This window comes from Equus asinus, chromosome 19 (genome assembly GCF_041296235.1).
Source record: "Equus asinus isolate D_3611 breed Donkey chromosome 19, EquAss-T2T_v2, whole genome shotgun sequence".
NCBI classification, from domain to species: domain Eukaryota; kingdom Metazoa; phylum Chordata; class Mammalia; order Perissodactyla; family Equidae; genus Equus; species Equus asinus.
In genome coordinates this window covers 13,457,560-13,601,738 of record NC_091808.1, presented here as the reverse complement: position 1 = coordinate 13,601,738, position 144,179 = coordinate 13,457,560, and the positions used below count along the sequence as shown (strand labels likewise).

Sequence of the window (144,179 nt, the reverse complement as noted above, 5' to 3'; positions counted from 1 at the left end):
GCAGTTTAAGGGTTTTTTTTTTTTTTTTCCTATACTGGGCTTATTGCTGTCCTCATCAAAATCAGGAGAAAAATGGCTATCAGAAATGCTGACAAGCAAGCTTCTATCTTCTTTCTTCATCTCTACTCTGTCTTCCATTGGGATAAGGTAAAGAAAATCATACTTATCCACATAGCCTGTGGATGCTTCTAAAGAAATTTTATCCCTTCTTTCTTTCTCTCTTCTTGTTTTTCTGCCCTCAAATGGAACAAACTCATGAAACTGGATGTTAACTCAAGTGTTTTCATCAAGGCACCAAAAGGAGGGATAAATCAGGCCTTCCTATAAGTAATTCAAAGTAGGTTGCTGAGAAAGTGAGAATACCAAATGTTTCTCACCCAAATAAAATACATAAGATGACCAAAGTTGTGATGATCAGAAGAGGTTTTTTTCCTTCCTAAAGAAATTCTTGGGAAGCTGGTGGAGTGATGCAAGCCCATCCTTCATCCAAACTTTTTGCCTCTCGTTGCAAGATATAAAATTCAATGGAGCTACTCAGAGAGCTTGAGATGGATTTTGGGACTTAGGAGGTAGATAGTGAACATGTGCCTGACAAATGCTTAAGGACTCTAAAGGCAAGAATCTAGCTATCAGCTGCAAACAGTAAGACAGGAAAAGAGAGTCCAGGCTGTGTTGGTGTTAGCTACAATTCTACAATAATGCTTGAGTCTTTTTCATGGTCTAGATGTGGACCATACAGACACAGAGCCACCTGACACTCCCTAAAAAGACCACCTAAAAGGATGATAGGACTAACAGTGAGAGTTGATATAAAAAGACTGTCAGAAATCAGAGGTTGATGGGAGTTCAGATGACTAGAGAAAGACAAATTGCCCATATCGTGGAAAGTACTGTTGAATATTCCAATGGACATGCTGAGAAACTCAGAAAGGCACCCATGATGGAAGGGGATGGGTTTAAACACCTATGAAGACCACAGAGCATGAAGCCATATTCACGTTGCAATTCCTCATCCCTTGTCCTTCTCCTTAACCTCTCCATCTGCGCTAATCCTGGAGAGAGTCCACAAGAACAGCCAGGGAGTGGTGGGCAGGTGAGCAATAAAAAGAGACAGTGTTAGCTTTCTGAAAAGACAGGGACTATAAGCTGCCAGTCACAATTGGGTGAAGAGAAACTCTTTCCTTTAAATAAATATTGCAATAGGGGCTGGCCTGGTGGCGCAGTGGTTAAGTGCGCACGTTCCATTTCTCAGAGGCCCAGGGTTCCCTGGTTTGGATCCCGGGTGCGGACATGGCACCGCTTGGCAAAAGCTATGCTGTGGTAGGCGTCCCACATATAAAGTAGAGGAAGATGGGCACGGATGTTAGCTCAGGGCCAGGCTTCCTCAGCAAAAAGAGGAGGACTGGCAGTAGTTAGCTCAGGGCTAATCTTCCTCAAAAAATAAATAAATAAATATTGCAATATAATTTAATACCTTATATTTAAAAATTGTAATCACTAAACTGAGATTTGTTTGCTACTTAAAGGGATCATACGACCTATTATTACCTAAGAGTGAGCCTACAGGTCATGTTCTTTTCATTTCTTTTCATCCCTGAGTTTCTGCTAGGGGAAGAGGAAGACCTCACTCCCACTGAGAAGATTTAAAGGCAGCAAGAGAAACAAAAGTGCATTTGCACTGAATTATCTCCTGTGAAACTTGCTTGTTCTCCATGCTGGTTACACTCATCTTTTGTCCTCTGTCTCCGAGAAAGACAGAGCTGGTAGAGTCCTTTTCATCCTGCCCTACACAAGATCCCTGAGGAAATCAAAGACAGAATTCACCTGGAAAAAGATCACCTGACTACCACTAGGGCCTCCAATCCAATGGAGAGCTCTGTTGAGCCAAGCTGAGTCACTCAGGACTCCTACCTGAGCTGGAGAACACAGGCTCAATGAGCTTGTTTTCACCTTACTCCCAAACCCAGGTATAAATATTTGATTTTACTACCTCATGCCAGGAAAGCCTGGTCCAGGAGAATGAGCATGATCAAGGACATGAGAACTATGGCAAAAGTGCATTAATGGGACCCTTTCTTTTGCTCCCAACTTCGGAAAAAATTGAGAAATACGAATAGCTTTTAAGCACATGAAAAGTACAATGTCAATAATCAAGCCGATTGGAGAATGTGGGTTTAGATGAGCCTGCTATTTTTTCATACCACATCAATCACCAGCATGAGCGCTGGACAGCCTAAGGCCTCCCTCGGGGTAGCCAGGCTGACCGCAAGTAGGGGCAGAGAAGGAAAATGCCCTACGGAGAGGCTAGTTCTGAAAAGGAATGAGCCTGGAGGGGCTGAGCTCAGGGCACTGAGTTCCTGCTGCCTGACTCACCGTAAGTAAGCCATTCCTCCAGCCCTGGGGCAAGGGCTAGCGGAGGCACAGATGTGTTGCAGCCACCCCCCCCAAAACTTTCATATTCCTTCCCCTCTATGGAAACACAGAGCGTGGAGACTAAGTCTTTCCTCCTGCATCAATGTTGGAAGTTTTCAGAAGAGAAAATTGGAGCTGTAGACGTTAAGAGCATGGACTCTGAGCTGTGCTACTTGGGTTTCAATCCTGACTGCCCCACCTCCTGGCAGAGCACATTCTGTCTTCTGTAACTTGGGGCTAGTCAAATCTCTCTCATAGGCTTGTTATAAAAACTAAATTATTTAAAAAATATATAGTGCCTAGAAGATATTAAGTGCTCAATATTGGTTAATTTTAACGCAACTATCTTATTCCAATGCTAAGCTCTATTTCCCTGTATATGTGCATTTCAGCTTTGAATCACGTTTAACACATTTTATAAATGCCAGCAAACCATCACATTTTTAATACTTTAGACGACCTGAAACATCATCATCTGGCTTCTTTTACTTAATTTTCACCTAAGCATAAGGAAGGAAATTGATATGAAAGAGAGAATGTGCTATAGCTTGTGTGTACAGATTTTTCAGGTTTTTTCTTTTTGCTATTGTGGGTCACAAGATGTGAATTTGCAGATCTGACTGGGTGATGAACTGTGAGTAAAACTGAAAATTAAAACCATATAAAACAATGTAAAATTTGAAGTTGGATAAGAGTATTCAAATTCTGTATTTACGCACTTTTATTTAACTGCTCATAGAGCCTTAAATAATATTCCCACTGGGACAGAACCTTCCCCCAGAGTTTGTGTTTAATCCTTAGCTGCAGATATGTCAGGTGGTTTATGCAAGTGTGTGGTGAAAGCAGAAGCTTTACTTGCTTTGAGAGGAAAAAATCATCAAGACAATGTTTAAGGGCTTGTTGGGACTGACTCTGGACTGTGAAAGATTGGATATACTCGGCGCTCTTATACTGCTGTTTGAATTCTTGGTATTTGTAAGAGGTAGCTTTCCAAGATCCCATATCCCTCCCAACCTCACTGGCATGCACCTTCATGCACGCACACGTTTACACGAGAACACGTGTGCTCATTCATACACACCGATGACTGTATCAGTGAAAAGAAGACAGACTGATGTCTTTCAAGAGGATGATTTTTCATGAACTTCGAATAGGAAAAGAACGCCAAGGGCCAAATCAAATTCATTAGAGAAGCTGAAATTCAAAGCCATGGAGATCATGCACCAACCACATCCAAGGGCCAGCAGCAAGGCCTGGGTGGGGGGAGGGGGATGCTTTAGAACTAAGTAGTTAACAGCAGGGACTCAAGAAAAAGAATGCCTGGGTTCAAACTCTACTTTTGTCACTTACCAGCCTGTGTGATGTTTGGGAAACCTATTTAACCTCTCTGTACTATATTATGCTCATCTGTAAAATGGAGATGCTAACAGTACCTACATCTGTATGATGGTAATAGTAATAGAACTTACCTCCGATGATTGCTCACCTTTAAGAGTGAAAATAATAGTACTTGCCTTTTAGAGTTGCCATGAAGAATAAAAGCCTTAATACACATAGAGCGTTTAGGATATTGGCATACAGTGAGCATTAAGTAAGCATTCACTCTAATTATTATCATCAAAGACTCAAAAATGAGATTGGCCCAGGAGCAGTTCAGACATAATCATAGCGCGGCTAGGAAAACCAGGTAATTGACATGGTCACAGGGAGAAGAGGGGACTTTGGACTCACCTTTATGGGCTGTTGCGTATGTGGCATGTGCCTGGGTCAGGCTGAAAAAAATGCCATCAGCAAGGTGGAAAGAATAATTTTGTTTTGTTTTTCTAAAAGTCCAAAGCATAGCTCCTGGGGAGAATTGGCCTATAAGTTATTCAATGCTGAACCAAATGGCTTAAGGTTAACAGTGCTGAATGCCTCTGATTGAGTCTGTCTTAATAGGAAGACCTATTTGTTTGCTCCAAGAATAAAGCCTGTCATTTAAAATGAGCCCTTTCAACTCCCACAGACCAAAGTGATCTGTGTGCTACGGTTATATTTTGCAATCAATGGTTGAGTTATGTCACTGCCCTCAATGCAAAAAGTGGTACAAACTATAAATCTTCAGTGTCCCTAAGTTTCTTTATGGGCTATATATCTTATAGGTGTTGATATCTCACACACACAATCAAGGGAAGCCTCACTTTTACCAATAGTAAAATCATAGCTATTATCTACTCTTTATTAAATTATAAAAATGTGTAGCCACATTAAATTTAGGACATTATTTTTTTCAACTGAGAGTTTTCTCTTTGATTCTCGATGACTTTTTATATGGGAGGGCAGGATCTTTCCTCTTATATCATGTCTATTATTTCTGCAATTTTAGTTGCTCCAGATATTCATCTTTTGGTTAATTTATGCCACATGACAATTAATGAAAGTTAGAAGTTTCAAGATCATGTCATTAATTTTTAAAGCAGACATTTTAATTATTTTGTACCAACTCAAAAATTCATTTGAAGTACCTGTTACACTCTAGATTTACACATAGTGACCTAAAGATGCTAGTGACTGAAATATACACAGCATTTTTCAAGGATCAAGAAAAATGCTTTCTAGGGCCAGCCTCAGTGACCTAGTGGTTAAGTTTGGCGCACTCTGCTTTGGCAGCCCAGGTTTGGTCCCTGGGCTTGGATCAACATCATTTATCTGTCAATGGCCATGCTGTGGTGGTGGCTCACATACAAAAAGAGGAGGATTGGCAGCAGATATTAGATCAGGGTGAATCTTCTTCAGCAAAAACAAAACAAAACAAAAAAAAAGCTTTCTAAAGTAGCTATCTAAATAAAAGATGTTTACTCATCAAATGTTTAAAAGTGGATTATTAATGGTATAAGTAGGGGACAAAGAACAGAGAAATGTAACCACAGGACCAGTTTAAATTGACCCCATCTTATCAACAAAATGTTAAAGTTGCCTTGCAGGGGCAGCAAGCCAAAACTGCAAATCATGCAGCCAGACCATGCACAGAGGAGAAATTTTGACCTGAAATGACACCCAGAAACAGAGTTTTTCCCATCATGGAACCAAAGGAATGGGACATGACCAGAACTTGAAAGCCAGACTCTCATCAGAAGTGAAAGGTCCATTGTCTAGGAAGATTCAGTGTCAAATCTCCTTTCCACACCTTCCAGTAAATGTTCAAAGTCCTCCAGTCAAAACCTGCCCTGGGGCCTGGCCCTGTGGTGCAGCGGTTAAGTGCAGACATTCCACTTCAGTGGCCTGGGGTTCGCCGGTTCCGATCCCAGGTGTAGACATGGCACTGCTTGGCAAGCCATGTTGTGGCAGGCATCCCACATATAAAGTAGAGGAAGATTGGCACGGATATTAGCTCAGGGCTAGTCTTCCTCAGCAAAAAGAGGAGGATTGGCAGCAGATATTAGCTCAGGGCTAACCTTTCTAAAAAGAAAGTTGGTGCTATAGAATTGTCTTTTCATGCATATTGAGCCAAGGACCCTATTGCCCTGTACTGGAAAGAATTGGTATTTTTTTACCTTGCCCATTAAGTCAACTAATTAGTAGTTGCTTTTTTGTTTGTTTGTTTTACTCAGTACATTTTAGATAAAGTTATTGTTATTTCCTTTTGATTACAAATGGAAAGACAAACTAGGAGAGGAAATAACTTCAAGCTCTATACCATATTTATTATTCTCACTGGTGAAGTATGTTAAGTGAGTGTAGAGGTGTGAAATTCTAGCTGAGAAAAATATGCTGTTTAAAGAGGAAATGCCAACATGGAGACTACAATTAGACAAAAAACATGATTTCTGAAATTTAAAAATCATTTATAAAAAAGAAAACTAGATGTATAATTATCATCTACATAGTTCAGTTTCCACTCATCCAAATAAAGTGTATATATTTCAAAATATAATTCAATTAGTAGCCACATAATCTAAGTGATCAATTATAGAAATAAAGATAAATACAACTCAACAGGATGTAAAACTTTTACACTCTCATTTTTCACTACATCATGATTATGATTTTACTGTAAACTTACAAATTCACTAATTCAGATTAGTCAGTAGTTTCAGACTTAGTTTTATGTGTGGTTTGAGAGATTCTATGGCCCTGAATGGATTTTTTCCAGATATATTTAATAAAAATCTGAAATTGCTAAAACTCTCTCAGAGAAAATACGCAGCATTGTGACATACCCTGAGGTTTTGATATTATTACAACATTTTAATGATGCTTATTAACAGAAATGTATGTCATTGACATTAGGATCTTTTTTATGAAATTGTCACTTTATAGTAATTTAAGAACAAAATAATTATTGTTGACAAGAAAATAACACAACTTAAAAGGCTTTGTGAGGGAATGAAAACAGCAAGTATGAGGGGGAGACCCTTAACAAGGCCAGTGGAAGACCAGGTTAAATTTCTGAGTATGATTATTAAAAACAAATATCTGAGGGGCATCCAGTTTCTGGTCCAGGATGTAAGGAGCTTCAAAGTTGTTGCTTCAATTCTCACAACAAGAAGAAACAATGAACAACCTGAAAATCAACAACTCTTCTTAGATCTGTCCAAGAATGAAGGTCATATGGCAAGTCTGTCTTCTCAAAATTGGAGAGACAAGCAGATACAGAGAACACAGCTCACCTGAGCAGAAACCCAAATGCAGAAGCCTTTGTGGGAACCAGTGCTGGGGTAGAAAAACCTAAACTACAATTGACAGATTGCTGGAGGCTTGGTGTGGATAAGTCTGAGAGTTAAAAATTCCATGGAGGCCCAGTCTTATAGGGGTCCCAGGAGTTTTTCCCCAGGAGCCCTACTAGGTTCTCATGGTGAAGATCAGAGAAAAATCTCCTGTTCTTACAGCAGGAGGAGGGGAAAGTAAACATTTCAAAATATCCCCAGAGCACTCTGTTCTTCTTAACGAGGCCTGCCCTCAGGAGGAACTATTTTACCAAAGCATAACTGGGGTCTTATCAGAGCCTAACTGACCAGGAGGGGAGGGAAATACCCAACTCCAGCCCCTTTCTAGCCCTCCTGTCCCACCTAGGGAAGGGTGGAGAAAGAGAATGAGAAGCACTTGTGAAGGTAACAGCCCAGGGGCACAGGCTGGCCCACTAAAAGACAGACTCTAGGACTATAGAATCATAGGACTATAGAATGCTTCCCCCCACACACCCTACACACACCTTATTACCACATCACTAAAAGCCTCTATGTTACAGTTCTCTGTAAGAAAACAAACAACTCATACAAAAATGGGCAAAAGATCTGAATAGACAGTGTTAGTGTTACGAGTGAGTGGGTATGTTAGTGCCTACAAACACGGGTTCCTTACCTGCCACACAAGAGGGGCCAAATGAAAACTGGAATGCCAGGCTTACGGCAAGGAAAGGGTTTTTATTTCGGGTGATATGAGCCAGGAGATGAGAGGGAGCCCTCAAATTTGTGTTGTTTTGTCTCATTTTCCTGAAAGAGGGGAGAGGGAGGGTTTTAAAGGTTTGCGAGGGATATGGCTGCTTGTAGAGAGATAGGGGGAGTCAGTGGCCTTGCTGGTTGGAGCTTTCCCACCAGCCTGCGTTCGGCTTTGGGATGCTGCTTGCAAAGGCGGAGGAGATGATAAGGAATCCAGGTGGCTGTCCTTGGCTGCCTATCTCCATGGCAGGTAGTGGATTCTGGAGCCAGGAAGCCAAGGGCTAAGCAGGGAAAGAGTGCTTTGCTTTTAACCCCATATATGCTGGGTTTAATGTAGGCGAACTGATATCAGGGCTGGCATCAGGTATATGAGAACTCTGTACTTTCCACTCAATTTTCTATAAACTTAAAGATGATCATAAAAAATAAAGGCTATTCATTTAATTAATTAATAAGACCAAATGCTGGTAAGGGTGTGGAGAAAGAATAAAAGCAATAGTTAGCCTAAAATTGAAAAAATACATGAACATAAATGTAGATAGATGAAAAGATGATAGAGAGATATAGATAGAAGCTTGTCTATCCTTTTTTCCTATTTTAAACATTTTTAGCATAATAATACTGGAATGCCTGTTTTTCCTTATTTAATTTGTTACAGTATTTTTCATGTACATCTGTTTTAAAATAAATACATTTATTATAGTCTTCTAATGCTTAATAATAAAAGCGCCACTGACCCATTTCTCTCTTGTTTTCAAACAGTCTGAGCTAGGTTTAACATTTGATCATTTTTATATAGTTTATCTCTGAAACAAATCCTACTACTATAATCTCTGAAGTCAAGATAATGTGCCTGGTTTATTCCTTTTTATACTTTAAATAATGAAATTCTTTATGGTTTATGCTCTTCCCATTAGTTATAGCTGACAATGAGAAATGTAGTAAAATATGATGTGATTTAAAAGGTGCTAATTAAGCTATAAATGACAACTTTGTGATTCTGAAGTGCACGAGTCATTAATAATCCCAGTTGGAGTACTTTTGGGTCAGCTCTCAGTTGTGGAGTCAACCTATAGGACACAGCATCTCATCAGTCTGGAATTACCCGGGTGTGGTTCTGGCCAGAGGCAGAGGGAGGGACTGACTGATCTCTGGGAGGTTCTTCCCACCCTAGTATCTCAGGTGGTTAAAACTTGCCAGTGAAATAAGCTTCTGTGATCCCTCTGCCCTTGATCCCTCCTCTTCCATCCATTATTAAGTGATGCCTTGACTCCTGTGCACTGTCCTAACCCTTCACAAGTTGATGCCTGTCAGGATTCTGGATCCTCACTTAGTCTCCCTTTAACAATAATTCAAGTGCTGATTCAGCAGGATGGAGAAGAGGTGAAAGAGGGTATACAATTTGAACGCACTGAAGAATTTTAAAGTCCAGACAGAGAATCCAATTCCTTAATGTAATTCAGAAGTATTAAGACAGGGGAAGTTCTCAGCGTAGAACTTACATAAAAGAAATATGTCTAATTACCATGTTCCACAGAGATTTCATATATATGATGTATATATTATACATATATATGCATATACATATATACGGGTATGTGTATATAAAAAAGGAGAGAAATATATGAATATTTATGGAGACCTGCCCTAACCTGGAACCTCAACGTCATTTACAAAATCTACTGAATAAGAATGATGACCTGGGACTCATGATTGAAGAAGACCACACCGTGAGCAAAATGGGAGTGACAGAAGAAGGCAGCCAGTGTGAAAAGGCAGAGTTTCTCCGAATAGGTAATTCCCTTCAAGGATGGTTTTGATACTTATTTTGACCCGTATTTGCTGTTATATACATGCGATGAGGAGGTGGTGGGAGAGGGAAAATGGAACACTGAGATTTTCTCTACCTCACATGTCCCCTAAGTACAGCCCTGCTACAACCCATCTTTCGGTCTATGCCACCATGCCACATTACCCTACCATGACATGTCACAGACTCCTCTGCAGGTTTTTCCTCCTGAAGGGAGACACAGTCCTTTAACAAATCTTGGCTTCTCTTTATCCATTTTCCCATCCAGAACATCAGCCCAGAACCTCAGCCTACAACAGCATGTGTGTCTACTTTGTGGCTGAGGATGCTCACCATGACCACTGCTCAATTTCACAAGGCAGCCTGTGACCTAGGATTAGCCTTTACTTCTAAAAGTCAATTTGGTAAAGTTTATACTTCCAGAATCATTTGGGAGGATGGATCCAGAAAAAGGAAGCAGCTCTGTGCTGGGTGACGTGCTCTTGGCTTTATATTTAACAGCCACAGCCTTTATGAGAATTGCTGTCACTTTCAGCTGAGCCATAACTAGCAGGCAGCACACACTGCAAATACAGAGCAGCCACTTGTGCCTTGGGACTGACTATCCAGTCAATGACTTTCTGCCACCAATTTCTTCAAAACCACATATCCATCTGCATGACATGAGAAAGAGAAAGCACTACAAAATCATAGGGTAATGAGGATTTTGTGAATGTTACCCCAGCATAATACCTGTATGGCATTCACCCCACAATGTGCTATCATTTGTTTCTAATGTCTAAGTTACTGCCTCTGTTTCTTTTATAACCAATGCCTGGAATTGTCTTTCTCCCTTCCCTCCACTCCACTGATCCATCAACTCCACAGCTTATCTCCAAACAAAGTAACTTCCATATTTCAATTTAGATTTTTTTCTCCTTTTGATTCTTTCACATGTTTGAATTATTTTTGTCTCTGGTCTCTATTGTTCTTATATTAGTATAGCTGCTGAAACATTGAAATGTTGCTCTGTAATGATTTCAAGTTAATAATGACTTTGTGGTTTGTTTCACAATATAAATTGCAATGTCCTTAAATTTAAAATAATTTACTCTGCTTTTCTGTTTGCATACTGCATAAAAAAACATCAAATACAGGGCTGGCCCAGTGGTGCAGCGGTTAAGTTAGCATGTTCTGCTTCAGCGGCCTGGGGTTCACTGGTTTGGATTCCGGGTGCAGACATGGCATTGCTTGGCAAGCCATGCTATGGTAGGCATCCCACATATAAAGTAGAGGAAGATGGATGTTAGCTCAGGGCCAGTCTTCCTCAGCAAAAAGAGGAGGATCGGCAGTAGATGTTGGTTCAGGGCTAATCTTTCTCAAAAAAAAAAAAGAAAACATCAAACACAATCCTGGGCCCTAGATAAATAGTGATAAATAACTATTGTTCATTAAGGAATGTAAGATATGTTGGGGCTGGCCCCATGGTCTAGTGGTTTAAGTCTGGTGCACTCAGCTTTGGCAGCCTGGGTTCAGTTTCCAGGTGCAAACCTACTCCACTCATCAGTGGCCATGCTGTGGCAGTGACCCACATACAAAATAGAGGAAGACTGGCATAGGTGTTAGTTCAGGAAAAATGTTCCTCAAGCAAAAAGAGGAAGATTGGCAACAGCTGTTAGCTCAGAGCAAATCTTCCTCAGCAAAAAAAAAAAGAAGAAACGTAAAATATGTGATAACAATTTTCATCTTCCATTACACCATCTCCAATCTCAATCATTATTGCAGCAAGAAAAAGGTAATAGGAATTCAATTTCACAATTGTCAGTAAGATGTTGTTTTGTTAGACATGCAAAAGGCCCATGTCTAAAACAAAGTGGCAGAAATAAAGCAAAACGAAGAAAAACAAGATGATTTCTATCCACGAGTTGCCTGCTCTTTATGAAATATTTGAGATGTGTGACCCTTAGAATTCAGTTCTAATGCAGTATAGAAAGTATGTGATCAGCATATCATCAATTTTATTAAAATACAGGTTGTGAATTGCAAAGTATAAGTTGGGAGCCCATGAAAGACCTAGGTATATCACCTTTCTCTCTCAAGTATTTTCAAACTCATTCTGCCCATCGGCTTCTGCTACTCTGCCTTTAAATGTGTACAGGCTTCCCCAATATAGAAAAATAAAAATATCTTCACTGAGTCCTTGTATTAGTTGGCTCGAAATACCATACACTGGGTGCTTAAACAAAGGAGTTTCCTTCTCACAGTTCTTGGGGCTGGAAAGTCCAAGATCAAGGTGCTGGTTGATTCAATTTCCAAGTGATGGCTCTCTGGCTCGCAGATGCCCTTCTTCTCACTGTGTCCTTACATAGAGGAGGGAGAGAGAAAGGAAGCTAGCTCTCTGGTGTCTCTTCTTATAAGGGCACTAATCCCATCATGAGGGCCCCACCCTCACGACCTCATCTAAACCTCATGACCTCCCAAAGGCCCCATCTCCAAATATCATCACACTGGGAGTTAGGGTTTCAATATATGAATTTAGGGGAGACACAGTTCAATCCATAGCAGTCTTGTTGCTCAATCGAATAACATGTCCTTCATTGTAGAAATTCCTAGTCATGGCTTACATGGGTACAGAGCCTACCGTGTGGCAGTGATCATTGCAAGTCTTTTTTTTTTTTTAAAGATTTTATTTTTTCCTTTTTCTCCCCAAAGCCCCCCGGTACATAGTTGTGTATTCTTCGTTGTGGGTTCCTCTAGTTGTGGCATGTGGGACGCCGCCTCAGCGTGGTCTGACGAGCAGTGCCATGTCCGCGCCCAGGATTCGAACCGACGAAACACTGGGCCGCCTGCAGCGGAGCGCGCGAACTTAACCACTCGGCCACGGGGCCAGCCCCGATCATTGCAAGTCTTTTGCACGTGTACCTCCTTTAATACTCCCTACAATTTTTGAGGCAGTCATTGTGATCATCTCCATTTTGCAAAGGAGGAAATTTAGGAATAGAGAGGTTTGGCAACCTTTTATGGGTTGTACAGCCAGCGAGTGACATAGCCGAGCTTAAAACTCAACCAAACTGTTTCCAAAATCTGCTAAGCTCTGAAGCCCTCACCTTAAAGGCGGAGTCTGTACATGTTGCCTCTTCTCCTCAACCTCCACCACCACTGTGTTAAGACTTCACAGTGTGAGGTGCAACTGCTTTGGAAGACGGTCTGACGGTTCCTCAATTGATTAAACATACAGTTAACATATGACCCAGCAATTCCACTCCTAGATACGTATACAAGAGAACTGAAAACATATGTCCACGCACAAAAACTTGTACGCAAATGTTTATAGCAGCATTATTCATATTAGCCAAAAGGTAGAAACAACTCAAATGTCCACAAACTGATGAATGGATACATAAAATGTGATCTGTCCATAAAATGGAATATTATTCAGCCATAAAAAAGAATGAAGTACAGATACATGACACAACATGGATGAACCTTGAAAATTTTAAGCTAAGTGAAAGAAGTCACCCACAAAACACCACATGTTACATGAGTCCGTTCATATGAAATGTCCAGAACAGGGAAATCTACAGAAACAGACAGTGGATTAATGGTTGCCTATGATGGAAGGGAAGAGGAGAGTTGGAGAATTAGAGGAGTGATAGTTAAAACATATTGAGTATCTTTTTGGGGTGATAAAATGTTCTAAAATTGACTGTAGTGATGGTTGCACATATCTGTAAATACACTAAAAACCACTGAATTGTACATTTTAAATAAGTGAATTATATGGTATGTGAATAAATAAAGCTGTCTTAAAAAAAATGACTCCACACTTTGATATTTGTTAAGTTGATGGAATCTGTTTTAGAAATTCATTCTCCTTTGTGTAATCACTCTCATGGCTTTCTTTTTTTTGCTGACAATTACACTTTCTTGTCTGGCATTGTATGACATTTCTGTTTCTCCTTTACTTTTTCTGTCCTTTACACTCCTCGCTTCCTCTTTGTCTCTCTCCTTTCTCCACTTTCATTCCCCCATCCCAAAATGAGTGAGGCTTTAAACATGAGTCCTGACCCCTGCTCTTTTCTTTCGATATTTTTTTGGCTAGAGCTTTTTTTGATTTCTTTTTTAAGTTTGGGTTATTAGATTTTTTCACCTAAACTCAAACTCCCTCACTATTACCTCAAAGTCAGTAAGGAACTATGATCGAATGGATTTATGTTTAAATGACCAAAGGAGGAGACTCAGCTCCCCAGGCCTTTTGATCTTGGACATCTCACTTTATTTTAAAAGACTTCACATCCTCATGTGTAAAATGGGGAAAACATTATCTGCCCAAACCACCTCACCAGATTGTTGGGAATATCAAATAAGATTATACATACACGAAGGGGGATTCTCTGCAAACATTAAAGTATTATATAAGTGTAAATCATTATCAGCATGTCTAAAATATAATTCTTTACCTTAAGTTGCTATAATTTGTCCCCTATCATTTTTTTCTCTTTCCAAAAATGAAATCTTGCCATCACTGATAATAGTGCTTTGATTTATTCGTGTATTCATTCATTCAATTATTCAGTCAACAAATAACTGTTTACTCAACCCCCACTATACTTACCCCTTCTGAGAACGGTACTAAGTATGGCATACTCAGAGTTTATAATATAGCCTGCCCTGGTCTTTTAAAGAACCAACAGTCTAGTGGAAGCAGCAGACAAATACCCAGAAAATTACAATAGAGTGTGATATGTATAATCACAGTGTGTATGTGAGCTGAAAGGTAGGTTACCTAATCCAGATTTGCAGCTGAGTAAATTATGAGAGAAGGGTTTCTAGAAGTGTGAACAGATGCCCTGAGTTTTAAAAGATGGCTTGCTATAAAGCAGGTCCTTGAAGTGTCTGAGTTTTTGAGATAGAGAAAAGCAGCCTGTGCAAAGACACAGAGCAGTATTAATACGCTGAGGACTGTGTAAGTCAGGATAAACCAGGTTATGTTGTGGTAACAAATAGGCTTCAAATATCAGTGAGTTATAACCACAAAGGTTTGTTCCTCATTCACACTATACTTTATCAAAGGTTGGCGAGGGGGCTCTGACCACTGTAGTTACTTTATAACCCAAACTAACAGAGGGACCACCATCTTGAATATTGTTGATCCCTGTGCTAGAGGGGTAAGAGAAGCATCTTGGGTAGGTCAGCCCTAAAACTACATGTTTAACTTCCTTTATAGCTCATTGGCTGGACCTGGTCATATAATATTCATCTGAATTCAAGATTGTAGAAAATGCTTTTTCTTTTTGAAAGATTGGCACCTGAGCTAACATCTGTTGCCAATCTTTTTATTTTTTCCTTCTTCTCCCTTAGGTCCACCAGTACATAGTTATATATTCTAGTTGCAGGTCCTTCTGGTTATGCTATGTGGGACCCCCCCTCAGCATGGCCTGATGAGTGGGGCCATGTCTGTGCCCAGGATCTGAACTGGAGAAACCCTGGGCCACCGAAGCGGAGCACATGAACTTAACCACTAGGCCACGGGACCAGCCCCAGAAAGCACATTCTTGTCTGATGACCATAAGAGGGAGAAGCCATACATATTTTCTGTGCAGAGACTGTACAAGAAAATGCAAAAAGTCTGTTCTAAAAAGAGTTTTAAAATGATGGCAAAACCATTGTAATAAGTGTGTAATATTCCAAAGTTATAGATTCGAATATATAAACACCACTTGCGAACAAATCAACCATATTACTTTATAGTAACATCTAAAAATTGAAAACATTATGCTAAATACATATAAACTAAATTCCACGTGAAATAAATTTAATTCAAAGTCACAACACTGTCATTTAAAAGGCATTTAATGATAAATATATTTCTATTTAACTCTTACTATGATTAACAACTACTGAATAAACCTATGAGTAACATGTATAAGTATTTAGCTAATGTAAAAAAGTCTTTATAAAAGAATCTTATGATTAATTGGATTGGCAGGGATGAATACAGTGCCTATTATATCTAGAAGAAACATGTACTTGCCAGGATTTGAAGACTATGAGGTCATAGTTCAAAAGGTATACTGGGATTGTAGGATTACATATGCCAAAATCTGAGAATAATGAGTTACCTACAGATATAATCAAATAACCCTTTATGGCAATAGCAGAAGAATATCACATATTTTCTTTCATACTAGGAAGACTATATCATTTAATACGAAGAACACTGGTTTTAGCATCAGACATCTGGGTTTAAACCCTCACTGTCATGGTTTTTAGTGGCATAAACCTATTTGTTAGCCACTTCTCTCAGACCCAACTTCATATCTGTAATAGAGAGATAATGATAGTCATCTCATAGGATTATGGGAATTAAATGTGACAACAGCATATAGGAGTGCCTAACTATCTCTATAGAATAGATATGGGATAAATAGCAATATCTGTTGCTTCTAGCCCCTTCTTGAGATGTGTATATTTTCCCTGTAAATATGAGATGATTTTCAAAATGTGTTGTAACTAGAGCTCCTTAACAGAGCTACTTCCATCAGATTAATGTCCTAATCAAATTCACTTCCCCTCAACTGGGTTCCAGATGACCCGTGACTTGTCTCCTTATTACTGCTCAGTCATCCCTATTCAGCAGCCTTCTAGCCAAACACTGATTTATTGACAGCTTGCTATATCCCAAGGAGGCACTGAGCTAGGCCAGATCTAAAGACTGAACATTAGAGCAAATAGTACATGCTGAAGATGCTGAAATGCTATTTACAGAACTAACTTAAGCAATAACAAATCTACAGTAGCATTAGGTTCATTCTAAAACAGAGTTCCCCAGCTCACACAACTGAAAACTTTGTCTAAAAGATCTTTGAGGCTATGATCTTTGTCAATACCCTCTCCTTCTCAATCCTGTTTCCTCAGTTTTCCTGAATTTTCAGTTTGGGGAAGAGGCAGTAACAGAAATTCCACCATTAAAATTATTCAAAGTTATGATTCTAGGGCACCTACAACTTCCAACTCCATCTCTACCTCCTCCCCAACCAATGATCTGGTTTTAAGGAAATGAAGTTAATTCCTCACCCAGAGGTTGGCAATCCCCTTGTAGAAGAGACTCTGAATTGTAATCTCAAGGAATTCATTTAATTTGGGTAACTTTCAAATTGTGGATAAAGAGCTTAGGATCAACGGTAACAAGAGTTTATGACATTGAGTCTTGTTGGTAGGATAGCAAGATAACAAACACTTGGTAAAGTGACTGAGAAAGAGTCATCAAAATTCCAGGAGGACCTTTTAATGCAACAACAAATTCAAGAATCCGTCTAACAATTTACAGATTCAATGTAATTCCTATCAAAACTCCAATGGTATTTTTCATAGAAATAGAACAAACAATCCTAAAATTTGTATGCAACCACGAAAGACTCCAAATAGCCAAAGGAATCTGGAGAAGGAAGAACAAAGCTGGAGGCATCACACTCCCTGGCTTCAAAATACATTGGAAAGCTACAATAATCAAAACAGCATGGTATCAGCATGAAAACAGACACATAGATCAATGGGACAGAATAGAGAGCCCAGAAATAAACCCATGCATATTTTGTCAATTAATTTATGACAAAGGAACCAAGAATACACAATGGGGAAAAAGGCAATCTCTTCAATAAATGATGTTGGGAAAACTGGGCAGCCAAATGCAAAAGAATGAAACTGGATGACTATCTTATACCACACACAAAAACTAACTTAAAACTGATCGAAGACTTGAACATAAGACCGGAAACCATAAAACTTCTAGAATACAGGCAATAAGCTCTTTGACATAGGCCTGGTGATGATTTTTTGGATTTTACACCAAAAACAAAGGTGAATGAGGTAAAAGTAAACAAATGGGACTATATCAAATTAAAAAGCTTCTGAACAACAAAGGAAACTATCAACAAAATAAAAAGGCAACCTACTCAATGGGAGAAAATATTTGCAAATTATATATCTGATATGGCGTTAATATCCAAAATACATAAAGAACTTGTACAACTCAGTAGTGAAAAAACAAAAAATCTGATTAAAAATTGAGAAGAGTATCTAAATAAGCAATTTTCTGAAGAAGACGTATGGATGGACAAGTACATGCTAAGGTGTTCAACACCACTAATCATCAGGGAAACGCAAATCAAAACCACAATGAGATATCACTTTACATCTGCTAGAATGTCTATTATCAAAAAGGCAAGAACTACCAAGTTTTGGCAAGGATGTGAAGAAAAGGCAACACTTGTGCGCTGTTGGTGGGAATGTAGGTTGGTGCAGCTGCTCTGGAGAACAGTATGGAGATTACTCAAAAAATTAGAAATAGAATTACCGTATGATCCAGCAGCTCCACTTCTGGGTATTTATCTGAAGAGAATAAAAACACTAACTCAAAAATATATTTGCACCCCATGTTCATTGCAGCATTATTTACAATATTCAAGTTACGGAAACAACCCCCATGTGCATTGACGGATGAATGGATAAAGAAAATGTAATACACACAACACATACACACACACACACACACACAGGAATATTATTCTGCCATAAAAAAGAAGGAAATCTTGCCATTTGCGACAACAAAGATGAAACTTGAGGGCTAAGTGAAATAAGTCAAATAGAGAAAGACAAATATCATACGATTTCACTTATATGTGGAATCCTAAAAGAAATAAACAAAATACAGAGGGCAGATTGGTGGTTGCCAGAGGTGGGAGGTGGGGGGTGGGCAAAATGAGTGAAGAGGGTGGAAAGGTAGGAACTTCCAGTTATAAAATAAATGTCATGGAAATGTATTGTACAGCATGGGGACTATAGCTAATAGTACTATATACATCTTTTAAAGTTGCTAATAGAGCAAATCTCATAAGTTCTCATCATAAGAGAAAACAATTTCATAACTATGTATGGAGATGGATGTTATATACAAGGTATATAAATATTGAATCATTAAGTTGTACATGTGAAACTAGTGTAATGTTATATGTCAACTATACCTCAATAAAACAAATATAATATAAAGGCAATTTCAACAGTACTTAAATGGCGTGTGTGTGTGTGTGTGCATGTGTGTTTATAAAAGAAAGCATCTAAAAGGAACATAATTAGGTGTATGACCATTTAAACCTACATCAAGGTAATCGCATATGTGCCGTTGCTGGCTACTTTGTCTGAAGTATTTCAGTATTACCCATTGTATTTCTAACTTCTAAATATCAATATTGTCAACTTTTCTAGAGAATCAATGTAAATTTACAGAAAAGGATTTCAGCTAAGGAGAATTTTCTTTTTTCATTGAAAAAAGTAAAGTACTATTTTGGACAGGAACAGTCTTTTGACAAAATCGAACACATTTTATGTCTGCCTCTTAAAATAGCTTAATTACTAAAATAAGAAATCACACATAAGCTTACTACTAAGCTAGGCTTCTGCCTCAGGGTATCTTTAGAAATAATGTTTTTTATAATTTGGGAAACAAATAATTGAAATTTTTCCACATAGGCCCTTTAACGATTTTACTGTATTCTTTTAATTCAGATTTCACTGTTACATGGCAGAATATGAGTAGATACTATCTTGCTTTGGATTGCAATGCCTTGTTAACTTCTGTGTTCATATCAGGTCATGTATGTAAGTCACTTGCAAAGACATGTGGTATGTCAGGTTTAGCCACAATGGGTATCAGCAGCCTCAGGCAAAGCGATAGACCCAGTTCAATGACGTGCTCCATGTGCTTGTCAGAACAGTGTTGGCCCCAGGGAGTGCTCAACACCTGGAAAAATTATCCAATTGGTTTTTAAAATAGTGGAAGTAAGCAGGTACATCTTAATGTGATTTGGCATGTACTTTTGGGGGGAAATTTAAAATTTAGCTCACTTGGAAGAGACGAAAGTGAAAATTATGCAAGCAGTAGACAGAAATTTTATGCTGAATCTCCCAGTCTACAGATTTGCATTCTTACAAATTTCTTGTACAATTTGCACATTTTTTCGTGTCCTTAGCACAAATCTATTCCTGCATCTGCTTTAAATATAGGAGAGGAGTATAGAAGAAAACAACCCAGTATAAAACTATCTAGAAAATGAGTAGGAAGAAAAGACAAGGCCCTTCCTGTTTAAGACAAACAGGCTTAAAACATTCAAAACCTCCAAGACTCATTAATAAATGCTTACTTCCCAGCTATGGGGCAATCTGTGGCAACCACTTATGTTTACACTATTAATTTGATGGAACTTTATGTTCTCCTTCTAAGATGAATAACATGCCCAGCAAAACGTTAGCCCACCAAGAAAGAACATGCCTCAGGATCCCACTGTCCTCTTAGCTCTTGGCTTCCTGGTTTTTCATCTAACCTGCATCCACTCTTTAGTCTTTTCACACTTTCTTTTCTCTGCCTATCTTTTAAATATCAATATATCTCTGAGTTCTGCTCTAAATTCTTCCCTTCTTTCTCTATACGTTTTCCATTGGTGATGTTATGTAATACCATGACTTCATATACCACGGCTAACAATTCCCAAATCTACAAATCCAACTGAGATTTGTCTTGAGCTTCCCACCTAAAAGTTTTCCTGGTTCTTGACTCATTTCATGCCCTAAACTATATTCATCTTTCCTTAAGCTTGTTCCTTTTTCTGTGATTCTGATTCTTAACAAATAGCTCCATCATTCAGTGACCCAACACGGAAATCTGTGCATTATATTTGAATGTTCGCTCTCCCACTCTCCATAGTCAATCAATCACCCAGTGATGGCTGCATTACTTTCAAAATATTTCCAGACTCAGTCTATTTGCCCCCTCTCCTTACTGATTATTTAGGTAATAGGATTCCTTTTCTGGATTACTGAAATACCCTTCTAAAAATAATCCCTTTCTTAAATCCTTATGATAAGTAGAACAATGGCCCCTCAAAGATGACCTAATCCTTGGGACCTGTGAAAAAGTTACCTTATGTGCCAAAGGGACTTTGCAGATATGATTATGTTTAAGGACCTAGTGTTGAAAAAGAATGTCCTTGATTATCTGGGTGTGCCCAATCAAATTACACAAATCTTTAAAAGCTGAGAACTTTTTCCAGAAATGTTCTGTCAATAAGAAAAGGGAATGTGTATCATCACTCAGAGTGGGGTAAGAGATTTGGGAGGGATCAGAGATCAAGCCTCCTTAGCAGGATTCAACCTACTGAATTTGACCTATAGAATTATTTTTTTTATTTTTTGACCATACCTTCCTCTCTATTTCCAGAGTCACCTAATCACTTTGGGGACATTTCAGAGTTTTTCTTTCCTGCTGATTTAGGCTTCTATTTCCCTGGCCTTTTACCACTCATCCAAATTTTTTCACCCACCCAAATGATTTATTCTTTTATCTCCTTTCCCTTCTTTTTACGCTGTAAGTTTATGCTTTTTGTTGTTAATAGATTTTTTGTATGATTTTAGGAGGTTTGGGAAGGGAGTTTAATTAAATGTATGTGTTCAACCTACAATCTTTACACAAAGCCCCTACCTTTTCAATTTACTTACCTTTCCAAGCTCTTTAAGAAAAAATCGATTTTTGCCTACTTGCTCCTTTTTGCACTGTCAGATTTGAATGATGTCCTCTTAATGTAAGGCCTTGTGGAATCAGGACAGATTTTATAGGACAAATGAAATTTTGAGATCTAATGACTTTGTCACATATTGAAGATTTATATAAAATGCAAAAGCAAAAATAATATATTTTTGGAAAGAGAATGAATCCCAAACCTGTATTCCCCCAGAGAAGCTGAAATCCCAAGAGACATTTAACAGAACACAAGTTTTTAACTTAAATAAAGGAAACCCCCCTACCTTTTTGCTCTGTAAAAAGCACAGAGGTTTTTGGTTTTAAGCAGGAAATTTAAGGTCAGATGTCAAAACCCAGTATCTGATTGCAGTCCAGTGTCACCTTTTGCTGAGCTCCATATTTCATAGTCTCTTTCTCTCTCTCTCTCTATATATAACTTTAATCTTCCCTCACTTTTTGGAGAAGAGTCAGACTTACAATGCATGTTTTCAAAGAACTTGAATAGAATCTTGTCTAAAATGCAAAACATGGTTTCTTTTTTAACATCTTGTGGTATACTTTAATATTTTTCTCTATATCCTCATGGTTTTCTTGGCTTCTTGGAAAGGGGTGGCGGAAACCATGTAAAGAAACAAAGAGAGAGAGAGAAAGAGAGAGAGATGAAAGGCACCAATAATGATCATTTTTCTTAAATATAAACCAACTCTTCTTAAATCCTTTCCAGATTGAGTCTTGGTCTCTTCTATAATTTTTTAAGATCAATTCAAATTTTATTCAAGTAAGACATTTGTCTTTCTTTTGGTCCCAATCATGAGTGTTATGAAGTTACCATTAATCTGTTAAAGAAGTCTTTTAAGAAAGTACTTGATTTGGAAATGTGGTTCGTAGAAGCCTCAATCATAAATCATAAATTTTACAGAAAACAGAATTTGCAGTGAGACCAATCCTAAGTTACTCTTAAGGTCACTCTGCCACTTGAGCCAACAGTGCTTGGAGTAAATGATGATATTGTCATTCTTACAAGAAACACGACACTTTCCAAGGAAAAATTCTGATGACAAACCTAACTCTTTGCAGGCAAGGGACAGTCAATAAGCTGACCCAAAAAAAGAGGAAGCAGATAGAAGAAATGAAGTGTACAGAGGGAGCGGTGGGAATGTTTTGATTATATTTTTTAAAGGATAAAACTAAAGTATTCTAAATTTCCTTCAACAGTGACCAAAAGTGCTGCGCAATAACTTCTGAATTTGGCATTTTACCAGGCCTCTATGGAGAATATTCTCCGAGAACAGTCTGAGAATAAAAGAAGAGAAAATAAACAAGCACCACAATCAATTGAAAAATTACTTGTGAGCATCCACAGATGGCATTTACTAGATTGTAAGAGGGCTAATAAAACCCCATCTTGTATATGTTATTGCATAAAACTTCAATCTGTCATTTATGGATAACTAAGAAAGTAAGAGTCTGACCTGATTAGTTTGAGAAGATGATAATGAGAAAATATCCTGACCCATTTGTTGCTTGTCTAAAATATATTGAACAGAGGAGGAACCCATCTGGACATACAGTGATTTAAGTTAAGGGTATAGTTATTGCATCACTGTTCATTTTAGCCTGAGTTCAATTTAGGGCTACTATCTAATGGATTTAAAATTAAACTTTGTCTCTGCCATCAAGGTGACACTTTAAGCAATAATGTGAGTCTCAAAAGTACCTTACAAGTTGCTTTGAGGGAGTCTTTCTCAGACACTGCTAAATGTGAATTATGAGTCACAGAACTTTAAAACTGGCTATGTGGTGCCGATAGAGCAAGTAAACTGTGGTGGTGAAAACCTGACATTGCTTCTTCTCAGCAATTCGTAGAGATTAGGTTAGACCTGGAATTCCCTTACAAAGAACTTGGATTATGAGATTAGAAAATATGGCCCCGTCCAAAGTCATCCCTGGCGTGGGAGGAATTCTTGGAAGTTGTGTAAATTGTGGGAGTACCATGAAGAGCTGGGCAGGCTACATGGGCAAGTAGAGTATGTCTAGCCAGAGGAGAGTGGACAGATGAAAAGGAGATCAGAAGCAATCAGAAAGCATGAGGAAATATTGAAGGAACTGCAAATAAATTAAAGAGTCTTGATAGCATCTGCAAATATCTGAAAAGCAGAACATAAGCACAGGGGAAAGAAAGCAAAAAACAGAGCTAATGTCCTCTTTTGGGCGACTTGTTCTGGTTGGACCTAAAAGGGACAGATCCAGGATCATGACAGGGTAGTTAGAGGGAGATATAATTTAGTCAAAACAAAAGAAGAACTTTCTAGCAATTTGGTTCTCCCAGAGTGTTTTACATCAGAAGAAAGCACATCAGTAGTTTCCAGCCTCAGTGAGGGTGTTGAAGCAAAGCCTAGATAGAAAACGGAGGAGATAATCAAGCATTGGAGCAGTGTTGACTTTCATGACTTCTAAGGCCTTTCCAACCTATTGAGTTAGTAAACATTTTGGCTTGGTCTGAGTATCTGGACACACCCTGAACCCAATCACAGGGCCATGCCTGTTTGATGTGTCACTATTTCGCAAACGGTTATTTTCTCCAGATACTTTGGCAATGAAGATTAAATACAGCTTTCACTTGATTAGCATATTTCCTAAAAGTATATAATGCTATCATTCACAATTTAACATCCTTTTTTTCTAGGTATGTGCCTCTATAGGAATCTCAACAGGTATTAGGTACAACCTAATTAATCGGCTATTTTTATCAAATATTTTATTTTTATTACAGGTGTCAGGTTAATAAAATGTAGAATTTGGATTTTATGCATGGCATGGGTTTCTATTTCCCTAGTGTGTTTCCTTTTAAATTCCTGAAGTATCCTCAGAATAGCTGGTTACAGAGTTTTGATTTGAGCCATGGCCAAGATACTGAGTTGCACTCCAGTACACAATTTTCCCTCCCTATAACTCTTCCTACATTCAGCATAGGAGGCTCTTTTGAGGCTGGTAAGGGAAGGGATATTTGATCCATGGATTAATCCATGGATTATCTGCCCAGAATTTAAACCATTGTAATCCATCCATTTGCCACCTGGCTTCCACCAGTAAGGGAATGGTCCTCTTTAGCCATCTTAGACTGTTCGTAGGAAAACTCGTAAATCTTCTTGCTTCATTTCAGCCTCTATTTCTATCTTTTCACATTTCACTCCTGCTTTTATATGATGGCTTGATTTTAGCTTCATCTAGTGATCCAGACCCTTCACTCACTCTTTGGTTTTAACTCTAGACATTTCTCAGGGTCAGAGTCTGCACTTGGCCTCTGCTTCTCTTGCTCTGGCTCCTCTGCGTTACTCAACTACTTGATCAGCACCTGGTTTGGGTCACAATCCCGCTTTCCCAGTCCCTGATACTGACACATTCAGGTGGATCAACTTCTAGGCTTACCTTGAATACTCATGAAAATGGACAGATGGTGGCTTCTTTCCAAATTACCCTTGGTGAAGCTCAGAGATGGTGTTTCTGAATGCCAAATAATAGGTCACATGTTAACAATCACAATCTGAGATTCTTACAATGGGCTGATGGTTCCAGGTGACTTCCATTTGAGTTCGAGTTTCTAAGTCCCATCCTGGGTCCCATCACATCAGGTTGATGGCTTACTTTATAATATTTTGGAGACTTTCACCATGTGTTGACTGAATTTCTAGAGAATATGAAGAACAATGATATGATGAAGCATAGCATCACTGCGGTCACTTATCTAAGCCAAGCCCCCCAACAGGGTTATTTTTCTGACCCAATTCAACAGGTTTATGAGAAAAAAATAATTGGGTATCATTTTTCTTGAAACTCTATCAGGCAAATGCTTAAATACAATGTTCTTCTGGCAGAAATAATTTCCTTTAAGAGAATTGAGATTTAAAAAAATCAATGAAAATTAAAGTAAATAGAAAATCTTAATTTAAACATGTAGACCAGTTATAGAGAAATTTACCAAAAAAAAAGCACTTAAAAAATGAAGATAAAGAAACTAGGAACACACTTAGTGACACGCCGTATAGACGATGAATTTGTTTTGGGGCAGGTTTAGAGAGTTCTCTAACCTTCTGTCTTCTAAATTTCCAATTAAAATATGAACATGGAGAATAGGGGAATGTGTTTGTTTACACTTGGCAAGAACTGATTTCCTGTTTCTAAGAAAAAAAGCTTTCAAAGCTTTTTTGGACTTCAAATAGCTCTTGCAAAACAATATTTTGATGAGCTAAGTGTAAATGAATCGGAAACATATGGATTGGATTTCCATTGAGATACACATGGGTTTAAACATAAGCTGAAGAGAATGCCTGCTAAGTTATACTTGGAATTGATGGAAACTAAAATGTGATACATTTTTCAAAACTTATTTTGAGATACCTTATGTCCTGTCCCCCAGCCCAAACACTGGAGGCTTAGTCTCTCTTTTTAGGAAATCTTTTTGAAAGGTGGAAGTTACTTGTTCTTTAATGGAACAGAGTTAAGTTTTAACAAGCAGGCTTCAAAGTGATGTTATCACACACATCTATCTGTCCCAAGGAGTGAAGAAACCCTCAGGGCCACTAACACAAATAAATGTTCCTTTTCAATAATTTTCTTTGCCTTTGTTCTTTTCTGCTTCATTTCCCTGACCTCAAAACAAAAGTCTCCAAGAACGAGAGGATAGTGAATGAAATCTCGTGATGAAAGTTTTGCTAAAACATGTATATGTGGCTATTTCTCTCTTTGCATCTCATAAAGCTGGCTTTATGTTTTGTTTAAAATTATTTTATTTAAAGTAAACAATCTCGGAAATATATTGTCCTCTATCCTGGGTGATATTTAAAATTGTACTGGGGACTGTCTTGATAGAAGAGGTTATGATACTAAATAATTTGGGACTATAAATTCTTATCCACTGAAGAGATGATTACGTGATTAATGCTGTTTATGTAGCCTAACCCTTTCAGGGTCTCTAGGGTTTCTGAAACGATGGTATAAGAGATATCTCTTTTAGCCACTCACCAACAGACTTGCATCAGATGTTATGGGCTGAATTGTGTCCCCTTAAAATTTATATGTTGAAGTCCTAATCTCAAGCACCTCAGAATGTGACCGTATTTGGAAACAAGGTCTTCAAAGAGGTAGTTAACTTTTAATGAGGTCATTCAGGTGGGCTCTAATCCGAGATGACTGCTGTCTTTATAAAAAGAGATTAGAACACACAGGTAGAGGGGAGACCATGTGAAGACACAGGGAGAAGGTGGCCATGTACAAGCCTAGGAAAGAAGCCTCCGAAGAGACCAACTCTGCCGATTCCTTGACCGTGGACTTCTAGTCTCCAGAATTATGGGAAAATAAATTTCTGTTGTTTAGGTCACCCTGTCTGTGCTATCTTGATATGGCAGCCCTAGCACACAAATACAATTGTGAAGATGTTTGCCTTCTACCGTTTAGAAATCATTATGACTGTAAACTACAGGCCGGAGTCTAGTGCTTTCCTCAGTTGAATCTGGAAGATGCCCTCCTAGAACCTGAGGTTTGACCTTGATGAAAGACATCAGTATTAAATGCAAGGCCTCTTCAGCACACATGGAGAAGAGTACTTAAGCCAAAGTACAGGTCCAGTTCTCCAGGTCCCAGCATAACCTGTTCTTGGCATCCCTCTGGCAGTAGCTGAATCCTGTTCCTTTCGCTACCCAGATTCTGTTCTTTGCCCACTTCCCTTGGTCTCAGTTTATATTAGACCCTATAAAGACTTGCAATCTTTATTTCTTTCTGCCAAAGTTAGGACTCCACTCCTAGCTTGGTTACTCAGTGATGGCCTAACACCTGTATTCTGATCTCATAGCAAAGCACTGAATCCATGGTAAGTTTTGTGTCCATCTGGTTATACTAATCAAGAACACGGCTGCATTCTTTCCATGTGGTGGCTTAACACCCACACTTTGTAGAACATCTATTTCCTCTTCCTATTAGTTTGGCTGTGTCTGCCCATTCAGGCCTGCTGCCTTCTCTAAACTGATCTGGATTTCCCTCCAGGTTTATTGTCCCTCTAGCTGCACATGCCAATGATAACCAAACCATTGGCTCTGGTATTAGACTGCCTGTGTCCTGATTCTGACTCCTTCTTTAATAATTGTGTGCCAAATTTCTTCCATCTGAAAATGGGTATAATAATATTATCTGTTTCACAGGGTTGTTGGGGGATTTAAATAGGATAATATATTAAAGTGATTTGAACAGGACCTGGTATATTGTAAAAGTTCAATAAATGTTAGCTAAATTGTTAAGAATGATAATGGCTACTCTAAGATCTGAAAACATATTTGATCATTGTGACAACCCTGAAAGGAGAGAATTATTTCTATCTTTTACAGAGGAGAAGATTGAACAGAACCTGACTGGATTTAAAGCCCAAGGTTTTCATCCTCTTACAGCATAGTTCCACCCTCGAAGAGATAGCCAAGGGAAATGAGCCAAATTTAATGACTCACTGTTGCCTAAATATAACATGTCTTCATCAGGAGCCATTGGGGAGAAAGACTCACTCTGGAGAGGGGATTAACATAATTATTACCAAGACAATGGAGAAGCTTTTATACTTTTCTTAAGAGGAGAGTTGGACCAAGTCCCCTGCAGTTAGAAGGAAAGTTATTATATGCTCTGGAAGTCCAAATCCTAATCTGACTAACAGATCTGAAGGAAAACATCCATATCCACATTATGAAATGAATAAATCAGGAAACTGAGGATGTGTTGAAGACTTTGAATCTTTGTGAGTTGGGTGATCTCAGCATTCTGAAGAAGTGCATTAGTACACTTTCATTTCATATACAGGAGCTTTGAAACTGAGAGCACGGCAATAAATTAAATCAAGTGTCCAAGCAAACCAGCGGACTTTGGTTCACGCTTCTTGTTCCCTCCTCGTTGTATTTGGCGGACCACGGCATCATCTCTGTTGGGAGCGGGAGAGGGGGCTATAAGCCACAAAGAGTGTAAGCAGGAGTTGATACTTCGTAGGGGTTAGTGTAATTGAAACAGTGCCTTCATGGAATTTCTTGCACTGTTATCTATCATCTGTTTTACAAAGTGCTAATGTATAAAATCATTTGGAAACTCAGTCAAAGACATGTAGTATTATATCATATGAGGCCATGGGATACGGAGAGCTGTCTTCTCGAGAGCCAGGTGAAGGGGGGCATATAAAGCTGATTTTAAACATCTTCTTCCTCTGTTTCCACCTTGTCTTCTAACTCATTTTGTTTTCTAAAATTCTAAGTAGCATGGTTGATAGTAATTTCCAGACATTTCTCTAAGGAGGACACTGCCACAAGTGCAAAAAAGAAGAAAGAGTAATGGTGTTGGGCTATCAGCATTATTACTATATAAGACTAAAATGAGAATTATTCCCAAGAAGTCTTGTGTGGGTCTCTCTGTGGGTGCTGTGTGTTAGAGTGAAAGGGAAGGAAGTTGTGAGAGGCAGTGGCTCCCTTAGAGAAAAACATAGAAATGTGATCTTGTGCATGTTTATTCAAAGCAACTGACTACACTGACTGCAGTATTTTTCATGTGAAGGTTGCAGGACCTTGCATTGACTATTCAAATTTCAGCTCAAAGAGAGAGGCTGTCCCTGAGCCCCTCAGCTGAAATAGCCTGCATTTCCAAACTGAGGACACTTTTTCTTATTATTCATTTTTTTTTCCATAATACTTACCATTATCTGCAAGTGGTTTGTATGTTTGAGTATTTATTATCTGACTCTCCAAACCAAAAAGTTGGCTGCATGATCCAGGGACCTAGGGCATTACATCCCTGACTGTGTCCTCAGTACCTAGAATACTGCCCGCCACAAAGGAGACATCCAAGCATAATGGTTGCAAAGTTATAAATAAATGATCAATTTAATGGCCACATTGCTAAGAAAAATGTTTCCAAAGAAAAACACAAACCAGTTTTTTAATTCTATTAATGAGCTTCACCACTGGAATTAATGCGAGCTCTGTAACTTGTAGCACAGATTATCAGATAAAATGTGTGGCTTCTTACCTCTATCAGTTCATTTCTTTCTTTTGTGTATTCATTCACGAAACATTTACACCACTCTTACTGTGTGCCAAATGCAGTACTTTTGAAATAAGGATAATAATATGTAAGACACAGTTCCAGTTCAGAAGCAGGAGCTGTATTCACTGCATCACTAACAAGGAAAACAATTAAGTAGAAAACATATGCACCATGTAAAGGCTTTTTTCAAGTGTACTGCCATCCTAACTACCACCAACACATGTAAGAGGGCAATTTTTAACAAATACAATAAAGTTACTGCACAAAACATGATAAACTTGAGTATATAATGAAGTTCTAGGCTAGAAATAGTTTTCATTGACTGACAGTTGAGTATCAGATAAGATACAATCCAATAAGATACAGTTTCAAATGTGACTGCCTCCCAAGAAGACATTATTTGATACAGCAAGAAGTTTGGGTAGGAAAGTCAGATAAATTTTATGGTACTTTATTCAAAAAGTTTCACAAACCCAAAGATATCTCTTGTTAACTGAAAAATCACTCATACTAGTGGTTTATATTTTAAAATAATAATTAGTTTAAAAGTAATTATGACTATTAAATTCAAAATAAATAAACACATATTACACATGAATATAAAATATAAATTATATATAATAATTCTGAAAAATATAAATTAAAGTGAAAATACCAAAGGAATAAACTTAATAAGAAATATAGATGGTTTATACAGAGAATATGTATGTGAAAAACATAAATATGCTTTCCATTTATTTAATTCCAATAAAGATAGCAATAGGACACTCAAAAATGGCAAAGTCATATAAATTTTATATGAAAAACTAAGGTGTAAGTAGCCGAGAAAGTTGTGTAAAAGGATAATGAGAAGGGACTTTTGCTCCCAGACATTAAAAGGCACACACACATTATATTTATTTAAAAAAAAAAAAAAGGATGATGCCTTCCTAACTCTTGCTTCCCTCATGCTTAAACAAGTACACAGAATAACTGCATACAGATAAAAGTACAGTAAGACAACTATTATTTTAAAAAATTATCTGAAGTCCTGCAAACTACCAATAATCTACCTTAACATGCTATTGTGTATCTTTCCAAATATTTTTCTAAAATTTATGTACATATACATTTTATTTCCAAATAGGATTATATCGTATGTATTCTTTTGAAATCTCTCATATATATCAAGGATATACGTCATTTTCATTCTTTCGTGATATTTAACCATATGAATGTGCCGTTGTTTATTAACTCTACTCCCTCACTTTAGGGTTTCAGATTAGTTATTTTTTAGTCATTATAAAAAATGTTCAGAAAACAACAGGATACAGATACATCCATATACTTATACAAAGTAGTTCCTAAAGATGGATTTGGGGAAGTTAAGTTAAGGGAGCAAAGGAACAAAACAGAAATCCCAGAGTTCCCCCAACACACTCATCCACACAAACATATGCACATACATAAAAGATTTATCTATATGCATACTCAATAAAGCATTTTATAACAGGAAAAATTGCTAACATATAAAATATTCAATAATAATTTATTGCCTTGCTAAATAATCTTGCATTATTTAATGCTATGTTAAAAATATCATGCTGTAAAAGTAATCATTTGAGATGTTCATGATGTTCTAAGAATAAAATCAGGTGACAAAAGAAGCATCTATATCAACTACGAAAAATTTTGCTTGAGGAGATAATGCATATTTTCTTTCATTTAGTGTGTTTTTGCTTGCAATAATTGCTACAATGGCTATTTACTAGGTATATGGTTCTTCCATGTGTCTTGGGAGGTTCAAGGTGTTTGAACATCCTCTTCTTAGTCTCACTTCATGCAGTGGAATTTTCCAAACACTTGTCTTCTTCTAAGATCTAGACTGATTCCTAACAGCTTGATGAAGTCATTTCCAAGTGCTGCAGCCCCAGCTGGCAACCTCTTCCCTGTGTTTCGGCATCACTGACTCTACGCTGCCCTTTTCAGATGAGCTGATTTTTATTGCCCAGTAAGTCCTACCATTCTTCTGCATCAGCATGTGCCCACTGCAGAAGGCAGAAGCCCATCAGAGAAGATGGGCAGGGAAACATCTAATTAAATCAGAAATCTCAATGTACTGTTTATTTTGATATTCATATGAATTTTATTAAGACACCTAGCTACATTATTAGGTGGCAACTTCTGCCTTATTTAGTGAAACTTTAGAATATAGGGAAGGAGAGAAAGAAATGATATTTTATTACCCAAGACCCAGCTTCATTTCCTATTATTTTGCCCTGTGTGTCACATATCTAAAGACTATAAGCAATGTAGAATTGCCATTGAGATGTAGACTACTTATGGTACAAGATGACATGTGAGTGGCAGTTCCAATTGCAGCTTCTTCTAATCTCTCTAAAATGCCAATAGGGTCATAAAAAGGATAAGTGCCATCAAGACTATCTACAGCTATAATTTGAAAAAAATTGATGCTAATTATAAGGCAGATAGAATGTGACTGAGAGACTATACAGACTTTAGAAAAATGTGACAATGGGTTTTAATTAAAAACAAACATAAAAAAATGGAAATAGCTTTCTTACTCTATCTTTTTTGTCTGTGACTCAGAGTCCAAGTGTTTATGACAAGCAGAAACCTGAGCAGATATTCCCTGTTCTCCTTTGACTATTCTTGACTTTGTAGTCATGGTCCTATTTTTTCATTTTCCACCACCCCAACTTTTCCATATCTAGACTGAAACTGCAGACTTTGGAAAGTATAAGACAGGAAGTTGAGGAGCGTGGAGAGTGCTGTGATATTGTAGGTTTTTGTTCCTACCAGAAAAAACTGTGGGGGCTGGGTGTCATATAAAGAACTCAAATAAAGGGCTGGCCCCATGGCTGAGTGGTTAAGTTCGTGCGCTCCGCTGCAGGCGGCCCAGTGTTTCGTTGTTTCGAATCCTGGGCGAGGACATGGCACTGCTCATCAAACCATGCTGAGGCAGCGTCCCACATGCCACAACTAGAAGGACCCACAACTACAAATACACAACTATGTACCAGGGGGCTTAGGGGAGAAAAAGGAAAAAAAAATTTTAAAAAATCTTTAAAAAAAGAAAAGAACTCAAATAAATAGAATAGAAGCCAAGATTCAATATACAACAAGTTTAAAAGTGAGGTTTTTCATGTATTTCCTCTGTCCAGAGTTCCAGAGAGATGAGCAAATAAAATAAAAGTGGAAGGAAGAAGCCACTTCAGAAGAACAAAGGTACATTCCATGAAAATCTACTGGAAAGAAGCAACTGGGCTGTGCCCCACTTAAGCCCCAGAAATATTCAAAGACTTGAGAAGAATATTAGTTAACCATCTAAGTGGAAGAGAGTGTCATGGGTGACCATTTTTCCTGTCTGTTCATAAAAATCTTGGTCCAGATCAGATCCCACCTTCTTTTCATTATTAAGAGAATATACATTCAATGTCTAACTGAAAACAAATTTTGCAGCTGAAAATAGTTTAATGTATACACATTGAAAGGGGAAAGTACTTGCTAAGTAAAATTGATTAAAAGATTAATAATCAAAAAGTAAAATGGGTGCCTACAAATCAATAAAGTTAAGAAAATGTATAAATATGTAAAGAAACAATTCAGAGAAGAAGCCTTATACAAAGATTTTCAACTTCACTAGTGATCAGGGTAGCACAAATTAAAAAATTAGACACCATTTGAGATGTACTAAATTGACAAAAATTAAACGTTATAACCTAGTATAATCAAGGATATAAGGAAACAAGAACTGTTTTTAGAATTCTTCATATGAATAGATATGGCAATAGCACATTTATATATCCAGTTTTAATTGTTATATTGTACTTTATATGGATATACCACAATTGTTTTATGCATTTATCTACCGATGACATTGAGATTCTCTGTATTTTTTTCTCCTTCACAATGTTGTAAAATGCTTAGTTATGCCCAGATAGTGAATGTTTTCATTTTAAATCTTTCCTGTCTGTAAATTGTAAAATGATCAATAAAACAAAATTGAACACATTGCTAAGTTGTCAAGGGAAGCAGAGCCAAATATAGGTGGTAGATACAGCCAAACACGTAATCATGCTGGTGGTTTCATTTACTCTGAAGTTAAACAAACGTTAATATATGATCTCAAAATGTGGTGAGTTCTATAAATGAAAAGAAAAAGGTACTATGAGAGATAACATTGGTCAACACTACTTTAGACTGGGTAGTAAGACAAGATCTTGAAGAAGACACATTTTAATTGAGATTAGGAAGATAGAAACAAGACCTCACGGGAAGAGTGGTGAGCAGAGAATTCCACATACAAAGAACAGGATATGTGAAGGTCCTGAGGCAGGAAGTACTTGGCTCCTTTGAGGAGCTGAAAGCAAGTCAACATGGGTGGGAGCTTAGTGAACAGAGAGCAGTGGTAATAACAGACAGGTCTGAAGAGTTAGGAAGGGCCCGATCATGGCCTCTTGGATCATAGAGAATAAAACAGAGAGTCTTTAAAACAAGTCATCACCTGATTTCAGTGTGTTTTGCTTTCTATGCACCAATTTTACACCCTCTGTCCCCTTTCATATCTCTCAGATGACTCTGCCTTTATCACTCCATTGTGGTGGCCCGGTCTTGGTTCTTTCTTGGACATGCTATTTTATGGGAATTATTAGCTGAATGCTAAGTATGCCTAAATGACAGTTGCTCTATAAACAATGCCATTTTCACTGATCTGTTGCCATTTATAATTTGGAAAGTTGAGAGAGGATGTTGAAGAGAACATGAGTGGGTGAGAAAGAAATGCTGCAGGATGAAAAACATCACTTCCTGATTTTCATAACATATACTAAAAGCAGGTTGTTTCTTTCAATAAAACATGAGCCAGACTTTCAGCTTCTTCTGAGTTACATGTGAGAAAAGGTAATCTGGCTTTTAGTATTTAAAGTGAAATGGCCGATTTGGGGGGAGGCACATCAGTACTAGAATGCAGAATTCACAGTGCCAAACTTACTATCAGCGTAACATTCTCAGGGGAAAATTCCCAACAATAACGTAATCCACCTATAATGAAACATAAAGAAGAGTAAAGAAATGTTCAAACCTGTGTACACAATATCTTATGATTTAATCATAAATATATGATGCCAGACCTACACTGATAATAAATTTGTAGTTGACATAAAATGTTCTAAGGTATCTCATGAAAGATAGTGCACGAAGAATGTAGTTTATGCATATCCTCATGCACTGAAAAAATTTACATATTTTTAGTTTTACCTCAACTATAATTCTGTACAAATGGTACCTTTTATTTCTATAATTTGGCATAACTAACTTTAAAAATGATCACAAGGGATATCAGAACATGAACCATACTGTTTGAGAGTTGAAACAACATAAAAATAGTATAGGATTATCTTAAAAATTTTAGGAAATACATGAAAGAGTGATGATTGGTTTCAATTTAACATCATAAAAGTGAGAAAAGAAGAGTTAATTTCCACTAGATTCTGAAATTTGAACTCTATAAGTACCACCCAGTGGATAAAAGAGTCATTTAATGGTCAGACAAAGTAGTATCAACATTTGGCATGAAGAGTTATTTTGCAATTTTAAAATAAACTGGAAAATTCTTGATTTTATTCCAGAGTAACTCTGTTTCTCTCGTTTTCTCTGTCTCTATTACACACACACACACACACACACAGTCATTTAAAAAAAAAATAGAGCTCTTTTGTGTAGTGTGTTAATAATGACAGAAATGCATTGTGGTCATCCCAAAGTCAAAGTGCAGGGGTGCATCATCCTGCACTCTTTGTTAGGGAGGCGTTCCTGCTATTCTGACAAAATAATGTACCACAATTTAGCAAGTACCTAGAAAAAGAGTAGGTAACTTGGTTAGTGAGTATGCAAGATCCAAAGTTTGTCCTATAAGCAAAGTCATAATGGGAGCCAAATAGTAAAGATAATTCTTAACTAATATGGTATAGAAACTCCCTAGAATCTAGTAAATGTCAGAACCCAACAACCTCACCCTAGAGAAATTAGCATGCTTGTGTCCCACAATACACACGCAAATAGTCACCATGCCATTGTTGTAAAACTCCAAGCCAAACCAACCCAAATGTCCACCATTGTTGAAATGGGCAAATAGTGATCTACTCATAAAAGGAAAATGAGTAAACTACAGCTGAACACAACATAAACCTCCAATTCCCCATATTAGGGGTCTCCTTTTCTGAGTTCTCAGGCCGAAAGTTGAGCTCTTCTCAAAGATAATGCTGTCCACAGTGTTGTGATGGGGCTGACAGCTGGCCCTGTGGTCAAAGGTGAAAATAAAGGGTGGGGAGTGAACAGGAGACTCACCACGGCTGTATTGGTCGTTCCATAAGTTTTAGCTTCTCTCTTCAATCTGCCTTCTCCTGCTTACTTTTCAAAGTCCTCAACTAGTGTCCAGAGGTTTAGTTTTCATCAGTGAGAGATGGTGAGCTTTGTCTACCTTGGCTGGAAATCGAACTGATTTTCCTTTAAGATTTTCCAGAATCCTGTAGATTCTGTAGTGATGTTCTCATTTTTATTTCTTTCCTTGTTCAGTGAATTTGAGATGTTGCTCTCTCTTTGTTTATTTTTTAAATCAGCCTTGCTAGAAATAGATCAGCTTAATTAATCTTCTTAAAGAATTGACATTTTGCACAACCAGAGGCACTCGCAACTAGAATATGCAACTATGTACTGGGGGGCATTAGGGAGAAGAAAAAAAAAGAAGATTGTCAACAGTTGTTAGCTCAGGTGCCAATGTTTAAGGAAACAAAAAAAATGAACTGACATTTGACTTTGTTGATTTTCTTTATTGTGTGTCAGATTTTTACTTTTATGATTTTTGCTCTTATTTTTATACTTTCCTCTCTTGGATTCAGGGAAAAAAAATTTCAGCTTTATTGAGGTATAATTGACAAACAAAACTTATATTTAAGGTGTACAAGTGATGATTTGTTATATGTATACGTTGTGAAATAATTACCACAATCAAATTAGTGAACACATTTATCACCTCACATAGTTACTATTTTTTTGTGTGTGGTGAGAACACATAAAATCTTCTCTTAGTAAATTTCAAGTATACAATACAGTATTATTAACTATAGTCATCACACTGTATATTAGACCCCCCAGAACTTATTAATTTTATAGGTGAAAGGTTTTACCCTTTGAGCAACATCTATCTCCCCATTTCCCCTACCCTCAAGCCCTCAGCAACTACCATTCTACTTTCTGCTTCTGTGAGTTTGACTTTTTTGGATTCCACATATAAGTGAGATCATGCAATATTTATCTTTCTTTTTATGGCTTATTTCACTTAGCATAATGTCCAAGTTTATCCTTGCTGTCAAAAATGGCAAGATTCCCTTCTTTTTTTATGGCTGAATTGTGTGTATGTATACATATATTTCTAGTACATTTTCTGTATTCCTTCATCCATTGATAGGTTGTTTCCAGGTCTTGGCTATTGTAAATAATGCTGCAATGAACATAGGGGTGCAGACATCTCTTTGAGACAGTGATTTCATTTCCTTTAGATATATAACCAGAACTGGAATTGTTGGATCTTATGGTAGCTCTATTTTTAATTTTTTGAGGAATCTCTATGTTGTATTTTATAGTGGCTGAAACAATTTACATTATCCTCAACAGTATACAAGGGTTCCCTTTTCTTTGCTTCCTCATGAACACTTGTTATCTCTTGTCTTTTTGATAATAGCCATCCTAACAGGTCTGAGAAGATAACTCATATGGTTTGGATTTGCATTCCCTGATGGATAGTGATGTTGAGCACCTTTTCATGTACCTGTTGGCATTTTGTATGTCTTCTTTGGAAAAATGTCTATTCAATTCCTCTGCTCATTTTTTAATCAAATTATTTGGGTTTTGTTTTTGTTTTTTGCTATTGAGTTACATGAGTTTCTTATATATTTAGATATTAATCCTTTATCACATACACAATTTGCAAATATTTTCTCCCATTCTTTAGGTTGCCTTTTCATTTGTTGTCTCTTTTGCTGGTTAAGGGCATCTATGAAACACTTGCAGATAATACTATATAAATAGTGAAAGAAACAATACTTTTTGGCTAAGATCAGGAACAATGCAAAGACTTCTACATCGTTGCTTCCATTTAACATTTTCTTGAGGGGTATTAACCAGTACAGTAAGGCAAGAAAAAAATAAAATTAACAGAGATTTGGGGAAAAAAGGTAAAACTCTTAAAACTCTCCTGATTTCCAGACAAAATTATTGTACATTGAAAAAACCTTGAGGAATCTACAAAAAAAAACTTTTTAAATTAACAAGTGAATTTAGCAAGATTATAGGATACTAGGTTGACATAAAAATCTAATTATATTTCCATATAGTAACAGATAATAAATATAAGATCAAATTTAAAAGCAAATTGTATTTACAAGAGCATCAACAAATTAAATATTAGAAATAAATATAACAAAATTGGAGAAGACCTGTACAGTCCACACTGCAAATGGAAATTGAAGAAAGCTTAAAGGAAGATGTATACCATGTTCATGGATTGGAGCCTCAATATTGTTAAGATAACAATTCTACTGAAATAGATTTACAGATTCAATGCAATCATAATCAAAATTTGAATAGTCTCTTTTGAAGAAATTGACAAGTTGTTTTTAAAATTTATCCTAAAGTACTAAGAACTTAGAAGATGTAAAAGAATTTGGGGACAAATATCTCATTTCAAAGCTTACTATAAGTCTTCAGTAATAAAAATAGTTTTGTATTAATGTATAGACACACATATAGATTAGTGAAATATTACAGAGGGTTTATCCAAAAATAAACCCATCCTCATATAGTTGGATGATGTCCAAAAAAGCTGCCAAGGTAATTAAATGGAGCAAAGAGAGTCTTTTCATTCTGGAATCACTGCATATCTATACAGAAAAAGAAATATTTGTCAGCCTTATCCTCACATCATACAAAAAATTAACCAAAATGAGCTAAAGTTTCTGAACTTCTAAAATAAAACATAAGAAGAAAATCTTTGTGACATTCAATTAGGCAAAAATTTCTTAATGTGGACATAACAAGCACCAACTTAATGGAAAAAAAAAAAGATAAAATTAGACCCCATCAACATTCCAAATTTTGCTCTTCAAAAGAGAACATATGATTAAGAACATAATAAGGCAAGTCATAGACTGGTAAATGTTTTTGAAAAACCTCCAACACAGAGCTTTTTTCTAGAAAATATATAGAATTCTCAAAACAAAGTAATAAGAAAACAAACCACACGAAAAATGGGCAAATGATATGAATACGTGCTTGTCAAATTATGTGTCTATTTGTCAAAAAGCATACAGGAAGATGCTGAGCATTGCTATTCATCAGAAAAATATAGAAGAATACCATAATGAGATATCACTGCATGCCCACTAGAATGGCTCATGTTAAAAAGTCTGACCATACCAAGTGCTGGTAAGGAAGGATGTGGAGCAACTGGAAATCTCATTATTGCTGATGAGAATGCACAATGGTACACATTACCATGTGACTCAGCAATTCCAGTCTTAGATATTTACGCAACAGAGATGAAAACACATTTCCACAAAAAGCTGTCTATGCAAATCTTCTTAGCAATATTATTTATAAAAGTCCAAACAATAAGCAACTCAAATGGCCATCAACTGGTGAATGGATAAACAAATTGTGGTAAATTCATACTGTAGGATGCTATTTGGCAATGAAAAGAAAAAAAAGTAATATATGTAATAATATGGATGAATCTCAAAAAATATGTTAAATGGAAGAAGACACACAAAAAAAGTACATTGTATAGTTACATATAAACGATATGCTAGGAAAGGTATAATATTTTGACAGAAAGCAAATCAGTGGTTGCTTGATGCTGGGATTGGTGGTGTGGTATATCAATTAAACTACAAAAATGCATGAAAAACAAACCACCCTGTATTTTTATTATGGTGATGATTGTGGTATATAATTACCAGTATTCTTCAAGTTGTGTGCTTAAAATTGGTAAATTTTTACTGTATATAAATGCTACCATAACAACAGCAAATACGTCACAGTGACTGTTGATGTAAAAAGAGCTATGCTAGTGTGTGTGAACAAGTTTATTTCCTTGGATATGAGGGTGTATCTGCCTGTATTAGGTAGGATTCCATAACAAAATATAGACTGGGGGACTGGCCCAGTGGCGTAGTGGTTAAGTCTTTGTGCTCCGCTTCAGTGGCCTGGGGTTGCAGGCTTGGATCCCGGGCACAGACCTAGCATGGCTCATCAAGCCATGCTGTGGTAGTGGCCCACATAAAGTAGAGGAAGACTGGCACAGATGTTAGCTCAGTGACAATCTTCCTTAAGCAAAAAGAGAAATATTGGCAACCGATGTTAGCCCAGGTCAATCTTCCACACAAAAGAAAAAAGAAAAAAAAATATAGACTGGGTGGCTTACACAAAAGAAGTTTGTTTTCTTACAGTCCGGATGTTGGGAGTCCAAGATCAAGCTGTTGGCAGGTTTGGTTTCCCCTGAGGCCTCTCTTCTTGACTTGTAGGTGGCCGTCTTCTCACTCTGTCCGCAAATGGCCTTTTTTCTATGTGTACATATCTCTGGTGTTTTTTCCTCTTTTTATACATACAATGGTCAAATTGGATTAAAGCTCCACCCTTATGACCTCATTTAACCTTAATTACCTCTTGAAAAGTCCTATCTCCAAATACACCTTAAGGGTTAGAATTTCAACATATGAATTTTGAAGGGACACAAGTCAGTCCATAAAACAGCCAGTAAATCTTGAAGAATACATTTGAGAAAAATAAATATGCACTTTCTAGTGCTTGCATAGCTGGTACATTAGAAAAACATTCTAGATGCTAATCTGGTAATTAAGTTCTAGCTAATATAAAAATTCTGTAACTATAGAAGTCGTGGGGAGAGTCATTATGGAACCATATATTTTATCAAACAAGATAAAAGTTAAACTTTAGATTTTATAATGAGGAAAAACCTTAAAAGTTAACCTACTTACATTGTCTCATCTGAAAAAAACGGAAAAAAAAGAAACATAAGCAAATGAAATGGTTTAGTTAAGGATCATGACCTCTTGAACTCAAATCAGGATCTAGGATAATAGTATCATTATGCAATTAGACATAGCTTTTGGTGAATTCTGGTAAATATTTTATTTAGTAACCAAAAAATTAATTGTAATGAAAGAAAATGCTTGTTTTGTATTTTCATATTTTTCCTGTTGATTCTTGATTTTATATAATAATATTTTCCCCAAAACATGTAACATAATTCTAAACCTATGTGAGGAAGATTTTCAAGAGATTGTTCTTGGAATTACTTAGAAAAACCAGTCAGTGTTCTCAGAAAACAATCTTACACTAGGAAAACAAAATTCCAGATAATGTATTTGTTATGACAAAATGGATGTTTCAAACATTTAAATAAGGTGAATTAGTTGAGTCTCAAAAGTGATAGCAAAGACAAATAGAATTCTTACTGTGACAGAATAATGAATTAGATGACATAAATGCACACTCTATGTGCGTACATTGCTATACTCCATTTGGGTAATTTTAACATTAAAACTTTCCATTTAAAATATTCAGAGGAATATCTGGATAATGATACTTTGAAATATACCTTTAAAAGTTATATTCTGATCTAAACACATATGTTGAATAATAATATTCAACTAGCAAGTTATTTTAGCAAAAATTAAAAAATCAGTTTCATATCTATTATAAATTGGACACAGAGATGATTAAATATACTTTTCAACCAACTATATAATGTTGGCAGACATTTTTAGTGTATCTCTTAACCGCCACATATTAATAAATATTATCACAAATGTGAATGTCAATTGAGCCACATAATAGCTCTCATTTATAGCATCTCTAATTTATCGACAAGATTGATTTATACGAATTGTATTGAACTTCAAGAAGATTTAGAATTTGGCTACTTTTGGTTTCTAATGAGCTAATGCTTTTTGCAACTAAATTCTTCTGCCAATTAAAGCTGGAAAGGAAAGAACAGAAAAGAAGGAAAGAAAAATGAAGACAATTTTTGTTTACCCTCTGAATACTAATAGGACTTCCTTGATCTGATAATCTACTTCTTTTATTTTATTTTTTATTGCAGTAACACTGGCTTATAACATTATATACATTTCAGCCGTACCTAACTATATTTTGATTTCTGTGTAGATTACATCATGTTCACAACCCAAAGACTAATTACAATCCATCACCATACATATGTGCATAATCACCCCTTTCGCCCTCCTCCCTGACCTGTTCCCCTCCAGTAACTACCAATCCAATCTCTGTCTCTAAGTGTTTGTTGTTGTTGTTATCTTCAATTTATGAGTGAGATCCTACGGTATTTGACTTTCTCCCTCTGACTTATTTTGCTTAGCATAACACCCTCAAGGCCCATCCATGTTGTGACAGACAGCAAGATTTCATCCTTTTTTATGGTTGAGTAGTATTCCATTGTGTATATATACTATATTTTTATCCATTCATCCCTTGATGGGCACCTAGGTTGCTTCCAAGTCTTGGCTATTGTGAACAATGCTGCGATGAACATAGGGGTGCATATATCTTTAGACAATCATGTTTTCATCTTCTTTACATAAATACCCAGCAGTGGAATAGCTGTATAGTATGGTAGTTCTATCCTTAATTTTTTGAGAAATCTCCATACTATTTTCCATAGTGGCTGCACCAATTTGTACTCCCAGCAGCTGTGTATGAGAGTTTCTTTTTCACCACATCTTCTCCAACACTTGTTATTTCCTGTCTTGGTAATTAGAGACATTCTGATGGGCATGAGGTGATATCTCGATGTAATTTTGATTTGCATTTCCCTGTTAATTAATGATGTTGGACATCTTTCATGCGCCTGTTGGCCATCTGTATATCTTCTTTAGAGAAATGTCTGTTCAGATCTTTTGCCCATTTTTTAATTGGGTTGTTAGTTTTTTGATGTTGAGCTGTATGAGTTCTTTATGTATTTGAATATTAACTCTTTATCAGATATATGGTTTGCAAATATCTTTCCCCAATTTTTAGGTTGTTGATGGTTTCCTTTGCTGTGCAGAAGCTTTTTAGTTTGATGTAGTGCCATTTGTTTATTTTTTCTTTTGTTTCCCTTGCCTAGTCAGACACAGTAGTTGAAAATATGCTGCTAAGACTGATGTGGAAGAGTGTATGCCTATGTTTTCTTCTAGAAGTTTCATGGTTGCGGGTCTTACATTCAAGTCTTTAATCCATTTTGAGTTAATTTTTGTATATGGTGTAAGATAACTGTCTACTCTCATTCTTTTGCGTGTGGCTGTCCAGTTTTCCCAGCACCATTTATTGAAGGGACTTTCCTTTCTCCACTGTATGTTCTTGGTTCCCGTGTTGAAAATTAGCTGTCCATAGATGTGTGGGTTTATTTCTGGGTGATCCATTCTGTTCCAGTGATCTAGGTGTCTGTTTTTGTGCCATTATCATGCTGTTTTGATTATTATGGCTTTGTAGTACATTTTCAAATCAGAGAGTGTGATACCTCCAGCTTTGTTCTTTTTTCTCAGGATTCCTTTGGTTATTGGGGGCATAGGTATTTACAAGCGTTATAGCCTCTTGTTGGACAGTTCCCATTATCATTATGTAGTGCCCTTCTTTGTCTCTTGCTACAGTTTTTGTTTTAGAGTCTATTTTGTTTGTTAAGTATTGCTACCCCAGCTTTCTTTTCATTGCTATTTGCATGGAGTACGTTTTCCATCCCTTCACTTTCAGTTTGTTAGTATATTTAGGTCTAAAGTGTGTCTCTTGTGTGCGGTGTCTATATGGGTCTTGATTTTTTATCCAATCTGACACCCTATGCCTTTTGATTGGAGTGTTTAATCCACTGACATTTAAAGTAGCTATTGATAAGAATGTACTGGGGCCTGCCCCATGGCCGAGTGGTTAAGTTTGCATGCTCCGCTGCAGCAGCCCAGGGTTTCGCTGGTTCGTATCCTGGGCGCTGACATGGCACTGCTCATCAAGCCACATTGAGGCAGCGTCCCACATGCCACAACTAGAAGGACCTGCAACTAAGATATACAACTATATGCCAGCGGGATTTGGGAAGAGAAAGCAGAAAAAACAGTTGATAGCTCAGGTGCCAGTCTTTAAAAAAAAAGAATGTACTTATTGACATTTTACTCCTTTTTTTCTGGATGTTTTAGTAGTTTTTCTCTGTTCCTTTCTTCTTCTCTTGCTCTATTCCCTTGTGGTTTGATGACTTTCTTTAGGATTATGTTTGGGTTCATTTCTTTTAATTTTTTGTGTATTTATTATTGGTTTCTGGTTTGTGAGTACCATGAGGTTCATATATAGTAACCTCCATATGTACCAATCTATATTAAGTGATGGTCTCTTTAGTTTGATCTCTTGCTAAAAACTCTACTCTTTTACTCCCCTCCTCCCACATTTTTATGGTTTTGATATCAAATCTAACTTCTTTTTTTTTGTGCATGTGTATCTGTTACCCTCTTGTCATGGAAATAGATAATTTTAGGACTTTCGTTTCTTGACCTTCATATTAGTTTCATGGGGGGTTGGTCTGCTACCTTTAATGTATATTTGCCTTTACCAGTGATTTTGTTTTACTTATTTTTTTGATAATTTTATTATTGCTATTTGTGGTCTTCTCTTTTCCACCTAAATAAATCCCTTTGACATTTCATGTAAGGCTACTTTCTTGGTGACAAATGCATTTAGCTTTTGCTCGTCTGGGAAAGTCTTTATCTCTCTTTCTGTTCTGAATAATAACCTTGTCGGGTAGAGTATTCTTGGCTGTAGGTTTTTTCCTTTCAGCACTTTAAATATATCGTGCCACTCCCTTCTGGCTTGTAAGGTTTCTGCTGAGAAGTCAACTGATAACCTTACGGGGTTTCTTTTGTATGTAACTTGTTGCCCTTCTCCTCCAGCTGTTAGGATACTCTCTTTTTCTTTAATTTCTGACATTTTAATTATAATGTGTCTTGGTGTGGGCCTCTTTGGGTTTGTCTTGTTTGGTACTTCCTGTGCCTGTGTGTCTATTTCCTAACTTAGGTTACAGAAGTTTTCAGCTATTATTCCTTCAAGGAGATCCTCTGCCCCTTTGTATCTCTCTTCTCCTTCTGGGACATCTATAATGTGGATGTTAGCGTGCTTGATGTTTGCCCAGAGGTCCCTTAAACTGTCTTTATTCTTTTTAATTCTTCTTTTCTATCTGTTCAGCTTGGTTGATTTCCTCTAATCTTTCATCCAGAATGCTGATCCATTCTTCTGTATCATCTACTCTGCTATTGAGTCCCTCTAGTGAATTTTTCATTTTCAGTATTGTATTCTTCATTTATGATTGGTTCTTTTTTTTACATTTTCCAGTTCTTTCTTGACATTATCACTGTGTTCATCCATTCTTCTCTCAAGATCAACCAGCATCCTTATGATTACTAGTTTATACTCTTTGTCAGGTAGATTTTTTATCTCTGTTTCATTTAGTTCTTTTTCTTGGGTTTTGTCCTTTTCCCTTACTTGGGATGTGTTCCTTTGTCTCCTCATTTTGGCTCTTCTCCTGTGCTTATATCTATGTATTAGGTAGGTCAGCTGTGTCTCCCAGTCTTGGAGAGGTGGCCTTATATAAGAGATGCCTTATAAGGCCCAGCCGTGTGCTTCCCTCTCATGACCAGTTTCAAATATTCCAGGAATGTCCCCTGTGTGGGCTACATGTGTCCTCTGTTATGATAGGGTTTCTCTTAGTTGCAGGTGCCCAGGGAAGCTAGGCAGTCCCCCTGGCCAGCTGGTTGTAATGCTCAACTGTGGCTGCTATGGTCCCTTCAGTTGCTTTATTGGGCATGGGGAACCCCAACATACTTGGCTGCCAAATCAAATACCACATTCCTGTTGCAGTTTTTCTAAGTGTGTAGTTTCCCAGCGCAGCTGGGTTGCTAGTCTCAGGGGGTTACCATTCCTGTAGGCCTCTGGCCTGTGAGGCTGTTATAAGGTCTCTTATGATTGCAGCTGAGTGGGGTAAGCCCCAGGCATGGAAGCACCTCATTGTTTCAGGCTTTGGAAACTAGGGTCAATCCTCTATTTGAGAAGCACATGTCTTCTACAACTGACAAGCCCCACCACCCACAAGGCCACACACCCCATCAACACAGTCTTGTCCCATGTGTGCACCCTGACCCATTGAAGCAGACCCACTTACGCCACTGCAGAGGTCAGACACACTCTGCTGTTGCAGACCTGCTCCTTGCACACACTCTGCCCCACAGAGGTGGACCCACTTGCCTGGCTGCAGAAGTTCCAGGCACCCTGCAAATGAGAGCCCACATGTTGCCCGAGGGCTTGAAGTCTGGTGGGGCTAGTCCCTAGGGCAGACTGCCTGCCCTGTCTGAGCTCAATTAAATAGGTGCTCTAGTGGGTGGGGAAGACCCTTGTGCTAACAGGCCAAGGGAAGAACTCCAATGGTGTCTGCCAGCATCTGTGTCAGCACACCTGTACTAGGTCTCAGTGATGGCTGCCACAAATGTCTCAGTCTCATGGGAGGTGGCCCCAGCCTGGGGAGGTCACACCTCTCACCAAGATGCACCCAGAGTCTATCAAATGAGCCTCTTTTCACCAAAGGACTGTGCACCTTTCTCTCTGGTGATTTTTAGGTTGCTTTCTGAAATGTATGAATTTGTGTGTGAGCCCTTTCAGAGTAGGCTTTTTTTCCCTTTATGTCTGATAGTTTTTCTGGGGGCATTCCCCATTGTTGTTAATAGCCAGGAAAGATAGATATTATGACACTTGTCTCAGTTGTACTGAGTCCAAAAGCTACTTATTGTGGTAATGCTCCCCCACTCTGATCCCCCACTCCCTCAGGGAAGGCTTCGTACCTTAAGATCACTCCCAACCATGGAGTGCCACAGCTAGAAGATGACTTTTTTCTCTCCAGAAAGGAATTTTTGCCTCTTCCACCTCAGTCAGCACTGTCCCTTGTTGTGGGGGTTGTTTTCATCGAGTTTTAAGTTCTCTCTCAGGGGTAACTGTTACAAGAGTACTTGGAAATTCACTGTGTCCATGGGAGGAGGTGAGTTCAGAGTCCACCTATGCCACCATCTTGACACCGTCCTGACTTGATAATCTACTTCTGTGCTGTCCAATAAAGTACCTACTAGGCACATGTGGCTATTGAGCACTTGAAATGTGGCTCATCCAAATTGAGATGTCCTATAAGTGTAAAATAAACAATCAAATTCCAAAACTTCATTTGAATAGAATGAAAATAACCTATTAATAAATTGTTCATATTGATTACTTGTTGAAATGGGTATTTTGAATATAGTTGGATATATTTATGTATGTAATGGATATTTTGGATATATTGGGTTAAGTAAAATATATAAAATTACAGGTGCGGCACACATTACATTTCTTATTGGACATGCTGATGTAGAAAATTACTTATATCTACTTCATTTTATTCATTTGGATAACTGACTTTTAAAATATGATCTAAAAAATCTTATAGAAAGACAATGAGTTACTGATAAATAAGTTTGAGAGAGGAACTGGGCATGTGGCGTCAAGATACCTTATTGTTTTGGCACAAGATACCTGCAGGAAGCCTGCATTCTCCCTTCTTCCTTTCATCTGGGCAGCCTTATAAGTTTGCTTATCTGGGTTCAACATTGGAATGACAGAATAGATACGTATGCCTAATTCTAGTGTTCAGTAGAAGGCCCATTTGACTCTCTCCAATTTAAATTTTTCTATTATAAACATGTTTTCTGTTTGTCAAAACAGCTTGAAAATATCCACATAGAGAAATGTAAAAGCTTTTAACATTTATAATAGTGAGCATCATTATTTATTTTTGATTTTTTAAATATTGGCATACAATGTGCTTCTGATATGTAGAAAAAATTTTATCCATCCTGCACTAATTCCATTTAGAACCTTAGCCATTTTTCCAGTTTTCAAAAACTTACTAATTGAACAGCTTTAGCATTGATGTGCTGCACTGAATTTTTAATTTTCTTTATTCTCAAGTAGTGTTGTAGTCTTTTGTTAGGGTTTCAGAGTGGAGTGCTTGTTGTAACGTATGACAAGATATGCTGAAAGTAAATGACTCATGTTGAGTAGCGGAAGCCTATCCCACTCCTAGTAAATTATGTATATTTTTTTCCACTGGCATTTCTCTATGTCCTTTTCATACCCGATTTGACACTTACAGAGAGATTATTACTCATTGAGCCTCAGTATCTGTCATCTCCAATTACAAGAAATTGAGTGGTGTGTTTGTGGCCAAATCTCCAAGCATTTTCTTGATCTTTATATTCTTATAATTCTAGCTCAAATTATAGACAGATTTCCCCAAAAATAAATGGTTGGATGTTTAAATAGATGCTGCTGATTCTTAAAAATGTATGAGTGATCACAATCAAGCAATGGACTTTTTAAGTGTATTAAATAGATATCTAACTCTCTCCTTAGTGGAAAGAATATTTTTGACCTATTGTTACTTTTAATGTTTTGTATTTCAAGAGTATATTATGGCAGTATTGTTTATATTCCTGTAGTTAAAACAGAGTCAGATCTATTCAAGAGAACTCATTTGATGGGTGAGGACAAATAACAGTCTTCTGCTACATCTGTGATATCTGATGGCTTAAAAAATGTGATGCTAATACTGAAAAATGCTAAGATTTGACAAATTGATTCTTTATTACCCTCTATGCTTTTCTGTATGCTGGAAATATTTCATTTGGCAATCCTATTTAGAGAGATTTGTAGAAGAGCAATGAAATTTGTTCTGAATTGAATCTTAGACACCATCTACTATATATGAATATGAAATATATATCTTTGTATTTTTTCCTGGCATATTTCCTTAAATGTCTTATGCTATTAATTCAGCTCAATTAGTGATCATAATGTCCTCCAAAACACTAGAATTATAGAAATAAACATTTCTGTAAGGAGGTAATATATGCTACACTTTAAATAACTAAAAGAGACCAGAACAAAGCCAACATGGCCTGATGAAGTGTATTTAGACAACAGTAGAGTCAAAAATCTCAAAACTCATACCGTAATACCATCAGTCTTTTTGTGCTCAAATGTTTCCTCTCTTGCAGAAATTCTGAGAATAACTGGCAATTCAAGGCTTTACAGACATGGGTCTGGTGGTGGTTGTCCATCCTACAAAGCTTAAATTAGACAAATACACATTATTTACTGCCTTGACTAATACCACGCACTGTATTAAGAAGGAATGGGAATGCTAACATGAGAACAACACAGACCTTAACAACAGAAAGCTCACAATCTAATATGTAGGGCAGGGGAAAGTGGAACAATGGTGATGAAAGAAATGCAGAAATAAGTTTTAAAAAGCCAAGACTAATTGCAAGTATAAAACCAGGAGCATGGGATGCTGTGGATTTTCAGTGGAGGCATAATTCATATGTGCTTGGGAGAGTCAGCGAATGCAGTCCATGCGATAGTTGTTCTTTGAAATTTGTTGAAATGTGCTTTATGGCCCAGTATATAATCAATGAGCCAGCCCTGGTGGTCTAGCGGTTAAGATTTGGTGCTCTCACCACTGTGACCTGGGTTGGTTTCTCAGTCAAGGCACCAAATCACCCATCTGTCAATTTTCATACTGTAGCAGCTGCATGTTGCTGTGATGCTAAAAACTCTGCCATTGATATTTCAGGTAGCAGCAGGGTCACCCATGGTGGACAGGTTTAAACAGAGCTTCCAGACTAAGATACAATAGGAAGAAGGACCTGGCCACCCATTTCCGAAAATCTAGGGATGAAAACCCTTTGAATTGCAGCAGAGTACTGACTGATATAGCACCAGAAGGTGAGAGGATGGCACAAAAAGACCCAGCAGGGCTCTGCTCTGCTGTACACAGAGTCCCTAGGAGTTGGAATCTACTCGAGGACACTAGCGACAACAACAGCATGATCAATATTCATTAACATTCTATGTATGCTTGAAAATAATGTGTATTCTGAAAATTTTGGATAAAGCATTCTATATATTTCTATTAGATGAAGCTTGTTAATTTTATTCAAATATTGTATACCTTTCTACTCTTGGTGCATTTTTTTGGGGGGTGCTCTATTGATCGTTTACTGAAAGTAGTATCTGGATAGCTCCAATGACTGTGCACTAGTTCCTCTGTCATTAAAGTTCTGTGAAATTTTACTTTAAATATTTTTAATTTGTAAAAGTTTCACTTAAATGAAAATTGTTATATATCATTCTCATCCAGAAAAGAAATCTTTGTGAAGTCACTCTCTTTACCTCTTGAAATAATTTTTGCCATAAAGTTAAAAAAAAATTTGTAGTGTTATATCAGATTTCTTTTGGCGTTTATCTTTTCTCAATTACTTTCTACATTTTTGTACGTTTATATTTAAGATAAATGTCTTATAAACAGCTTTGAACTGATTTTTTGGAGAAAGATTGTCATCACTCAAGTCTGAAATTATTCAGTGTCATTTAACCCATTTAACTTTATTGAAAAAATATATTTACAATAAATGTATTTATTTATTTATAATACATATTTACACACATACATATGCATATATGTGTGTGTGTCTATTTATTTATACCATATTATTGTTTGCGACTTTTATGATCTTTTCTATATAAATTATACTTTCCTTTTGACTTCCTTTGTATTTCAGAGTACTTTTTTCTTATTCCACTTTTTCTGTCCACCATCAATAAAATACATGCTCTACCCTTAATGGTTACCTGAGAAACTCTAACACTTAAATTTATCAATGTTTACAGTAGATCAATTCCCTTACCTTACTCTCAAGCAATAGCAAGAACTTAGAATAATTTAACTCCACTTATGCAACTCACATTATATGCTATTGTTGTCACATATTTTATATTACCTTCTGGTTTTAATCTGCACATATATATGTAAATCATTATGCATATTTTATTATTATTGCTTTAAACTGTCAAAGTTTGTTAAGGTATACCCATATATTTAATTCTTTCTTTCTCTTCATTTATTCCCACTTTGTAGACTTTTCATCTAGGATTATTTTCCCCTGGTTTAAGGTACATACTTCAGAATTTTCTTTGGTGTCAATCTGCTGATTACAAACTCTTAGTTTTCTTTTCCTGAAAATGTCCTAACTTTGCCTTTGCTTTTGAAAGATTTGGGGGAAAATAATATTCAAAGTAGACATTTCTTCTCTCTTCAATTATTAAAGCTGTCTTCCAGCTTTACATGTTGCCTATGGGATGTCGAGCATCAGTATAATGACTATTCCTTCGTAAGTACCTGGATGCTTTTTATAATCTTCTCCTCTGTGCCTGTGGTGTTATGCAATTTTTGAAGTGTCTAGGGGAATTTCTTTTTCTTCATCCTGTTTGGTGTTTGTTAAGATTCATGACTATGTGAATCTGAGTGTTTTATATGTCCCTTTCTCTCATAGCCATCTGAAACTCTAATTCATTCTAGATCAAATATCTTACAACATCTGCCTTGTATTTTAATTTATTTTTCAAATATCCTATCACTTATTTTACGTGTCACATCTATAAATCCATGTTTAAGTGTAGAATTGCTGTATCTTAGACAATTTTTTTATATATTCATTCCAGTTCATTAATTTTCTCTTCAACTTGGTCTAACCTGCTAATACTTCCATTGTTTTTAATTTCAAAACTTATGCTTGCCATTTGTAGAAGTTCCACTTGTTACTAGAATGCGATTTTTCCATTTTTGTATTTTAAAGGTCTTATTTTATTTCTTTAAAATGTTAAATATAGTTAATTCATAATGTGTGTCTATTCTATTATCCAAAATTTTGCAGAACTGTGTCAGTTGTCTCTGTTATTTCTTCAGGATCTCTTCATGATGCCATGTTTCCTTACTTAGCACTTCTTGAATGTGAGCTGCTCCTTTTCCTTGGAACATTATCTACGAGAGTTCTTTGAAGACTGAGATTAAGGAGGTTCTTCCAGAGAGATATACATTTGACTCTTCTAGTAACCTGGGCTGCACTCACAGTTTGAGATCCCTTTGAATAATTTTTAGATAACTCAAATTTTAAGAATGTGACTAGAGACCTGCATGAGTCTTGGCTTGTAATTACAAATTATTACAGCAATATTTTTCCCCTTGTTTCAGCACCAAAGTAGAATGCATAAAAAGGAACATGTAAGACATCATAGAACTCCTAATTACATTTATTTTTCTCTTCTGGATTATTTCTAATTTGACTTATTTTTTATAGTGGATATAAGACATTAATGTGTACCCATGCCTGTGTGCACGTGTGCCTTTTTGTAGGGTCTGTTCTCTAGATTTTTTTCTTTAGTGAAAGAAGTTGTTCCTCCAAGTTTGAAAATGACTTCTTCAGATATGGGAATCTATAGAAAGGCAAAAGGCAAAAAATAACACAGTCAGCTTTGCTGTTTGAAAGACTATTACTAGTAGTGTGAAAAATGGCAGGAATGTAGTAAAACTGAAGATGGAGAAGCAAATTAGGAAGGTATGACAGCAGCTCACGCAAGATTTGATGCAGGCCTGAATTAAGGTTTTAGCAGTGAGAATGGAGAGGAGGTAATTCATGAGAGAACTGTGGCTGGAGCAGCCTAGCTTCTCTAGAGGAATTTAATCATTGAAAATACTTGATCAGTGCTGTTTTTTGTTATTCCTGCTTTGTCCTGTGCTATGGAGGAATTCTGTGAAAAGTGTCAACAATTTAGAGAGACAACTGATCATACTCAGGTATTCATGACTCTAAAAAAGTTCTGTATGTTTGATGCTACCATTTATCTGTCTCAGATTTGAAAGCTCCTACATATTGACATGTTTCTAAGAAAATCAAAGTTTATTACATGTAAGAATTAAGCAGTCAAGTGCAGGTAGTGAATTTGTGTCTTGTGATTGTGATACTTGACATAAACTATGAAAAAGATTTCCAAATAGATATTGCTATTACATCACTAATGATTTATAGTTTATAATTTGTGAGTGAGATATACGTGTGTGTGAATTCACATACATACATGTGGATATAATGTATATTCATAATATAAATGTGTTGTATTTATATGTATGAATATTATATACACACACAATAAAGATAAGCTTTTTATCTACAGTAAATTCTAACCAGCCAAGACATAGGGTCACATCCTTATTCTGGAGAAGTGGCCAATTAGAAGAGCCAGCCTATTACTGGATAAGTGTTTAATGATTTTTTCATGTAGTTTGGAATAAAACACAGAGTTCAGAGACACAGTCCTTGTCCTCAAGAGATTTGTAGGTTATAGAAAGTAAGCATCATACTAGCTTCCCAGGTAGCCATTCATACAAAATTATTTAACAGCATTTTTATTCTCTTTCTATGTCAGCTCTTTCAGGGTCCTCTTCAGTGACAGAGAGCCCCAGCCTGAGGTCATACCTTTCCTGGGGTAACCCATATCCAGAAACTGACCTCTGGGGGGTGCCGAAAGCCAACCATTTCGCCTCACTTGGGGACAAGTCTGACAGACCACATGTACTTCACAGCTCTCCATGCACTTGGCCAAAGCTTTGCTGGGCTTGCCTCAAAGTTTGACTTCTCTCTTTGCCCAATCCTCCTGCCGGCATCTCCCTTCTTCAGGTGTTGATACCTGATGAATATCTTTCACAACAGACTCTGCTCAACTTCTGCTTCTAAAGATTACAATCTGTAACAGTATAATAATCAGAAGTGAAAAATTGTTATAAATTGGGGAAAGAAGTGATTTCTCTTTGACATTTGGTTTTCTGTGTCTGATGGGGATATAGATTAATTTTTAAAGTCTATATTATGCTTTCAGATAGATACATATTTATTTAAAGCTACACAGTTGAGTATAACTTCTATTGGCTTCTGCAGCCCCAGTTGCAAATTTATTTTAGACTCTGTTGCTATTGTTGTAACCTCTTCTCAAGTAAATCAGAATAATGGGTGTTAGGTACATCCTCTGTGGCAGTCAAATTGGCTCTGCTGGCACATGGGCTATTATCTTCTTTGAAATTCTTGTAAGGAGAAGATCAAAGGTAGCTCAGATCTTCATCTTAAACCATAGATTATGAGTCAACTAGGGTTGGCCCAAGACAAGTATCTGGCGTGTGTTTAGTCATATGGTGAGTCAGTGTTCTAATCAGAGCAGAGTTAATCAGTTGGAGTTCTTTGCTCACCATGAGAAACCTTCAAGCACTCTTTCCAGAGGGAATATACATGAATTCTTTTGGCATATTTGGTTTTGCTTCTACATCATTATGTTTCTCTTCTCACTACCACAAGACAAAGATATTAATTGCAGTCAAAAATAAAGTTATAAACCTCTGGCAAACTGAAATTGAGAACAAGACATCAAAGGGATGTCTGCCTCTGTACTTTTAGAAGTAAAATGGATATTTCATAGCTGGGGAAGGAGAGAAACAGGGAGATGAAGTGATTCACCCCACATCACAGACCAAGTTGGTGGGAAAGCTTGGACTAGAATCCAAATGAAGTGGCTAAAGTTTAACCACATCATGCTGCTTTCCATTCAGACTTCCTTGATTGACTAGTTTTCGTGTAACCAAAAGACATCTCTACAAAATTCAACATCCCACTGATATTTAATTGAGCAAGTACTAAGTGCCTGGTGCTGTTTTAGGCATAGTGTATAGGGCAGTGAGTCAGACCAACAAGCATTTGTTATCAAGGAGTTTACTTTCTGGCAAAGATCAGTTTTCTTTTCTGCTAAAAATCACTTATGTTAATGACAAAATAACTGCTTAAACACTCCAGGTAATGAAAAAGACAGCCTTGGCTACTCTTCTTGTGATTTAATCTAGAGTTACGTTTCTGTCTTGGCAATGGCTCCATCACCCTAGGGCAAGAACTTGCTACTGAATCTGTTAGCAATGGTCACAGCATGCCTGATTACCCTTTTTGATAACTGTGCTGAAAGGTGTTGTACCATCCAGTTACAAAGAGAATGTTTTATTAAACCGGATTTTGATTTGGAAGAATGGCAACAGACTGGATCATGTTTTTCTAAATTAATGTTCATTACCACGATAATATTTAAAAGTAATTACTTGGACCATTTATTTTGTCTTTGAAGAAGATCTAGAAGATAACTTGTCAGAATAGTTGTTCAATTCTTGGTTCATAATGAATTGTCAATGGTGAGAGGAGCTCAGTTAAGGAAACTCAAGGAATCATGGGCTCCATAGAGTACAGAGCAGAATGGATCCTTAAAATGTCATTTGTCAACAGGTTTTGCTATTCTCATTTTATAGCACCCTGTGCATCTCCTTTATGTCACCTAGTACAATTAGAATTAATCACATTCAATTACTTCTTTATAAATATTTTCCTTAATGGCGAAGAATCCTAGTTAATTGATTAACAGCAAGGACTCAGAAGCCAGTCTATTAGGGCTCATATCCATCTTCCATTACTAACCAGCAGTGCAGCCTTGGACCCATGACTAAACGCCTCTGGTCAATTCCTCGTGTGTAAAATAAGAAGAATAAAACCTTACTCATAGAGTTATTATGAGATTTAGATGAGTTCACGTTTGTAAAGTACTTAGAACAGTGCTTGGCATATAACAAGAATTATATAAGGATTTATAAAAGAAATAAAAATAAAATATTCCTTTCCTGCTAGTAATAGGAAGAGGAAATATATCTGCCTTAATTGCTGCTAATATTTTCCTCTCCTATGACTATGATTGCATCTTGAGTTGCTGAATAAGTTATTATTTAATGAATAAAGAGATGGAGGTTTTGAAGTCAAAAATGTAATAAAGATCTACTCAAGACCTACATCTTAGTGCTACAGATTCTTCAAAAGTAAAATAGGGCTCGTGCTACTACTGATTCGATGTACTTCCCTTGGTGCTGCACAAACATCATTTCATTTGACGTGACAGCAGTCCTAAAATGTAAGGATCAGATCTCTACCTCACAGATTAGGCAACTGAGGTTTGAACAGCTTAAACTACTTGTCCAAAGTCACAGAAATAGTTTGAGCAAAGCCTAGGATCAAATCCAGGTCATTCTGATGCCAAAGTCCGTATTCTTTCCATGTTACACAATCTTATATCAAGAGAGTGTTTGGTGATATCAGATGGAGAAGACTGAAAGCCACAGGGGAAACTTACAGTGGCAAAGAAAAACAATGTTATAGTATGTGTGATACAAAGATTTGTCCTTCCAAAGACATCTCACCTCCTGTGTTCCTTCCTAAATGAACATCAAGCCCTATGATTTTAGCAATATTCCACATCACTTGTTGACATCTTTTACTGATGTCAGATTGTTGCAAAATTGCAGTCAACGTTTGAAGTCACTGTAGTTCACTTTGTAAAATAGACTTAAGCAAACCATTAGTACTTTTAAAGTTCAGGATTAATAAAAAATGCATATGAGATATTTTCCTAATGAGAAATTTAAGAGGTAACCACTTTAATTTGACATTGTACAAATGGAATAAAACAAAGTAAAAAAAGAATCATTACATCCTTAGGCATAAACCATGGTGCATATATCACAATTCACAAGCCATATGCTCAGATCTATGAATTTAGAAAGTGAGAGAGAATGAGCAGAAAAACCTGGGCAATTGTTGGAAATAATACAAAACTACCCAAGAATTTTGTGATAGAGCAAGGAATTCTCAGTGCCTAGAGAACTCAAGTACCAAAACTTCCAGAAGGCTGGAATTGACTTGCTTATACAAGCACATTTTATCTATTCTTCCTGAATTGAGCCTATGTACTGTTAGATTCCATTTTACTGTAAAGTCTTATAAGTGGATTATTGCAGGGTAGGAGCTAATGGCAGTAAGAAGTATGATATAACATAATCATAAAGAATTGTTCCTGAAAAGCACAAGAAAGATGCTCTTATTTCTAGGCAAGACTCAGGACATAAAGACACAGAGGATTTTGATAAAGATCAATGTGCCAGCTCTGGTGGCCACCTGAGCTACGGTATCACCCTATTAAACAGCTCTGATCTACTCTTTATTATTCCATAAAATATCTCCAAGCAAATAATTCATGTTTAGCTGATCACACCCAGAGGTTGAATGCATTCTCCTCTGTTTAAAAACGTTGTTTTGAATTCTTTTCAGGGGAGAATCACTCCTCCTTAAAACATGAAACAAGCCAGAGATGGTACCGGGGCAAAACCAAAACCCTTGTTTCTTGTTTGTCTTATTTACAACCAGATCCACTTTTCATCTTGTTTGCCTTCTCTGCTTAGAATCCATCGTAAAGCTGTAAATTTGCAGCTCATGGACTGTGGTTTCAGAACACATTTCATGTTATTGCTGTAGGAAATCAACTCTTCACAGTAACTGGACCGCAAGAAGGCAAATTTCAAATTTAGTTACAGCAATTAACCAAGGATCTCTATGGTTCCACAAAGTTCCACCCTCATTTATTTGTAAGTAATCTGTTACATTTTTGAAATAAAAATGTGGTTAAATAGAGAAGAGAAGGGTGATGTGGCAAACGACTCAAGACTGAGTCTGCTCTGGAGAATGGGCTTTCAGTCTTACCTGTTTCATTAATTGTTCCTGAAAATTAATTGAAAGGCTGTGAAATTTGACTGACTCTCAGTTCCTTCAGCCATAAAAATGGGGAGATGGAACTAGATGACTCGAAAGGACATTGTCCAGGTTTTGCCTTCTGCAGAAACAAAGCAAACTGATGAATATGTGGTTAGAACTGATAAATAGATGGACTCCATTTGCCAATGAACTAGAACTTGTGGTAAAAATCAGAGAGAAGATAAAGAGATTTAGGGAGGCAAAGACGAGTGGAAACGCAGCTGTAACTGAGATATTTTAATTAGGAAACCATCAGGGACCGACCTTTATGGAGTTTCTTCTATCCAGAAAGCATTTCATCAGAGTATTTAAAACTCTTCTCACAACAGATCTAGAAGGTAGATGCTGGCCCATTTTACATACGAAGAGAGCATTCCTCAATGTTGCTGGAAAAGACAAATTTAAACCAGAATCTGTCAAGTCTAAACGCAAAAGGAGGTGCCTAGAAGTCAGATATTGCTTTCTGAAACAAACAAGCCAAATCAAATAGAAAAACTGACTCTAACTCACAATTTCACAAAAAGCAGAAGACCCTCTTTCACAGTAAGAAGAGCACAGACTTAAGTCTTTTGGAAACTCTTCTGAACAAACAAAAGTCCGTGTGAGCTCTCTGGGGCTGAATAGTGTGGCCACGATGGAATGTTGTGGCAATATAAATTACAGAGAAGTTGCATGGCTTTTCATCTCGTGCCCTCACCCGCAGATGTCTGTGGGATGAAAGTAGAAGCCACTGCCAGCCACTGGACTCCTGCAGTTCTGACACCCTGTAATCGTTTGCTAGACTCATAACGTCCCTCTTCATCCCCCAAACCTCCTCTTAGGGCTGCTTCATGGTACACATTTTGCTTGAAAAAACTAAGCGACATCGCAATTAATTTCGCCTTGAGAATTTCACAACATCCTTTGAGATCACAATAACCCTGAGGATATTGTGCAATTGGGTCTGGGAATCTCTTGCCTAAGTTAAAACTTTGTGAAAGAAAGCGGGTGAAGGGGGCGGAAATGATCTTGCCTAAAACAATTGAGTTAGCATTAAGTGGACAGGAGTAAGTTTAAAAGTGACCAGTAATTCTGGTGAAAATTTATCTCATCTAAGTTATCATTTTTAATATTGATATCTTCTTAAGAGTATTTTTCCAGGATGTGTGCTTTTACTTTTTCTGAATAAAAGATCATACTATTTTATGTTTTTTCTCGGGGACATGCCTTCTGTATACTAGCCTGACTCATCATTGTTAATTTAAAATAATATAAATAAGCAAATACATGACTCAATAAATGTGATGAGTGAGGAGAAAAGGATGTTTGGCTAGCCAATCCAGTCCTACCTTTTAATTAAAAAGCATGTCTCATGAACTATCAATAAGTTTTCAAGTGACCTGTCATGACCAGTTCTAATAGCAAGCATGTCATCCCCTCTTTCATAATAAATTGGCAGATTATGCAAATATAAGAAAAGGAAGTTATCCGTTTTATGTGTTGCAGACAATCTATGCTATCGATTTTATAATTTATGATATGCTCTTGGAAAAGGAAGATGGCTAAGGACAGGGTTTCACAAACAGAATAAAATGTTATAGGAGGATAATCAATTAGATACACATGACAAACTGGTGGAGAAAAACATTGCAAAATATCATGCTTTCCTATGGTCAAACACTCATAGATTCAGTGTCACATAATAACTGTATTAATCCTTCAACAGAAGAGTCTGTGATATAGGAGATACATGTCAATTATTAAGATTAGGTAATTGACATTTTCTCATGAGTATTTCACTGAAAAAGTCATAAAGATTTAATTGATTGGTGGTCAAATTTTCCTCCTTCAGGAGATAAAGAAAACAACATAAAATAGAGTAATATTAATTGAGCCAGGAAAATTTTAAAAATTACTCTATGGTTTCTCGTGTTTTGCTTCCATATGATCTGCTATGGAAAAATCAATTAGGTTATTTCATATTCTTATAAAAAATGAGAATTTGCAATGACAATGGGAATTTTGGGGATCATAGGAAAATCTGGGGTAGATCTGTGGTCAGACAGGATAAGATTATAGCTGTTTTATGCACACTTAAGTACATATTATATCTTACATTTATAGCCAAATCTAGTTGCTTATCTTTACTTAACAATTAGATTTTGATCTGAAGTCCACTTTTAAAACACATGAAAAATCTTTTCATAAAACTGGAAAAATAAAGTATACTTATGTTATTTATAAGCAAGAGCAGAAATCATCAATTCGTGTATAGGTTTTACTCATCAATCTAAAGACAAAAATATATAGCAGACAAAGCAAAGCAAATTAAACATTTAAACCTTATACTTGCATTTAACCATTTTTATCTTATGTAGAGTTAATGCATGCACACACATATACACACATGCAGGCACACACAAAGATATCCATAACACTCAAATGCAAGTCAACAACTGCTCAAAATATGACAGATCATCAGTTACTTCTGGAAATTTCTGGAAATCTTTATTATATTGATGTTTACCATATTTGATAAATGCTTGTCTTATGACATTACAGTTTTTTGCATGAAATTGTCTAATGGTTCGTCACCATTCCAACATGGTGAAAAGATAAATTTATTTATTACAAATGGTCTCACTTGGGTAATTTCAAGAACATTAAATGTGATTTGCTCCCAACTGTTAGAACTCATTTTACAATGAGCTGATATGATTTTATATTCTATGAAATGACTCCATAATTGTTTTTCTTGTAAGTATAAGCTCCAGATAATTTTTAAAATGAGCACATAATTAGTTGTCTTTCAGATAAAAAATGATACATATTTTAAAACATTCTAAAATAAGACCATTGGAAAGTATTCCAATTTTCTTTTTCTTTTTTTTATTTTTAAAGATTGGCACCTGAGATAACATCTGTTGCCAGTCTTCGTTTGTTTTTTTCTTTTTGTTCCATTCTTCTTTTCCCCAAAGTCCCCCAGTACATAGTTTCATATTCTAGTTGTAGGTCCTTCTGGTTGTACTACGTGGGATGCCACCTCAGCATGGCTTGATGAGCGGTGCCACATCTGCATCTAGAATCTGAACTGGTGAAACCCTGGGTCGCTGAAGTGGAGTGTGCAAACTTAACTACTTGGCCACTGGGCCAGTCCCTCCAATTTTCTTAAGAAATCTTTTCTTGAACATTTGTGAAACTTGAGGATTAAAGAATTTTAGGAAGTACAGTATCCACTCATCTTGCAGGATATTCTTTCTTCCTGTGGTTTTAATCTCCCTATAATCCCTCAAAACACAATAGTTTCAGATTTGAAGTGATATTTGTTTTTCACATGCAAACCTACGGGATTTGGTTGATGGATAAGGACAAGGAGCATTGTTCCATCCACCATCAAATTGATTTTCTCTTTGCTCCATAAGCAAAACAATAGTTAAAAATAAAATACAAGTCAACAATATGTTATCTGTTATGGTTACCAAGTTACCAAATAGATTTACATCCCCAATAGCCACCCCTTATTGGCTTTGCCTATTTCCTAGGGAGGACATTTGTGATTCTGGATCAAAGGACTTTTTATGGAAGAACCAGTCTTAAGTGTTTTACAAAATCATTTTCCTGTCCAAAGTTAGTTCATCAAAATGCATCCTGTCAGCACAACACCCTTTAATGCTCTCTTGTATTTTGAAGCTTTAAACAACTCCCTCCAGATGCATCTAGAGTCTAAAATTGTTTGTTTCTCTCTCTTCTTTTTTTAAACCTCTAAAAGAATAAGTAATATCACTTGCTGGCCTGAGATATGATCTTTTAAAAAATATGTGGCATTAACATAATTCTACAGTGCAAAAGAACAAAGAAGACTCAAAGAATAAGGGCAGAGGAGAGCAATCACATTTGCTCAGGGCTTATATTATGTTGAACTTTGGTGGAATGAATCCAAGATGGAATTAAATCCAAATGTTTCCTGCTTTCTTCCGTCTTAATGGCTTCATATTTCCTTCATTTCATGTCTTCCGCAGTTTTCACATTTAAAATTGTCAACTTTGAAAACATTGAACATATTTATGGCATGTCTGGTTCCTGATACATATTCCAGTCTATCATATTGTAGTACTTACCAGACAACAGGAGAGACTTTGGATTTATATATAACAGAGAAATTTAAATTAGGGAGGAAATGTGATTATATCATGCCAACTTCAAAATAAATCTTCCCTCTTATTTTAAAAGATATGACAATGCTTGTAAAGTTATTTTCCCCTACCTTCCTGATACATTTACCCACTAAATTTCAGAAACAAATCAAGTAGTGCAAGTTCATGTTACGAGGACAATAAAAGCACAGGATAAAAAAATAAAAATTGTATAAAAGAAAATATTAGGACTGTGATGATAGTTAATCAACATTTCTATGGCTGAGTCACATTAAGAGCTTTGCTTATACCATATCCTTTAAATTTTCCATAATACAATGAGATGGATAGTCTCAGTCCCTACAGGTTACAGATGTTAAATATTTGGTCCAAAGTCACACAACTAGTGAGTAATAGAATCAGAATCAAATTCAAGCAATTGGATTCCAAAGATTGTATTTTTCCTTTCTCCTTTGAGTAATCTCTGCAAATGTTACACCTTGGTGCCATTGCAAAAGAAGCAGATGAAGGAGAAGGGGAGGAAGTGGAATGAGGAAGAGGACAAGGAGGACAAGGGAGAGCAGGAGAGGAAGAAGTTGGCATGATAATGACATTTATCACCATCCGTGTGCAGCTTCGCACTATTGCGATCAAGTCAGACTGGAATTCTCTGATTCAATCACTGTTATTTTGAATGCCTAGCTTCCCAGCAGGTTTCTGTCCAAAGAAGAGAAAAATGGTTGAGAGGAATGAGGAAGAGGAGGAGAAGGAGGGGAGAAATGACCACTCTATCTAAACAAACACCTCTACCTCAATGGTACGTTAGCAGGAGGATGTATACAACCTCAGCACATTACTTTCACTGCGCTATAGAAACACTTAATTGGCTCTTCTCTCTCAAATTCAAATGCCAATGTAACTCATGTGAACAGTCTTTGTTTCCCAGGGATGAACCAGCCAAGCAATGAAATTAAAATAAAAAAACCTTTATGGTGCTCTTTTGTGTTACTTTACATAGTGCCAACTGCTACAACAGATGAATTACACAGAGTTGTAAGAGCAAGAAATCAACGGATTGGGTACATTACACTCATCCTCTTTCAGTCTATCTTTGTTATAATAGTGTATGTGTTCAGATTCTTCACAAAACTATATCCAAGTAAATATGCGCAAAAAAACACAGCCTTTTTTTTTACAGGAAAATTATCACATTTCACCTTACTTCTGAATATTACTTACCAAAGATAATATATTGAGTCTTTTGCAAGATTATTATAAGGAAAAATTATACAAATGTTAATTGAAGTATAGGTTTCCCTGAGGAATGAAACATGTTTGTCTAGAAATCTATCATTAGGGTAGGACAAAATTTTTCATTTCCATAATGCCGATTTCTTTATTATCATCATATTTTCTCAGTTACTGAATTTAATCTACATGGCTCCTCTCTTAATACTACTACTTTTGTCATTATCATGGATAGACAAACTTGTATTTGAATCTTAATCTGTACTTTGGAATAAAGCATACTTATAACAGACCTTGTGAAAACTATATGTTTTGAAGATAATTAAATAAATAAAATGATGTGCTTGCATCCCTGACTGCCTTCCTGGGATCTCTCCAGCTGTATTCAAGCCTTTGCTAGTGCTAGAAAAATGCATTCACTATTACTTCCTTGTGACTTAGCAATGCCTCGTTGCTGTGACTACATCTCTTTTCCCATTTCATGTAGTGACAAAGTTTTCCTTCGGTTCTGAAGCTACTTAACTTCAAAGGTCTGCTGGAAATCTCACCACTTCCTGAACTATCCAGGAAGCCCCTCTGAGTCTGAGTAGCTCTTTGTGGAAAAGGCAGAGATGAATAGCACTCAGGTTAAATCTAGAGAGACCTGCAATGTCCCACAAGTTTCATTGGAGGGAGAGGGTGTTACAAATGTAGGATGGGGGCCCTTATTAAATCCATCAGCCCTTACATTCTTCTTTCTTTTCTTAAGAAGGATGGTCCAGATGGTGTGCATTAATGCATATTTGCAATACTTTTTGGCACAGGGTATTGGCAAGATAAGAAAATGTGAAGTAAACAGAGATGAAGAAGAAAGATATCAATGAAACAAAACTGGAAGCATTTAGGTTTCTAAGTAAGAGACTTCCGAGAATGAGACACAAAAAAGGCTAGTTAATTTATTTATAATATTGTACCCCAGCTAGAAAACAAAACGAAATTTCATGAGATCCAGACTTCTGCTTTTTATAGTGGAGTTGTTTAACGGTTATTAATTTCTAAAAGTTAAACTTAATTTGGTAAATATTGCAATTATATATTTCTATTGTTATTAGTATTACTCATTTTCTGATTCCTTCTCACCATTTATCATCATACTTCTGAAATTTGTGTGATGTAATTTAGCTCCAGGGATGCTGTATGTGGTGTACTGAATTGCCAAACAATTGCTGAAGAGCCACACATCTGTCAAACCTGAGTACAGAGGTACTTACTTTTGCTCATGGATTTTTAAGGTAGCTAGCGCGGCCTTACTTCCTTGGTACCTTTTGCTCTGTTGGAAGCCATAGAAGTAGGAACTAAATTCAGCCATCAGAAGCTCTGCATAGGAATTATTCAATTTACTGGACTTAAACATGATTCATATTTATTACAGTCTCCTGCAAAACTCAAGCACTTACTGCTGTTGTCTTTATATTGTTCATCCTTTCCTCTCTCTGGACGTTATTTAAGCTATTCCTCTTGCTTGAAATGTCACAGTTCAGCTTGTTGGCAGTTCTCTACAGGTGGTGTGTTTCTACACATCTTGTGAGCAGAGGCACTGATTGGTTTTGTTCCAGCCTATCTTTTCTAGGATGTTTGTATAGCAAACAGCCTAGGAAGACAGAGAGAATGTCTTCTGGAGCAAACGTAGGGTTCTTCTGTATTATAACTTTCTACCTGCACATGTATATCACAGCTTTCTTTGTATCACTCCATGCAAATTGAAGCTTAGGGAACCAACAGGAGAAAATTCTGACACTTTTGCTACTCCTACTGCTGTGAGTAATAAACTGCCCTTTATCTCTGAGCCAGGAGTCTTCTGTTTTCTGCCAGCATAGATAAAACTGTGGAAGGTTAACTTGTTAGCTTGGAAGTGGGATAAAATCTGCGACCTTTCACAGTTCTTGATATAGTTTTCATCCCTTTTCCTTATAAGAAACTTTCTTTGATCCACTTTGATGTGAATATCAAATATGATAATTTGGTGTTTCCCAAACCTTCCCTGAAAACAAAGCTCCCCTGGAATACACGTTAATAAAAGGCTATTGGGCCTCTTCTAGAAATTCTGATTCATAGGTCTGAATTGGGACAAAGGAATCTGTCTTTTTATTTTTTTAAACAGAGCTTCAGATAATTATTATCTGTGGGAAGGTGATGCTCTAACACATGTGTCACCACTCCAGGTAAATAGCAAATGATATTGTGGAGGGCTTCAAAAAGTCTTCAATAAACACTAATATTTTTCCCTATCTTACATCTGAAAAAGTGGAAAAAATTTTTAAAAGGAACCACAATATCATTTTTATTACTGATAAAGATCAGGTTAGAGAACATAGCTTTGGTCTATCGCCCAGGTGGACCTGCCAATTAGATCCAAAAATTCGATAGACTTACCCATTTGGTTTCAGGCAGAACTGAAGAAGAACAGAGCGTCCCATGTGGAAGGGCCACACTCAGGTGAGACTTCAGACATGGAGGACTTTGGAAGTTTCATCATGAAATTTGACATAGGAAATGGAGAATGAGAGAAAAAAATACGTAACAATGAGAATTATAAAATGTTTAAAGTAAGAAATGGAATAATCTTATCACACAGCTATATTTATTTGTCTTTCACTATGGTAAGTATTTAGGTTTTAAAATTCACTCTTCCAATAATCTCATGACTCAGAGGTTATGGAATTTGCTAAAGATCACAGTGTCAATAAACATTACAGCTAAAACTGAAACTTCCAACTCTAAAGCCCTACTACATTGGACAATAATATTAAGAGTGATGAGTGGTGGTTAGGCCGGAGGAGGGAGAGTCAGGGAAAATAGGAAATTGTAGCAATAATGGAGATGAGAAAGAACAGAGCAGATGGTGAGGTTCAGTCAACAGCATAAAAATAAAACAATTTGGTTCTACAGGGAATTTGATTTTCATCCTTTTTCATTTTGATTTATTGAGATCTCAGCATATCCTTGCCCTATGGTATACACTGGAGTAAAAATACAATAAAACGTACATCTTGTATTGAAAGGTTTTACAATTTAGTGAGGGACACAAGCCAATATAAGGCCACAATAAACTTGGTCATTGTCATCTCAGAATTGCACATTACGTATACAATGGTGACTCCTAAGAGCGATCAATTATTCAGACACAGGAAAGAAGAAGTGGGGATCAGGAGAAATTTTTCCAGAAGTGGTTATCAGGGATTAGTGAGTCACTCAATGCACAAGATCCTTTCCTAACACAGAATTGATATCTCTGAAAGTTTAATATTCTTATATATTCTAATTATATAAAATCAGAAATAGAGATAAAGTGAAATTAAATTCATATAAATCACCAAAAACATCTCCTAACCCAGTGATATCTATCATTAATGTTTGGTATGGGTTTTGTCAAACTATTTTTCTATGCAGTAATGCAGCTTAGGTGGGAATCATGAAGAGGAAATTGCATAACCATATCTCTGAATTTTTGTCTATGGTTAGATAACACACTCTCCCAGAAGTGGACTATGGTAAACTGAATACGCCTTCTCAGGGACTTTGACTCTTCCACAAGCTACCAGTCATTATCAGGTGGATGAAATCCCCAGTAGTTTTCGTTTGTTAATTCATTTATTCAACCAACATTGAGCCCTTCCAATATCCAGGTGCTGAGCTGGCTGCTCAGAGAGCAGGGCTCAGTTCTAATAAGGGATAATCCAGTAATAAGGGATAATCAGTCTAGCAAGGGATAATCCAGTAAATTCTAGTATCTGGAAGTGTACATTCCAGGAGATATTAAAGTTCTTACCAAGATTTACCATGGTTTCAAACTTCCCAGAATTGAATGTTCAAAAATAGAAAACGTATGTGGGTACACTCTTCTAGCAATCCAGTGTATAACTAGTATTATCCTCTTTGTGTGATCTTTCCCTCACCCTTCCCATGCCCAACTTCTCTTTCAAGCCTCAGCTCCAATGCCTCTTCCTCTTCAGAAACGTTTTCATCCCATTTAAAGAAGCACTTGTTAACCAAATTAATCACTCTATCACATCGTTCTATTTATTTCCTTTAGAGAATTAATCCTTTAAAAGATCAATCATAATCTAAATGCATTTATTTGTTTCATTATTTATTACTTGTCTACATCACTGCAATACAAAGTATGGAGGGCAGGGGCCTTATTTATAATCTTCACAGCTATATGCCCAGCACTTTAGAACCTTACGTATAATAGTCACTTATTATATAATTTATTGAATAAACTAGTCATAGGCTCAATCTTTGTACCAAAATGTAGGATGGTATTTACATCACTTAGGATTTATTCACCTGTAAAAAATTGAAACCCAAAAGCCAGGTGGCTTAGTCTCAAAACTGTATTATCTTAGGGGCTGGCCCCGTGGCCGAGTGGTTAAGTTCGCGCGCTCCGCTGCAGGCGGCCCAGTGTTTCGTTGGTTCGAATCCTGGGTGTGGACATGGCACTGCTCATCAAACCACGCTGAGGCAGCGTCCCACATGCCACAACTAGAAGGACCCACAACAAGGAATATATAACTATGTACTGGGGCGCTTTGGGGAGAAAAAGGAAAAAAATAAAATCTTTAAAAAACAAAAACTGTATTATCTTAGACCAAGAAGTTTAAGGATAAAGAAGCATCAGAGTACACTTGGCAGCTCAATGACATCAAAGCCAGGTTCATTCCATCTTTCAGCTCTGTCATACTCAAGAGGGTGGCTCTTGCAAAGGCCAGCTCACCTTGTGTTTGCAAGGTATGGCAGTACTTCTGGGTTATCATATCCACACTTGAAAACACATAGAGGAAGAAATGGGATTGTCTCTTGCCTTTTGATTCCTATAATGCAAGGACAAACTTTTCTGAACAACAATTAGAAAACTTCCCCTCAAAGCTCATTTTTCAAAATTCTGTTGCACATCCACAAATAAGCCGATCACAAGGGAAACAGGATGGTAATAATTGGTTCACACCAATTGTTTTCAAACTTTTTGACTGTGGCCCACAATAAAAATATGTTTTTACATCAAAGCTTAGTACATAGGTAAACACAATTGTTTAAAAAAACTTCTATGAAATTTTTCTTACCTTCACTTAACGTGAAACACTCTGATATTCCTATTCTGCATCATTTGAAAAAGGATACTGTAATCCACTACTCTGATTTTATTATCTATGAATGGTTGCAACCCTCAGTTAGAAAAACACCATCTTGGACAAGTCAGGGTCTACTTTTTTGTTGGTGGTGGTGAGGAAGATTGGCTCTGAGATAACATCTGTGCCAATATTCCTGTATTTTGTGGGATGCCTCTACAGCATGGCTGATGAGTTGAGTAGGTCTGCACCCAGGATCAGAACCTGCAAACCCAGCCATAGAAGCGGAGTGGGTGAACTTAATACACTATGCACCAGGCTGGCCCCAGGGTCTAATTTTAGAGGTAGACTCGGAATCAAATGAAGGAAGAATGGATGCCCAAACTACATTGTGATCAAGGGAAAAGAAAAAAATGGCCTTGACATAGGCAAGTAGCATCTACTAAGTGTTTACTGAGTTATTTTTAATATATACAGTTCACTGGAATTTTCATATTACATTGTTATGCGCATTGTATGATAGTCATATTAACTGCAAGAAAGAGTCTAACTACATTTGGCTACCAAAGACAATATGTCAATAATCAAATTAGTGCCTGGAGCCATATCAAAAGGAAAAGTATGTAAGGATTTGTTTTGTTCATTTTTGTTTGTTTCTTTGTTTAGAAAAGGTCACTTGTAAAAGTACAACTTAAATACTGGGCCAGCCTGAAATACCAGGTAAGTGAGACCTTCTCAGTTCCTTTGAAGGTTATCATAAACCATCCCAACAGTCTCAGGGTTTCCCTGAAATCCTTGCAGTTGGCTCTTGCTGATGATGACATGCCCTACATTGATGTTCGCTGTCCAAGGTATTCTCGTCAGAATGCTGGAGAGCGGCCACCTCCTGAATGTCTCTGAAATATACTAGGTCAAGTCTGACTGGCTGTTTCTCAGAATTAAGAAGTTGCATTTTTCTATATGCACTCTCAGTCTTCTCTTGGCTTTTACTTCTTGAATATGTATCTCTATTTTCTTCTAATGGTATTATCTTTTTTAAATCCTATTATTTCTAAATTGACAGTAGACATTTTAATTCAATTACAGTATTATCTCATCTACCTGTCATGGCATAGAATCAAAGTGTGCTACAAAATTGGATTTTCCAGATAACTGAATGTGACCATTTCAAGCCCCAACACTTTATTTAATTTTAATTATTTCCATGAAACATATCCTAAACTGTATTCTAAAACTACCTGTACTAACAGAATGTACTGAGGATCTATACTTTTGTTGATAATTCCAGATGATCGTTAGAGAGAAAATTCATTTCCCCAGTCTTTAATAAAGAGAAGACTTTAGATGTGTTCTACTTTAAAAAATAACTAAAATACGAAAATGAATGCAGCATTCAGTGCAAAAAATTGTGGCTGAGGGAGTGAGGGAATAGAGAGAAAAACAAAGAAGCTACAGAGGGAAATTCAGAAAATTGTCACTCTCCCCAAGGAGAGCTAATATTTCTCATTTCTAACACTTGACTTTTTCCCAGTCTCCAGCAAGCCCTATATGTATGTCTGTAAATAGACATGTGTGCTGTGTATAATGTTCTGGCATAGTTTTTTTTTTTTTCATTTAAGAATATGAACTACCCTGTAAAATGGGTAAACTGAGGCATGACAGATCTAAATGATAATGTCCTAGAATTTGGAATTCAAATAAGTGTCCTATATCCAAACCTACTTTCTGTGACTTCATATGTTCCCTTTGAATCAGGCCTAAGAATAGTTTGGACACCACGGAGAACACCCTCTCTGCCCACATGATAACTGGGGCAGGGAAAAGCCAGGCTCACCTTGAAAGGCATGTGGCTCTGCACCAGGCAGTCAGGGTCACTCAGCAGGATTATTTTTGCTATTCTACTTGCCTTTCCTCCTTGGCCATGGCCCAGAGCATTCTGGGCTCTGTCATCACTCTGCATTGCGTGGAGTAGCGCTCTGCTCGTGGAGCAGCCCATTGGCCTTAATACCTGAAGCCACAGCTGCATTGTAGGATTGCCCATGATCAACCTAAGGCCTCCTAAGCCATTACTTTTTCTCTCTCTTCCACATATGATCACAGAAGGCATCACTGTGTCACCTTCTATCATCTGCTTTTGAGGGAAGTAAAGTTTGATGAGCCATGTAACAATCTCTATTAGAGCTTAAGAAGGCAATGGGCCAGACAGTCAAAGATGGGCTGCCCAATTTTCCAAAAAGAAAAAACAGGGATTTATTCTAGGTGAAACTGGCCCTGGGAGGATAAGGGAACATGGCATTCTTTCTTCTGACAAGACAAGAGAAAAATACAAATCTCAAATTTCTGGTGCTGCAGAATGAGGGTGATAGACACAAGTTAATGTAGATGGATATTAAAGTAGTTCATATTAAGGATAATATTAAATAATATAATAATATGAACAACAATAGACCAAATATGAGATTCATTAGTCCATGATGCCAAAGCTCCATCATGCTGAATGAAGGAGAGCACAGCATCCTTGGCACATTTTCAGGGCAAGAATTGCAAATCCTCAAATTACAAAATTTTTCTGTATTATAGTGTGTCTTGTATAATAATGTATCTTGCGTAATTGAAAAAAATTGGACTGAGATAAGAATACGTGAATTTTAATCCCAGCTTTGCCACTAGTCAAAATCCAGCTTTTGGCAAATCATTTATCTTTCTTTGTCCTTCAGTATTTTTGCTAAAAAATGGGAAAGGAAAATTCTCACTAGTTGGTCCAGGAGGTCCCTTCCAACTCCAAAATTCTTTGATTTATGTGGAATCCATCAAGCCTTCAACACTGTGCAATTATAAAGGAGGTCATGTAAACACTAACATTGCAGTCACATATATGTTAAATAACCTTTGCCTATAGGCCTACAGGTTCTCAGCTTTCAAATTATTTTCTGTAAAGTCAGCCCCAGCTATTTCTGGGTAAGATGCTGTAGCAAATGCTGGTGGAGCTTTATCCAGATCCCCTCAAGTCCCTTTTACTGTTTCCATGTGCCCTCCCCCAGCTTCTGAGGGCCTTGCTCCTAAGGACTCACGCTTGCGGCTTCCTTCAGAGGACTGTCCTTGACCTAACTGAGTTGCTTTGTCTGTTCACCAAGTGCCAGGAGGCCCTGAGACAACGGCTGACTTGACAGATGAGTGAGGGGGTCTCAGAGCCCAGCCCTCTGCCTTAAGGCAGCACATAATCCATAAGGAGCGCTCTGTGAGGGTTGTTGCCTGAGATCTCACCCCTATCTGTCCTGCTTCTCCCATTCTCTAGGGTGTTTCACATATACTTAGGTGAAAACCTCTTCCTGCTCTTCTGAGCTGGCCTTCTTTTAGACATCCACTGCCTGCCAGCCACTTCAGGATGTGGCTGGAGGTGACTTCACTGGGCACACTGCTCGCCTGCCAGGGATGCTGTCTCCCAGGGCATCTCCAGACTGTAAATAAGCAAGATGCCAAGAGGCCCTGTCTCCTCTTCAGTCCTCTTTGCACCACCCGAATCACGGTGCAGTCTTGTCAGACAGGAGGAGTTGTGTTTCTCTTCAACTCTGTCACACTTTGTATCTACACCCCAGAACTGAGTTGCTGGTGCCCCGTGTTTCATAAGGCCTATCGTGCAATCAAGATCTTCCTCTTTACTGTGATGTTTTCAGTAGTCAAGCTTAGTCACTGACATGAAGCAGACAAAAGAAACATCATCCTGGTTTCCCCATTTCCCCATCACTCCTCTGCATGTCAAATTTTACAAGTAGGTTCCTCGAAAATCACTGGCATCTTGTTCAACCTAAATTCTTGCTGTTACATCTGGAATCAGGTACCAGATCTAGAGAGATCAGAATTCCAAACTTAGCCTTCGTGATCTCTTTAAGGCTCTCTCATCTCCAAGCCAATCAACTTAATAAATTTGGTCCTCCCAAAGCAAGGAAGTGGTAGAATTACTTTTTTCATAAAGCACTACTTTTAAAAAAAATCCACTAATAAAAAGTGATTAGTAACTAACTTATTTTCATGGATTTTTACTAGAATTTCCAGCCAGGTATATTCATTCTTTTTTGTTATCTTCTTCAAGAACCTTAAAGTAACAATAGTGGTTAATTTTCACATTATTTATCTGGTAATCACCAGAAAATGTGTCATTTATTCACTCCAGAAGAAAGGAGACTTTGGTTAAGCTGGTAGTGAAATCATACCAATAGTCCTGTTTGTTCTGGCCTTCCTCAGGCCTATTTGGCATAGTAGAAACTATCCAGGGCTGTGGAGCAAAATCTAGATTAAGACCAGCATTATTAACATGCAATATGCACAGAAGACCTGACTTAAATCACCATACTCGACCCTACTTTTAAATAGTCCACTCTACACTGGGATAAAAGAGTCATCACAGTCGCCTTCCAGCTCCTGTGTACAATACATCCATTATATAAGATTAGCTTCCCTATTTAAATCAAAAACATCTTATCGGTTGTTTCCTCTCATCCATCGTTTTGTCTCCCTACATTGAAAATAATTGCATGTGTCTGTCAAAGTTTATTAACTAGGCAGTGGAATAGAAAATACATTTTATTTCTAGTATGTCTGTTGACTCTTAAGTGAACTTGATTAGACAAAGCGTCAGCAGGAACCAATCACATTTTATGCTCCATCCTACATAGGACTCGGTGTGGGGTATTGTGATAAAAGAAAGCTTCCAAGAAAGGCATGGTTTCTCTTTTAATCAAGTTTATAATCTAAGAAAGCAACATGGAGACAGAACGAGCATTGTTCAAACACATTGTTCAAACACACTTTTAAAAGCACATTCTTCATCTGGCTTTTATAAAATTTCTCCTTGGTAATAACTTTTAAGGAGATGAAAAAAATTGGCAAGAACAAGATTAAATCAAAATGTCCCAAATAATATGACCAAAGTAACTTTAGAGAAGTGGTTCTTAAACAGTTGCAGGGTCATCAATCCCAGAAAAACATGTCAGTGTGTAAACATTGACATTTTGTAGAAAATGTTAAGGAATTCAAAAGCTCTGAAGCTCCATGTTGAATCTCCATTTTAGGGTTTTCCAGAAACAGTTTATGAGATGTCCAGTCTTGTTAAAATAGAGGAATATTTGCCCAAACTCTCTCCCTACACAAATTCTCTCTCTTTCCCTCTCTCTTTCTCTCTCTCTCTCCCCTTTTGGTCTTCTGTGAATCAGTTCAAAATACTAAACCGCCCACGTTCTCCTATACTTAACAAGAGTTTGGTAGTGAGAAAATAGAAATAAACAAGAACTTCACAAAGCTTTTTGTTTCTCCGCTACCTCCTGACGATGTGGTGATGATGGATTTAGAGAGATCACCAATGCTAATCCATGCCATACTATCCACTCTCTTTGCTTTACTCTAGAGGCCACGCCTACCTCAGAGAACCTGAGTGTTGCTCAGAAATACAAATGCATTTGATTTTGACCTTTAGACACTGCTGAATATGTCGACGTTCTCCATGTGGAATGTGTCTCATTTGAATTTTTTAAGCTATGCTCCTGTTTCCCCGTATTATTTAGAGTAACGCTAGCTGCTGTAACAAAAAACTGCAAGCCCCAACATTTTCGTGGCTTAACCCACTGAGAGTTCATTTCGTATGCAGAACAGATGTTCTGTTCCTAATAATTGAGAACAAATGTTTCTGTCCTCAATGAGCAAGTCGGCCCTGCTCTTCGTACTCATTCAGGGATCCAGCCAGAAGATGCACAGAAAGGGTAGAGACGCCACATCTGTGCCCACCTCAAGCCCTGAAAGTGCCACACATTGTTCCCACACATGCTCCAGTGGTGAGAACTAGTCACATGGCACGGCATATGAGCGAAGCAGTGGAGGTGGGGCTGGAAAATGTAGTCTCTTGTTTGTCAGCTGTTTCCAGCAATCCTGCCCTGGAGAAGATGATCACAGATTTTGGTGGGCCGCTGGACATCTTTGCCTTAGCACCATTTTGATAAGCAGAGCGTTTCTCACCCTGCCTTGCTTGAGAATCACTGATATGCTCTGTCCAGGTGTGTAGTAGTTATCTATTACTGCGAAAAAAATTTCTCCAACCTTAGTGGCTTAAAGCAACAAACGCTTCTTATCTCAGAGTTTCTGTAGGTAAGCATACGGATGTGACTTAACTGGATGCCAGTGGAGGTATCAGGAGAGGCTGCAGGGAGGATCCATTCCCAAGCTCCCTCTCCTGGCTATTGGCAGACCTCGCTTCCTCACTGGCAGTTGACTGGTGGTAGACATCTGGCTCCCTGCCATGTGGTCCTCTCCATAGAGCAGCTCATGACTTAGCAGCTCCATATGGCTCTTTCACAACAAGGCAGCAAGGCAGTAAGAAGGAATGCCTGGGACAGAGGTCACAATCTTTTTGTGGCCTAATCTTTGTAGTTTCATCCCAGCACTTTTGCCATATTTGATTCATTTGGAACAAGTCGTAGGTCCAGTCGCTATTCAAGGGGAGAGAAAGACACAAGGGTGTGAGTACCAAGAGGCGGGAGTCTTCAGGGGCCATCTCTGAGCCTGCCTACCAGAGGTGTGGATGCACAAGGGGAGGTGAGGTCAGGTGTGTTTCCTTCTTGTCTCTTTATCTGCAGTCTCTAGCATTTAAAAATACATAAACATCTTTGTGCTTGCTTTGGTAACAGGTGTGCGAGAAGATGGCTATGCCACAGTCCCCTCTACTGCAATTTCGCTTGCAGTCATTTCAGTTAGCTGTGGTTAATGCAGTCCGAAAATATTAAATGGAAAATTCCAGAAATGAACAATTCACAAGTTTTAAACTGAACACTGTTCTGAGTAGGCTGATGAAGTCTCTCGCTGTTCTGCTCCATCCCGCCCAGGACAGGAACCCTTCTTTCAGTGTACCCACCTTGAATCCGCCACCTGCCCATCAGTTGCTTAGTAGTCCTCTTGGTTATCAGATCAACTGTCCTGGTATCACGATGCTTGTGTTCAAGTAACCCTTATTTTACTTGATAATGACCCCAAAGTGCAAGAATAGTGGTGCTGGCAATTTAGATATGTCAAAGAGAAGCCATAACATACTTCTTTTAAGTGAAAAGGTGAACGTTCTTGACTTAATAAGGAAAGGAAAAATACTGTATGCTGAAGTTGATAAGATTTACAGTAAGAATGAATCTTCTATCCATGAAATTGTGAAGAAGGAAAAAGAAATTAGTGCTAGTTTTGCTGTCGCACCTCAAATAAGTATGTATAGGTAAAAACAGTATATACAGGGTTTGGTACTCTCCCAGGTTTCAGGCATCCACTGAGGGTCTTGGAATATATCCCCCACTGATAAGGGGGGCACTATTGTACATCTAATTTCTGTTCCCAAGCACAGTATTAAGAGAACACGCAGTAGGAGGCAGGAGCTGGTCAGGGTGGCCAGTTGCAAAGCCCATGCAGAACAGAGGCTCTCATGGAGCATGTTTCCTGAGCTGAGCTCCTTGTTACTCTCCTGAGTATCACAGGCTCATGGATTCTTTTTTCTCTGCATTACTTTACTTTTTTTACATGCTTTAACTTAAACAATGAAAACTTCATGATCCAATAATTGGTCTCAGATATGAGTAAACTGGTTAAATATTTATATTAAACATTAATGGGCCCATAGAGAGCTATGTTCTTTAACTTACTAAATGTCAACAATTGACATATACAAATTTTTTTAAAACATCCACCATAATTTCTTCTAAACTCTATTTATTTATTACATTTGTAAAAATTGTTTTTATTTTGATACAATAGACATAACATAACCATTTTTAAGTGTATAGTCTGTGACGTTAAGTACATTCATATTCTTGTGCAACCATTAGCAACATCCATCTCCAGAACATTTTTGTCTTCTCCAACTGAAACTCTGTATCCATCACTGATTTTTATAACAAAACCTCAACACTTACTGTCATTTTCTTCTCCTTCCTTAGAAATCTTTTTTTAATTGTTCTTTTATTAAGACTTTATTTTTACAGCCATTTTAGGGTCACAGCAAAATTGAAGTGAAGGTACAGAGATTTCCCATATACCCCCTACCCTTGCACATGCATAGCCTCCCCCATTATCAATATCCCCAACCAGAGTGGTACATTCGATACAATTGATGAATCTATATTGATACAACACAATCACACAAAGGCTACAGTTTACATTACAGTTCATTCTTGATGTTGTACACTTTATGGATTTTGACAAATGTATAATGACATGTACCCATCATTATGGTATCATATAGAGTATTTTCACTGCCCTAAAAATCTTCTGTGCTCTGCCTTGTCATTCTTCCCTGCCCCTCCCCCGGCAATCTCTGATCTTTTTACTGTGTCCTTAGTTTTGCCTTTTCCAGAATGTCATTTGGATGGGATCATACAGTATATAGCTTTTTCAGATTGGCTTCTTTCACTTAGTAATATGTGTTTAAGTTTCCTCCATGTCTTTTCATGACTTGGTAGCTCTTTTTTTTAAGCACTGAATATTTCATTGTCTGGATGCACCATGGTTTATTTATCCACTGACCTATTGAAGGACATCTTGGTTGCTTCCAAGTTTTGGCAATTATGAATAAGCCTGCTGTAAGCACCCCTGTGCATGTTTTTGTGTGGACATACGTTTTCAATTAATTTGGATAAATACCAAGGAGTGTGACTGTTGGATCTTATGGTAGGAGTATGTTTTGTTTTGTAAGAAACTGCCAAACTGTTGTCCAAAATGGTCTTACCATTTTGCCTTCCCACCAGCAATAATGAGAGTTCCTGTTCTTCATATCCTCACCAACATTTGGTGTTGTCAGTGCTTTGAATTTTTAGCCATTCTAATTGGTATGTAGTGGTATCTCACTGTTGTTTTAATTTTGATTTCCCTAATGACATATGATGCAGAGCATCTTTTCATATGCTTATTTTCCATCTGTATATCTTCTTTTGGGAGTTGTCTGTTAAGGTGTTTGGCGTAATTTTTTGTTGTGTTGTTCACTTTCTTATTGTTGAGTTTTAAAAGTTCTTTGTATATTTTGGATAACAGTCCTTTAATATACAGGCCTTTTGCAAATATTTTCTCTGAGTCTGTGGCTTGTCTTCTCATTCTCTTGAGATTGTCTTTCCCAGAGAAGAATTTTTTAATTTTAATAAATTCCAGCTTATTAATTATTTCTTTCATGGATCCTGCCTTTGGTGTATCTAAAAAGTCATTGCCATGCCCAAGGTCATCTAAGTTTTCTCATATGTTATCTCCTAGAAGTTTTATAGTTTTGCATTTTAAATTTGGGACTGTGACCCATGTTAAGTTAATTTTTATGAAGGGTGTAAGGTTTGCGTCTAGATTCATTTTTCTGCTTATGGTTGTCTAGTTGTTCCAGCACCATTTGATGCTTAGAAATCTTTTAAAATTTGATTGTTTTCCTAATTGATACCCTTTGCCTTTCTGTCAAAAGCAACCACTCATTATTCAAATTAAGCCAGAGATTAGAGTTTTATTCAAGAAGCTAAGATGGCTTAGCTCCTTGGCCCCTTGCAGCTCCTCAAATCTGCAGCTGGGTTTCTTTCAATGACACCAGCAGGTTTAACTTACCTTAGCCTGTGGGACCTTATTAAGCCCCTAAGAATAATAACTAACATGAACTTACATGTTTTTCTGGGCCACACTGTATTAATCTCTGCTATTGCTGATCTAGGTCTTTCTTTTCATCCTGATTGTAACAAATGAGACTCTTGCTTTTTTCTTGGTGGTCATATATCGGGATTCTAGTAGCCATGCATTATTTTCCAGAACTAAGTTTCTGCCTGTTCCTCTAGTTCTCACCTCCAGCTGCCTGCCTGGCCTTCCTAGATTTTGCAGGAGCTGACGAAATGTGCCTCTCAGCGCTGAGCTCTGTGCCTGCATCCCTACTGCTTCCTGTCGGAGCCCTCTTATCCTCTCTGTCACCTTGTGCCTAGATCTTTCATGATCATCTATCTCGCCCAAAAGAGACTGACTTATCTCTGGGCTCTGGTCATTCTTTTTTGTCCATCTTGCTGAAACCCAAACCTATGTTCTGTTAATTTCCTTAAGCAGCTTTCACATTCCTCTCAGACAATGAGACTATTTTGAATTTACAGTAGTCAAGATTACCAAATGCCTCCAGAAGAAAGAGAAACAAACAAACTACTCATCAGGTCCCAAAAGCAATTGGTTTTGTCCAATGTTGATCCATGGGTCTAAATTCTAATTCTACACATCCCACAGAGACTACTTGTCAATAAAAATCTGTTTCGCTTCTTCTAGAGTAATACGGTGTGTCTGGGTGCTCAGCTGCTCAGGTATACTCTATCTTTCTGTCTTTTGGTAGTTAGAGGTGGCTGTGTCACTAAGTTCTCATCAATGGAGTATGAGCAGATGTGAAATGTGCAATTCCTGCCTCACTTGCCTGGAAAACTTTTGCTCTGGAATTGCTCCTCACTTTTCATTCTGCTAGCTGAAGATGAGAATGAGATGGCATCCCTGGAATCTACATGTTGAAGATGTCAGATCTGCCTCACCGTCCAGGGCATGACATCCTGGGTAGGAAGTCCTTCCTACCCTATACCATTAAGAGACAGACACAAAATGAAATTCTATTTTGTTGAACCATAGTAACATCAACTCAACCTTCACTCTAATGAATACAATATAATTAATAGAAATCTTATATTCGTCATTTAAAAAAAACAAATCTAAATTTTTCTCTTTCTTCCGCAGGTTTAAATAGCTGATGAAGACCAAGTGCATTTAAACAGGAAATCATTAAAATACCACATATGCTAGAAATCACCTAAACTTCTATTTTGCTACTTGCTTCACTTTACCACTCCTTTCTTAGGAGGAGGGGTGGAGAAGGGGAGACACTAAGTGACATCTATCCTTCATACATCAGGCAAATAACAGGTTGCAGTCAGTTTGATATTTCTAGATATAATGATGATTGATTATCTCTCAATTGGCAAGACTGATTATATGCTGACATGAGAACCAAATAACTTGTTAAAGAAATCTGATTGACCATATTGGAGTCTCATGGGTAGATGTTGCATTTATAATGTTCACAGAAGGTGCTTGCATTTCTTTAGGCAACAGATATTGCACAAAACTGAAGAAACAAGAAAAAAAGGATGGAAACGTCTAAAGTATGTGTAATCCAGGGCAATTATCACTATAAAAGTTAATAATTTTTGGAAAACGATGTTCACAGAAAAAATATAGGAAGCTTATATGTTAATGGTTCCCAAACTGTTTAGAGCCACAGGCTGACCTGGGAAGTTAATGAAACTTCAGACCCCTTTCCTGGGAAAATACAGAAACATAATTAATTTTGAATACAATGTGAGATGGTCCACAACCACCCACCAGCTCAGATATATCCACAGATCACAGCTTGAGAAGATGTTTTTACAGGGGAAAATTCAAAGAATAAATATCTTTCTTCTGTTCAATAATATTTACATCAAACCAGCATTTATTGTATACTGATCTACCAGCAAAACCTGGGTCCGATGCTGAGATTTAAAAGAACACATGGGTCCTCTTTATTGAGTGGCTGACAAAATACACCTAACAGATATTTACAATGAAATGTGATGCAATCGATAAGTGAGTAGCATGTAAGGAAGACAGAGAAAGGACTAAAATCTCTATCTGAAGGAGCTGGAGAAAATTTCATTTTTGCCTGGGTAATATTTAAGAGCGATCTAAATAAACAAAGAGTAGCCAGTCCTGTGAAAGCAATATTTCCAAAGCTGCATTCATACATGGTGATAACAATAATTGTTATGGAGCGTTTATTATGTGTCAAATGCTATTCCAATAGATATTTGAGCCTCACAAAAGCCCACAGCCGTGAGGTAGATATTGTCTCATCCTCTTGGCAAGCTCAATTCAAGCATCTTGTTATCATCACCCAGCTAGAGGGCCAGATTCCATCAAGTGTCTGCACACTCTTGGCCATCATGCTCTGCTAACCAAAAAACCATCATATTGTCTTAGATCTATATTTAAAACAGTATATTGGAGGACAGGAGGGAGTGTGTTAATTGTATGCCAACCGATCATACAGATTCAAATAAGAAAGTTTGTGGACAGACGTTTCAATGCACAATAACCCAAAGGAATACGTATTATTTCCCAGATTTTATAGGTGAGACACAGAGTATAAATCAGTGGTTCAAAGCCACAGCCACATGAGAGAAGATCCATGTGTAAACACTGGCCTTCTGCCCCCCAGTGTACTCCATCTCCACTGCATCCCGCTGCTCCCCTGCCCCTGGGGAAGTGTATACCGTCTGGGATTCAGACCTTTTATGAAGAGCACAAGAAGTGAAGTGACTGCACCAGATTCAGATCCAGAATTTGGATTCAAGTCTGTACTGTACAATTCAAACCTAGACACAGTCATTTGACCAACTAAGAAGACAACAAACTTCCCATTTCTATCGTCTTCCAGTAAGTAAAAACGCAAATAAGAGGTTGGGAAGAGGTGTGGCGTGAGGTAATATTCATCTTAGCTGATTAAATCAAAATAGGTATTGAATAGCAGATGAATTAAAGCAAGTTTCAAGTTCTAAGTTCAAAACATCAGTTCCCAGTAGCCAGTAATACAATGAGATAGTAAAAAATCTGCACAAATCTTTTCTGCATAAAGTGACAATCACTCTGCATAAGGTCTCTTTAATATATACACCTAATGTTTGGAGAATATTGTCAAGTTCTATAAAAAAGATAGTATAGATAAATAAGGGATGAATGATGCAGCATAAAATATAGAACAAACAATCCTTTCTCTTAAATTTGCTCTCTCAGACCTCCTGAGATTTTCCTTCTAACGTCAGTGTGCAGTATTAGAAGTTATCATGAAATTATACAGATTTCTATTCATCAAACCAACCTCCTTATAACAAATACTTTTAGATTTCCACTCATTTAACTCACAGTTTGGGTTTCAGGCCAAACACACTGTGCCCACACTGTTACATGTATATTAACACTTGCAATAAAGAAACAAACACTAGTTGATCCAGTCATCTCCCATTGACAGACCGTCACCATTCTGGTACACATAAAAACATACATTTCAAAAGCTCAAGACACATGGCACTTTTCCCCCTCAATACAGGTTCCTTGTTTATTACCACATGAACATTTCTCTGGTGTATTTTTAGTACAACGTGTTATCCTAGACTGATCATATGTTCACAGATTGTGGGGAGCCTGTGAAAGACTCTCTGCTGTACTTGCTATTGGGCGAAACCACGTCTGCTACCTGGTACTCATGCAGAGTAAACTGTAAGTAGAGACAGATGGTATGACCAAGTGGGAGAGAGACAGTCTGCAAAATGAGGAGAGCTTTGCTCTAGCAGGGGATGAAAGAGGAATGAACAAGTCCACCACAGCATGAAAATAAGATAAAATTGTAAAAGAACGTCAGTGTTGAAGGTCACTCCTTTCGATTTTGCCAAGATCTCAATACCAAGTGAGCATGTGAACTCTGCATAGAAGGCGATAACTCCAGGTTCTGCACATGGTGAGCGGGGCCTGACTGTTCAAACCACAGGGGTTTAATACAGGGTTTAATACATGATGCTTTGCATGAGATAATTTGACAAACACAGTCACTCAAGGACATGTTGCTCAATCTACTCCATTCTTCATTAGAGAATAAAAAGAAGTAATGTTTCACTGAAGGTTGTTTGTCAAATTATAAATGAGACCTGACTGGTATTATATACTGGATATTGTTCACGCTGCTCTCATTTTCATCCAGTCACTAAAACTGGGATCACATTGGTTTTCTTATTTTGAATCAGAAAACTCAAATTCGTTTTCTCCTCCCAGCCAGTTTACTGTGGTTTAGTACCTTCCAAGGGGTGAGAAGAGGTTAGCCAAATGGGATCTTCTTTACTTTTCCCATATGAACTACTACCCCTGGGCATTTTTTCCCCAGGGTATTTTTTATTTCTATAACAATAATGTTCACGCTTATGCTTATAAAACAGGCATACCAATTGGATTTTTAAAACACAAAAACATCTATCTGATAGAAGCCGTTCCAGTTTCAAGGAAGTCTGTGATATATTTATGTGGCTTCTATTCTCCCAATTATACACCCAGGTCACTAACTTGACAAAACATAGGTCATTGACCAAGGCATTCTGTCAATGGATGCAGAACGAATCAAGGATGAGAAAAAAATGTTTGCTTTGGTTATAGGTCATTATAAGTAAATGCTTATAGCTGAAACAACTTACACTTAGTTAAATGTTGTTTCTTACACTCTCCAATGGCACGCACTGCATTATGTTTGGCAACAAGAGGCTGCTAAAATTTCAAATTCAGCCAATGAGCTGATGATCCTAGAACAGGTATGACACACTGGAAGCAGTCCAGGGGCTGCAGGAGCGCCTCACCCTGGTCATTCTGGAAGCAGCTCTAGTGGATACTGGTTCTAACTATGCTGACTTCACCCATGAACCCCCAAAGATCTCACATAATGGCTTATATATGGCAGACAATAAATAAATATACACATTCTGACTACATGCAACAAGGTCCTAAACATAGTAAAATTATTTCATTAAGATGAAATAAATTTATAGGTACAGAATGTCATTAGCTTCTGCTCCTCTGTGCAGGCAAATAGAATAGCAGGGAGTTTGAAGAGTTGTTAACCATCTGTTATTTGATATGACCATCCTGGTTGGTTGAATGGTCTGATAATTTGGAAATTATCCAAAGATTCAGTGTTAAAGAGTAGAAGAGCCCAGAGAAAGAGACAATGTGCCTGAGTTCTTCTTTGCTTAGCTCTCTTGGGCTGGATCTTCCTATTATCAATGCACCCCAATTCCATCATCGGTAAGTAATGACCTGTTCTATTTTTCAGAGGTGTTCTGAGGATGTGTTCTCAGAGTACTTTGTTACTTCTTAAACCAATTATCCTTTTAAACAATGTTTACCTTGTTTAATTATACAAATAAGTACCCATTGTAAAATACTGAAGAGAGAGAAAAGCATGAAGTAGATAGTAAAACTCACTCTGAATCTTACTGTCTGGAAGTAGCTGATATTAAATAAATAATAGTTAAATTCTTGAAATATTGCTTTCCAGTACTTTTTTTTGCCCTGCATGTATAAATGTTTCATTTTAGAAAATTAGAACTGCATTTCACATACATTTTTAATCCTGTCTTTTTCATGTATTGAACATTTCTCTATCTTTATGAACATTTCTCAGAAGTCTGACTTTTTAAATGATATTTGAAATTAGTTGATGCACCACACCTGATATAACTATTCCTCCATTTTTAAACAGTTAAACTGCTCCCTACTTTCCAAAATTATAAAGAAAATTTCATGAGTAGTTGGGCATATGAATTGCTCTCCACATCATTGGAGAGAAGTTGAAAAGGTGGAGTTATTGGGTCAAAAGATGAGAATTTATTTTTTTTTAGGCTTTATATTAGTGTTGCAATATTGTATCCAGATAAATGACATGAATTTGTTGCCAAAATTAGCTATGTGTATTCTATCAACATTGAATATAATCACTTAAAAATGCTGCCATTTTGGAATACGTGAAGTGCTACCTCAATCATTTTTTTTACTAGTAAGTAAGGTGGTCGTATATGCGTGTGTTTGTTGTATGTGGTGTGTTTTTCTTTGGCTTATTCATTAACATCTTTTGTCCTTTTTATTTCCTCTACAGGTTTTAAATTGTAAGAAATATTTATATTAACTTAACATGATTCCTTTCTCATGTTACTTATCTCTATATTTATTTCAAGACTTACTATAACATTACAGTAATAAAGATAGTGTGGTACTGGCAAACGATGAACAATTAAATCAATGAAATGAATAGAGAGCCCAGAAATAGATTCCTACTGTATGATCATTTGATATTCAACAAAAGTGACACAGCAATCCAACAGGGAGAGAAGAAGCTTTTCAGGAAATGATCATTGAACAATTAGATATTCAAATAAAAAAAAACCTTAACCTCCAACCTACTACAAACATTAACTTGAGATAGATCCTAGACCTAAACATAAAAGCTAAACTATAAAGCTTTTAAGGAAAACATAAGATATTTTTGTGGCTTGAGGATAGGCAAAGCTCTCTTTAAAAAGACACAGAAAGCAAAATCCATGAAAGAAAAAATTGATTAATTATAATTCATAAAAATTAACAACTTTGGCTCATCCAAAGACATCTTTAAGTCAATGATAAGCAAGCTATAGACTCTGAGAAAATATTTGGATTCACATACCCAACGTAGGACTGGTAACCAGAATAGGTGGAAAAAAATCTCCTATAAGATAATCATAAAAAGACAAACTACCTAACACAAAATGGAAACAATATTTAAACATATGCCTCACAAGCAATAATATATAAATGGGCAATAGGTACATGAAAAGGCACTGAATATCATTAAGCATCAGGAAAATTCAAATTTAAGCTACAATGAGATACCACCATGCATCCACTGAAATTGCTAAAATCAAAAGACAGGCACTGTTAAAGTTTGGTAAGGATGGGCAGCCACCGGAATTTTCGTGTGCTGTGGGTGGCAGTGTCAAATGCTACCGTCTTAGAAAATTACTCCTGCTTTCTTAAAAAAAGTAGGCAAACACCTCACCTACAACCCAATGATTCCAAAGAAACTATGTCCAAAAAGTCCTTGCACAAAATCGTTCATTGAAGCTTTATTCTTAACTCAAAAAGGAAACAGCCTACATGTCCAGCAATAGGATGCATAAATAAACTATAGTATATTTCTACAGTTGGGTTCTACTTGGCAATAAAAAAGAACAAGCTACTGCTATATACATTAACACGGATGAATCTCAAAGACTGTATGCTGAGTGAAAGAAGTTTTACACAAAAAGGTGCGTACTCTGAGATTCCATCTATATGAAGTTCTGTATTAGGCAAGACTAATTTATGGTGTGCGTGGGGATGAGGATTTACTGGGAAGGAATATTAGGGAACTCTGGAATGACAGTCATGTTCTGCTTATTAATGGGGAGTTGCTTTGCTCAGGTCATCAAATGGTCACTTAAGATTTGTATATTTCATGGTCTGTAAATATTACCTGAAAGGAAGTAAAAAGAACTGTAAATAAACATTGAACTCTAGTTAATGATATGTATACTTAAGTATTTACAGTGACATGTATGAAAGCCTGCACTTACTTTGAAATGCATTTGAAAAATAAGACGAACAAGTGAATACATATGTGATGAAAACAAGTATAGTAAAATGTTAATTATGTTAATTGTAGAATCTAGTGGGTGTTCATTCTGAAATTCTTACAATTTTTCGTTTTGTTTGCAAACTTTCACCATAAAATTTGCGGGGATGAGGGAACTAGCAGAATAGGGCAGAAGAACCATTCCTGTCTTTTTGATGTGGATCCTGTAACAGGTAGGAATAAAGACGAACCAAATGTGAAGGACTGTCTTATTTATCAAAAACTTCATGATTCCTTTAAGATGTTATAGTAATTCAATTTTTTAAATGAAGAAGCTATAATTCTTAGAGCAGTTTTAGATTCACAGCAAAATTGAGCCAAAAGTACAGAGACCTTCCCATCATCACACAAGCACAGCCGCCCCCACTATCAACATCCCAAACCAGAGTGGTACATTTGTTACAACTGATGAACTTACACTGACACATCATTATCACCAGAATCCATAGTTTACATCAAGGGTCATTGTTGGTGTTGTACATTCTACGGGTTCTGACAAATGTGTAATGACATGTCCCCACCATTGTCGTATTGTACACAATAGTTTTACTGCCCTAAATATCCTCTGTGTTCTGCCTATTCATTCCTTCTTCCTCACAACCCCAGACAACCACTGATCTTTTTACTGCTCCACAGTTTTGCCTTTTTCAGAATGTCGTATAGTTGACATCATACAGTCTGTAGCCTTTTCAGATTGCTTTCTTTCACTTAGTAACATGCATTTAAGTTTCATCCATATCTTTTCATGGCTTGATAGCCCATTTCTTTTTCGTGAAGAATAATATTCCATTGTCTGGATGGACTACTTTTTATTTATTCACTCACCTTCTGCAAGTTTCTATTCTTTCTGGTAATGTATATTGGGATAGGCCCAAAGGTTAGGTCTTTGTCTGTCTCTCCATTGTATATGGAGAGAGCAGGGGATGTGCGCCAGGGCAGAGAGACCCAGGCCCCACAGACTCATCTTAACTGCTATACAAGTCTTCTAGTCAGAGATTCATTTTTAAACTATTTTAAATACGCCATATGAGAAAAGGCCTTCTGTTTAGTTTGCACGCTCAGTCTAGGGGGTTGGAGGAAGAGGATTGAAGAAGTGAATGTCCATGGGCAAGGCAAGCCAGACCTTCATCAACTGCAACCCTACTGCGCAATAGCACTCCTGGCCTCTCATGGCAAAGGAACAGAGAGTGATTATGTCAAGGTGGTGCATTGAAAGGTAAAAGCAGAACTGAGAAGCTTTTTCCTCCAACTTATTCTTGCTAATCTGCCTCCTATCCCGGTATGACCTGGCTGCAAAGACATCGAGACCCTCCCCAACAGGCAACAGCAACAGGCACTGCTTCTTGGTGGTCTTCACTCTCAACACAGTATTTTCTTACTTTTTGTTGGTTTCCCTCACCCGTGCCTTCCATGAACTGTAGTTTCTCTAGGATTGATTCAGGAAAATACAACCAGCAGCCCATCCAAGTCCACCATTATGACAGGTACTAAAAGCTTCTATTAGAGCATTCTGTGTCTGGTTATGTAGATTATTATTTTTTTACCTCTGATATTTATTTAAATTAAAATATATTTGTCTAAATTTTCATAAATAAATAATCCTAAGACTTACTAAACTTAGTATCTCTCTTTTTTAAAAATATACTTATTTTTTCTTTTATCCTCATTATCATTTTCCTTGTCATCTTTAAGACTTTGGGAGGATTCTTAGGTTACAGGCTTAGTTCACATATTTTCTATTTTTCTGTGTGTGCAGTTCAATTTACACAGAATTTGACACAATGAACTTTCCTCTGAATACCTCTTTGGACAGATTTCTTGGGTTTTAATATGTGTTTTTTCCTCAATCAGAAGTAACCTATTTTGATTGCAGATTTTCTTCATTTTTCAAAAAATAAAATAAAATATATTGGTAATTAAGAAAACCCCCAAGCACTGATAGCTGGGGTGCCAGCTGTTACATAAAAGTTCAGAAACTACCAATATTCTAATCATAAGTAGGAAAAGAAAATCACTAGCACAGAGTTAAAATCCCATGTATGCACAATTTTATAAACAGTTGATTTTCATTCTAAATTTTTCCTATTTTTGTACAATAAGCAATTTTTCACAAGGGATCTGTGGTGTGGTATTCAAAGAAGCAAGACTGTTTGTAACGCTTTTCCTCTGGTAGTGTGGGGGACTGGAATTGGCCACCCCAAACATGAGAATTATTTTGGGCTGGTTAATTTTAAAAACTGCAGACATGAGATAAACTCTGAAAAGTAGAATTTACTTACCCTTTGTAAGAGACATTTACATTTGTGAGGAAAATCTCCATCTATAAAGGTGTCTCCCTCTCTGTACCAGGAAGAAGGGGGGATGACCTTCTCTCTAAAAACTCTTGTCAATGTGGAAGGCAAGGGCTTAAATCTGCATAATAACCTTATTCTTGTTTACTGTACTTATCTTGTAATCTCCCATAACTGATTCCACCCACCCCTAATATCTCCCTTTGTCTGTAGCTGAAGATGGTATTTAAGATGAGAACCTCTACCATTTTGGTGAGTTGCTCAGTTTTCCTGAATCTGTCCCATGTATACATGTTAGAAAACTTTGTTTAATTTTCTCCTGTTATTCTGTCTCATGTGAATTTAATTCATTGCCCCGTCAGAAGGACCTAGAGTAGCTAGAGGAAATGTCTTCCTCCCTTACAGTAGCAACATGTCAATCATTTCACTTAATTAATTTCCTAATGATCCTGAAACATTTGCTTTACACCTGAATGATCTCATTCTAGCACCAGGCAATTTTCTGGAACATTTTCAACTTGAAATTTATTGGTAAACCCAAGCAAATACGTTGCAGACAGTGTGGGGAGGAAAAACTTAGGATCAAATCTTTTGCCAATGAAGTGTATAATATTTTCTTCGACAGAAGCAAAGTGATCTATTGCATGTCACAGCTAAGCTGTAAAAACACCGCGACCTTTCATCAGTCTCAATTATTAGAAGTAATAGCCTCAGGCTGAAACTACTTGGGAATCCCTGACCATATTTAACACAAAAACTGTAAAATCGAATGCAAACTGTACAGCCAAACTATGCCGTGTTAGGGCTGCCCAGTGGTCCATTTATCATTTTTTTCTGCTTACTCTGTGGCTGACATCTACTTATTAAGTCTTTCCCTGGGTCATTTCACACTGCTGAAGAGGCAAAGTGGAAATCCCATCAGGAGGCCTGCATGTCCAGAGGGAAGGGTGGCGTTTTATTTGTGATGCATTTGTTTGTGGTCATCATCTTATTAGGCAAAAGGAAAACTGTTGGTCCTGATAGTCCCTTTCCTGCTGTTTCAAAAGTCATATCCAGTGTGAATGAGTGCCTCAATGTTCAGGGAAATTCTAGAAAAAAATAAACTGCTGTTCTGCAAAATGGTAATATTTTTCAGTAGCTAGGGGCCACGCCTTGTAATGGGGGAAGCCAGGTCCAACTGAGGGCTGTAAACAGCTATGACAATCTCCCAGGGGACAAGCAAAGACAGTTTGAATCAATAAAAGAATGATTCAAGGAAAATAAAATTTTCCGTTGAATTCTACACTAACCATCCTTAATGGAGGAACTGGCAATATTTCACTGAAAGAGATAGTGACAATATGCAAACAGGTTGCTTTTGATTTTGGGATGGAATTCAGAAAGCTTTCTTTTCCCTATTCTTTAACTGAAATTTAACACTTTACTTAACTAAGGATTTATGAAACAAACCACAACGGTATTTGCTGTCCCTCCGTGTTACCAAGAGAAATTACAAATATCACCTATCACATGTCAGTTGTAGAGGTATTATGAAGTACCATTCACACTCACCACTATTTCAAAAATATAATATTTTTGGACCTGCCACTAGCTCTTGTTGTGTCATAAAGAAACACACACATTATTATATCACTTTTTAATGATTTGATAACCGTATTTCAATATTTGATTTCCTCTGGAATCCTTTGTATTTTATTCTGTGCATTTTAAAAACAGTTTTCTGAGAAGGGGGTCTATAAGTTTCACCATACTGTGGAGTCCATGGCACAAAAAATATTTAAGAATTTTTTAATCAAATGGGTAAAGTTACTACTAGTGTTCCTTCAGGGTGTGTGTGTGTGTGTTTGATTTCAATACATAGGCATAGACCCATTCAGATTGCTATAACAAACCAGTTTCAATTTCAATTTCCAAGAATCGTTTTTCCCACTTTTGAAGTTCTAGATGCAACTACGGCATCTAAAAACAATGATATGCACAATAAAGTCTATAAGATGTGTTTTTAAACGTACCAAATATTATGACATTCTAAATATATAATTACTAAAAGATGAAAGCTTAATATAGACCTAAGACTCTCCATGAGGCCCTTTTTGTAGAAACCTGGGCTGGGGGAGGAAGGTTAAGAATCAGATTTTATTTCCTTCACAGTAACCTCAGTGACTGGTGAGCTCCCCCAGACTGAGTATCCTGGGTTGTGAACAACGGGAGGACTGATGAGACCCAACAGAGAGAGTCTGTAAGGGGTGAATAGTCACCAGGGGGAGGTGGTGGCCTGCATCACTGCAACAGAGTCACGTGTTTCCCTCTAAATAACCCAGGTAGATACTTACAAGGTAAGAGGCAGCTGGAAATAGCCCCCAGGCCCAGAGAGCACAAAGACATCTTGCAACGATTCGAGTCAGGTGAGACCTGCCTCTTATCTTCATTCCTTGAGAAGAGGCTGGAGCAGGGGTTGGAATCAAAAACAACTCTTACTAAGGTGGGGAGGGAGAGATGGAGGCAGTGAAGACCACACCACTCCATTGGCTTCCTGTCTGCAGCAATTCTCAGCTGGGGGAGACGAGAATATTTAACTTTAAATCAAGTTTGGAGTTTTGCGTATTGAATGTATCTGGGCATTCTAATTTCTGAATCAAGATTCTGTTTGGTGACTTAAGGATTTGTAGGACTTATCAGCTTCATCATCTCACAGCCTAAGACACAGCTCAGGTAGAGCAAGTGATTCTACTGAATTTTAAAAAGACAGTAGATTGTAAAGTTAAGTGGAGCTATGGTTACACCTTGTGAGTCTGTACATTCAGTATAAAATTTATACTGATTTCTGTCTCTTTCCTCGGACATATAAAATCTCTACTCCAGCTAATTTGCTGTCGTCATAGACCCCTAGTCAGGTTCTGCCTTCCAGACTCATTCTTGCCCAGAAAGCCTTTTCATTTCATTCTAATCCACTGTAAACCCCACCTCCCTCCAGTTGATCTGGCTCAAATCCATTGCTTTAGCAATATTTTATTTAACTCCACAGCCCACACTGATTTTCTCCTCCAAATTTCTACTGCTTTTTGCAGTACCATTTATTTGACTTATCATTACCATATTCTATTTTTACATAATTTTGCACCTTTATATCTGTGTTTATCAGTGAACTGAGGGCTACCACAAAGTTGTACATCCTTGAGCTGTACATATATTAGCTATAAAATTAAATTGAATTTTAATCTGTTCCACAGATATCTTATATTGAGTGTCATCCGCAGAGTCAATTATTTTACACTTAAAAAATTTAGTACATAAGGCTTGTTTCTTCCTTATGTGCTTGCCTTTCAATACCTACAGAATTTTTTCTTTTTCTGAAATAAGTAATCATATTTTTCTAGATTTCTTTTTTGAAATTGTGGGCAATTTCTGGTCTTAGAAAATCTAGGGGTCCATTTCTTACCATTTCATACAGAACATAAATCTTGGAATATTATCTGTTTTTATGTAAATATCCTAAGGATATGCTTTGAGGAGTTCTCCGGGTTTTATTTAAAATCTCCAACATGAAAGGCTGGAGGCAGCAAAGAGATGTCTCAAGGGTCTTGTGTGTTTTAGAGAGGAATGTCAAGAATGTGGGCTTCTCAGCTTGTAAAACAATAACTTCTTTGATGGCATGTTCAGTTGTGCTTTGCCTGGCATTTTCTGTTTTTAAATCCAAAGGTAAATTTAACTTAGGGAGGAGATATTTCTGTTTGTCAGTTTCAAAAGGGATTTGTTTCATGGTGTTCTTTTTTTCTAACCAGTAAATCTTTTGAAATTTGATCTTTACCCTTGTTTACCATGGTGGTTTTTGCTTCAGACATTAAAATTTGTAACATAGCCCCTTCTCTATCCCTAAAAGCAGGAGAGAGGGAAGACCATTCAAGAAATTCTGTTGGTAAAACTATTCCCAATGATCCTGTTTAAGACAGATTATGCTTTTCAAAACATGCCACTAATCTGTATTTTCTTGTGTCGTAATAAAAGTAGTAGCTGTCATCAATAAAATATTCCTTTGCCGTTTGATCAAACATCTACTGAAAGAATGTTCCATTTTTGAACTCATGCAAGAAAAATTTCCATGGTTTTGGGCCTTTTGCAAATGCTTACCAACCAACACTAATAATTAATATCTTCATGACATTTTCCTATTTTTGCACATTTTTCAATACATCTTTCAGTATTTGAGTTAATTCTTTTCTGAGTCATAGTTCTAAAGCATTGAAAAACAACTGAGAATTCTCGGTATCCGTCACACAGGTTGATTCTAATATTGTATGTCTAACGATACCTAATGTTCCTTCTAATTTATGAAAGTCATCAACTCATACTTTTATCTCTTGTGGGGAAATTAAAAATGAAAAAAAATAAACCAATCTCTTTTTGAGTCAGCAAAAATGTAAAAGTGAAAGCTAAACCTGAATTTTAATACTATAAATACATCATTTTCAAATGATTCATCTACTAACAAAGGAGTAAAAGTCAGATACAGGAAAATAACCATGGCTTTTTTTTACTGTGAGAGTAAGAACCATCTAAAGGCTGGACATAGCTTTGAGGTTATGGGGTGGGCAAACTACAGCCCATGGGGCCAGATAGGCCCACCACCTGTTTTTGTGTGTGGGCCAAGAATATTTTCTACATTTTTAAATGGTTGGAAAAAAAAAAACAAAAGAAAAATAGTATTTCATGAAATCCAGAAATATATAAAATTAAATTCTCAGTGTCCATAAATAAAGTTCTTTTGGAACGTAGCCATGCTCATTCATTTACATATTGTTTATATTTACATATTGTCTTTGTTCATTTATTTACATAGTTATTTACATATTGTCTGTGACTGAATTTACGCCACAGTGGCACGGTTGAATAGCTGCAACAGAGACCCTATGGCCTACAAAGGCTAACATATTTACTATCCGGTCCTATACAAGAACAATTTAAGATTATGTCCGGTTTCTGGAACCGTTCCATTGATGCCAGCACACGTGCTTATGGACTATTAAGATGTGATTAACCATGATTGCTATAGATCAAATCTTAAAATATCACTTGTCTGTTCTTCTAGGAATGATGACTTTAACAACTCTTTGGCACAATAAATGGTGATTCATCCTGATTTTTTAATTTAGCTTCCCTTTGACCAACTACATATTTATTTTCAAAATAGATGGGAAAAACTATCAAATACACCCTTACTATCATAAAGCAAACTCCTGATCATAGCATGATTAGGTCCATGCACTGAAATACCCACTGATATGTACTTTGGTCAGAAAATATACAAAATCTGATATGATGCACACCAAAATTGAATACATAGCTAAACTTGCACTCCAAAGAAGTTTTATTATTTATTTCACCTAATTTCTCCTGTCAAAAAATCCTAGTAAAAAAGTTTCTAATAAATTTCCCCAATACACACTGTTGGAATTTCAAGAAAAGCTTCACTATAGTGCTATAATTTTTTTCAAAATGAGAGACATAAGCTGTTTATTTAGCGCTCAATCAATTGCAAGAAAATAAACTCAAACTGATAAATAAAAAGATAATTTATTGGCTCATGTAATTGAAAAATCTAGGAGTTAAAATGATGCTAAGTGGGAAGAGGTTTCTCTCTCTTTTGGTTTAACTTGTCTCTACTCTCCTCCAAGTGTTGCCTTCATCCTCAGGCCATAGCTGATGAGAAGAAGCTAGCAGTGGCTTGTCACATACGTTCTCCCTGATTCAACTCCAGCAGAATAAAAGAACATCTATTTCCAATTCCTATAGCACAAAAGAGCAGATTCATTATGATTGGAACAACTTGAGAAATATGAAATACTTAAATATGACTTAGGGGGATTTGAAGTTTGGATTAGCCAAGTCTGGGTACTATGCCCTACCCTGGTCAGCATTTGCACCCCAGCCAACAACTGACTCTAAGAAATGGGAAGAATGGGTCTTCAAAGGAAAGTTGAGGTTTTCTTGTCATAAAAAGGGAAAAGGAATATAAAACCAACAAAAATAACTATTAGAATTAACTGATTCTTGCCACATTTAGAACTTTCAGATAAATTACACATTTTCTATTGCCAATTCTTATTTTTCATGAAGAAAGTTTTAAAATGTTATATGTTGGGTGGGACTGAGAAAAGAGAAAATAAGAGGGGCTTGGAGGTGGCATTTGGCCCTTTTTCACTAAGGCTTGCCCCTTGGCCATCCCCACACATGGAGCCAGCCCACTGAGAACAGCTGTTATTCATCCATTTACGGCATTTTGCCACTTGCCATCCCTGCCATGTCTCAATGACCCCACTTCCTTCTGCAACATAATAACGGGTAAATAAAATGCTGTGCAATGGACTCTAGAAGAAAGATAGTAGCCACACGACTGGCCTTCAGCAGACTGGATCTGAGAAGAAGAGCTAATGCTACCCAAGATCAACCCAGACCCAGTTGATTGACTTATGAGTAAAATTCAGCTCCCATCTGCTCTTTGGGTTCTCTTCAGTTGTCGTAGTCCTTTTTCTCAGAGTTGACACAACAACACAACAACACAAAACAAAATCTTTTACTTCTTTTGGCCTTAAGAAACAACCATACTCTGAGTCTTCTCTCCCAACTCAGTGTTGTGTGCCTACAAGTTCCTTAAGCTGACATGAGGTCCCACGACATCATAGACATCCATTAAAAAAAAACAACTTTCAGAATGTAGTCTGCATATTTGGATTTGCAATATCACTTCAGCAGAAAAAATATTAAGATAACAGAAATATATAACTATTTTTTAAAAGGTTAGAAATGCTTTGACTCACAAATTTGGCCAGCTATCTTCTTTAAAATAATAGGCCAAGATATAGCATATTCTCACTGTCAGGAGGGTTTATCTTAAGATAAAAAGGAGTATTTCACTTAATACTTTGTGATGTAAAATAGTTGCTTAACCCGTCTTCCTTGGGGATCCTATTGGCCAGAATTCAGTTGCTCTAAGAAAGTCAGAAAGCAAAATTTTGTCCTTCTGTGTACCCAGAAAGAAAATGAAATGAAATTTGAGAGCCACTTTGCATCGTCTCTGCTATAGGGAACAAGGAGCGGCTTTCCGGAAGAGGCAGAAATTAATCAGGCCTAGAAAGGTTACATAAGCACTTTTCATCTCTAGCTTTGGAATTCCAGTAGCACTTTCAGGAACAAGAATGTCTAGTGTTCTCCTAATATTGACTCTAGGATGTGAGATGATGGTTATGGCTGCATATTTAGGAGTGTGAGCCATCAATAGCATCTCCCTTCCTAGAATGACGGTGGAGCCTGTCAGCTATAGCTGACAGTATTAGTGATTGCTGGAAACCTGAGTCAGTCACTTGATTCTATCATAAACCATCTGCAGCTAATCAATTCTACCATTCAGTGGAAGTTGTAATGATTCTGAATCAGTTTTGTTTCTGGATAGATAGATACAATTGAAATCACACTCAGCTTCTAAAGTTTCTACTTTCTCTGCCTGTGCCATGTGTAGTATATATTTGGAAGCATTTGATAGATACTTGATAGATAGATAGATAGATAGATAGAGAGAAAAATAGAGCAAATGATGTAGAGAAATAGCAATGGGGAAGACATACAGCAAAAAATCACACTTTCCAAGGATATTTTCAATTCCCTTTGGATTTTTTTCCCGCAAAGGATTTAGCAGGATTAGAAATCAAAAAGCAGTGAAATTTTATAAAATACCTGGATGTAGTTCTGTGGAATTATGCAATATGTATCAGTGTGATTATTTTTGTCTAGTAATCTTGCTGTTTTCACTGCATCTGAGAGAGAAATATTTACAAGATGCCGGTTATATATTTCTCAGTAAATACTAAGAGGCACGGTCTGTTGATATGCTCCTACTATACAATGGGTATTCCAAAATATTAAACAATCATTAAACAATCTGGGGTATTATAAGAATGGAATTTTGGAACTTGAACTAAAAGTGCTAAAGAAAAACAACTTAATGTTTTCAAATAAGCTGTAGATGTTTGTATAAATTGGTAGAATTAAATTTTGGAATAATAACTAATCTGAACACTCAGACATCAGTCTTGGTGGATAGAATTGCCCCGTTTGAAACATTTTGACACAGCAATGTTCACAAGAAAAGCACAAATTTTTCCAACTGCAATACAAGAGATTGTCAGAAGCTTACCTTGTCTTGGAAAAATGAACCCCTTGATTATTTTTGATTGCCTTGTATTCGGTGTAGCATGTTTTCTCTCGCTTTTTAATTTACTTCTTCATTAATTCATTTTCTTGAAAAATTATTTCGTTCAAAACATTTTCTTTGGTGCTAAAATTTAAAACTGTTTCCAGTAACGTGCTGCCTATGTAAAAAGAAAATGCATACGGGAATGTGTAAAATTACAGCAGGAAGTGAGGTACAGTGGGTAAGACAACAGGTGCAATTTTCAGACTCCTTAGCAAAACCTAACTCTGTGACTTACCAGCTAGGCCATGGTGGGAGATTACTATACTTTTTTGCACCTTAGTTTCATGATTTGTAATATAAGAACAACATTAGTAATTACTGGTTATGTGAGAATTAAATGAGATCATCTATATAAAATACTAGCTATGATGCCTGGCAAGAAATAAATCCTATAAGCATTAGCTTATTTAATATTTTTATCAAATCATTATTTGAAAAAGTAAATTAAAAAATGATTCAAAAGTGATCAGACAATCTCAGTGTCTGATAAGGTACACTTAGACAAGTCCATCATGGTAAACTTACATTGAAACCCTGGTATACGTTCCACTGATCTATTTATGAAACATTCTTTAGAAAAAAATGTAGGAGACAGGAAATTCATGTTATCAGGAATTGTCTAATAAGTCCTAAATACTTATTAATGATTCTGTTAAAAATCCCAGGAATAAGAAAAGCACGAGGTTTTAGATAGTGTCCAAAAAGATTATTTGACACATTTTGTCTTTAAGTTTTCCACACAATCCTTTTGATCTTTAACTCACTGAAATTTTATTTCCATCTGGACCACAAATTTAAAAAATTTATGAGTAAGATACCCAGTGATATCCAATATGCTAAATAAACAATTCTGAACTCATACCTAACTTGACCTTCTTTTTAATTTTGGTCCTTCTTGGTCCCACTTTATGTCACCAAGTCAGTTGAACTTAATGAATACGCATTGACTATGAGTGTGTCAGTTACACCAGGTCTTAAACTTTATAATTCTTATCTCTCCTGATTTCCTTCCTACATTTCTGATTATAGCATTCCAGTCTTCCTTATAGATGCCTTTCTTGACTGGTCTTCAAATAAATTTCCTATATTTGTGATCCAATATCTGCTTCTCTTTTCACTCTAGATACCTCTTATCTAAGACCATGATTTATTACAAGACCATTTACCGAGGAATCTCCAATATACATAACTGTTCCAGCTCTTTCTATTGAACACCTTCCCCATATTCCCTTCAACATCCACCTGCAAAGTTCTTTTGAATCACAATTTCAGCATATCTCAATCTGAATTCGTTATCTTTCCTCCAGTTTAGCTCTTCTATTATTTCTTCTCTGGATTATGGTAACATCAGCAACCCCATCATCCAAGTTAGAAACCTGGCTCTCTAAGCATCTTCCTCTTCATCACTTTCTAGCTCGGATCCATTAAAAGTTCATATTGATTTTCATTCCCAAATACTTGTTCATTTCAATCTCCATGCTTCTCCTCTAATACCGTTGATCTAGTTTATTGTTTTTCACTTATATGACTGCAAAAGCCTTGGAACTGGTTTTCTGTCATCCATTTGTCCTTAATTAATCCAGTTGTCGTGATACTCCACAGTGTTTTGTTTTAAATTTTAAAAGTGTCATTCCTTCAATATCTAGTTTTAAAATTCTTAATTGAATCCCCAAACCTTTAGGTGAAGCTCTGTGTGCACGGGGTTGTGATGCTGTGATTTGACTCTCCGGTCTCATCCGTTCCAACTCTCTCCCATGGATCTTCAAACTCTTCTTCTCCACTGAGTTTCATCCCTTCAGCCTCATCTGAAAAACAGTGCAAAACAATTTTTTCATCATGCTTGGATCTTTACTGCCCTGTCACTCACAATTTTCATAGCCCAATCTTCTTAAACAAGTTATAAACTCTAATCCATATTCTCTAGCTCCTCACTTTCCGTTCACTGATAATTTCACCTTAAAATCTGGCTGCTGTTACTGGGATCATAAATGGACCAACTGTCAAATTTAATACTGATCCCTAAGCGTTTCTGTTGTTGGCCTTGTCAGTATCTAGCACAATTGGCCACTCTTGCTTCTTGAACCTTTCAAGACTCACAATTTTAGAGGCATTTCTCTGGTTTTTGTTTTCTTTGTGTTTATTCTCCTACATCTTGCAGTAATATGTCTCAATCTCCTTCTCAAGTCCCTCCTTATGGGTCAAGTCTTAACATTGCTTTCCTTGGTCTTCATGTATCATTCCAAGCCCAGTGGTTCACAAGCTTGTTTGAAGCCCAACACACTGAGGGTTCAATATGCAGTAGCAATGTTACATTTATAAAACTAAGTTGGAAGAGGGAGATGGTGTCCAATTTGAAAAAGCACCTCAGGTAATTCTGACATGTTGTCCCTCTCTGGTCAAGTTTTTACTCTTTCTGGCTGACCTCATCCCTGCCCAGTCTTTCACCATCACCTATGTGCAGATGACTCACAAATTTTTACCTCCAGTTCTTCCCTATTTACTCAGTTCCAACCTCATATATTTAAATTTTACTACCTCAAACTACACGTCCTCCAAGCACTTTTAACTCAAACTATGTAAATTGAATCCATTATTTTGTTCTCTCAAACCTGTTTACCATCCAGCACTCTTATATCGATAATTCTCCAAGCAAAACACCTGGGGTTCATTTTACCCTCTTTCCTCTCCATTATTCCTAACATCCAATACGCCCTTAAGTCCTATCATTTCTTCTTCTTCAATCATGTTCATTACTTTCCACTGATACTCTCATTGTTTAGTCTTCTGTCTAGGCTATTATTATCATCTTCTAACTAATTACCATGCCTCCTGCTTTGCTTTCTGTAACCTATCTTTCACTCAGCTCCCAGAGTAAATTTTTAAAATGCAACTCTTACCATGTCAATGCTCAGATTGCAAGTCTTTTGAACTCCCACCATCTGCAGGACAAAGTCCAAATTCCTCATCCTGATGTTAGATCTCCACTGTCAGCTGAGTAGGAACAAAGTTCACTGACTACGTTTCATTTATTTATTAGACAAATATTTATTATCACCAGGCAATAGTCTACACACCAGGGATACTGTAAGGAAAAGATAGGAAAGCTCCTAACACTAAGGGAGTTTACATTCTAGGTCATGGAGAAAACAAATAAACACACACATACACACACAAAGTGGTAAGTTTTATGTGAACAATTAAAACAGAATGATTAATTGAGATTAATTAGATGATTGCTTTTATGATGAGGTTGGAAGTCGGGGAAAACATCAATGAGAGGTGACCTTTAACTTGACACCTGAATAAATGGAGGGAGTCAAAAGTCCAGGGAAGAGCTTTCCTTGTAGAGGAAATAGTATTGCAAAGATCCTAATGCAGAGACAAGCTTGGCATGTTTGAGGAACAGAGAGAAAGGCAGTGAGATTGGAGTGTGAGAGTGAGTCAAAAACTAATATGTCAGAGAAGGAAACAGGGAACAGATCACAGGGCTTTACAAAACTTGCTAAGGAATTTGGATTTTATTTTAAGTTGAATGGGAAGCCAGTGAAAAATTTCAAATCATCAAGTGATATAACAATTTATATTCTGAAAAGATCATTGTGGCAACTCTGGTACAAAATGGTAACAGGAAGATGAGTTAGATTAGAAAAGTCATAGTCATTGAGTTGGAGAGAGATGTTTGGATTTGAAATATGTTTTAAGATGGGGTAGATAAGTCTTGTTAATGGCTGGATGTGGTGGAGGAGAAAATGAGAAAAATCAAGCAAAACTTCTAGATTTGGGAGATATTAAGTGAATATACAAGTTTGAGTTTTGGGGAAGTTGAAGTAGGATCTATGGATTATAGACAAATAAGTATTTAGATGCCATTCAAAACAAAAAGAATGAATGAGATCCCCTAAGAAGGGTAAGTAAATATAGAAAAGGACCTACTACCAAGTTCAATAATAGATGGTAAAATCTAAGCTGGGTAAGTAGTGAGACTATGAGAGAAGTGGTTGATTTAAAAAAAAAAGAGAACACTAGAATTGAGATTTTAATGAAGTTGAGGAATTGCAGGTGTCAAGGCACTTGGGTAGGTGAACTGAAAGGACAGGAGGTGGTATTCACAGAATGAATGGCTTGCGTAGAGAGTCCAGAAATGATACACTGCTTGTGATGACAAGCTTGAGGCGTAACCATGGAAATGCTTGGCTGAGATAAGGTGAAGGATAAGCTCACTGGAAGTATGGAAATCAATAAACTAAGAGACCAAAATCTCTCTGCTACTTTCTATCACTATTTGCAGCTTAAGCTCTATCCATACAAAACAATTTTCCATTCCCTGAAAAATGCCATAGCATTTCACATCTCTGTGCCTTTGTTCACATCATTTTCCCTCTTTAAAAGCCTGTTCCAGGTCCCAGGGACACATGCACCTTCTTCCTTACCTTGCTCAAATATCTCGTATTCTCTGCAGCTTTTTCACTCCTAGCCCATGTCATCTCTTCAAGGAAACTAATCAGGTTCTCATTTTTCGCCTTGTATGTAACTCAATTTTAGCATGTACTATTAAAGGTGTTTATTTAAATATCTATATCTCACACTGGATTCTCAACACCTTGAAGGAGAGAATAAATATTCTTGAACTTTTCAGGCTCAGCACTTAGCAGTGCCAGCACATAGTAGAGTTTTCAGCAATGTTAGTTGAACATACTCACTCGAGAGTGTTTGCAAATATTAACGTTGACTGGCCTTGGAATGGGTAAGATATTAGGTGAGGGATGGAGGAGAGAAAAGAGAGAAGAGAAGAGATGTTTCACCACGCAATTCCATTAAATATATCAGGATATAGTAGTAGATTTTCAATGTCAAAATATATATCTCTAATTTTAAAATTTAGGCAACAAAGCTCCAAAATGGGCAACTGACTTAGTACTTTTTTGTCCAGTAGATCTGTTCATCTGCAAAAAGTAGACCTTGATTTTTCATGTGTTTTATGTTCTACCTAGCTCTCTACTTATCTTTGACTACCTGATTCTTATGTTATATGCTTGTTAGGCTATGTAACATTAGCGCTGTAATATACCACTTCCTAAATCTCAGTGGTTTAATAAATCCCAGTTTTATTTCTTGCTCATATTAAGTCCAGTGTGTATTAACAGGGGGCTCATCTTGTATATTCATTCCAAGATCAGAATCCTTCAATTATATAACTCTTTTACCTCTTAAGGCTTTAGAATTCTCCACTAGATCCCATACAATCAGCAGACAGTGAGGAAAGGTGGAAGAATGGCCAAAAGTTTGTAGAAATCAGACCTAGAAATGATGTATAACAACTCTGTCCACATTATATTGGCCAAAACTCAGTGATATGGTCACAAATAACCTCAGGCATCCTGCGTAAGTCTGATTGTTTTTGAGGAAGAAGAGGAAACAAATGGCTATTGATGAACAAGAGTTGAGAGTCAAGGAGTAACTTGTCCAAGAGTGATTCCTTTCAGATTAGCCACTCACAAAGTGCCATGGGTACCATCTACAGCCAATTGTTTAAGACACTTAATCCTGGAAGAGGTCTGAGGTGGTGAATTAGGTAATGCAGCCACTACTTCACATGCATTATCCCCACAAGTCTTGTTTCCAGCCCACTGATTATACCATGGTAGAACCCAGGACTGCTACAACCATGCAGGCTGAGCCTGTGGAATTAGGCTGGAACCAAAGTTCTGCCACATGATACTGATCTCAGCTCCAACCTCTAATTGTATCTGGAGAGAAGCTGATGCTTAAAAACTTCACAGCTTTGTAAAGTCCTTCTTTTGAAGTCTGATGCTAGTTCTGTTAGTTGCAAGATCGTCACAGAGGACTCACACTCCTGCTAATGCTCCTGTTTCTTTTACTTTATCCTAGCAAAAGCTGCTCCAATAGATCTGCTGAATGCTGTCTGGCCTTTTGCCTTTGTTTACTCAACACTGGCATTCTCTGCCACAATATTTATGTTTCGTTCTTAGGCTACCATCTAGTTTCTGGCCAAAGCTGCCTTCCTGTGTGTCTATGTGGCCAGCCAGATCTGCCCAACTTACACTTTTTTCACAGATTCAGCCGTCAACCAGCCTTATACAGACTGTGTAGGATCTTACTAGAGTATCAGACACTTCCTTCACTATACCCCAACCCTTTCCATCCAAAGAATCACTAAGATCTCAAATATAAGAGAATCAGGCTTTCTACAGACAAGTCATCTGACTGATTGAGTCTTCTCTCTGGCGTAATCGATACTCTAGCAGGAGAATTAGAATCTGAACACATTTGTTGAAAAGTTAATTTATAATTAAAAGTGCTATTAAAGGAAAATCCAGGGTATTTTGGAAGATAATAATGTGATGCAGATAGTTTAGGTGGGTTGGTCTAGAAAGACCTCTTGGAGGAAGTTGCTTATAAGTTACAACATGAACGATGAATGTGAGTAAGTGAAACAACAGAGAGAAGAGTATCTTAGACAGAGAACAGAGCACATGCAAAGGCCCTTAGAAGAACTGGAAGAATCAAAAGATAACCAGGGTGACTGAGCCCGGTGTGTGGATATGGTGGGGGATGTATATGGGGTTGACACAACATGAAGCTGGAGAAGGGGTGGGTTTTGAAAGATGTTGTAAGGTGTACTTTTAAATTTGAATTTTATCCTAGGGAAAATTAATGGGCTTTGAAGGGTTTTAGACAATAGCCTCAGGTTATCAGAACACAGTGGCTGCTGTATGGAGAATTAATTCATTAGGGAAAGTGTGGAAGCAAGGCGTGAAGGCTATTGCGGTGGCCTAAGTAAGTCATGGTGCGGTTTGGACTGAGGCTGTGTCAGTGAAGATGGCGAGCTACACACTTATGGGTGATATATTTTGGTTATTAAATAGGCCATACTTAAAGTCAATAAGTCATGTGAATCCTTGATATGAAAGGCACCATTAGAAATAAACTTAAAGCGTTATCTTAAAGATAGCTATATTAAGCATGTAAAAGACACTGCAGCCCTCCATACCTGCAACGTGGTCTTTTGGTTATTACTGTCCTTCTTTCTATCTAGGAATAGTCAACAATTCTTATCAAAGTGCTATGTCAAGAAAACCAAGACAACATTGGCTCAAAAAGTCATATTGTTAGACCTGAAAACAATAACATATACTGAATGGATCTTTCAGAATGGTACACGCTCATGAAAATATCATGATAGAAAGTTTTAAAGAAAAGCCAACCATGTGGGCTTGGGATTTGAACCCATTTTTTCAGTGACGTTTGAAGGTGAAGCTCTCCCCTGGAAATGGAGAGCTACAGATCCTCAGAGAGGTGCTTCAGTGGTTCCATTCAGCAGTGATTGCAAGGGGTGTCCAGATGAGTCCAATGACAGCCTCATGGGGTCCCTTAAAGGATCAGTCCGACAGGATCAAAGGAGACTGCTTTGTTCTGGGTATTTTCAGAGTTTCAGGGACAGAAGATAACATATTATTTTATTATCTTACCTTAATTTATGAGAATCCCAAACACTCAGTTCCTAATAATATGTTTTATTACTTCTTCTGGTGGTGTGTTATTTTCCCTGCCAGTCTTCTGCTTATAATCACTGAGGCTGGGTGAGGATCTGATTATAATAGGCTGGGGATGTCTGTTTCCTGTTGTTGGCATCTCTGACTCTCCTTAGATCACTTTGCCCCCAAGTCTGAGCCCTAGACCCCGATTCCAGGAAAACAGGATAAAGCCTATACAAAATCCCATGAAGATGGAACAAGCTAACAGATTTTTAAGGTAACACTGTTGTCAGATTTAAAACAAGAAAAAGGTTCTGAATTTGAGAGACTCAGTTGCAGGAAGCATCCTGGCAGGGTGCTAAAGGCTTCCAAGCGTCCTGACTCTTATTAAATCAAGTGGTACTTTCCCAGCATTGTCGGAGCATCTCCTACTTTCTGTCCCTCAGGGAGAAGTTCACAACTGTATCTTGGCTCCCTGTTTTCTGAAAGTCCTTGAAAGAGAGGTGATATCAGTTTGAAGCGATTGCCTTTTGTGTAGCACTTTTATTTTCACATTCCCAGGGAGAGAGCAGGGCGGGTACCTTACCAGTAGACAGTAAAATCAAATGAGAGAGAGATGCTATTATCTTAGAGCTGCTGAGGGTTCTGTGTTGACCAGTTAGACACCAAGAAACCTGACCATCAGATTGGGGTACCCTAAGGAAACGTGGTCTGCATCTGCTGTCTTATAAGTGCAAAGGATTTTGCAAGAACAATTTTCCTAAAAAGTTATTAGAGTAAAATTTTATTTCCTTCTTATGATTTGTAGTGCCATTAGCCCAAATGGATTAGTTATGGAACGCTTTCATTCCAGAAAATTGTATAAATTTAGACAAACGTATATACTTTATTTATACTTTATAAAATTTATATAATTATATATAATTTATTTATACTTTATATAATTTATTAATACTTCTATTGCAGTTAGTAAATTCTTAAAGTGTATGATGATCACTTTTCCATCTATTTTTCATATTTGTAAAAAATTCATATTTCAAAAACTTCTCATGTTTGTAAAATTTGTAAAAGAAAATGTCCCATATTTGTAAAAAATTCAGTATGTTTACATACTTTTTTTTCTAATGATATCCACTCATACTCTCTTGCTCTGTAATCTTCCCCATGTCTATCTGGATTCTTTCTACATCAGGGCAAATTTTATTCTATGGAATCACGCAGTGTAAGGGTTAGGAGAAAGCAATACCTTGGCCACAGTAAGGATACATGTAAGTTTCCAGGATGGAGAACATCAGTTTGCTGGGTTAGAGATCAGTGATGCTTTATTAATTACTAAGTACAATTCCTTCTCTTTAACAAACTTGGTAAGTTATTGTTTCCATCAATAAACATTCATTTTTAGTCAACTCTGTTCCAGATGCTCTACAAATTTGAGTGAGGCATAATTTTTGCCTTAGTGGCTCATGCTCTAGAATAGGGTTTCTCAACCTCTGCAATATTGACACTGTTGACTGGATAATTCCTTGTTGTCAGGAACTCTCAGGTTCATTGTAGGGGGTTTAGCACCATCCTTGGATTCTACCCACTAGATGACAGGAGCATCCTCAAGTCATGGCAACAAAAACATGTCTCCAGATTTGCTAACAAGCCCCTAGTTGAGAACCACTGTTCTAGATGCACAAATAAGCATGCACGTAAATACTTAAAATAGAAGCAGAAAGTGCACTGAGGCATAGTCTATACAAGCACAGTCTCTGGGGTGAATTGCGCTGAACTTGAGCTTTGCTTCTATCAAGCTAACTGCTTAACCTCTCCATTCTTCAGTTTCGTCATCTGTAAAACTAGGCTAATTATAGTATTGACCATATCTTGGGTTCTAGTGAGTAGCAAGGCATTATGTGGGTGTGTGGGAGAGGGAGAGAGACAGATTAGAACAGATGTCTGCACCACATCAGCAGCACTAATTAAATGTTAGTTCTTGTTATTCTAATAGAGAAATATTTCACAATTTGAATTTCAAAGAGGTACGTTGGAAGTGCCAGTGGAGAATCTGTCTGTACAGTTGCATCTTTAATTAAGACATTGGATTAGGAAATGTCTGAGTACCTATAACTTTATGGATGAATATCCACATGAATGAATGATTCCAATATAATCTCCTTCTTTTAGAAACGTGAACAGAAACTGCTTTCAAGTGATCTAAGTTATCTAAAGATTAATCCCCAAGCTTCTTCTTCAAATGTCCATTCAGTCTCCACTATTTATTATAGATTACAATACAGAAAGGTCACTCCACAACATCGTTGTTGAAAATCTTTAGATCTTCTTTACTGAACAGGGTAAATAATTCAACTGTGTTCTTGCCATTCTCAACGGAGAAATCACCTATCAGTTCTGCATATTTCTTCTTCCCTTATTTCTTCCCTCCCTCCCCACCCTCTCTCATTATTTTCCTCCTTCCTCTCATCTTCTTTCCATTTAACAAATGTTTATTGAGCGTCTACTATGGTTACCAGGCCAAGTTCCAGAACTATAATTGTTATGAAGAAAGGCTTAGCCTGCCCAACAGACTCTTGTAGTCTAGTATCACATGTAATTTAAATAGAAAAAAAAAAAAGAACCCACTCTGCAGCAATTAATTCATTTAATCCAAGTACTTATTTTCTTTTTATGTTTCTTCAACTCTACTTTCTAATTCCATTCTGCTACCTTGTCCCAAAAACCAATCCCTAGGTCAAAACAAAGATTTCTCTCTGGACTGTCTTTCCTGCTCCTGTCTGAGTTCTGGGTTCTGGCTGTGCTCAGTTTAACCCATCCTTTTACCAACCAGATACCACCTCCGAGAGCCAGGCCTAGGGATAACCATGCTCAATAAAATTCAGAAAATAAAACTTGAGAAGCACATTTAAGATAAACACTAAAAATCATTTAAACCTGATTTTAAAATGGATTTGAAATTTTATACTTCAAATGAATTTATAATTTATTTTTATTTATAATTTGAAATTAAAAATTAAATTAAATAATTTAAATTAAAAAATTAAATTAAATATAATTAAAAATTTATAATTTGAAATTAGATATTTCACCAAAGAGGTTATATGAATGGCCAATAAGCATATGAAAATGGAAGAAGGGAGGGAGGTGTGGGGAGGGCATCAGGGGTGGTTAAGGATATGTGTATGCTGATGACTGTGATTAGTCTTTGGGCGGTGAACATGATGTAATCTACACAGAAATCGAAATATAATGATGTACAGCTGAAATGTATATAATGTTATAAACCAATGTTACTGCAATAAAGAAAAATAAAGTCAAGAAATCAAAAAAATAGAAAATTGTAAACGCATTAAAAATAAACTTACTGAAAATAGAAATAGTCATAGTAAAAGTTTAAACTACTTGATGGATAATCAATTTATACAAAATGTGCATGACAACATAAGCAGATTTTGTGGCATAAGCTCCATTTTTCCAATATAGTATCCTAGAAAACAGCTATGTCTGTTCAAAATATTCCTTCATAACATCAATGGAGTCTGAATTTTTGGCGTGATGCATCTCAGTTCTGAGCATCATTATACATCGAATATTCAGAGAGCATTTTTCAGCCAACTCAATGTGCTATTTGTTATGTAACTTTTTAGTCTCCTATTTTTTTCGTTTGGAAAATAATTGTCTGCAAAACTTAGGAAATCTGGCCTGTGTTCAATATAAAACTTGACAGAAGAAGCCAAGGAAGGAAAGTTGGAAAGTCTCAAATTAGGGTGAGAGATAGAGAACGTGCCCTCACTCTTGACTCATCTCTGAAAATTATCCTCCGCCACAAAATTCTATTTAAAATATGTATATATTGCTTTTTAAAATCTTCTAAATTTCTTTTCAAAGTCTTTACAGCCAGTCTTGCCACTTTCTTTCAATTCCTTCTGCCTATTGTAGCCCATTCAGTCTAGCTAAGAGGAATCCAAAGTTCTCATTCATTACAAAAAGTAATCAAGATAAATAATACTGTAATAATACTTTATTGCAATATTTTTGAAAATCCACATTGAACAAAATATCAGAATTTTAAATTAAGACAGGCTGTTATTGTTTGTTTTATGACCCTGTTTTGTTGGGCAATGGGAACAGTCGTTTTCAATCAGCCCCCAAATTCTGGGTTGCTGGCTTCCACCGATGGGCTGGTTTATGAGGGTTGACAATGGTGAACAAACAGATTGGGCAATGCAAAGCTTTATATATAGTCATTGTTTTGATTGTGGACCTTTTATTAACTTTTTCCACTTGGTTCAAATTAAGGGGGGTATTTTGATAAGGGTATATAATGGTGCACCTTTTCATTTGGCTGCAGGCTCCAGTGCGGTTCAGCAGGGCACTGAAGAAAGGAATCCTTACTTGGCAGCCTACATTTTAGTAGCTTGTGGTGGGAGGGCAGTGTGAGGGGGGGCGAGTTCATCTTGGGACTTTCTCTAGGGAGGGGCCACATCATAGGGACTGGACCAGATGGAGTTTTATCAATTCTTGGCCATTCTTAACTACTTTTTTTCCAGTTTTTGACATTTTGTCCCTAATTCAACAACACATCATGAGATAATTTCTCAAAATGGAAAATCAACTCAAAGCTAAAAAATCATCTTAAAATTTCAATGTCATATCTTTGCAAGAAAAGAATGGTTAAATATTTAAATCCTCAGTAACTAATCTCTATTGACTAAGATACGGACCTGTTTAAAGAGATGGTGCAATCAAAAGCTAGCCTTCAAATAACCTCCATTTTCATTTTCCACGGATACTTTCTCTGTTGTCAGTGTCCCCACGTATCAACACTGAACTTGGGTGTGTTTCTTTAGTTGGGGGGATTGGCTAATACTTATACTCGCTCTATCAAAAAATCTTCAGAGCTGGCTTTGCGTGGTTCCTCAAATGTTTATCTAACCTAGTCCTTCGGGTTTAAGGACATTTGAGTTTTTTAAAAGCATAAAATGCAAATATTATCCTGGGAGGTTAAGAAGAAATAATGTCAACCATTAACCTTAAAATCGACAATTAATGCTTCAATCCAAATGAGTTTATAATGTTTCTTTAATAATGAATGGACCACTGGTTGTTAAATTTTACGAGTTACTAGTACTGGAATTTGAGGTGACATTGAGGCTAAAAGGTGAATGCCAATTCTTTAAAGAGCACTTTTTAACATATTCCATCATAACCCTATTCACCCGGTATTCTTTCAGTACTATTTGGGGGTTGAGTAGAAATGTTTATTTCCCTGACTTTGTCTTATCAGGTAAAATACAAGTCCAGAGGAGTTAAGAGTTCTCATGGTTTGTAGCAAACAGGGATCCTTTCGGTGGCATCAGCTTACCTCTGACCTAAAGGAGCATGTTCTGCCCTATCCTGCACCACATATCCCAACTCAATGTTTAGGCTCAGTTTTCTGACTGACATCACAATATATAGTATGAACCCCAGATGTTACAAAAATGAATTTTCACATCAATCAAAACGTTTTGTTTCATGTTTTAATGAAAATAACTAGAATAAACCTTGAGTTCTTCCAGGGCAGGAAACTGTCTTTGTCACCTTCTGCAACTAAAACTCTACACAGTGCTTGGCACAAGAGATACACTCACGAACTATCTCTTGGCCTGTATGGTGCCAAGTCCTTAGGATAAGCGTCTTGTGAGAGAGAACTTTAATGGAGATAAAAGGTTTAGAAGGTCTATTTATTGAGATAGTGGTGGTGATAGTATTGTGCTGTGTTGGGCACCATATTTCTTGGTGAAAACAACAAATAGAAAAGATGGATGAAGGGGTCGATGAGCATATGGGAAGGCCAAGGATGAAAGAATATGAAAAATCAATTTTCTTTTCTTTACAATTTTGCTTATGCACAATTTCTTTTACAAACTCAACAGAAGGTTAAAATGGTGGCTCTTTCTAACTTAGCTTGAATGACGTCCCGAGAAAATTAGCCCCAGATAACAAAATGTGTGTAAAAGAGTGGCAATAAACAGATTTTACAAAGGAAATGGGTAAGAATCTGTTGTACGATTCTTGCATCTCTTCATTTATCTCAAGAATATAGAACTTTATACAGAGAGGATGGAAAGACAACACACTGCAGACCTGTCTTGGGAGGGAAGATGGTGGTACTCCACCTGTTCCAAGTCTAGTGAGGGATGACCACGCAATGACTTAGAGAGTTATGCAATGTGTGTAAAATGTGGGCTCGGCTTGAATCACGACTGAGAAAGGCACAGCGGCCTGAGATGGGAGAATAAAGGTAGCTGCCCTGGAGTGGACCGGCTTGCCTTCCAGAGTTCTGGTGTAAGGATGCACACACGTCTCATTTATGCATGCTACATGGGAGAGAGAACCAAGGTGGGGTCCTGAAGTCCTTCTAAGAAGGACAACTAGATGGCTGGGGATACCAACAGAAGAAGATAGAAATGGACACCATGCTCCTGGTGCTGCAAAGCTTTTCAATCTATCATCATAATTAGAGGTGCATCTGCCCAGGTCAAGGAGATTACAGGAGTGGGGTCATCTGCTCATCCATGCAAAAGACTCTTGAGGGGAAAATGCCAAACTTAATCATCTGTTAAACCTAGAAAACTTGAAGCCTGCTCAAGCAAAACTTTTCCTCTGTTTGCCCTACTGCTGTGACCTGGAAGACAGACACTGGCTGGTGAGTTGTTGGAGGGAGAGGAAGGACATGCAGTAGAAAAGAGAGAGGGAATCAGATGCTTCCTACATGCTGCCCCCACTGCCCTTTTCCCTTTGTGGATTTCAAGCCAGAAGCAGGTCTAAGCTTGGAAGGAAGAAGATTTGATATTTGGGATGTCATAACAAGCTACAGTTTTGATTAATATCTTGGAGAGGACATTCCATTTTCTAAAAGGAGACTGTGTGATATAAAATATCTACAGGACCAAAAGTGAGTAGCAAATTCAATGACCTCTTGGAGTTTTCATTTAGGATAAGATGAGATTACTGTCTGTGATTATATTTTTAAAATACAAATGAGCAACTAATTAACTAAACAGATAAATAAAGTAAAATTGCATTTTGATCACATCATGAGCTGTACTCAAGTGAGTTCATTGCATAGAACTACTCTCTGGCTGGTGGCAATAACATTTAATATTATTATAATTACCCCTTTCACTCACCTTATTGTTATGACATATGCCCCTCCACCTATTTATCATGGCTGAGCTCTTTTTGGTCTTATATTGGAGTCACTATTTTGGAAAAGCCAACCATGGTGTGGGCTTCTGATCTCAGGTGTGAATATGAGGGATGAACAGTCAAACTCTGCAAATGAAAAGACAGTCTCATGCCTCCCCATTCCTTCATAGGCACCACAGCCTCCTCTTCCAAGGCAAGGCTGCCTTAGCATGTCAGACCAGGCAGGAAATGTCACCTGGTAAACCACCAGCGATAAGCATGAGCTAAGATCCCCGGCAGCCGAGGATGCTACCCTCTGGCTCCTGAAGGGTTTAATTACGCTCTCCCTGTCAGGGAGGGAAGTTGGATTTGCATCAGTGGAGTTGCGTTTTCCACATTCGGATGATTTGTCTCTCCTTATAAAATCGTTTCCCAACACCACTCTGGAATCCTAGAAACTATTTACTTACAAGCCTGCATGGCTCCCTCTCAGACCAAGGGCCAATCGGTGTCCTTGTGTTTACATTTCTACCTTTCATAGGTGGCCTTCTGAGAGGGCTTTGTGAAAACAGAACAGAGTCCTCATGGGTAAGCACTCAACGTTAGTGCTGTCAACTCTGTTCTCAGGCTCTGCTGCTGCACGTTCAACAATAGCCCTTAATTCCTGGGTTACGATGTCAAAGACACCGTCTTTTTGCTCAGTATCCCACACAGAACAAAATTCCTGTCTGCCTCCCCTGACCTATCATGTTTGGGATGCAAGGCTGACTCCCTGAGGATCTCAGCCATGGCCTCCTGGTACCTTCTGAAAGAAACCTGCCCTCACAAGTGAGCATTTTGGAGCTGGCCCGGTGGTTCAGTGGTTAAATGCCCACATTCCGCTTCGGCAGCCCGGGGTTCAGATCCCAGGTGCGAACATGGCACGGCTTGGCAAGCCATGCTGTGGTAGGTGTCCCACATATAAAGTAGAGGAAGATGGGCATGGATGTTAGCTCAGGGCCAGTCTTCCTCAGCAAAAAGAGAAGGATTGGTAGCAGAAGTTAGCTCAGGGCTAAGCTTCCTCAAAAAAAAAGAAGTGAGCATTTTATGGATGAGGAGTACGTCTGTGATATTTTCTTTAAACAGTGCACTGTGTTAAAAATGTTGTCAATCAGGCTATCTTAAGATTGGCCAAAGGCCAATCCTTGGTCAGGGCTTCAGGAACTCACCTGGATGCAGGTCACAAAATAGTTGTCAGACTAGGTAAAACCAATAGAAAAAGAAGTGAATAGCTTAGAATTACTCCTTATGTAACAATCATATGGATGAGTTCATACTCATATACACCCTGTTTCTATAGCACCTGGAAAATGTTTGTTTTGAGTGTGAATGAATATTTGGTATTCCATCTTTGGAAGTTTCAAACTGTAGATATTGCAGAAGTGTGGGTATAGATCCAGACTATAAAAGTGTGTACTTAGAAAAGTGGGAGATTCACTATAAGATGAATAACGTCTGAGGATCTAATGGAAAACCTGGTGACTATGGTAGATCACACCGTATTGTACAATTAAAATTTGTTAAAAGAGCAAGACTTAAATATTCTCACCAAATTAAAAAAGACAAATCCCTGAGGTGATAGATATGTTACTTTCCTAGATGGGAGGAATCTTTCACAGTGTATACATGTATCAAATCATGATGATGTACATTTAAATATCTTACAGTTTTATTTGTTAATTACACCTCAAGAAAGCTGAGTAAAATTAAAAAATAAAAATTAATAGAAAAGAAAAAAAATAAATTTAAAAAGATGGGAAAAAATAAATGAAAAGAGGGAGACATCACGCACTTCTACCTTAGTCATGTCATTGTCTCTGGCGGATGCAGCAACAATCGCCTACCTCCTCTCCTTGATTCCGTATTTATCACCTTCAGTGTCTTCCAGTGGTTCTCATGCAGGGCTGATTTTGCCCCTGAGAGACATTTAACAATGTCTGGAGACAGTTTTAGTGGTCACAACTGGGTGGGAGGTGTTATAGCAGTATAAGGTAGAGGTCAGAGATGCTGCTAAACCTCCTATGATGCACAGGAAAACCCTCCAGAACAAAGAATGATCCAGCCCAAATGTCAATTGTGCTGAGAAATGCTGGTGTAGTCCCACATCGCAACAAGAATGATCTTTTTAAAATATATAATAGATAATGTTGTTCCTGCTTCGAACCTTCCAGTGGTTTCCAGTTTCCCTGGGAGTAAATGGCAGTGTTTCTCATGGCCTATGTAAGCCCAAGATGACCTGCTCCTGCTGCATCCCTGACCTCACCTCTTGCTGCTCACCTCTCAGTTGCTCCACCCCAACCACAATGCTCACCTTATTCTCCTGGATTCTCCCTCCCTCCCTCCATGTCTCTGCTCAAATGTCATTCCCTTATTCTTCTGGCTTCTCCCTCCATCCATCCATGTCTCTGCTCAAACATCATTCCCTTGGAGAGGACTTCCCTGACGACTCTGTCAAAAAACAAGCAAACAACACTCTAAAAACAACCAGCCAATAACTCTCGCTAATTCCCCTCCCTGGGGCATAAAATTAGAGTAATCATAATCCTTGGCTCATGACATACATTCAGTAATAGCTCATGAAAGGCCCTTCTCCCTTCCCTTGTTTCTTTCTTTCCTCCTTCCTTCATTCTTTCCTTCCAAAATAATATAATTAAACGCATGACTCCAACATCCAACATGGAACCTAGAACACTCACAGAAATCTGTGTGATCACTCCAGTGTTTCCTGGCCTCCCCTTCATCCAAGATAACTACTACCCTAAATCTTGTGTTAATAATTTTTTAAAATTCATTTTATATATTTTCAATACATCTGTGTATATGCATTTAAAAGTCTATGTTTGGGTTGTATGTGTGTTCGACTTTATGAAAAATGCCTCATGATGTTTCTAATATCTAGGAACTAATTTTGCACTCATATTTATATTGGTAAGATCCATCTATAATGTTGCATATAGTCGTAGTCACCCATTTTCATTGGTGTATAATATTCCCTGATGGAGTGTGTCACGTTTTGCCTCTCCAGTTGCCTCTACAGCGTGTATTTATTTCTAGGCATTTGTCATCATCAACTGAGTTGTTAGTGGGGAACATGTTGCAGAGATTCCTTTGGGTTTCTCTAAGTAGAACTTAGCACTACCTGGTATTTTATATATACATTGGCTTATTTGTTGACGTCTGGTTCCTCTCTGGAGAATGTAAACCCCCTGGACACAGAGCCTCTGCTTTGCCCCTGCTATATGTACAAAGCCCAGAAGTGCACCTGGTATATTATAGGAACTTGCTTAATATCTACTATCTTTCTTTTGTCCACTTTGGCTTCCTGTCCAGCTTATTACAATAGCTTCCTAACTGGTCTCTGCTTCCTCCCTTGCTGCCTCTGAATCACCTTTCAACATCACAGAGTGATCTTGTTAAAAGGTATGTCGATTCTGTCATTTTTCTGTTTAAAAATCTCCAATGGCTTCCCATAACTCAATGTAAAAGCCAAAGTCCTTATAATAAACAATGGCTTTTCATGATTCGACTCCTTCCTACTTCTCTGACCTGATCTCCTAACACTTGCCTCATTGCAGTCTGCACTCCAGGCATACTAGCCTCCTAGCTACTCTGAACATACTTGGTTTATGCCTCCCCAGGACCTTTGCACTTGCTATTCGCTTTGCTTAGGGAGTTCTCCTCTCAGACATCCATATACCTCATAGCTCATTTCCTCCAAGTATATGCTCAAAAGTCACTATTATGGGGTCTTCTCGGCTACCTCATGTAAAATTGTAGCCCTCTCATCACTTTCTGTCTCTTTACAGTGCTTTATTTTTTCTCCTTAGCTCTTATTGCTATTTAACTCAATGTGGTTTGGGGATTGTTACTGATATGTTTTGTTTGTTTGTTTCCTCTTACTGAATTGTAACCTACAATGAGGCAGAGATTTTTGTCTGTTTTGTTCATTGTTGAATCTTTGGGCCCAGAAAGTGCCTGGCACATAAAGATATTCAGTAACAAAAGGAAACAGTCAATAAAATGAAAAGGCAACCAAATGAATGAGAGAAAATGTTTGCAAACCATATATCTAGTAAGGGATTTATAAGGAACTCATATAACTCAATAGCAAAAAAACAAATAATCCAAATAAAAAATGGGCAAAGGCACTGAATGGACATTTTCCCAAATAAGATGAAAATGGCCAACAAGTAAATGAAGACGTGCTCAACATCACTAATCATCAGGGAAATGCAAATCAAAACCACAGTGAGATATCCTCTCACACCTGTTAGGATGGCTATTGTCAAAAAGAACAAGACAACAAGTGTTGGTGAGGATGTGGAGGAAAGAGAACCTTTTAATGATGGTGGGAATGTAACTGGTATAGCCATCATGGAAAACAGCATGGAGGTTCCTCAAGAAATTAAAAATAGAACTGCTATATGATCCAGCAATCCCACTTCTGCATATATATCCAGAAAAAGAAGAAAACAGGATATCAAAGAGATATCTGCACTTTCATGTTCATTGCAGCATTATTCACAGTAGCCAAGATATGGAAACAACTCCTGTGTGTGTCAATGGATGAACGGATAAAGAAGATGTGATATACATACATATAATGGAATATTATTCAACCATAAAAAGAAGGCTATCCTAACATTACGAACCTGGAGGACATTATGCTGAGTGAAATAAGCCAGATAGAAAAAGACAAATGCTGTATGATCTCACTTACATGTTGAATCCAAAAAATAAAAAGAGTCAAATTCATAGAAACGGAGAAAACATGGTTGTTGCCAGGGGCTGGGTGTGGAGGAAATGGAGAGAGGTTGGTCAGGATGTACAAAGTTTCAGTATTAGATGAATAAGTTCTGAGGATCTAATGGACAGCAGGTTGATAATTAATAATACTGTATTATATACTTGAAATTTACTAAGGCAGTAAATCTTAGGCATTCTCGCCACACACAAAAAATGTTAACTGTATGAGGTGATAGATGTGTTAATGAATTTGAATGTGGTAATCAATAATGTATATGTATATCAAATCATCAACATTGTATACTTTAGATATATACGATTTTATTTTTCAAGTATTCCTTAATAAAGCTGGAGAAAACAAAATAAATATTTGCTGAATGAATGAGAGTAATGAGGAGTGTGAGCAATTATTTATCATACAATTATTTATTTTGACATTCATCACATCATATTTATAGCTTTGGTGGTCTAATGGATATCAAAATGACTTAAACCTCTAAAAAGAAAATTTTCTCAATGCTACTGATGTAAACATTGGAAGAAACAGAATATGAGGTAGGAATAGACACCTGGATTCGAAATATGTTACCAATTCTGAAAGATCCTAATTCTCAAAACTTGCTTAAATATGTTAAATGTAATTTTTGCCTTTCATAAAGCAGGAAACAATCATTTAGTAAAGAGTAAAATCAGATTTAGACTCATGCACTGCAACTATGAGGAGTGAAATACAGACCCTCTTATTGTGGTTGTCACACATGGAGCTTCTAACTAAAGACTTCAGAGGAACAAGAGTTTCTACACCACTGCTGTCACTGTTGTCGTTTGTCAAAACTGACTTTAGTGGAGCCATTTTATTTATTTTTATTTATTTAGTTTGTGAGGAAGATTGGCCCTGAGCTAACATTTGTTGCCAATCTTCCTCTTTTTGCTTGAGGAAGACGATCTTCCTCTATTTTATGTGAGATGCCACTACAGTGTGGCTTCATGAATTGTGCTAGATCTGAACCCAGGATCAGAACCTGTGAACCCCAGATCACTGAAGCAGAGTGTGCAAACTTAACCACTATGCCACCAGGCCAGCCCCAAGTGGAGCCATTTTAAAATGGAGTCAGAACTGCCTTTCCAAAGAAACTATTTTGCTCTCTTGAGCCTTGGACTGGGCCAAACCTTTGTACTGGGCCAGAATAGCAATTGTTTTATAAGCAATTTTTTGAGAAGTCAGCAAGAGAACAGACATCCTGATCACAAAGACTGAGGATGGTGGACTTTCTGAAGATAGAATCAACAGTCAATCAATGTTTAGACAAGACTAGCTCTCTGCTGCCAACCCAATTAACATTCGTTGTAATACAAAGAATATTTGTTATGGTGATCTGTGATCAGTGATCTTTGATGTTACTATTGTAATTGCTTTGGGGCTCCACAAACTGTGCCTATGTAAGACCACAAACATAATCAATAAATGTTGTGTGTGTTCTGACTGCCCCACCTGCCTCTCTCCTTCTCCTCAGGCTTCCCTATTCCCTGAGACAAAACAATATTGAAATTAGGCCAATTGATAATCCTACAGTGGCCTCTAATTGTTCAAGTGAAAGGAAGAGTCTCATGTCTCTCGCTTTAAAGCAAAAGCTAGAAGTGATTAAGCTTAGTGAGGAAGGCATGTTGAAGCTGAGACACGCCAAAATCTAGGCCTCTCGTAACAGTTAGCCAAGTTGCGAATACAAGGGAAAAGTTCTTGAAGGAAATCAAAAGTGCTACTCCAGAGAACACATGAATGATAAGAAAGCAAAAGCAGGCTTATTGCTGATATAGAGAAAGTTTTAGTGGTCTGGATATGAGATCAAACCAACCACAACATGTCCTTAAGCCACAGCCTAATCCAGAGCAAGGCCCTAACTCTCTCTTCAATTCTATGAAGGATGAGAGAGGTGAGGAAGCTTCAGAAGAAAAGTTTGAAGCTAGCAGAGGTTGGTTCACGAGGTTTAAAAAAAGAAGCCACCTCCATAACATAAAAGTACAAAGTGAAGCAGAAAGTGCTGATGACGAAGCTGCAGCAAGTTCTCCAGAAGCTCTAGCTAAGATAGTCAGTGAAGGTGGCTACGCAAAACGATGTATTTTCAATGCAGATGAAGCAGCCTTACATTGGAAGAAGATGCCGTTTAGGACTTTCATAGCTAGAGAGGAGAATTCAATGCCTGGCTTCAAAGCTTCAAAGGATAGGCTGACTCTCTTGTTAGGGGCTAATGCAGCTGATAACTTTAAGTTGAAGCCAATGCTCATCAAGCATTCCAAAAATCCTAGGGTCCTTAAGAGTTACGCTAAATCTACTCTGCCTGTGCTCTGTAAATGGAACAACAAAGCCTGGATGACGGCACATCTGTTTACAACATGGTTTACTGACTATTTTAAGCACACTGTTGAGACCCTCTGTTGATAAGAAAAAAGATCCTTTCAAAATATTAGTGATCATTGACAAGGCACCTCATGACCCAAGAGCTCTGAGGGAGATGTACAACGAGACTAATGTTATTTTCATGCTGCTAACCCAACAGCCATTCTGCAGCCCGTGGATCAAGGAGTAATTTTGACTTTTGAGTCTTATTATTTAAGAAATACATTTTGCAAGGCTATAACTGCCATAGATAGTGATTTCTCTGATGGATCTGGGCAACGTAAATTGAAAACCTTCTGAAAAGGATTCAACATTCTAGATGCCATTAAAAACATTCGCAATTCATGGAAAGAGGTCAAAATATCAACGTTAACAGGAGTTTGGATGAAGTTGATTCCAACCCTCATGGATGACTTTGAGGGTTCAAGACTTTAGCGGAGGGAGTAACTGCAGATGTGGAGGAAATAGCAAGAGAACTAGAATTAGAAGTGGAGCCTGAAGATGTGAGTGAATTACGGAAATCTCGTGATAAAACTTGAATGAATGAGGAGTTGCTTTGTATGGATGAGTAAAGTGGTGTCTTGTGATGGGTGCTACTCCTGATGAGGATGCTGGGAAGATTGTTGAAACGACAACAAAGGATTTAGACTATGACATAAACTTAGTTGATAAAGCAGCAGTGGGGTTTGCGGGGATTGACTCCAATTTTGAAAGAAGTTCTGTTGTGGGTAAAATGCTACCAAACAGCATCGCATGTTACAGAAAAATCACTCATGAAGGGAAGAATCAATCAATGTGGCAAACTTCACTGTTGTCTTATCTTAAGAAATCCCACAGACACTCCAACCTTCAGCAACCACCACCCTGATCAGTGAGCAGACATCAACATCGAGGCAAGACCTGCCACCAGCAGAAAGATTATGACTCGCTGAAGGCTTAGATGATGGTTAGCATTTTTTAAATTTTTTAAATTCAGTTGTATACACTGGGGATTTTTCGACATAATGCTATTGCACACTTAATAGACCACGGTATAGTTTACACATCACTTTTATATGCACTGGGAAACCAAAAAATTCATGTGACTGGCTTTGTTGTAATATTTACTTTGTTGCGGTGGTCTGGAACTGAACCCACAATATCTCTGAGGTATGCCTGTAAAGGAGACATCCATTTTGCTATCATCTGTCTAATTAAATTAACTATGTATGCTATATAGAACTAGTATTTTCATTCGCACACGGGGATTTCACTTGGTGTTCTTTGCTGTTTAACTAATTTTTTAAAAAGTAAAAGCCCCAAAATGAAACAGTTTAATGAGTTGGAAAAGTTTTGCTTTTAAAAATACTTAAAACAATTTTTTTAATGTAAAAATCCTCATGTGGTGATTTCCAGTGCCATTTAGGGAGATACAAGAGCAGAGATTCCAAGGCTGAAACATTTTATCTGCAAATGAAATGATAGTGTAAACAAACACATGTTTGATCTGTGTCCTGGAGCTTGGCATGGCTAAAGGGAAGGATGCACCCCTTTTTATCATTTGAGTCCCCACCCAAACCCAACCTTCAAAGCAGAAAATTTACATGCTGTGAAAGATAGAGCTAAGATAAGTGAAAAACTCTTCAGATATTTGTTTTAAAAATCCTATGAGAGCACACTGAATATGGACCATGAAAGCAAAGCTCAATTTGTACTTTTGATTTTTCCCAGTTTCACATTTTTAGAAAATGTTCTTTCACCACCTCCATGTGCAGAAGGCTAGGAGCTTGCTTTGTTTCCCAACTGACCTGTTCATACCAAGTTAGCTACACCCACTAAAGTCCCCCCTCCCACCCCCCACTTTCAGCTAGTCCCACGGAGTCCTCCTATGGAGCTGATATGGAGACTTTAGTTATTTTTATAGAGAATTCAATCCTTCAATGCCACAAGACACCTTTCTTACTAAAGAACAAAATGCAAGGAAGTTGTTAAAAACAAATCATTTCCATTAGAAAAAGTTACATGATTGGGAAAAGAGAAGAGCACATTGCTGTAATTACCAGTACATTAAGCAGGGAATGAACAGCTGCGTGAACTTGGAGTTCAGTAGAATAACAGCCCCCGAGCCAGCTTCCCCATATGGTCCAAGGGAGGAGGTGGGGATTCTAGCTGCTTGGGGTTGGAGAGGTGAGGAGGGGGCATGCTCGAATCCCATTCAAGTGAGAAACTCAGGCCAAGAAATGTCTGGCTTCCCAATCCAAACCCAGCTTCCTCCGTGTTGCAGTGGGAAAATCCCCCTGGCCTCCATAACAAAAGCCTCTAAAATCAATGTTGTTTTTTCCTAAAGAGAGCAAGATGTGAGCGTTTTCAGACTTTTGGCTACATTGCTACTAATAGAAAAGATGACCTCAGAAAGACTGAATCACTTCCTCAGCTTTCTTGGGGTGTGGCTATCACTTGGAATGATTGATATCACTTCATAAACACTCTATTTGATCGAGCATTTGCCTCCTCTCCCATTCAGAAGTAGGGTCCAGCCAACAGCGAATGGGTCCTCACCACCAGGTATTGGTCTCAATCTGTTGCAGTGAAAAGCATTACAGCTTTCTAATTGGCATTCCCTCCAGAATTTGGCAAATTTGGTAAAAGCAGACCAACACTATGGTAACCTTTCATTATCAATGCAAATCCTAACAGAAAAGCATTCCATTCTTCTTACATTGTATGTCATAAATTAAACACAATAAATTTTATTGTGAAACCTCCTCGGAAGACATTCCTGAATAGCCGAGGCAGAAAATGCTTGCATTATACTAAACAGAGCTAAAATTTGATAGTCGCTGGAAGGGCTGGCTATAAGGAATTGAGCTATTTACAGGGGGAAATACCAAATAGGCTACATCATTTGCAAGGAGATGTTTTTGTAAGTACCATGTCCAAAACCATTTGAGTTTTGACTATATGAAGGCTATTATCATGGAGGATGGTGGCCAGCTGTTCCTCATCGCCACCGAAACAGAATGAGAAAAAATGGCCTTAAAATGGAATTGGAGGAATTCAAGCTTCCTGAAAATTTTAGTTAACGGGAGAGGGATCCACTCTAGGGAGTTATATAATAGATGCCTTTCATTGGCTGTAGCTATTTTTTTAATTGAAAAGAGGCCCTTTTAAGACAGTTTAGGTAAAATATTGTCCATCAGTAAAATAATGAAATTTGATAATCTTACAAAATTCTCCTACTGAAAAAAAAAAAACGGAAAGATCTTCAAGAATTATAACTATGGGAAATCAGGCCATATACGGAGGATAATTTATTCAGTCACGCTATGGTGCCATGAAATCTCATAAAATGAGAGAGTATTATTAAAAGAATCCTGTCAGAAATGGGTGCATTTCATGCCATAGATTCCAATAGGCATATTCCAAGAAGAAGTATAATAATTTCCCTGTAAATTAATACTTGATCATCTGTGGAAACATCTAAATTTAAAAATAAAATAAAAACACAGTGTTCTACTCAAATTAGGCACACTCCTGTTTCTTAGGAAATTATTAGATAGATAAATGTAAAAACATCATTTGATGGGTATTGGAGTAACCATTCGTATTTGACTCATGGGCTCTCTATTTAGCAATTTATAATGATAGTCAAGCAGGTACTGAAATATTAATGTATAGGACTTTCTTAATAAACCAATTAATAAATCAACTATGGGAAGGACCCTCATTCCAGTCTTTCACACATGGAGTAAATCCGTCATTGCCAGACTTCTGAGTTCCGTAGAACACTCCCTTTTATGTTTTCCATTCAACTTGACTGGAAATTTCTGCTAGATCTCCTTCCAGACCCCCAGGAGACAGAGCTACCTCTCAGCAATCAGTACTTCACCGAGGGCTGCACTCCAATTTGAACATCTCATTAGACATGGAATCAGAAATGTGGGATTATTAGATTTCACCCTGATAGCTTTTCTTCTCAGATGCCATAATAAAACAGCATCCCCTTCATTTGTGCTTTTCTGACAACTGACATTTATCTTTGTGGACCTCTGCTTTCTAGGGAAAAGATAGGAGTTGTAGATATGTTTAAACTTTAAATTTCTTCCCAAGCAGGAAGGAAAGGGTAAGACAACAATAACCACAAAGAAATAGTTTCACGACATAAGTCTATCTTGACTTAAAACTCTAGGGCATTTGGATCACATGCCATGTCCCACTGCAGGGGTTAAGTAGAGTCAAAAATTGTTGTCAAATTACAAGACTAGTTACTTACTTCAGGAAATATTTAGTTATGCAGTTTGAGGTACAAATTGCACGAGCATTCAAAAATTTGCCCAAGTCTAGAATTACAAATGAAATTATTATTTTTCTCTTCTTTTTATCATTTTAGGGGGCATTTCCAAGGGATTCTTTAAATTAGCTGCTCAGTTTCCTTCCCTATAAATAGCTTTTCCTATATACAGTATAGAGCTGACTTTTGAAAAGCAGACAGTTCATCATGGCAGCTAAGAGCACAGATTATGGACCCAGGATGACTGGGCTCGAATTCCACCTTTGTCACTTACCAACTATGTGCCCTTTGGGCAAGTTACTTGACGTCTCTGAGCCTCTGTTTCTTCCCCTGTAAAACTAGGATTTCATAGCACCTCCCTTATATGGTTGTTTTGAGGATTTTTAAAAGTGCTCAGAACCTTTCCTGGAACTGTTTGCCTGTAGCTCTGTGAGATGAGCAGAGGGGGAAGAAAGAAAGATGAAATCGGCCAGCAGAAGAAGACTGTGGGATCAAAAATAACTACTTTCCACACAGTAAGAAAAACACTAGAAAACAAGTACTTGAAATTAGGAGCCTCCCTTCTCTGCGTTCCTCATTCACCATCCTCTTCAGATTTGGAAGCTGCCTTCATCCTCCAAAACCTTTCAAGATCAATTGTAAGTACAGATTTATTCACTCAGATCTTCACTCATTAATTTAACCAGTATTAATTAAGCACCTACTATGTGTTTGGGATTCTGCCAAGCAGCAGGATGGGAGATAGGGCAGGAGGGAAAGGTGTGAAGAAAGACCTAGATTCACAAAGATGAATAAGATACCATCCTTCTCCTCAAGGAACTCATGGTCTACTGAGACACATAAAATAAATGATCCAAAGGAAATAAAGAGCAGAACCAAAATTATGTGATGTGTGGCAAAATGAGATGTGAGAAAGAGACTAAGAGAGAAGGAAGTGTCTAGTTCTGCCTGTGAAAGTTTGGGAAGTTTTCTCAAGTGAGAAGAAGCTTGATTTTAGGGCTACAAGAAAAGTAGGAATTAACCAGGTGAGGAAGGGTAAAGAAGGCATGAGTAAACAGTACAGACAGAGGAATGTCACGTGCAAGGCCCCAAGGCCTGGAAGAACTCCGTGTGCTCAGAGCGTGCTTGGAAGTGTTTGCGGTTGGAATACAGGGCATTTGGTGGCCGCATGGGGTTTGCAAACATAGTAAGGACACAGGTGTTTTCAACAGGCCACAAATGACAATATGGTGGGAGGCCATTTCTGAAGTCTTGCTACCATCCTGGTTTATCCGATTTCCTGCCTGAAGGAAAGGAAGAAGAGTCCAAAAATACTGACAGCCTTAGGGCACTGAAATGAAGAACATGCCATTTTCCTTAAGAACTAGCTCCCAGGAATTCTGGAAGACAAGGAACAGGATATTGTCTCCCATGTGACCCATATCCCATCCAAACATCTTAGAAGAGACGATTATGTCTCTTAAGAGTCATTAAGAATGTCACAAAGGAATTATATTAACTCTCAGTCACCTTGTTAGTCTCATAGCTGCACTGAATACATAGTATTTACTTATTGTATATTACCTAAATCAGAAAAGTAACATCTTCTGCTCATGATTTATAATATGAATTTGTATTAAATAGTCTTTAATTCTGAAAAATATTGTTCTTTGCCCTAAATCCCGCAAAGAAGAGAAAAACCAGTGAGACCCAAGCCAATGCGAGAAGGCCTAGAGGATTGTACATGGGTTTGACTTGTGGGAAAAAAATGCTGAGGCCGTTCAAAGAGGGATTTGTACAGATAGATTTTAGATTAGAAAGAGGTACAAACTCTGGCAACTTAGAGTTGCCAATATCAGAAGAGGTAATAATGGATCATGGTGATCTGTACTAGACAGACCATGTCTGGACCCCTCCATCAGCCTGTAAGATCATTCTCCAATGAAAATCATAACACTCTCCAAAGACATATTTGAAGCAACAGCGGAGTCTGTAATAAACACTATGATATTTGACCCTTTGCATCTATATAATAGAGCTATAAAAAATCGATCTGGATTAGCCCTACCAACAATAAATTTGATAGGACTAAACCAGTTCAGGTTTTCAAGGCTCCGTGATATGGATGAAAAAGACAATAATCGTGGCATTTACTTTACTTCTCCAGTTTCTCAGAAAGCAGCATGAGTCAGCCTTCTCCAAAAGGCGAGATGGAATCTGAGCCGGTAAACACATTGTGTGTTGCACCTCTGAGCCGCACCACATCTCTTGTTCATTAACAAGAAGCAAGCAAAAGACAAAAAGATGGTGCGCTACATCTGGAAGCATGTTCACAAAGCTGAGCTACCAAGCAGGTGAAGCATTTTAATCCCTGAGACTCTGCCGCCTGTAAAATCTGTCCAATTCCTTCAGCATTTGTGAACAACCCTCGAAGAGGAATTCTTAGGACAAATAAATGGGAGCGCATGTGAATTAAAAGAGAATAACACCTGTCTCTGCAGCTGGCCAACAGACCTCGCTTTAATGTGCTGTCTGCTGGGAAATTGAGGCATCTCATGTTACCCGGAGGCCTTAGCCTGCAGTGGAGCCTGGAGAAAGGAATTCTATGACCAGAAGATGTGAGGCTTGGTTTGCAGCCAAAAACAATGGTGAAAGGTACAAAATGAAAAGCTCTGTCAGGACAAAGGCATTCAATCACAGAATAACACACAACTCAGCCGTTTGAAGAAATGAACCCAAAACCAAAGTCACAACTGGATTAACAACTGGTTGATCCCCTTTTACCTTCTAATGCTTCTCTGGCTGGCGACTACTTGTTGAAATTAGAATGAAGAGAATACAGCCTCCAGCAGTGTACAGTGTCTTCCTTTAGGACTAGTTCTGGCTGGTCTCGGAAAAGCAGCTTGCAAGATTTATGCTCCTCTGCCCTCCGTCCATGTTTTTTTCCATTAAAGGGGGAATTTAGAGCAAAGTTACCAACATACTTCCAACCCAGTGCTGGAGACGTCCTCGCTGACTTGCAAAATAACTGTGGCTTCAGCAGAATCATGTGCCCAATAGTAACAGAGGTGAAGCCCATAAAAATTGTGTGCATGTATTGTTCAAAAACAGGAGAAAAGATCCTGGAATTTGGTCCATATTGGACCTAGTGGATGGTTTTGCCCTATAGAACAAGCGAAGATTGAATAATGGGAACAAATAGAATCAAAGGGGAGGTTCTTTCCAAGAAAAGCTTAGAAGATTCCAAATGTAAGCATGTATACATATAGCTAGAAACAGAGATGCACAGATTTTTATGTAATGTACAGAACACAGAGAAGCTATCAAAGTTAACTGAAGAAATATAGAAGGGTTAAAAGTTAAAGGAGAAAATACCTGCTGATGGTCCTAGGTCACATGGCCCTGAACGTCCATGGAATCACCGGGAGTCAGGACAAGCCTGTGTGATGTGATTTCTGAGGGCCAGGAAGGTACTATTGCTTTCTCATCTGCACACTGATGCCTGAAAATCCTATAATGGGAGCCAGAGCCATTCATGCCCCAACCAGAGCTTAGATAAAATGCAACAATTCTGGAAATGTACCAGCAAAATAAAATTCACAATGAGCCCTAAATGTCTGAAAACTACCTGAAGCATGGGGAAGGGTGGCAGAGGCGAACCAAAAATGCCTCAGCTCCTTGAAAGGACAGCGCTTTAGAGTGGGGGCTAAAGTGGGGTCAATGAAGCAGGAAGAGAAGCTATGGACATGAATGCCAAATTTTTTCTCTTTGAATTTGTCTGTATGTGGGTTCTGACTACAACAGCTGGAATTGATTGGGTCAACAGTATATGAAATGAGAAGGAGGCCTGTGCCCAAGGAGGAAGCAAGTGCCCCATGTGATCAGTCCCAAATATTTTGGCAGTCAACTTAGAGACAGGGGAAAAAGTCATTTATTCACGGAAAACTCTCAATGAACTGTTTTTTAAAAATGCCTAAAATATCTGTTGCCATTTTCCATTGTCAATAGATAAAAGCTAAGTTTCATTGTTAGTTTGAAGAAATGCTTCCACTCTATTGAAATTTTGCTTAATATTCTGCTTAAAGCAATCATGACAGGGAACTCATTCATTAAAATACATTATCATAACCCTAACACAAAGAAGTATTTGTTTTTCCAATGACATTCTCCTCCTTGTGTAACACTTGAGGAAATTAAACCATTTGTAATACTTAGAAATAGATTTTTCTCTAGAATCACCTATCTTTCACACACTGTCTCTCACACACACACACACGCACACACTAAACTCTATAAGAGAGGTCACAAATTTGATTCATGTCTCTCTCTGCATCTGTGAGCATATCCCACCTCCATCATTGTAAAGAATAATTGGAGCTTGGCTCTTACTCTGCTTCACTGAATATACCAAAGAAAACGTTCCATTATATTAACACTACCTCTACTGAATGAGATGTTGATCTGCTTGGGCATTTTCATTGAGTTTGAAAATGCACCATTATAAGTCTTCCTAACTGTGATGAATTATGAATCTGCATTTGACATCCATCATACCATTTGCACTATGCTCTGTCTGGTGGGAAGAAGAATGAGGTCAAATAGCAATTAAAGCATGGGCACACTTCAAGAATTTGTAGCACTTTCCAGTATTTCTTATTTTCATCGTCTTCTGTCAAGTATCAGTTTGCTCACAGAAAGGCAATATTTTGGATAGAAAGGGAAAAAATCCAAAAATTCACAACTTCTTTAAAGCTATGGCTACATTGTAAAGTTGCAAAGTTTTAGTTGATGTTCAGATCTTATGACATTCACGCACATTGAGAATTCATTTGACACTTGAAAATTGATACCTATTTCAAATGTTGCCCTACTGCAGAGGGACCCTGTCACAAATCCAATGTTACATTGGCAACAATCAGCTTAAAGTACTGAACATAACCCTTCTAAGTCTGAGACCATAGAAATAAAATTATGTCTTTCAAAGAGAGAAGAATGGCAGGAAACATAAACCTCATTTAGTCAGTAGCTGGAATTTCTTTACTCAGGAGCACAATTCAGCTCCAATATGTTCTTTAAGGTAAAGATCACAAATGAGCCCATCCTTCTTAGTAGCAAGTCTCTTATTTATCACATGATGTAAGCTGCCTATCCAAAGCAAACCCAGTTATAGGCAGGCCCAAGATTACTGCGCACTTTTTGGAATGCTGCCTACAGACTGCAGTCACAAAGTATTATTTATTGAGTCTATCTGTCTCCTCTGCATGCAAGAAGTATTAGCTGAGCCTTTCTCAGACACAAAAAGTAGAGCTCTACTTGATTCAGAACTATTTCTACAGGCAGCAGCCTTCATAGTATGAGGAAGAAGCAAAAGTGATCCAACTGTCTCATAATTGTTTTTTTTTGCTACAAAAATATAGCTCTCTCACCTGAAAAACTAAATCTAGACTTAAAAACAAATTTATTGTAATCAGACAAACTATGATGTATAAACATTTCAATTCAATTTCACAAACAAGGATTAAATACCTCAATTTGCCTGGGGGCCGACCCCGTGGCCAAGTGGCTAAGTTTGCCCACTCCACTTCGGCAGCCCAGCGTTTCGCCAGTTCTAATCCTGGGCACGGACATGGCACCACTCGTAGGCCATGCTGGGGCAGCGTCCCACATGTCACAACTAGAAGGACCCATAACTAAAAATACACAACTATAGGGGCTGGCCCCGTGGCCGAGTGGTTAAGTTCGCGCGCTCCGCTGCAGGCAGCCCAGTGTTTCGTTGGTTTGAATCCTGGGCACGGACATGGCACTGCTCATCAAAACACGCTGAGGCAGCGTCCCACATGCCACAACTAGAAGGACCCACAACGAAGAATATACAACTATGTACTGGGGGGCTTTGGGAAGAAAAGGAAAAAATAAAATCTTTACAAAAAAAAAATACCTCAATTTGCCAGATGAAATCTGGAATACAAAGATAAATAAGACAATGTCCTGAGAGCGGAATACAGACATATGTATATTTAACTATATTATGAAGCAGAATGTTTTAAACACTTTTTGACTTTATACACAAAATCCTCTGAGAACACAGAACAGCAATAATTCTCTTGTGAAGTGAGGATGTCTTTAGGAGGAAGTGATATTTGATCCGTTTCTTGAAAATGATGGAATTTCAACCAAGAGATGACAGGTAGTTCAATCATTAGAAGAGTGTGGGGCCTGGGACAACTGGCTATGACAGGGAGCCCAAGATAATCACACTTAAAAAGAGACTTTGCTGCTGCCATCTTTCATAGGCTATTGGAATTTCAATAAAGATAGAAATGTCAAAATTGACTTGTACTTATGGTCAAGAAGAAGAGTAAGGTGTAGTGGCCTGTGGTCTCTGCCTCTTCCCACAATTACCACCAAGTGCAGGGCCAAGGATGCTGACTAGCTGGCCCACCCAAGAGTTGGACCTGAAAGTAGGTGAATGATGAAAGCAATGCAGCCTCCATCTCAACTCTCTACTGAAAGTGCTTTCACCAAGGTCACTAAAGATATCCTTGACACTGAATTCTCCCTCCCCAGAAAAGTAATTCTTATGTCTCCCCTTGGCTGTATTTGACATTTTTAACTTCTTCCTTATTGAAACAGCTTCACTGACATTCCTGGGACCACCATTGTCCTCTTCTTTCAACCATTCTTGATATGTTGGCACTCCTGCAAGTATTTCTTAAGTACTATACTCATTCTATGCACTCTCTTTGAGCAATCTCATCTGCTTCCATAGCTTTAGCTAAACATATATGCTAACGAATTTCAAATCTACATCTTAAACCCTCATCCCTTTTCTAAGCTCCAGACTTAGATATCTCCTGCCCATAGGTCATCATCCATTCTACTTAATCCTATACCACCAACGATAAAGCTATCACTAAATCCTAATTTTTATACCTCTTAACTGCTTCCTAAGCCAATCCACCTTTCTCTGTCCTTATAACAAAGAATCCAGTAAGTATTCCTAAATACTCCCACTTCCTCTGGTCTTTTCTTTCAGTTTTATCCTTCACACTGCAGCCAGAATGATTCTTCCCAAAACAAATATGATTCTATCATATCCTTGCTTAAAACAGACTTCCACTTGCTTGCTGTAAAACGTCCAAAGTACTCGTGCTGGTTTACAAGTATGTTCAATATCTGCTGTTTTCTTACTCTTACAGCTTCACCCTAGTCAGCATTCTCCCCTTCATGTTCTGGGCAATCATTATATTGAATATCTTTGATTTTTATATTATGCTTGCCTGTTTTCTCTTGCTTGTAATCAGCCCACTCACCATCTTCTCCTTCTTTCATTGGCTCAACTTAAATAGTGCCTACTTTCATAAGCAACTTCCTGCCCAACACACCACCATCACTACCACTGAGCACAAGGTAAGGTGCCTTACTGTATACATTTTAGAATCTTTTACTTTTATTTATTTATTTATTTTTGTTCTTTTTTTCTGTGCTAGGACCATGATCTCTATATTAAGGGAAGTTCTTTTCTTATTCATTATTATATCTTTGGCACACAGCATAGAATCTGGTATATTATAGTAAGTGGCTAATTATTATCTCTAAATAGAGAAATAACATGGAAATGTCAGATCAGGTTCTCACACAACTAGTGTTCTAATAATTTTTAGATGTAATTGGAAAAATGAAGGCTGAAAAAAGAGATTGATCCAGAAGATGACAAATGTTAAGCTTCAAACTAAAATTTTTAAAAGATTTTTATATTTTAATATTATTTTGTTAGCAAACAGGAAACAACGCAGATCGGTAGGCAAGAAAATGATGTGGATAGGTCTTGGCTTTTAGAAAAGGTAATGATGGCAACAAATAGAATCATTTGGTGAGAAGGTATACCAATGAGGCATCAATTTAAAAGCTTAAAAGAGATATTGTGAGTCAATATCATGGCAACAGGAATAAAAAGGAGAAAAAGAGTTTGAAAGGCATTGTGGTAATAGGATTGCCAGTACTGAGAGATCATCTGGATGTGGAGGGCAAGGAAAAAGGCTGTGTAAAGATGAAGTTAGAGCTCCAAAACATAATTGATATGGAGGACACAGGAGAAAAAGATTGTTCAAGCAAAGAACAAGATAAGAATTGGTTAGATCCTTTTTACACTTTTTGAATTTGAGAGATACTCAACAGGTAATTAGAAATATAGATTTGAAGTACAGAAGAGGAAAAATAAGGAAACTTTAAAAAATATGCATTTGGGTTTTATCTGTAGAGAAGTGATGGTTGTAGGTATAGTGTAAGAAAATAATGAGAAAAAGAGAGGGATAGTTACTTAGGGGAGTTCCTGTATATGGGGACAAACAGAAGAGGAACAAGTGAAGAAGCAGGAGAAGGGGGGATGGAGTTACAAGAGGAGAAATAGAATGGTGTATTGTAGTTTAATTACATTAAAGAGAACTTCAGAGAAGAGAAATATGCGTTCATTTCAATTATTTCAGGGGGATTGGATAGGATAAAGACAAAAGTGTAATCTTTGGCTTTAAATTCAGCAAATAATTGATGACATTAAGACAGCAGTCTCAATTATGTGTTGCCATTTGAAATGACATTACAATGGGCTGAGGAATAAGTAGAAGGTGAGAGAACTGAAGAAGCCTGTGTAGCCTACTCTTCCGATATGTGTGATGATAAAAGAAAGAAAAAAGATGCAAATAGGATCAAGGAAAGACTTTTAGAAACATTTGAAAGAGGAGATCACATTTGGAGGCTGAAGGGAAATATCCAGTGGAGCTGAAGATCGTGTCAATGCATAAAAGCAAGGGGTAATTTCAGAGGCCAGATTGCAGAGCAGAGAGAAGGGATGGAGCTAGAGCACATGTGGAAGTAGCGAGTCTCCTCTGGAGAAAAAGAACATGGAGCAAAGAAGAGAGTAAAATCATCCAATCTGTAGGTGAATGTTATGGGAGTGGAAGTAAGAGTGGGAGGCAGCCAAAAATTCTGAAGTCTTTAAGGATGAGTAGAAATCTTATGCAGCTGAGAGTGGAGCACTCTAGGTAGAGATATTAATGTCAGCCGAACATAGAAACAAAAAGCATAACATTGGGAATGACAATTAGAAGTGGTTCAGTGTGGATGCTGATTAAGTGAGAGGTAGATGGTGCAAGAGATAACACAGGAAAGGAAAGTGAGGATCAATTATATTGAGATATTAAGGAGCATGGACTTCAGTCTCTTGTAGGTAAGTCTCTCGGTGAAGAGGTTTAGGCAAGGGAGTGGTGTGGGAGGTTATATGCTGAAGATAGATTACTCTGGCACCTATCGTGTAGGTGTAGGGGAAATGGCAAATTTGCACGGCAGTCTAGCAAAAAGCAATGCAGGAGAGAGAGGGTGCAACAGAGTCAACACACATTTGGGGGAAAAATTCTACAAGACTTTGTGATCACTTAGGGATTTAGGAAAAATGAGCAATCAAGGAAAATTTCATTTCTCTTTTGGATGATTGGATAGAACTTGATTTCACTTACAAAGGAGTAGGAGAGTAAAGCAGATATCAGAGGGGAAAAGTGAGTTCCGTTTTGAGCATGTTGGACTGCAGGTTTTGTCTGACTGTTGGATAGAGAAGTTCAATGGGCTATTGGGTAAGTCTCAGAATTATGGAAGTGGATAAGTTCAAAGAGGAAAGTACACTAGTGGACTAAGGGTGTAACCCCCAAGAAACATCAATAATTAAGGAGAACAGATGGAGGAAGATTAGATATGGGACTGGTCAGAGAGGGGGAGGAAAATCAGGAGAATGTGTGTGTTGGGGGGGTTCCCACAATCCGATAGTATAAGAAGAGCTCCAAGACAAGGACAAAATCCACAGTAGCAAACACAGCAGTTGTGCCAAGTAAGCTAAGCTCCAAAATCCACTGGACTGAGCAAATTTAGCAAACTGAAGAACATTTTGAGTTTTAGCAGAGCACTTTCAGAGGTATAGTGAAAGTGGAAGCCAGCATACAGTGGGCTGAAAAGAAAATAAGACATAAGAAAATAACAGTGCGACAATAAGGTTAGACTGTCTTGGGGATCCTATGTATAGGAGAGGTCCACAAGAGAGTGAGGCCTAATAGCCTTTTAGCGTAGACTAGATATGTGCCACCTGGAGTGGGGAGGGGGCTCTTCAGGGAAGAACACATGCAAAGCATGAAGGCATGAAACAACTTAGTTGGCTCAGAAAACACAAGATGTTTAGCATCGTCAAGGCGTTAAAGCAAATGGAGTGTCTGGGTAGCACAAAAGACATGAGGTGGGACAGAGACAGAAGTGAGATCAGAAGAGCCTTTCGGGCCTTACTAAGGAAAAGAAATTTTGTCCTGAGGCAATAGGGAGTCACTGAAAGATTTTAATGGTGCTGTTTGTGATTTAAACTGGCAGAATGAGGAGTGAAAAAAGGCTGGAGGCAAGGTGAGCAGAGCAGGAAGGAAGATTCGACTGTAGCACAGGAGGGAAATGACAGTATAAATTAATAGCAAAGATGGGTTGGAGTAAGAATTATCAAGAGTTGATGATTAAGTAGATGTGGAAAATGAAGCATGGAAGAAGCAGGAATCAAGAAGACCAATGTCTTTGGTTTAGTTGATTAAGGGGAAGGACAATATTACCAGTCGTGGAATGAACAGAAAGGGAGATGGTGTTTGGAAGGAGAAAAATAATGATTGCAGTTTGGAACATTTCACATTTGCGATTTCACTTAATGTCCCCATGGGGAAAAATCCAGGCAAGTTCCTGGAGCTAGCACTCCTGGTGTATTGGATAAGTCATTGAAATTTAGAGCCTGAGATCAAGGGGAACTAGGGATCATGGAGAATGTGGGCTGAAATTCACTGCATTGAGGAGATCCCTAGAGAAAAAGGATGCTTTTCTCCTGTTAGTTACCACTTTGTTAACTAACAGCGCTTGAGTATCCTTCACACGCTTAGAGCTAGTTCTAATTTTCCCTCTTTAGAATGGAACTGGTTCTGAGAAGTAAGCCTCCGATAGGGGGTGGGATTGAATGAAATCAACTATGAGTTGGGGTAATTGAGAAACCGAGAATCAAATAGGACCTGACGGATCCTTAAAATTTCTCTTGTTATCCTCTCTATGGCTACTCAAAACAAAGGTGTAAGAATTGAATCGATGAACCTGAACCCAGAGCCTTTGGAAGTCCATAGAAACAGAGGATTAGGCAGTGCCTTGGGAGGATAGCCAGTAGAAAATAAGACCCCATTGTCACAATATGTTGCAAACAGCCTAAGATTAAAATCTACCTGCTGTGATAGGACCCAGGCAAAGCAGGTCACTCTATCCCCTGCAATTTCACTTAGCCTCTTTATGTTACTTTGTGACCCTGATATTCATATTAACCTGATTGCAATTGTACACTCATTTTGGGTATGGACAACTAGTGTCATAAATTGGCTTTTAAGCCACGTCTCTCTTTCCCCCTGGCCTTGATCCCTGTAGATTGAATTGCTTTCAAGTCAATGTGAACTCTACGGTGAATCTTCAGACAGAAGTATGATTTACTTGGAGCAAAGATATTGTGCAAGAAAGCAATCGCTTTTCCGTTTTAAACACAAAGTGTCATTTTGCTCCAGAATAACTCAAGGCAATTTCTCATGTGTTTTTTTCCAGGCACCCCTCTCTCTACACCCCCAAGTAGCATTTCCAGTGGGAATTTCAGAGGCTCTAAATAGCAGCCAAAGAATAATTTTTCATTTAGACAGATGGGAATAAAGGTTTTGAGTTATGGAGGACTAAAGAACAAGCAAGGATCATGTGGCCAAAGTAAGAATTTCCCAGGGAAATGTTTCAGGTCACTAAACAGAATGGAATTCATTCCAGGTTTAAGCTCTTTGCCTCATGCTTGTATTATCTTTGTAATTAAAAAAAAAAATTATAGGAAAAGAAATCTCAACAAAGACATTGTCAGAATTTGTTAATTTGATGAAGCCAAGTTCATCTATGCTTTTACTTGCTTTACTATAAAATGTAACTTCTGTATTCAAAGAATATCATTATATTTTATATTAAGCATGACAATAAGAAATTTTACAAACTTAACTGTAATTCTGGCAAGGGCTGTCATTGCCAAATACTTTCCACTCTAACCTCATTTCCTCTTGGTTGAAATTTGTACAAATGCTTTCCCTCAAAGGGGCAGGGGTTTCTCTGCTCAGAGGTGAGATGACTTTCTAAAAAGATAATTTGAAGGCTTCTCAGTCACTCTTAAGTCATAAGTCCAAAAAGCAATAACCCCTATTGAACCTTTAAAATGTCAAAATTCTTAACCTTTACACAAAGACCCATGGAATGAGAATTAATTTATTTTTCAGGAAAAATTTAAGAAATTTTAAGAATGGCTTAAAATGATATTAGAATATTAGATATAGTCATGATTGAGTAATTTTAAATGGTTTTTAGAGATTGATACATACACATATTTAGCAAAAAATTCTGTGAAACAGATATTTTAGTGTCTGAAAATTTTGTTGAAGTTAAGAAGAAAAATACTAAATCAGGCTACAACTTTTATTATATTATTTTATACATGGGCAGAGATTCGCAAGTCAAATCATTTTACAAAGTTTGCCCTGAAACCAGATGTCTCCTACTTCACTTTTATTGTGCATACTGTTCCCCCAAAGTAACTACCGACAATTCTTTAGCGGTTTATTCTGGTATCCACCTGCATAATTCTAAATAAACTTTTCCTGTTACCTCTTCATTTATAATTCCGAGGCAATATCTATTAACTTTCTTTTGGAAAACAAGAAACCTTCAAGCATCCCCCATGTCCTGCATATGAAATGATACTTATATGATACTTATATGATACTTTTATGATGATTATTAAGCATGATTTACTTTGTTTTTCCTGCAGCTAATAATTGTATCTTTTTTATTTGCTTTCATGACTTTCTGTCATTATCATTTATGCTTTCTAAGCTCTCCAAGTGAATTAAAAAGATCCTGATTGCTCTTTATCACATGGTCAAGCCTTTCAGGGAATGAGCAATTCAATTGTTTTTCTTTTTTCCTTGCAACATCTTCCTGGAGTCCTCTGTCCAATCTGGAAGTTGTGCTCTATGCCTGCTCCTCAGTTTCTGTCCTGCAATTTCATTTATTCTGGGTCCTTGTACATCTGGTGTCTTTCTCTTCTTGTTCTGCTTCTCTGTTTTAATGGAATACATCCTCTAATACAGTGCTGCACAGAGTGGGGTCCACAAACCATTCCTGATCCACAGACGATCATTATTCATAAGAACAGAAATCAATAGGGGGCATTTAAAAGCTTTTATAATAATTTGGTATTGCTACTCCATCCACACATTTGATCCAGCTGTAGACCAGTTCAGGTATCATTGAACTAGCATGGTAAGGCACATAATTGACAGGTGCAGTAGGACCGCATCACACAGGGTGATATTCCAAGGTTAGTCAATGGTACCCCAAAAGTGTATCAAATCTGAAAAGCATGTGAGCATTGATTTTAATTTGTTACTTTACAATGATTTTAATTTTAATATGCTCTTTCTAAAAATACAGCTTATCACTTAAATAAGGGTGCTATAATTTATATTATTTATTATCAACCCTAACCTGCTGATGGTGAAGTAAGGTTTACGGGACTTTTTGTCAAGAAGAGCAATAGCTTTTCTGAATGTGGCAGTTAACAGGGAAGGGATTCCAAAGAAATGAAGATCAAAAGAGTTCATGCTAGTTTACTTACAAGTCTGTACTGAGTTTGTTCTTTTTAAATTATAACTGATGGTGATATGCAAAAACCACACTCTGCTATTTACACAGATATACTGGCTAATGAAATAATGAAGCCCTCAACAATTAAACACCATTTACATATAAAAGTATAAAGAAATATATTTAAAACTAAACGTTGAGTGAAGAAGGTAAAGAAGGCAGATGGAGGGGCACCTTACGATTATACCACAGCTCCACTAACTCAGGAACTGGCATGTATGTAGCATAAAAGCCCAACTCAGAACAAATCAAGTTAGAAAGTATTTTTTATTGCAAGCTGACAAATGCTCATATGTTGCTAATGTGGTAGTTCTTTCCGAATATGTGAAATTTGACTCTGATGGTACTCTAAGGGAAAGGTTTTCATTGCAAAAGGATGCAACCAGCTCTGAACTCTAGAATATAAACTATACAATATTACACTGTCTATTAATGTGTCTATCAATGAAAGATCATTCTTTATGAAGAAATTCTTACTACAAAAAAGAATGTCAGCTACACTATACAGCATCAATTATGTAAAGCATGCATTAAATTTCAGCTTACCCTACTAATTATGGGGTAACATGGAAACCAATCACAGCCTCTGTGCTTGCTCAGCTACAATGGTTTTCAACCGAGAAGTTCTGTCTAGATTGATTGAACTAGGAAGTGAACTTGGTTTTCCTGTAAAATGAGAAAATGCTTGAAACTCAAATTTCTAAAATATAAATTGGATAGTCAGATCTGCTTATTTGTTTGATATCATTGATATTTTTAATTACTTTAATACTCTCACATGCTTACTATGGCAGACCACCTTGGAGAATATTTGCGATTGCTATGCGTTATTTCATAGCTTAACACAAGTATCAGTGAAGTAGGGGATAACCTTGAGATTGCGCATCTGGGAAAAGGTACCACTGAACACCTCACAAACTTGGTAAAACATTTTCATTTTACATTAAAGAATTCATACAATAGGATATTCATGGATCTGGATCCTTTCACTGAAAGATAATTTAAACTTAAAGCTTTACAGGATAGATTGCTGGAACTATCTATTGGTGAAAAAATTGAAGATGAATGCTGAAAATATAGCATCATTTGCTTCATTCGAAATAAAGCATACAGCTGAATATCCTGGGCACGCCGAAATTACTCTGAAATCTCTTCTCTTTCTGTTACATATTTTGGGAGACTAGTTTTTTCTATCACAGATGCTATCAAATTAAAAGATAGAAATATATTGTTTTCCTGGAGTGTCATTGTCACCAATCCAACCTCCAGTGGATAAATTAACAAGCAAAAAATCAGCACATTTCAGACATTAAAACAGTAAATACTAATATAAACTTTTTTTTAAACTACGCATATATGCGTTTAAAATAGGGAATCACTATTTCCATATAATATGTTGTTTAGTTACTAATGTGTAATAAAGACTTGATTTTAATCATCTCTACACTCACTTTCGATGATAAACATGTACAGATTTTGTAATTCTTTTTTCCTTAGGTTTGTTCACATCATATTTATTGAAAAGTAATTTGTCTGTTGAATCTAATAAACATATGGTCTACACAGGTATTTCATTTTTGTGAGTAATTCACTTTTAAGTGTATTTCACAAAGGAATTTGCCCGTGAAGCACTGCCTCAGTAACTTTGGAGGAAGCGGGGAAGGTGCATAGCTCTATTGGGAGGAGAGAGGGATGGCAGGAGAGGGGTCACGTGGGATTGGTGAAATTTTGGAGACCTTGCAGGTCTGAAAATATCTCTATTCTACTCTCAGGTCTTCTTGATACTGTGCCTAGGGATAGAATTCCAGGACAGAATAATTCTCCTTCAGGAATTTGAACTGGTTTATTTATTTATCTTTTTATTTCCAATGCTACTTTGAAGAAATTTAAAGTTTACATGTGATTCTGAGCTTATATATGTCCCTGGTTTTCTTTCTTCCTTTCTTTCTTTCTTTCTTTCTTGCTTGCTTGCTTGCTTTCTTCCTTGCTTGCTTTCTTGCTTTCCTTGTAAATATTTAGAATCTTCTCTATCACTGGTATTCTGAAATTTCACAATGATATGCATTAGAGTGGGCTTCTATTCTTTCCTTGTACAAGTCAATCCATGGATCTTTTCAATCCAGAAATGAATGTTCTTCATTTTTGGTTTTTATTTGCCTGTTTAAATCTTTTCCATTGCAATTCTCCCCATACATGTCTGCTGATCTTTAACTATTCAGTCATATTTGAGAGTTAAAGACTTTTTAAAAGCTGATTAAATGGTTAAAAAATCTCAGCGTACTAGGAACACAATGGAACTTCTTAAATCTGATAAAGAATATCTATTAAAAACCTGAGCAAACAGCACTCTCATTAATAAAATATTGCAAACGTTCCCCTTGACATTGAGAAACAGACGAGGACATCCATTGTCACTACTTATATCCAAAATGTACTGCAGGTCCTAGGCAGTACAAAAAGGCAAGAATTAGAAACAAAAGTCATAAGGGTTGGAAGTGAAGAAATAAGACTATGCTATTCATATATGACATGAAGATGTACATTAAAAAATCCAAAAGAATCTCCAAACAAACTATAGAATTAGTAAGTATAATTACCAGTGTACTGGATGCAAGTTTCTATATTAAAAAACTCAATTATCTCTATATACCAGGAGCAAATAATAAAAAGTGAAATTTAAAATAAAAATCTGGTGGTTACCAGAGGGGACGTGGGGAGGGAGGAGAGGAAAAGGGGTGATGAGGCACATGTGTGTGGTGATGGATGGTAATTAGTCTTTGGGTTGTGAACATGATGTAATCCACACAGGAATCAAAATATAACGATGTACACATGAAATTTACAAACCAATGTTACCGCAGTAAAAAAAAAAAAAAAGAAAAAGGGAAAAGAAAGAAAAAAATAAAATAAAATAAAAATCATATTTACCAAAGCATTTTTTTAAAAGAATACATAGGAATAAATCTAAGGAAAGATACGTAAGATCTCCTCACTGGAAACTCTAAAATATTATTGTGAGTAATTAAAGAAGACCTAGATCAATGAAATAAAATCCCATATTCTTGGATTGGTAAACTGAGTATTGTGAAGGTCCAAATATAGCTAAGGCAATGTGGGTAAAGTACAAGTCCAGCAGACGAACACTACTAGGTGTCAAGGGCTGCTTAAAAGCCATAGTATTAAGGCAATGTGATGTTGATACAGGGATAGACAAAGTAATAGGACAGAATAGAGTCCCAAGACAGACTTGTGGACATAAATCACCTGACTTATTACAAAGGTGGCACTGCAGAACAGTGGGAGAGGGGACTTCATTGATTAAAAAATGGTGATGAGCTAGTTGGATGTTCCTATTGAGGCAAACAAATAAATCTTTACCCTGTCCCTCATACACAAACAAAAGTGAAATTACAAATTCCTTACAAAAACATAATGAGTATAAATTGAAAGTCCTAAAATCAACTTAATCTTACATATAGTTGACAGCATGAAAACACTTTCACATATTACTTCATTGGATTTTTATGATACCCAGTGAGATGTGCGTGATAGATATTATTATCTCTGTTTTACAAGTGAGGGAACTAAATTTTGAAGAAGTTAAGGCATTTGCTACAATTACACAGTCATTAAATGAATGCAGAAGGGTGTCACCCAGTCCAACACCAATAAGATTAAAGAAAATGGAAAATCAGCAGGTTCATGTAATTTGCCTAAGTTTTACACTCTGCTTCAATTTACTCCTTTGTAATAGGTTAGTAGGGTTATTACAAGAAATAAGTAATATCTACTATAACGCCCACCATTTAGTAGGCACTCAATAAATATCCATCTCTCATCTTGGCCTAGCCCGAAGTCCACTGGCCACTCAGGAGTGTAGACAGGACTGGAATGAATGTCTAGTGCAGTGCAACATTCCCTGCTGTCTCTGATAAATGAGACTGATAAGGCTCAAGAAACTATTATTAGTGGAATTGGCCACCTGTGCAATGTGAAATTCATCACTTATCAAACAGCAAAATGGAAATTTTTAGAAAGTGACAGGATATTTTTTAAAACCAAAGGTTCCAATTTTCAACACATTTCACAAAGTATTTTCTTTCTGTGTCTTCATTTCCTTGTATGTGAGTCTATTTTTTTTTCTGTGTCCTTTGTCAGTCAGTCTTGTTCTGGCTTAGACTTCAGAGCCTCTCAGCTTCCTCTCTTGACCTCCTAGTGACAGCGTCATCATTGTTCCTGAGACTGTGATTAGGACTCGTGATGGTTGCATGACAAACCTTCCCAGGGGAGGACGCTTACTTGTTCCAGAGCATTTGTTTTACTTCAGTGAACATGACCAAGAATGACTTCAGGACAGAACTGACCATTACCTGAAAGCGTTGGGTTTTTTTCTAACAGAAAAAAAAAAAAACTGGAAAGCTTTTTCCCTTAAATAATCATTAAGTTAATATTTTAAAGCTAATGCATGAAATCTTCTGTTTACAGATAAGTCAAGGGCATTTGCTGAAGATGTACAGACCATAAAATCTTAACATTTAAAGACTGGGAATGATTTTAAGAACTCTCTAGTTCAAGGTTGCAAACTCAAATGCCAGTGGGAGCCAAACAAGTGACATGAGTGAAGCTGCCTGTGTTACAATGACAGCCTGCCTTCTGGAGCTGGTGGGGACGGCAGCATAATACCCAGTGTTGCCTTGTTCCTATTAACAGAAATCCTATTTTATTCAGAATGGCTCTTTGCTCTGTTAAAATACTCATCCTTGTAGAATCTCTTGCAGCTCATGGTGGTCACATGACAGTCGTAGCAATGAGATATAAGCAGCAGTCTACAGGGTAGAACCACTCAGAAAACTGGTTTTTCCAGACAGGAAGGACAGCCCCAGCAGGCACAAGACTTTTACCATTTCCCTTTCTTTCTGTCTAGAACATAGTTGAGATGCCTGGAAATACAGCAGCTATCTTGTGGCCATGGACACAAAAGTCACATACTAGTGATAATGATGCCAGAACAAACTCAGTCAACAAATGTATTTTGAGTATTACTGTGTGGCAAGCACTGAGGAGAAGCAAGGCTCTATTTTCATGGACTTTAAAATTCTAAGGGGGAGTGAGAAACAGTAAGGATTCCAGGAACTAGTGAGTTCTACGAAGAACAAAATGACAACTAGGTAAGAGGATAGAAATGGATGTGAGTTTGATATTAATTTAGATACGGTAGTTGGCAAAGGCCTCTCTGCTGGGGTGATGTTTGAAGCAGAGACTCTTTATAAGATGTAACTGGAAGATCCACAGGGCTGTATGACTGCCAACTCAGGAAACAAGGGGTCTATGGCTCCCTATGTTTGAGAAATCCTGAAAAAAATACCCTCTTCTTGGTGAGTCATATCATACACTAGTATTTTAAAGATTCTAAGTAATCCCGAGGTAAATAAACATATTTAACTTTGTTTAATCCGGAACTCTCCAGATTCATTTGACTTGGAATCCTTTGTTGGAGTTAAGCCTATCAACCGCCTCTGGAAAAGTTCCAAATCATAGTCTTGGGAAAGGCTGGCTATAATTGCCCAGGGCCGGAAACAATGAACTATTACTGAGGTCTCTCGGGAATTAACTGTAACTGACCCGCTTGCTTTTTAAGTTCTCATAAATAAACACTTTTATTCAAATAAAGTTAGAGTCCCAGATCATGATGTTCTGTTGTTTAGCAAGCAAAAATAAGCAAAGAAAGAAGAAAAAAATTATAAATAAGGACTAGTGATACTGAAAAAAAGTAAGAATTGTAGGGAGTTTACCACGATAAAAAAAAAATTTTAAATCCAACATTTTAGGGAGAATAATGTTCTTGCTTATTTGTTATCAAATACCCTATTTTCTTTTCCTGCACTGTATTTCCCATGTTTCAATTTCAAGGCATTTATCCTGTGTTCGCCTCTCTCTCTGTTACTATGCCGTGTGTTGCACAAAGACGGAGACTGAATCTTGTTTAACTTTCAATCCTAAATGTCTAGAGTGGGACATGGCACACGTTAGGTGCTGGGTTAATAAACAAGTTCCTTTCAGAATGAACATTTTGCTGCTGTGCTCAGTAGCTTCACATTTGAGCTCATTGCTTAAAACTAGTCCAGAGGATAGACTCATTGAAAGCTTTGCATCTTCTTCTTTGTCAATGTTAAGCTTCCTTTCCCTGCCATCAAAGCAGCTTCAAAATTGCCACACAATCTGAGTCTACTACATCCATTCAATCAAAAAAAAATTTTAACATGCTAACAGTTGCTTGAGCTGTGCAACAAGATGGATAAACAAGCCAAATTTTAGGAGGCTTTGCAGAGAACACATCTGATGTTCATCTCTGATTGTATCTTAGAACTCAGGAAAGATTTTAAAAGCAGCAGTAACTGCATTCCTCCCTAAACCAATTAACTCACCTTTTTTTGTGAATCAATCATGGGCTCCTTTTTTTCACTTCCCAAATGATTCTAAGATGCCACAAGTGTTAGGAACCATTTTTGTTGAGCAAAGTAATCAAAAGCTTTAGGGACTCTGAGTGCAAGCGATAAAATGAAGAGGAGATACTCACAGGTAGAATGTTCTACATAATGTACAAATGAACATATACCAGGTGGGAGGATGTGTTAGCCTGGCCACAGTGTGTTCACGTCAAACAATAGCACCATCTTTATTCGAGAGAACTTTCTATACCAGTCAGCTGACTGACTCTGGAAATGCCTTCATCCTTTTGGAAAAAAATTGTCCCAAGATCCTTATGAATGTAAAATGCCAATGGTGCTACTCACTTATTATATTAAAGACAAGATTTAAAGAAGGTGAGCTTGCAGGATATTATGATGCTGCTCCGAAAGTCATCTAAAACACTTTGTGTCCCAAGGAAAAGGAAAAAGGAAAAACTTCTCGAAGTGTAAAAGCTATTGTTCCTTTTGTTCACGACTTGTGCACTCAGATACACACACACACACACTTATTCAAACAGCAGTGTATCTGTTAGTTGAAGGTGCCTCACTAGACCTCTAGGTGACAATTCATGAACATTTTGGAGCAGAGATCATGCATTAGTCAAATATATATATATATCTTTATATATATATACACATATATGTATCTTTGACTGATATATATATACATAAACACCTTTCCCCCTTTTTTTCAAATGCCACCTATGACTTCCTAGAGATTAGTCACTTTGTATATTGGTTTTCATATTCTAATTCATTTTTTCTTTTATTCATCTGGAAAATAGGATATCACTAATAGATAATTAGTGATGCCAAGGAAGCAAGATCTAGCAGTGCAATGTGATTGAGGTAAAGAATAAAGAAAATATCCTTAATATGGTTTGAAAGAATAATATATTTAGTTATTATCCCGGAAATCTTTCAAAAAGCCAGGGGAATCAGTCACTTTTACTCTTTTACAAAATAATGTAAGCATAAAAAACTTGTTCTGTCCCCTTATGTATTTATTTAAGTCTATATAAGTTTTCCTTATATATTACTTAATGTTGACATATAACACTCCCTTTTACCAGACAGTCTCTATGTTAGAAAGAATAATGGGGATCTGCTATGTGACTTATCTCAATTTTGAAGCGGAGTGTTAGATTTTGCTAACTCTAAATCCACGAGCTCCTGTCCAGAGCTCAGCTGCTGCAATTAGTAGCTCAGCTGATAATCCACTGCCAATCATCCGTTCTTGCCTACTCAACACCACCGTCACAATTTGCCCCTTACTTAACCACAGTTCACTGATGCAGACAAGAGAGGTTTTCTCTCATTTCTTAAAGAATGTTTAATGCAAAATATTCCCCAAAGTCACTCTCTTTGATTTCTACATACATCAATCAATCCTGAATGCCTATTGAACATATAGAGTAGACTTCCATTAGCCTTAAATGATTCTATTTCGTATATGATATACTCAAGGAGACTGTAAATTCTTCTAGGGTAGCAAGCACATCTTAAGTAATGACCATCCATCATTGATGGGTTAAACGTACAGGAAAGTTTTGCGTACTGTAGGAAGAACTTTTCCTTTCTTAACCATTTGAAAATAAGTTGCCACCAACGTGTCCAGTCACCCCTAAATTCTTTATTGTTATATTCTACAAATAAGGACATTCTTCCTCACGGCCACAATGCTACCATCAAAACCAAGGAAATTCACACAAATATATTATTTCTGTCTAATTTTCAGACCCCCATTCAGGTTTTCGGAATAATCTAATAGTGACTTTTATAGCAAAAAAATCTAGTTCAGAATTACACATTGCAATTAATTGACATATCCCTCCAATCTCCTTCAGTTTGGAATAGTTTTTCAGTCTTTCCTTGCCGTTATAACCTTGACACTGTTAAAGATTATAGACCAGTTATTTTGTAGACTGTACCTAAAATTTAGGCTCTTTTAATGTTTTCTCATAATTAGATTCATGCTATGCATTCTGTCAGTAATACTGCAGAAATGATGCTGTGTTCCTTACATTGCATCATATCAATAATTTAGATTTGTTCCTTTACTGATAATGTTCACTTTGATCACTTGAGTAAAGTGGTACTTTTCAGGCTCCCTTTTGGTGTGAGAACCTGTTAAAAAGGACATAAAATTGTATTGAAAAAAAGATTTGGACAATTAAAATTCACCAAGCAAAAACGTATAAGTCCACAAAAAGCACTCTAATTTAGGTCATACCTTAACTAAAAATAATATCAATGATATTTTGCATATAAACAGTAATGAACAACATTGTTTAGTGTGTATCCATTCATCATCGATACCTGAGATTTCTTCATGGATTAATAGAGAGACCTTGCTAGCAATGGTGATGATGATGGTAGTAGGGATAAAGGGAGCAAGAGGAATTGGACTATACTCAGGAGTAAAAGTCCTGTAGGCCCACTCTCAATGTTTCCTCATTCAATTCCACAAGTTCAATTTGAAATGGTGGCTTTAGGAAACTTATAACTTATCAAGTATGTGCTTTGGTCACAAAAGGTGTCAGATGCCACTCATGGTATCTTGCTACATGTCTTGACACTTAAGCATCAAGCTACATGTTC

The 144,179-nt window shown here is 37.3% G+C and overlaps 1 long non-coding RNA gene across 4 annotated transcripts; it reads right to left on the bottom strand.

Annotated features, from left to right (window-relative positions):
- Window positions 1-47,786: 47,786 nt before the first annotated feature.
- LOC106827895 (uncharacterized) lies at window positions 47,787-124,336 on the bottom strand. Of its 4 annotated transcripts, none has more exons than XR_011495533.1 (8): window positions 124,120-124,330; window positions 96,913-97,042; window positions 95,178-95,352; window positions 64,716-64,800; window positions 57,208-57,329; window positions 56,893-57,022; window positions 52,795-53,029; window positions 47,787-51,721 (listed from the first exon to the last, which is right to left on the bottom strand). It is a non-coding gene; the product is annotated as an uncharacterized lncRNA (long non-coding RNA). The 4 variants fall into 4 exon arrangements; XR_011495534.1 differs by lacking the exon at window positions 47,787-51,721 and adding an exon at window positions 112,257-112,393 and having other exon boundaries at window positions 51,745-53,029; window positions 124,120-124,336; XR_011495532.1 differs by lacking the exon at window positions 47,787-51,721 and having other exon boundaries at window positions 51,745-53,029.
- Between the last annotated feature and the right edge of the window lie 19,843 nt (window positions 124,337-144,179).